We start from the raw sequence: 120752 nt of genomic DNA on the forward strand, positions 1-120752 counted from the left end.
GAGAAGCAAAAACAGCTCCCCCCACCCAAAGACCTTCTGGAGGCTGGAAACGGCTTGTTTCCCAACTTCTGGTGGACCCAGTAGAAAGGGAAAAATGCCCTTTCCCATCCCCCCAAGTCTCTTTGGAAGCCAGAAACATCTTCCCAGAGCCAAAAATCAGCTGGATGGTACACACATGCATGTTGGAGCTGAGCTAGGACAATGGCTTGTGTGCCAGCAGATATGGCTCCATGTGCCACCTGTGCCATAGGTTCACCATCCCTGGTCTAATGGGTCCAGCCACCCTGAAGTGGACAAGAATCCCATGATAATCATGGCATGATATAACAAGTTAGACACGGATTGTTCCCACAATTTCAGATCATAGAGCAAACTGGTTCAACAGGAACATCAAATCAGGCATGAAGCCTCTGTCCCTTCTTGGATGCTGGATGATCTGAGATAGGTCCATGGTCATCATAGTGACCATGAACTCCTGAGCCACCTCAGACCTCAGTCCTAGAGAAGGCAAATTGAAGTGTCTCAAGAGTACAAGTCTCAGGGATTCTATCACCAAATCCGACATGGAATCAAGGAACTCAGACATGGAGATTGCTGTGTAGCAGGTAAGTTGGACTATTTGTTTGTTTGTTTGTTTGTTTGTTTGTTTGTTTGATTGATTGATTGATTGATTGATTGATTGATTGATTTTTATGCCGCCCTTCTCCTTAGACTCAGGGCGGCTTACAACATGTTAGCAATAGCACTTTTTAACAGAGCCAGCATATTGCCCCCACAATCCGGGTCCTCATTTTACCCACCTCGGAAGGATGGAAGGCTGAGTCAACCTTGAGCCGGTGATGAGATTTGAACCGCTGACCTACAGATCTAGTCAGCTTCAGTGGCCTGCAGTACAGTACTCTACCTGCTGCGCCACCCCGGCTGATTAGATACAATCCAATAACTTCAACTCAACTTAGAACTCAACTTAATGAACTGATTTCCTATCTGGCAGCCTATGGAGAAGCATTCTGGAAAGTTGTAAAGGATTATTAGATGATAATTGTTATGCCACTCCTCTTCCTTTCGGATCTTGACTTATGTCATATGCAAAAGCAGATAGGAATACAGTGATCCCCCGATCATTGCGGGGGTTCCGTTCCAGGACCCCCCGCAACGAGCGGGTTTTCGCGAAGTAGCGCTGCGGAAGTAAAAACACCATCTGCGCATGCACAGATGGTGTTTTTACTCCCGCAGCGCTAGCGAGGAGCCGAAGATTGGGGTTCCTGTTTTAAAACATCGCCGCCGGCATGGACGGCTTGCCAGCACCCCCCCGGACCCCCAACCTGGGTTTGGGGGGCTGCTAGGAAGCCGCCCATGCCGGCGGCGACGTTTTAAAACAGCCGCGCGGCTTTCCAATGAGTCCCGAAGACAAACGTCAAACTTCCGCGTTTGTCTTCGGGACTCATTGGAAAGCCGCGCGGCTGTTTTAAAACGTCGCCGGCGGCATGGGCGGCTTGCCAGCACCCCCCCGAACCCGGGTGGCCGGGCGAGCAGCGAGCGAACGGCGGGTGGCAGGGCGAAGGGCGGTCGAGCGGCGAAGGGCGGGCGAGCGGGTGCTGGGGAGGGCTTCTCGCCCTCCCACCAGCAAGAGGGGGAGCGAACGGCGTGGGCAGGCTGCGGACAAGCCGTTCGCTCGGGCCGCTTCCCAGCTGAGTACTCAGCTGGGAAGCGGCCCGAGCGAACGGCGTGGGCGGGAGAAGGGCAGGCGAGCCGCGGGCGCGCGGGCAGGCAGGCTGCGGACAAGCCGTTCGCTCGGGCCGCTTCCCAGCTGAAGTACTCAGCTGGGAAGCGGCCCGAGCGAAGCGGCAGCAGCAAGGAGTTTGCGTGGGCGGTGGGGAAACTCCTCGCTGATGCCCGCCAAGAGGGGGAAGACCTAGGGAAGCCGCCCAGCAGCTGATCTGCCCGGCGCCATCTACGCATGCGTGCCCATAGAAAAAAGGGCACGCATGCGCAGATGGTGTTTTGACTTCCGGGTTGAAAAATCGCAAATTAGCCTGTTCGCAATGGTCGGGGACGCAATAACCGGCGGATCACTGTATCTCCAAAACAACTATCTCCCTTTTTAAGAGGTGAGCGTAAAAAAGAAAGATTACTTCCAGGTATTTTTTGCCCCTTCATATGATATTCAATTATTAAGAATTCTGGGAGTTAAAGTCCATATGCCTGAAAGTTGCCAAGACAGGAAAACACTGGGTTATTGTGTCCCCACCCAACATAATGAGCTACTGTTCCACTTTTTAAAATCTATTAGTCATCACTGAGAATTATAAATGAAATTTATATGAATTTAGCAATTTTATACTACTGAGTGCAGAGATGACCTGAAGCACACAGGCACATCAAATCTGGGTTCGAAAAATGTAGGTATTAGGAAAAGTACTAAACAATGTCGTTTGGCAGGACCCAGGGGAAGAGCCTTCTCTGTGGCGGCCCCGACCCTTTGGAACCAACTCCCCCCAGATATCAGAGTTGCCCCCACCATCCTAGCCTTTCGTAAGCTCCTTAAAACCCACCTCTGTCATCAGGCATGGGGGAATTGACATTTTTTCCCTCCCCCTAGCCTTATAAAATTTATGCATGGTATGCTAGTATGTATGATTGGTTTCTAAATTGGGGTTTTTTAAATTAACTTAAATATTAGATTTATTTTACATTGTATTGTTATTGCTGTGAGCCGCCCCGAGTCTGCGGAGAGGGGCGGCATACAAATCTGATAAATAAATAAATAAATAAATAAACAAACAAACAAACAAACAAATAAATAAATAAATAAATAAATAAATAAATAAATAAATAATAATAAATAAATAAATAAATAAATATATGTAGTGTACAAAGTAGGAAAAGTAGCTACAACATACATATAACAAGCTGAATGCACATGAAAAATATATATTTTGGAGTGATTGTGCATAAATATGCATAAAGTAAACGGAGCAGTGATCCTGCAAGTAAATACATTATACACTATGTGATGGAATTACTTGTATATTCTTGCATATGGTTGCAGTATCCAGAAGACTATTGTTAGCTTGTTCAGGAAACATAAGGAATCTTGTTGCAATAAAAGACTAACTCATTATAATATATCTTTTTAGAACTAGAATTCACACACTCATATTTTAGAAGTTTTACTATGTATATATGAGTACAAGTGCACTAGTGCCTTCCGTCCCCGGTCCTATTGCTCTCCTATATCTCCTATACCTTTCTTCTATTCCTATATTTCTTCTTCTATTCTTTCATTTATATGTTCTATTACTATACCTTCTTTTCTATTATTTCTTAGATATATTTTACTATGAATATCTCCTCTATAACCTTCATCATGTATTTTACTATGTGTATATAGATATATACCCACTAAAACCCTCATTGTGTATTGGACAAAATAAAAAAAATAAAAAATAAAAAAAATATAAAAGTATAGAAGACAAGAAATTATGAACCTAAAATGCAACAAGTACAATGTATGACAATTAAATTAAATTTTAAATGCTTGCAAAACAAGCATATTGATAGTAATTGATTAAAATTCAGTCATTTTCAATGTTTTCTACAACTTCAGAATTAACTCCAGACTTTCTTTCTACAGTTACAGAAAAGTAGAAGTGAAGATGATTGTCTGTGCAGTTTGGATTGATTTGTGACGAACTACATAGTACAAACGTTGATCATATGGAAATACCCATATCTAAGTATTATTTTCTTCTCAGGCAAGAAATTAGTAAATCACGTTTTTGTCCAAAAATGCACTATTTGAGAATAGCAAATTACAGAAGGGCAGCAGAGTGTAGGAATGTAGCTTTTGAATGCTGACAATAATACTGATTCTAGCTCTTAAATTAAGCCAGCTCGTCAAAACTAAAAGGCTACCAAGCTATAGAAATATTGTGGAGAGACACTTCAGCAAGTCCAGATGCAAACCTTCTCCGTAATTTATCTTGGCAACTGTTACCATATTTATGCCCTGCGCATTTTTCAATAAAATATGCACTATTGTGACCACCAATGTTCTTCTATTTTTGGCAAAAATGTCAGTCTATTTTGAAAATAATACATGAATTACATACCTTTGGTCATTTATCTGCTAAATAGAATGCTGCAATTTTTCAACAGAAGATCTTGAAGATGAAATTCCAGTCTTAACATATTTTGAACAGAAAATACTAACAAATGTTGATGGTCCCACTATTACAGGTATAATTTATTCAACACACTTATGTCATCCGGCTTGGGGTCACTAGACCCCAGCCTCGGCCCAGTAAATGGGTTGGATGTGATAGTATGCATGTGATTGTTCGATTTTAATTATTCGTTTTAAGATCATTTTTAAATTAACTATTCTATTAATTGGCTTAGAAATGTTTTATATATTGTACCTGTTTTATCGAAATGTTGTAAGCCGCCCCGAGTCCAAGGAGCGGGGCGGCATATAAGTCCAATAAATAAATAAATAATAAACTACGTTTAGATGACTAAATATCAGCAATTAATATCCAGTGTGCTTTTGAATATATGCGGTGATAGTGGCAAATATATCCTCAGTTACTCACTGAACAAGTCACTCTCTCTCACCTATTCCGGGGAAAATAGGAGCGCAATTACTGTATTTCTTTATTGATTTTATTTATTATTTTGGATTTTATCTTGTCTTTATTACTTTATAAGTAACTCAGGGTAGTGAACATAATACAGTGTTCCCTCGATTTTCGCGGTTTCGAACTTCGCGAAAAGTTTATACCATGGTTTTTCAAAAATATTAATTAAAAAATAATTTTCAGGTTTTTCCCTATACGTACCGCAGTTTTTCCCGCCCGATGACGTCATATGTCATCGCCAAACTTTCATCTGACTTTAATAAATATATTTTTTTATAAACTTTAATAAATAAACATGGTGAGTAATGATCTAAATGGTTGCTAAGGGAATGGGAAACTGCACTTTGGGGGTTTAAAGTGTTAAGGGAAGGCTTGTGATACTGTTTATAGCCAAAAATAGTGTATTTACTTCTCTACTTCACGGAAATTCGACTTTCGCAGGCAGTTTCGGAATGCATCCCCTGCGAAAATCGAGGGAACACTGTACTCCTTTTCCTTATATTTTCACACAACCCTGTGAGGTGGGTTAGACTGAAAGAGAGTGACCGACCCAGCTTTCATACATTAGATGAAACTAGAACTCACAGTCTACTGATGTTTTAGCTAGATACTATAACCATTAGATTGGACTGGTTTCCCAGGACAGCTATATGTCAGCTGTGCCCTGCCCCTGAATAGCAGAGATCCGAAGACCAGCTGGACGGTAGGAACAGGGGTGGGCTACTGCCCGGACAGGAGGGAATGCAGTGGGGTAGCGAAAATGTAGCTCCACCCGAGAGCACCCAATTTGCACTGTAAGATGTTGAAAGAAAATGCAGGGTGTCCTGCATGCCACTTGTGACACATGTGCCATAGGTTTGCCACCACAGGTTTAGAACAATTTCTCCATATTTATTAAAATAATTACTGAACTACATTTACATTTCATTGCTGTACTATGTGATCTTCCATCTCATGTGCTCCAGACATTTGTGGATTCTAGTCAATAAAATGTTGTGCTGATATTTGTCACTTTGTCTGTATTTAAATGCAAATCTTTTCCGTCTTTGAAAAGATAAAGTTCTTGAAATTCAGGGACACACACACACACACACAAACGGCTGGTATGAAATGTAGTACACGTGAAAACCAGCATTTCTAATCTGAGGTTTCAGCAAAAGTTTGCAAGCAAATGCACTATAGTCATTAAGTTATGGGGTGAATCTAATATTTATTTTATTTGTCAAACATGTATATGATATTACCCTGTTTCCTTGAAAATAAGACAGCGTCTTATATTAATTTTTGCTCCCAAAGATGTGCTATGTCTTATTTTCAGGGGATGTCTTTTTTTTTTTCAATGAAGAAGAATTCACATTTTTTGCTGAACAAAAAACCCGGAACATATATTATATACTGCAGGGGTCCTCAAACTTGGCAACTTTAAGACTTGTGGACTTCAACTCCCAGAATTCTCCAGCCAGCCTTGCTGGCTGGAGAATTCTGGGAGTTGAAGTCCACAAGTCTTAAAGTTGCCAAGTTTGAGGACCCCTGATATACTGTATAGTAGATGTCATCACAAACCAGCATAACCAGACAAGCTGTGAATCCTATCAAGAATTTCTTACTACTGCCGTACCATTATTTCTATGTAAAACATTACTATACTTTTTTCAAATATATATTATATATGTTCTGTTCCGGAATGCTTCAAAACGAAACTTCTCCTATGTCTTACTTTCGGGGGATGCCTTATAATAGGCAATTCTACGAAATCTCTCCTATGTCTTACTTTCGGGGGTGACTTATTGTCTGGGAAACAGGGTAGTAGTTTGTATAAACATAAGTAAAAAGTAATGATAAAAGAGGACAATAAAACAGTACGACAGAGACGGTAGGCACAGTAATGCGCTTATGCACGCCCCTTACAGACCTCTTAGAAACAGGGAGAGTTCGACTGCAGACAGTCTAAGGTTAACTTTTTTGGGATTTGGGGAAGAAACCACAGAGTCAGGTAGTGCATTCTGGGCATTGATCACTCTATTGCTGAAGTCGTATTTTCTGCAGTCGTATTTAGAGCAGTTTACATTTAGTTTGAATCTATTACCTGCTCGTGTATTGCTGTGGGTGAAGGTGAAGTAGTCATTAACAGGAAGGACATTTTGAACTACATTTGGATCAGATCAGAGGCGACGTAGTGGTAAATTGTCTAATCCCAGTATTTCAAGTCTGGGGATAGTGAGATGTAAAGCATCTCTCTATCTTCCACTCCTTTACATTGTTAAAATATAGTGATACCTTGTCTTACAAACTTAATTGGTTCCGGGATGAGGTTTGTAAGGTGAAAAGTTTGTAAGACTAAACAATGTTTCCCATAGGAATCAATGGAAAAGCAATTAATGCGTGCAAGCCCAAAACTCACCCATTTTGCCAGCTGAAGCGCCCTTTTTGCACTGCTGGGATTCCCCTGAAGCTCCCCTCCATGGGAAACCCCACCTCCGGACTTCCGTGTTTTTGTGATGCTGCAGGGGAATCCCAGCAGCGCAAAAATGGGTGCTCCGCTGGCAAGGGAAGTCCGGAGGTGGGGTTTCCAGCAAGGGGAGCCTCAGTGAAATTGCAACATCGCAAAAACATGGAAGTCCTCGAAACCCTACCTCCGGACTTCTGTGTTTTTGTGATGCTGCAATTTCGCTGAGGCTCCCCTCACTGGGAAACCCCAACTCCAAACTTCTGTTGCCAGCGAAGTGCCCGTTTTTGCACTGCTGGGATTCCCCTGCAGCATTGCAAACACACGGAAGTCCCACGGTGGGGTTTCCCATGGAGGGGAGCCTCAGGGAAATCCCAGCAGCGCAAAAACGGGCACTTCTCTGGCAACAAAAGTCCGGAGGTGGGGCATCCCAGTGGCAGCGGCTTGAGTTTGTAAGGTGAAAATAGTTTGGAAGAAGAGGCAAAAAAAATCTTAAATCCCGAGTTTGTATCTCGAAAAGTTTGTATGACGAGGGGTTTATAAGACGAGGTATCACTGTATTTGAAAAGTTATCTTTTATTAAGTCTAGATAGAGGCAGACTTAAATACAGTATGTTTAGGTGGTCAATTATCACTCACTAATAATCAGACTGCTTTTGAATATATGTTAGAGCAGTGTTTCCCAACCTTGGCAACTTGAAGAGATCTGGACTTCAACTCCCAGAATTCCCCAGCCAGCAAATGCTTGCTGGGGAATTCTGGGAGTTGAAGTCCAGATATCTTCAAGTTGTCAAGGTTGGGAAACACTGTGTTAGAGGAAGGTGGAAAATAAAATACTGAATCAGGCATTGTTTCCACAGAGGTTTGTTTTTAACACTTTTTATCAACTTTGGCTTGAGGAGCCATCCAGTTCAGCTCTTTTCTTAGTTTAGGGACATGGGAACTCAAAAAAATAATTGGGAGGAGGTGGTGTTACGTAAATACCTAGGTACCTCTAGTACCTCTAGAAGAGAATAGTTGTAACTCAGACTTGAACTGTGTGGCCCTTGGTGCTCTCTAAACTTAGGTTTTTTCTTGCTGATATTTCTTTGCCCAACTGGGTAACATCAGCAATGCTAGGACATCAGTGCTAATCTAGCACTGAAGACGTTACTTAGTTGAGTGATGAAATGTTTGCAGAAAATAACCATGATAGCAGTCTTGAAATATTTGAGGGGCTGCCACAGAGAGGAGGGGGTCACACTATTTTCCAAAGCACCAGAAGGCCAGACAAGGAACAACAGATGGAAGCTGACCATCCTTCCAAAGGATGGAAGCTGAAGGAGAGATTCAACCTGGAAATAAGGAAGAACTTCCTGATGGTGAGAGCGATCAACCAGGGGAACAGCTTGCCAGCGGAAGTTGTGAATGCCTAACACTCTACACTTTCAAAAAGAGATTGGACTGTCATCTGACTGGGGTGCTATAGGGTCTCCTGCTCAAGCAGGGGGTTGGACTAGATGACCTACAAGGTCCCTTCCAACTCAAACAAACAAATACACCTGGTTTGTCTCATTCTGTCAAACAGATTGGCTGAAGATGCGTGCAGAGTCCAGCAAATAGATGGGTATATAATTTACCTTGCAGTTTTCTGTCTTCCCCCTCCCAAAAGAGAAATTATTGCTTTATGTTGAAAATAGGTTTTTATTTTAAAATATGTATTTTAATATTGTCTACCCACCTCCCACTTTCAGCAGCACATAAAGCACCTATCTTGAGGCTGACAGCTCCAACAGACCTGGGTGCAGCTGGCACTCCTGCAAATTGCCTGGGGCAGCAGGGCAATGTAAATGTTTTGTTTACTTTTTTTTTTTTAAAAAGGAAAATAAAACCGGTAGTTTATTTGTTTTTTTATTTAAAAGTTTTGATCCTGTCTTTTTTTTTCTCCTCCGCGTTAAAAACAATGCTCTTTCCTGGCCGCCTTAGGCTTGCTCGCTGTGAGGCAAGCACGTTTAAAGAATTTAAAAACAGAGGTAGGACTCTGAGGCAGGGAGAGGTGACTTCCGTTTGGAAAATGTAGGAAGGCGAGGTGCTGGGCAGTTTTGCCAAGGTGTTTCACAGCTGGAAAGAAAGGAGGAATTTACACTACACCCCCCCCCCCCGGAAGGGAATTCGAACTTCGAAGCCAACCAGCCGTAAACTACCCACGGGAAAGCAATCTTCATTTGGCGGCAAGACTCAGCGCTACGCGCTGCATAGCCTATCTGTGGAGGGCAATTTGGACCCCTTATTAGACTTAAGAGACGAGCGAAGCTTTCCCTGATCGGTGGCTTCCCCCTCCCCTCCCCGCTTCAGGTTGCAATCGGCCTGGGCCGGTTCAAACTGCGTGCCAAAAAGCGTATGCGAGCAGGCAAGACTTCCGTGTCACATGCCTGGCAGGATCGGGCAGAAAAGTTTTTCAAATTCCTGAGCTTCTCCAAAGGAGCATCCGGTCCCCTAGCCAACCTGGACCGGACCTTGCGCTCCTCCGTCGCTTGAGAAGGAAATGTCGGTCACGGGGAAGGGGCGGGAATCTTGATTTATTTCCCTGTCCTTGGACAACTTGTATATATGGGTGTCCTCCTTCTCCTCCTCCCCCCGCTTTTCTCAATGCTTTCAGACACGGGTGTATGCGTGCGCGCCCGAAGGAGGCAGCGGCAAGCGCCTCTACTCCTCTCCGCCCTCTCCTCGGGCTTTGCAAAAGGAGGAGGAAGAGGAAGATGACGAGCCAATGCAATTAGCCTAACAAGGGACGGGCGGCAGCGGGAGCAGGCGGCGACGGCAGCGGCGGATTTTGCCCGGGCCACTGACACATCCCCCCTTCCTTTTATTTTCCTCTTCGCCGGAGCGGCCGGTTGAGAAAGTCCAGCAGGATCTCTCTTTTTTCCCTGCGCTCCCCCTTTTTTCTTTTTGTTTCTCGCAGGGTATTTTTGGACAAGAATCCCTCCTGGACCCCATTGTGAAGGCGAGGCTTTGCTTAGAATTTGCGTGCTGGACAGCGCTCTTTTTTAAAAAAAAATATATTTATTTTTGCTCTTTTCCCCCCAAAAGGCAGAGACTGGACTTTCCCCCCAACCCCTCAGTTTGAGCGCAATCTTCTTTTTCTTTTCTCCCCAGGTGGGAGTGGCTGCACCCCTTTTCCATGGTGCATGTGGACAGCCGTGTTTTGCCTTTGCCTACCGCCCCACTTCCTCCCTCGGGAGCTTATTTTTGCCGCGCGACAAACATTTACACACACACACACCCCATGTTGACTCCAGCAGATTTATTATTTTCCCCCCACCCTTCTTCCACTGCAACCGGAGTCTGAAATAATGGCGAGCCGTTGGACAGTGGGGCCACTCTGGGGGAAAAAGGACTCCTCGGCACCCGAAGTCCCCGAGAAATGCAGCCAGGTAAGACATCCCGCCCCTCCCGGGGACCGGCTGGGCGGACGGGCGAGGGGTGTGCTGACCCCGACCCCAGCTGCGGGGCGACGGGCGAAGGCTGAGTCGAGCGCCACCGCGGTGTTTACGAGGGGAAGCCGCCACGGCCAGGGGCGGGTTCGGCCACAGCCGCCGCGCGCGGGGGGGGGGGGGTGGAAAAGGGCTCGGGATTGGAGCGGCGTTAATGGCCGCCCCATCCCTGCGGGGACTGCCTTTGCTTCCTGCTGCCTTCCCGTCCCGGGAATGTGCTTGGAGCGGCGTGTGTTGTTGCTTCTCGAATGAGGCCGGGAGGGAGAAAGACCGGGTTTGGGGAGGGGGGGAGGTGGGAGGAAAGGGGCGGGAAAAAAGAAAGAGGGGGGGAAAAAAGTTTCAAGCGGACGCGGCTTTGAAAAGGTCCCCTTTCCCTTCCTGCTTTTGGATGGGTTCGTGTGGTCTTCTTGACAGGACGCGGAGGCCCCGGGGCGAGAGATCGGCTCTACTTTCCCCCCCTCTCCCCGTTTACTCCGTTGGAAGAAGCGGCGGCGGGAGGGGGGGTTTGGCTTGGGATGCCACAGCGGGACCTCCCCCTTGTTGTTAAAGGGAGGGAGCGCTGGCTGCTTCCAGCCCCTTCGCCCGCCCTCTCTGGGAAACCCTTTTAGAAAAGGCAGCCCCCAGACTTTTCCTTTCTCTGCCTCTCTCCCCCCCCCCCTTTTCTCTTTGTCCCATTGATCTGATAGGAGGGAGAGAGGGGGCGGTGCAGTCTTCCTCGGGGTCCTCCCCCCCTTCTCTCTCTCTCTCGCGAAGCCCTTGAATGACACTGTTCTATTTTTCCCTCCGGTGCCTCTGCGTGTGTACAGTACACATATATTCCCTTCCCTTTCTTCTTCTTTTTTTTTCCACGAGAGCCTATTCCCGAAAAAAGCTTCTCGGGGCTCTCCCACCCACCCACCCATCCCGGCTCTGCTGCCGGGGGATGCTTTAAGTCCATGGCTCGCACATTGGAAAAGGTGTGTATTTCTTCTTCTTCTTGGGTTAGAAAGCCATTCAACCCCCGAATGCCAGGATCCCCTATTAAGGGCACATTAGAAACATTAAGTATCTTTAAGCCGTTTATCATTAAAAAAGTGACTCTTTTTAAATGAGAATTGCAACCAGAGTGTCTTTTGGATTTGGCATGCAAGGATATTGTGAGGTGTCTCTGTGGATGCGGCGTGTGAAAGCATATGGTGTATGAACATTTTCTCTTCCACGTGTAAAGCTTTGAGCTTTGATTATGAATTGTGTGTGTTTGTTTTAGTGTACTGTATTGGGGAATCCCGTGGAGATGATTTGTTGTGAATATCTTCTTGAGAAATGTAATGTACACTTTTTAAGAGTTAAGTTTAGGAAGGGGGTTTTAAAACACTTTCTAGTGTTTTGTCCTTGGTTTCCCTTGTGAAAAGTGCCAAAAGGTGTTATGATTTTGTAAGCTGGTTCTTAACAGAGTTGCTTTCAGTGTAATATCTGGGCTGGGCAAGTCCTAGATAGAAAATTATTACAGGCAACTGTCATTGTTTATATTTAAGGCTTAGCATTTCAAATCTTTCCCTCCCATCCCCCCTTCAAAAGTGTAATGGATTAGATTATTAGTTCTCCAGCCCCAAGCTATTTATGTCTGAAAATATTATTATTAGGAAATGAAAGGGCTGCTTGACTGAGATTTTATTTCTCAATAACTCTTCCGCTAAATAGAAGTTGTAGACCAGGCACTACTTATATAATCCATCTATCATTAGTATGGTAAACCATAATTAATCCCTTGCAGTTGAGGCATAGAAAATAAGAAAAGTGATACCAATTACCAGTAACTGAACTAGCTTCTGTTTTTTAAAAGGCAACTTCAAGTTTAATGTAAATTAATGGAAAGCTTTTTTTTTTGGTTGTTTGGGGAATTGTCTACTTATGTGTTTTATTAACAATACAGTAATAACCTCTACTGACTTGTGCTATTCTCCAGCACTGACAAAATTCTACACCTTTCCACTGAACTCTGTTAGATCTGTATCTTGCAGTGTTGTTTTTAATATTTGTTCAGGATAAGGAAAATGTTTTCTAAAACCCATAATCATATTTCTGATTCCACATTTGGTTCAGGAAATCACTTTTACCTGTTCTACACCTATATTTAAAAATTGAATCTCGGAGAGGAAATATAACTTTTTTTTTTACTAGAATGCTATGACTTTTAATTGTGACATAACTGAAGAAAAAGTATAAGTGACATCCACAATAACTAAAATGATCTGTGGAGATAGTTTTATGATTTTTACATAATCTTTTAATAGATAGTTTTGTGATATATATGCGCATATATGACAAATAGAGCTTTTGGAATGCATTTTGAATGAATGAGCTTTAGCAACTTTATACTGATGATTATGGAGTAGAGACCCAATGCATAATTTGAAATAACTTGTTTTAATTTTGCTTTCTTTCATTGATTCATTCATGCTAACTGGTTCTGGTTTTGTTTTCTCCTTTAGAAGTGAATACTGAATCATAAGTAGTTCCAGCTAGAGAAAGGAAAACGAGGGTCCTCTCAGTCCATGCAGTTGTTCTGTTGATGAATAATGAGTTGATAATTAGGCAGTATAATATCTGAACTGGTTTTATTTTGATGATAATGATACATTTCAACAAATAGGGGACTACGGTTTTGCTGCTTTTATACCTTGGAGTCACTTGTTGAATATGAACAGGTAGCAAATATGTTTGCTTTTCCCTGTACAAAGACATTTTTTCATTTAGAGATTTGTTTGTGCAGAAAAGAAACCAGATTTGAAAAATCCAAAAGAAAATATTATCACTTTCCCACGTATATTAAAAATGATAACACTATATACATATTTAAAAGCTGATTATAAACTGTTTTCTAATAGAAATAACTGTACTGGCTGTGATCAACTGAAAATGAAATGAGAATTTGTTCATGCCTTTACCTAGTCTTATAAACCTTTAGTTTAATATAAATTATTTATTTATAATGCAAGATATTAATAAGACACTGTCTAACATTTCCTAGTATTGATTTGTCCCTTATGTGGTATGTAGTTTTTATTTTTTTTAAAAATCTGGCATTTGTTTACAATTTCAAAAGAAGCAGTCTACATACACATACATCTATATGCATCAGATATATAGAAGAAACATACTTCTGAGTATTATGCAAATATTATGGTCATATAATGTAGTTTTCTCATTAATCCCATAGTAATTATTGCGGGCAATAAGATGCATATAATAGGAGTAAACTTTAAGGAAGGAATTGTAGTCCACCTGAACCAAACAATAGTGCTATTGAAATAATATCTATTATCAGTGTTGAATTTGTTAAGAAATTAATGATACAATAAAATCAAATTGTATTCATGGAGTTTTGCCTTTGCTGTAGGAACTGTTGCTTCAAATGTAGGATTTATGAATGTCTTTAGGGATTGCTATCTTCTTCTTGGGCCATATCCATCATCAGATGTTGGCAATCATGTTGGTGATTCTATTTTTATCAACAGCCATATAAAAAAGTGCTGTTGTGTTTTGTCCAAATCAGTCCCTTAGATTTTGAAACCATGTTCCTCTTCTGCCAGGATTTGTTTGCCTTCAATCTTTCCTTGCTATGGGGCTTTTTATTCAAATGTTGAATGCATGTTACAATATGGCAAGTTATGTGTTAATTCTTTTTCATTTCAATATTACACCCTAATATAGAGGTGTGAGTGGGGGGGTGTATCTGTGTGGGTGTGTGAGATTTATATCTGTATATACACACACATACCCAAACATATACTGTATATGCCTAAATACATACATATCTAAAGATTTTCAATTGATGATATGTGTATTTACTTAGATTTTGGTTGCTCTCTGGATTTCATAAGGTACATATTCATAAATAGATTGCAATCTTATTAACAGACAAACAGAGGGAATACAGAGGAAGTGAGCTTGAACATGTTTGTTTCTAATTTGGGAGTATTAAATATCATTCAAGCGAGTTTTTGATTTCTAAAACCTCACCAAGGCTGGTCTCCATTATTTATTTAATCTGCAACTTGAAAAAAAGTCAAAATGATATTAGGGTTAGGCCTCCAACTTAAAAACACTATTCTTTGTTCCCAGGTCAACTACTGGAAAAGCAACTTGTATCCTGGATTTGTTTCCGAATGAAGCATGAATGTGGCATGTACCATGAAGACCTGTCTGAGTGAGATAATGGGGAAGGGATAAAGTTTATCTTTTGTAGCTGTTGTCTCCAGGTTACTCCATGGTATAGGTAAATTAGGAATGAAAATATGGAAGGTGGATTTACTCTAATCTGTACAGAATTCATGTTTCTGAACAGATGTGACATCTGACAGTCTGCCAATTTTGGATGGATGATGCTATTTTTGGGTGTCCAGAAAAGATACCATCTGGGTGCAGAGATGCTTTGTAATGTCTCTCTCTCTCTCTCTTTGAGAAAGCTAACATAGTCTTTATGGTGATCTTGCCCTGTCAGGAGCAGTCAGGATTTCTTGTCCTCAGTTGATCCTGACTGGGCAAGTTCACCATAAAGATGAGAGCCCACTCTGAGAGCCATGGTATTAGTTCAAGGATATATATATATAATATGTATACATACATACACATACACACACACACACACACATATATATATATACTGCTCAAAAAAAGGGAACACTCAAATAACACATCCTAGATCTGAATGAATGAAATATTCTCATTGAATACTTTGTTCTGTACAAAGCTGAATGTGCACAACAGCATGTGAAATTGATTGCCAATCGGTGTTGCTTCCTAAGTGGACACTTTGATTTCACAGAAGTTTGATTTACTTGGAGTTATATTGTTTAAGTGTTCCCTTTATTTTTTTGAGCAGTGTATGTGTATGTATATATATAATGCAAGAAATGCGAGTTCCAGCTATATTTATAAATGAAGAGGCAACAGTCATTACGATCATCAGAACATTCCAGTGATCGTGATGGCTGTTGTCTCTTTGTTAATAAATGTACCTGGAACTCGCATTTTTAGGACAATTCTTTACACACACACACAAACACATGTATATGTATATAGGTATATGTACATACATACATACATACATACATACATACATACATACATACAGTAGTCCCTTGACTTTTGCAGGTCCGACTTTTGCAGAAAAGCTATACCACGGGTTTTCAAAAAATATTAATTTAAAAAATACGCTGCGTTTTTTTGTACATCACGGGTTTTTCTGTGGGTTGCTAGGGGGAAGCAACCCACAGAAGGAGAGGCGACAGCGGCGGGGGGAGGAAGGAGAGAGAGAGAGGAACCCCAAGCCACCCTCCTCCCGCACCCAAGCCGTAGCTTTTCAAACGCGGTACTTCCTCGGGCGGGCGGCTTTGCCGGGCTTGACAGCAAGCCTCTCGCCTCCACCGCCTCCTCCTCTTCCATCACCCCGCTGCCTGAGCCCGGCAATATCGTTTACACGGTGGTGGTGGAAGATCCGTCATCACTCCAGAGGAGGAGAGCCCGGCGCAGGAACTGCGAGGACGGAGCTGGATGGAGCACTGCCACTAGCCACCCAAAGCCTTTCCCACACACACACACATCTCCTTCCCTTCTCTCCTGGTTTAAGGCACAGGTTAAAAAGAAGCGCTGGGTAAGGGTCAGGCAGCAGAGGGGTGAACAACATCAGGGGGAGGGATGCTTTTTACGTTTTTTATGTTATATTTATGTTGTAAATATAGCATCTCTATTTCGCGGTTTTTCATTTTTCGTGCGTGGTCTTGTAATGCATCCCCCACATAAAATGAGGGATCACTGTATGTATGTGTGTGTGTGTGTGTGTGTGTGTGTGTGTGTATGTATATATATATATAAATTGTTCTGAGTTCGGGTTTTGCCCCGTGTAATGTTTTGAGTGTCTATGCGACGTTTCGGTGAAATCACATTCACCATCAGCAGGCTGAAGTTGTAAGCTTCGTGCTGCTGTAAATATTTATTTATTTATTTATTTATTTATTTATTTATTTATTTATTTATTTATTTATTTATTTATTGGATTTGTATGCCGCCCATCTCCAGAGACTCGGGGCGGCTAACAGCGACAATAAAACAGTGTACAATAGTAATTTGGTATTGATGATTAAAAATCAATTAATATAAAAACCAAACATACATACATACATACCATGCATAGAATTGTAAAGGCCTAGGGGGAAAGAGGATCTCAATTCCCCCATGCCTGGCAGCAGAGGTGGGTTTTAAGTTGTTTACGAAAGGCAAGGAGGGTGGGGGCAGTTCTAATCTCTGGGGGGAGTTGGTTCCAGAGGGCTGGGGCCGCCACAGAGAAGGCTCTTCCCCTGGGTCCCGCCAGGCGACATTGCTTAGTTGACGGGACCCGGAAAAGATCCACTCTGTGGGACCTAACTGGTCGCTGGGATTCATGCAGCAGAAGGCGGTCCCTGAGGTAATCTGGTCCGGTGCCATGAAGGGCTTTATAGGTCATAACCAACACTTTGAATTGTGACCGGAAACTGATCGGCAACCAATGCAGACTGCGGAGTGTTGGTGTAACATGGGCATATTTGGGAAAGCCCATGATTGCTCTTGCAGCTGCATTCTGCACGATCTGAAGTTTCCGAACATTTTTCAAAGATAGCCCCATGTAGAGAGCGTTACAGTAGTCAAGCCTCGAGGTGATGAGGGCATGAGTGACTGTGAGCAGTGACTCCCGGTCCAAGTAGGGTCGCAACTGGTGCACAAGGCGAACCTGGGCAAACGTCCCCCTCGCCACAGCTGAAAGATGTTTCTCTAATGTCAGCTGTGGATCGAGGAGGATGCCCAAGTTGCGAACCTTCTCTGAGGGGGCCAGTGATTCTCCCCCCAGGGTAATGGATGGACAGATGGAGTTGTCCTTGGGAGGTAAGATCCACAGCCACTCCGTCTTGTCTGGGTTGAGTTTGAGCTTGTTGACACTCATCCAGGCCCTAACATCCTCCAGGCACCGGCCCATCACTTCCACTGCTTCGTTTAAACTATATTTACAGCAGCACGAAGCTTACAACTTCAGCCTGATGATGGTGAATGTGATTTCACTGAAACGTCGCATAGACATTCAAAATATTACACGGGGCAAAACCGGAACTCAGAACAATCTACATACATATACCCGTGAAAATCTACGAAAATATATATATATATAAACACACACACACACATATATATAAATATATATATATATATATATATGTCACATGTTTAAGCTGAATTTGAAAATTAAGGGAGACTAGGATAGATCTATTTCGGCCTTATTTTGGCCTCATCAGCTAGCCATACCCACTGGGACTTGAACCTGCAACCTTTGCCTTGTAAGGCAGAGAATTATCCTCTAGGCTACAGTATCCAATCCCTTCAGCTCTGTACCAGGGAAGGGTTACATTTTATATATATACACACACACACATATGACGGTCTTGGTATACAGTATTCGGGTTTCTTCCCGAATATACCAAGACCGTCATACCTGTACCTGTGAAAATCTATGAAAACACACATATATATATATATATATATATATATACATCTATATATAATATATATATATATGTATGTATGTATACACACACACACACACTAGATCCATGGGTGACTGTTGTCATGGTAGATCCCTGTGGTGACTGTTGTCATGGTTACCCAAATTCCTAGATCAATTTTAGATTGTTGGTATAAGAATACTAATGGTAGGTACTGGTTAAAATGGTTTTTAATAGAACCAGATAATTTTGTTAATGTGCTTAAGGAATTTCCCATAATATTTGTGTGTCATGCTGTCTTTCTCTGGCTGCTCTGTGGAATATAAAGGAGCTTAGAAGGAGAGGAGAAGACTGATTTACAAGGTTTTATTCGTTTATCAAAATATAGGGTACAAATAAAAATAATGGGAAAGGAAGGAAAGGAAAAGAGAAGAGAAAAAAGTGTAAGATACAAAAGTGTAGAGTGTCTTTTTAGTGCAGTACAATGTAAGAATATAGAGCCTCAACTTTTTCCTTTTGTAAAATAATATATACTATTTCTATAACAACAAACCTTCTAATCAGCAAACACCAAATCAAAGTTTCATTTTCTTTTTCTACCTCAAGCACAAAATCCAGAAGCAATTTCCAAATACTGTAGAAAGAAAATTGGTTGCATCCTTTCCTTTAATTAATTAAAGCAGTCAATTTAGTAATTTCTGCTAACCTCTTGCAGCCAACCATCCATTGTGGGAATTAAAGTATCATTCCACTTTTGTGCATAGAACATTCTTGCTGTTGTCAGCATATATAAAATCAAAGTTCAAATCTTTTTTCAAGATCTTTGTCCATTAAGCCTAAAACAAGTCTCTGGTTTTACTTTTATATTCACTTTAATGATCTAGATATGAACCATATTCCAATATTACTTTGCTTTAGTACAAGTATATAAAAAATGCTAAAAAGTTTCCTCTTTACATTTACAACATACATATGAAGTACCTTTGACAATTTATTTAGTGTTACATACCAACACTAAATTTTTCTTTAAAATTATAACTTAATATAAATTTTAAATCCTTTCTTTATATGTTTCCCGTCATTCTTTCCCATTGAATCATACATATTCATTCTCCAAATTCATGTATTTTAATTTAGTTTAAATTTTAATGTTAGATTTGAATTGTATTGTATTACTGTCTTGTTGTGAGCCGCCCCGAGTCTTCGGAGAGGGGTGGCATACAAATCTAATAAATTCAAATTCAAATTTCAATAATTATGTTCATCAATAACATATTATTGAGCAATAATCTGTTCATCAATACCATATAACACAAAAAGTCTCAACTTGCAACTGCAACTGCAGTTGAACCCAACATTTATGTTGTCAAGTAAAACATTTGTTAATTGAGCTTTGCCACATTTTACGACCGTTCTTGCTGCAGTTGTTAAGTGCATCACTGCAGATGTTAAGTTAGTAACACAATTTGTTAAATCAGTCTGGCTTCCCCATTGACTTTGCTTGTCAGAAAGTCACATGAACCCAGAATATTGCAATCTTCATAAATGTGAGTTAGTTTCCAAACATCTGAATTTTGATCATGTGGCCATGGGGATTCTGCAACCATCATAAGTGTGAAAATGGTCATAAACCATAAACCACTTTAATTCTGTTTTAACTTTGAACAGTCATTAAATGAACTGTTGTTGGTCAAGGACTATCTATAGAGTTTCCAATTTGTTTTATACACAATCAAATCCGTACCATTTTAAAAAATCTAATTTAAATCTTGCTTTCAATTGTAAATATGTAAGCCAGTGGCAGACAAATCCTTTTAATTTCAGCTCCTCTTTGGATTTGAGGGTAGGTTCACCATAATTAAAAAGTATTATTTGATCATAAGTTTGCCAGTTTAGCCTCATCAAAATTTCTTTTCTTAAAAAAATGTCCTGCAATGACATCCAAACAGGCATCTTCGCAGGGAATATTAATTTATATTTATTTCAGACCCTCAGGATGGTACATCTAACAAAGTGAATGTTGAGATCAATGTTTACTTTCACCTTATCATTTCATAAACAGGCATGCTGGCCAAATCTTAATTCATGACCCTCTAGCTCAAATAACTTCTTGTTTTGGAGAGTCTCAAACTCTTATTGTGCCGCAGTAGGGACAATGAAAGTGATGATAAGTAGACTTTGTTTAATGACTATAATTGGGACTGGCAACTCATTCATTAAGTGAAGCTGTCACTAAGTTAAATTGTGATTGTGCTTAATATCTTAATTCAGGTTGCCTTTACAGGCTTGTGGAGTTTATTAATACTAAAGTTTGCAAGTTACCTTTTCAACACTTTCACAGTTATTCTATAATGCAGTTGCTAAATAGTTTTAAACTGTTTAGCAACTTTAATACTTCAGTTCCATCAACATAGAATAATGCGGTATAGTTTTAATGTGTTATATTTGAAACATCCATCCATCAAAATATTTGATAATAATAGATAGAACAATCTATGTAGGCAAAATTAATTATATTTCCCTTAATGTGGACCTAAATGTTAGGGCAGAATATAGAAATGTAACTTCAAATGCTTTGATTCTTCTCAGCCTATTGACCTCAAGGATATGGCAAGTTATGTGGAAAAATTGGGGGTTAACTTTTTCTTTGACCTCTCTAGGAGGCAAGAAAATTTTGCTTAAAAATTGCTTGCTTGATACGGTACAGCTAACAATTATAGGCCAGTTTTAGCTATTTTTAGAAAAGATAATCAAAAAAGTGATAGTTTCATAGTTTCCGATATAACTGAAAAATATTTAAAATTATTTAAATCGGGGATTTGGTGGCTATCATATTTTTTGGGGGGAGGACTTTGGGGTTTCGTGAAAGAGTAGTTTGTTAATTTTCCTGGACCTCTTTAATAAAATTCAGAACTATCAATAATAGTATTTGGGGGGGCTTCAGGTGCAATTTTATAATGGAATTAATTGGGCTATATTCAGAAGATGCTATTATGGGGGCTACTGTATGTAGATAGTGTTGTATAATCCAGGTTGAATTATATAGCATCCTTGGCCCCCAGGGATTCATTTTATCTCCAGGGATTGTCAACATCTACATGAGGTGATCTAGTGTTTTGGGGTAGCATACAGGTAATTTAATTTATTTAATTTATTTAATTTATCTGATTTTTTAATGCCACCCTTCTCCTTAGACTCAGGGTGGCTTACAACATGTTAGCAATAGCACTTTTGAACAGAGCCAGCCTATTGCCTCCACAATCTGGGTCCTCATTTTACCCACCTCGGAAGGATGGAAGGCTGAGTCAACCTTGAGCCGGTGATGAGATTTGAACTGCTGACCTGCAGATCTAGCAGTCAGATTTAGTGGCCTGCAGTACTGCACTCTACCCACTGTGCCACTTTGGGTCATTATTTTAATTCTCAAGATATGATTGTAATAGAGCCTGCCCATTACGTCATTAAGTGAAATGTCTCACTTAATGATACCCCCACCCGTGTGCTCTCCAGTGACTCATTTGTTGTTGTGAGCCGCTTCGAGTCCTCGGAGAGGAGCGGCATACAAATCTATTATTATTATTATTATTATTATTATTATTATTATTATTTAGATATTATAGATATCTAATTATCTAATTCTTATAGATATTATAATTATAATAATAATAATTATTATTATTGTTATTATTATGATTATGATTATGATTTATTAGATTTGTATGCCGTCCCTCTCCATAGACTAGGGGCGGCTCACAACAATAACAAGAACAATGTAAGAACAAATCTAATAATTTAAAAAACGCTAAAAACCCCATTATTAAAAGCAAACATACACACAAACATACCATGTATAAACTGTATAGGTCCGGGGGAGATGTCTCAGTTCCCCCATGCCTGATGGCAGAGATGGGTCTTAAGAACTTTACGAAAGGCAAGGAGGGTGGGGCCAGTTCTAATCTCCGGGGGGGAGCTGGTTCCAGAGGGTCGGGGCCACCACAGAGAAGGCTCTTCTCCTGGGTCCCGCCAAAATATCTCGGGGCAGGTTAGGCCTTTGGAGACCTGGTCCAGGCCCGACCCGCTTGCACCAGTCATTCCTAGGCTTCCCCCTCAAAACATCCCGTCCTATGCTTTCCTCCCACCAGTGTCCCCATAGGTCTTTTCCCACTCCCAGTGGATGCCTTGGGCCTCATTTCCACCAGGCCAAATACTCCCCTTCTGGCTTTCCTTTTGAAAAGCTCCAAGGCCTTCCAGAGTGCTAGAGTGGCTCGCTTCAACATGGGTACGTGTCGCACAATTCCAGAAGCGGCAGCCATATTTACCGCTACCAGAATGCAGTTTGATCGTTGGAAAAATGTTAGTTGCTTCCAGAATAATGTTGTAAAGCTGAGGGAGAAATCAATCCTATTCTACTTTGCTAATGCAGCCTCCATAATTTTTCAGAAATCTCTGGACTTTAAAAGGCTGCGCTGATTGAGTTAGCAAAGTAACAGCCAGCTTTGTCCCTCAGCGGCTCGGGGCAAATTCAGAACCAGCAGTAATGCTTCCACTTTGCCAAATTGCACCCCTACTTCCAGAATTACCCCATGCAGCTCTGGGACAAACTAATCTATCTTGCTACCTTAATGAGATTGTACTGTTGCGCAGAAAGGTTCTGAGCACTACAGAAAACGTCTGCAGGCTTGCATAACAGAGTTAAAGCAGCAAAATGGAAAAGTTTGCCCATGGTTGTCCAACCTGGGAGCAACTGCCATTTTGCCCCACCTGCTTGTAGGCAGGACCAAAATAGTGGCTGCACACAAACTGCTCCTTTGCCTTAACAAGGTTGCACAATGCTGCGGCAAACTTCCAAAGTTTAACATTTTTATTAAGTTATAAGATAAAATACAAAAGTACAGAGTGGAAAGGGCCGGAATAGGAAGAAAAAAGTGAAGAGAAACTAAGGAAAAGAAAAGAAGAAACATTGACTTCCGCCTCCTTCTGTTGCAGTAAAAAAAAAAAAAAAAAGCATTAGCATCAACTTTTTTTGTCCATTTTGCAATAAGCTTCTGAAAGCTGTGAAAACCCTCTGTAGCACTATGCAAGCCACCTTAACACAGCAAAAAAGGGCTATTTGTCCCTTGCCCATGCAGCATGATTCTGGAATTGTGCCAAAGCAACCCATTCCAGTGCTATGGAAAACTTAGTATCTTTTCAACAGGTAAGTGAGGAGAAGGGTGTGAGGCCTAGTGGGGAATGAATGAGGCCTAATGCCAGGGGAGAACTAATGAGGGAGGGAAATGTTTTTAAGGAATCCATGAGGGTAGAAAGAGAGGTGGGAAGTGCTGCAGTGATCCTACATTTGGTTATAAAACTGAATGAATTTGAGGGAACTGCAGTGGCCATAACTTTGGGACGAGATTGTAAATAACTCCTGAGGGGGCGGGAGTCCTAAACAGCTGTTAAATGATCGATCACAAATTGAAGATTGTTTGCATAAATAATATACTGATGGCATTCAATCTATTGCTCCTTATGGTTTAACTCAAAGAAGTCATAGATACTCTTGAATACAGTGATCCCTCGAGTTTCGCGATCTCGATTATTGCGAAACGCTATATCGCGAGTTTTCAACCCGGAAGTAAACAACACCATCTGCGCATGTGCGCCATTTTTTTTTCTATGGCCACGCATGCGTAGATGGTGGAGTTTGCTTCCCCCTGGCCAGATCAGCTGCTGGGTGGCTTCCCTGGGTCTTCCCCCTCTTGCCGGGGTTTCCCCTTTGCGTGGGCGGCGGGGAAACCCCAGCGTTGCTTCCCAGCTGAGTGGCGCGAGCAACGGCGTGGGCGGGCGAAAGGCGGGCGCGCGGACATTGGCACACGAGCGGTGTGGCGGCCGGACAAACGGCGGCCGCTCCTGGCGGCAGCACGAGCAACACAAACGGCATGGCGGCCGAACAAACGCACGAGCAACGCAAGCGGCGTGGCGGCCGGACGAATGGCGGCCGCGCCTGCCGGCAGCACGAGCAACACGAACGGCGTGGCGGCCGAACAAACGCACGAGCAACGCAAGCGGCGTGGCGGCCGGACGAATGGCGGCCGCGCCTGCCGGCAGCACGAGCAACACGAACGGCGTGGCGGCCGAACAAACGCACGAGCAACGCAAGCGGCGTGGCGGCCGGACGAATGGCGGCCGCGCCTGCCGGCAGCACGAGCAACACGAACGGCGTGGCGGCCGAACAAACGCACGAGCAACGCAAGCGGCGTGGCGGCCGGACGAATGGCGGCCGCGCCTGCCGGCAGCACGAGCAACACGAACGGCGTGGCGGCCGAACAAACGCACGAGCAACGCAAGCGGCGTGGCGGCCGGACGAATGGCGGCCGCGCCTGCCGGCAGCACGAGCAACACGAACGGCGTGGCGGCCGAACAAACGCACGAGCAACGCAAGCGGCGTGGCGGCCGGACAAACGGATTCTCCTCCGACCTGCCCTCACCTTAGCTTCCAGCTGATGCTTCGATCCTTGGAAGAGGCCAGAGCGCCTTTCTGCACCACACTCTGCGCTCGGGTTCCTTTCCAGAAGATGGAAGTTTCTCTCTTTCCATCCTTTCTAGCAATACAATACTCGATGGTTAAAATGGTTTTAACCATCGAGTATTGTATTGCTAGAAAGGATGGAAGGATGGAAGTTTCTCTCTTTCCATCCTTTCTAGCAATAAAATACTCGATGGTTAAAATGGTTTTAACCATCGAGTATTGTATTGCTAGAAAGGATGGAAAGAGAGAAACTTCCATCTTCCGGAAAGGAACCCGAGCGCAGAGTGTGGTGCAGAAAGGCGCTCTGGCCTCTTCCAAGGATCGAAGCATCAGCTGGAAGCTAAGGTGAGGGCAGGTCGGAGGAGAATCCGTTTGTCCGGCCGCCACGCCGCTTGCGTTGCTCGTGAGTTTGTTCGGCCGCCACGCCGTTCGTGTTGCTCGTGCTGCCGGCAGGCGCGGCCGCCATTCGTCCGGCCGCCACGCCGCTTGCGTTGCTCGTGCGTTTGTTCGGCCGCCATGCTGTTCGTGTTGTTCGTGCTGCCGCCAGGCGCGGCCGCCATTTGTCCGGCCGCCACGCCGCTTGCGTTGCTCGTGCGTTTGTTCGGCCGCCACGCTGTTTGTGTTGTTCGTGCTGCCGCCAGGCGCGGCCGCCATTTGTCCGGCCGCCACGCCGCTCGTGCGCCCCTTGTCCGCGCGCCCGCCCTTCGCCCACCCATGCCGTTGCTCGCGCCACTCAGTTGGGAAGCGGCGTTGCTCGCGCCAGCAGCGGCGGCACGAGCGGCGCGGCGGCCGGACAAGCGGCGGGCAGGCGGGTCCTCAGCTGTTGGGCGGGGGTCTTCCCAAGTGCGGAAGTAAAAAACACCATCTGCACATGCGCGAGGGCACGCATGCGCAGATGGTGTTTTTACTTCCGCACCACTATATCGCGAAAAATCGAGTATCGCGAGGGGTCTTGGAACGTAACCCTCGCGATACTCGAGGGATCACTGTATTCACTAAATATTGTTATGGACTAAATATGGGTGGACAAATTACATCCAGAAATTATAAAAGTACTCCAGTAGGGTTCACCTATATTGGGCGAAGTGATGTTCCATTGAGAAAATATTCCCAATCTTGGAATGGCCCACTACCCCTTGTGTAAATAAAATATAGGAAAAGTTTTCAGTTGGTATAAGGTTTCCTGCTTGAGCAGGGGGTGAGATCTCCAAGATCCCTTCCAATTCTGTAATTCTGTTATCTATAATGATAACCTGTTTACTGCAACTTGAGCGTGTGTTAAGTGGCATTTCAAGCATTGTGATCTGGTTTCAATGGCAGCCTCTTGGAAATTGAAGGATCTTTTGTTTGGGATTCCAGGGAGAACATACCAGGCATTGACTTGTAAATGAAAGAGAACTAGGTTTAGATATAACAAAAAATTCTGCATAGTTTGTGAGTTGAAATAAAGGTTTTATATTCTTCTTTGAGACTGCACAAGACAGAATGGTGGAACTTATGTTAATTCAAAATTTAATATTTTGTCCTTAAAAGGCCAGTTTGGGGTTAATTAACTTTTTTTTTTAGTTTCTCAGCATAGGGTTTTTTTTTCATTTTGCACTCACTGAAAAAAATTGCCAAACCATCTGTCATTTTGAACTGCTCCTGATGCCTTTCTATTCTGAGTATGCATGCATATCCACACAGTGAGAGCACTAGGAAGCAGATTTAAAAAATGAAATAATCACACAAACATTGTAATTCATGTTCTTGCATCACATATAGCGATATAAATATGTGATAGTGCCATCTGTATGATAATGTACCCACCCACCCATCTCCAAGTTTGATATTACTTATGGCTTCTTATATAGGCCACTGTGAGTACATGTTTTAGTAATTCTGTACAAATTGAAATGCTACTCAATTTCAACAAAAGGCAAATACTCTGATTTATATTGAAACTTTAAGCTTTATTCTCAGTTGCCTAAATTTTCTCATCACTTTGATAAATTTTAGAAGCACTGCATTTACCTTTGTAGAGCATTTCACTCAAGGTGCTGATACAATTTTTCATGTGAAGAAAGTCAAGTTTGTTCTGAATGATGCTTAATTTGCTAAAACAGCAAATTTGCAAAGAGGCAAGGATTGTAGAGCTTTCACCAATCTTAACTATTGGCTTTCTGCTTGAATAATAATAATAAGATAAAAGTTTCTACTAGTTGTATGTGATTCTATAGGGCAATGCTCATCTCTATTTCCGAAGGCACTTCTGTGGCCATATGGCCCACATGACTATATGCCAAAGTGCGCATAACCCTGTTACCTTCCCCCCAAAAATGGTACCTACTTAATCTACTTGCTTTTACATGCTTTAGAACTGCTAGGTTGATAGGAATTGGGACAAGAACAGGAGCTCATCCCATCACCTGGTGCTTGGGTCTCAAATTGCTGACCTTCCAGTCTACAAGCCCAGCATCTTAACCACCTAGGCCATCATGCCATCTCAGTTTGAATACTAAACAGTAAATGGGATTGGTATCTCATTTTAGATCAACTTTTAGCAAGTATTCTATGAATACTGACACCTTTCTGGATAATGATAAATCAAGATTGCTATACATAGGATATACTTGCATTTAAAGTCTCAATGAAAAATATTTTTGTCCCATATTTTTATTTATTGGAATTCAAATTTTTTATGCTGCCCTTCTCCTTAAACTCAGGGCGGCTTACAACATGTTAGCACTAGCACTTTTTAACAGAGCCAGCATATTGCCCCCACAATCCGGGTCCACATTTTACCCACCTTGGAAGGATGGAAGGCTGAGTCAACCTTGAGCCGGTGATGAGATTTGAACCGCTAACCTACAGATCTACAGTCAGCTTCAGTGGCCTGCAGTACAGCACTCTACCTGCTGTGCCACCCCAGCTCTGTGTGTATGTATGTGTATGTATATGTATGTATATGTATATGCTTATGTATAACTGAAGGCAGTAAGTTAACAAAGTTGGGAGGGACCTTGGAGGTCTTCTAGTCCAACCCCCCGCTTAGGAAGAAAACCCTACACCACTTCAGACAAATGGTTATCTAATCTCTTCTTAAAAACCTTCAGTGTTGGAACATTTACAACTTCTGGAGGCAAGTTGTTCCACTGACTAACTGTTCTAACTATCAGGAAATTTGCTTCTATCCTTGATTAGTTTCCACCCATTGCTTCTTGTTCTACACTCAGATGCTTTGGAGGATAGTTTGACTCAGAGGTCAAACTTACCTTCCCCACTGATTCACATCATGATGTTGCACGCAGATACATTCACTATGCTGGTGTACATGCATACATCCCCTCATGCAATTGTGCTTCCATGCATGCTCAGTAGCTATAATCTACCCGAAACATAGCTGGGGAGCTGATCAGCTGTGCTTCGGGCAAAGAAATGATGGTAAGTATAAACCTGGGAGCGGGCAGGAGGACCCTTTTTCAAGCAGCAACAAAAGAAAAAGAAAACTTCCAAATAGTAAAAAATTCAGAAAAAAAAGATGCCAGCACCCACAGACCAGCACTGACCAAACCGGATCATTGATGCCATCGAGACATCACCAATGGATCACTACCAGCTCAGGCAATCCGGTCTAAATCGGGAGGAACCATGCCTGGTTTAGCTCCCTCTTCTTTGTGGCAATCCCTGAGATATCAGAATGGTGCTATCACGTCACCCCATGTCCTTATTTTCACAAGATTATACATACGCAGTTCCTGCAACCGTTCTTCATATGTTTTAACCTCCAGTTCCCTAATCATTTTTGTTGCTCTTCTCTACACTCTTTCTAGAGTCTCAACATCTTTGTTACATCGTGGTGACCAAAACTGGATGCAGTATTCTAAATGTGGCCTTACCAAGGCATTATAAAGTGGTATTAACACTTCAGATGATCTTGATTCTATCCTTCTGTTTATACAACCTAGAACTGTGTTGATTTTTAGGCAGCTGCTGCACACTGTTGGCTTATATTTAAATGGTTGTCCACTAGTATTCCAAGATTCCTGTCACAGTTACTACTATTGAGTGAGGTGCCACATATACTGTGCCTGTGTATTTTGTTTTTCTTGTCTAAATATAGAACCTTGCTTTTTCAATTTCATTTTGTTAGACAGCGGACAGTGTTCAAATCTATCTACATCTTTCTGTATCTTAAGCCTATCTCTGGAGTGTTGGTTTTTCCTGCTAGCGTGGTAGCTGCAAATTTGATGAGTTCCCTATCTATCCACCGTCCAAAACATTGTTGAAGATGTTGAAGAATACTGGGCCTAAAACAAAGCCCTATGGTACTCCACTGGATATCTCTCTCCATATAACTAATACCTCTCTCCATATAACTACTGGATTTTCTCAAAAATAAGACCCTTTCTTATATATTTTTTAAATCCTGAAATACGCACTAGGCCTTATTGCCATGCACTCAAAAGCCCAATTGGGCTTATTATCAGGGAATGTCTTACTTGGGGGAAAACAGGATCATACTCCTCCCTCTTGTTTTCTTCACAATAGCAACCTCTTGTGGTAGATTGACTGGCTAGGTCAGGGATCTGCTACCTTAAACACTCAAAGAGGCATTTGAATCTATTTCCCACAGAAAAGAAAACACCAGGAGCCGCAAAATCTGGGTGAGCGTGGCCAACTTGACATCACTCCCACCCAGTCACATGACACCCCCCAGCCACGCCTACCCAGGTTTTGTGGCTCCTCTCTCTCTCTCTATCTCCCCCTCTCCCTTCCTCCCCCCTTCTCTCTCTGGTATGTGTGTGTGTTCCCACTTGAACCATTTCCAAAACAGGCAGTGATTGGTTTTTTGCTGATATTCTTCTACTTTGGGTGCTTTTTATCATATGATTTAAATCAAGAGTCATTTCAGGTTCCCAGATAAATAAAGCTCTTTCGTCCCCCTGCTATGGCGCCCTTTCAGCTGAACCCACCACTAGATGGCCCCACCCATCGCCCTCTCTTCCCAATCACTCCTGGCCCGAGAAGGTAATCACCTGGCCTAACAAGGTAAGAACAGCAGCAGGTGATGGAGACTTGCTTCATATTTCAGAGCGGAAGCGAAGCACCCCTGTACTTGCTTCATCTTGCGGGCTCTCAGGAAGATGCGTAACTTGCTCTCTGCCCTAAGACACTGGCCCAGCCTGGCTGCAACTGATGCTCCACATTGTAATGGGTTCTAGGGGGAGGAGGGGATGCTGTATGCCCCATTGTGAAGCACACTGAATTTAATTGCAGCGCTAGGTGCTGTGAGAGCAACAGATAGGTCATGGTGACAGCGAGAGCAGTAGCAGTGAGAACAGCAGTGGTAAGAGCGGCGGTAGGCGCAGATGGCTCAGCCCAGTGTCTCAGGGTGGGAACCAAGTCATGCGTCTTTCCAAGTGACCAAGGAGCTCACATTACCAAAAGGGCCAGAAGAAGCATCCGTGAGACCCAGCAACTACAGGGACGCTTCACTCCCGCTCTGGAATATGGAGCGAGTCTCCATGCACCACCCCTGCTCTTACCTTCTCAGGCCAGACAAGGAGTGACTGGGAGGAGAGGGTGAGGGGCGGGGACAGCCAGTGGTGGATTCAGCCAACAGGTAGCCACAGCAGGGGGACAAAAGAGCTGCATGCGGCTCCAGAACCGCACATTGCTAACAATGTTTGGTTGAAAGCCTTCAGGGCATCATTTTAAGCATGCCAAATTGTGGGTGCTCTTTGTATGTATACATTGATGTTTGCTAACTAATGTAACTTATTCACAAATATGTCTTTTTACTGTGTTCCTCTAAAGTCTGATTCTTTTTGTATTTATTCTTTTCATAATGATATCGTCAGTTGGAGGTAAATATGGAAATTTATTAAGGAGCACGATGATTTATGTCTTATTAGCATGTTAAAATGCTAGTGATTGAAGATATCACATTTCTGTATATTTAACCAAAGTGTTAATTTTTTAATTATAGAAACAGGAGAGATATTGCATTATAAATAGGTATATTTATCCAAAGATATAAATATAATTGTTCTGTTAAGTATATTATATGGGAAAGGTAAAGGTAAAGGTTTCCCCTGTCCATTTGTATCTGATTCTAGGGGGCGATGCTCATCTCTGATTCACAGCCGAAGAGCCAGCATTGTCCGAAGACATTTCCGTGGTCATGTGGCTTATGCCAAAGTTGCACGGAATGGTGTTACCTTCCCACCAAAATGGTACCTATTTATCTACTCACATTTGCATGCTTTCAAACTGCTAAATAAACAGCAGCTAAGGCAAAGCAGGAGCTGTTATGCAGCCCTCAGATCTTGTATCCAGGCTGTCAGCTTCAAAGGTACTACTGGGAAACCTGATATAATCAAATGATTAATTCATTGAATATTAGATTTATATTGCCCAACACTTCTCTGAAATATCTGTAAGATATAGCCTTTGATTTTTTTTCCAATTGGACTTTTAATTGATTTATAGTCAATTAGCAAATAACTATTGTTTACATCAAATTTCTTTGATAATTATGGAGGCATTGGAAATAAAATTGTACTTCAGCACTGAATGCTTCAATATCTGTTTGGCAATACATTTTCTGTCTCTGTTAGACACAATTTTCCCAAAGCTGTGCCTAAACAAATGGCCTGCTACAAATGGCATAGCTCTTAAGGGTGAAATGGATAGTTGCAAAAAGGTTCTCTGTTGTTGTTTTTTTAATTAGTGGAATCTCCTAGTTACAGAAACATTTTTGACAACACATTTACCCTCCATCCAGATTAAAACTTTAATATTTCTTACTGATTTTTTTTTCTGTGGAGATTTGAGTGGGTAGGAAAGATTTATTTCTCCTTGTTTTGTTATTGATTTGGAGTTCTTGGGCTTATGCTTGTTACGTTTATGTTTGTACCAATTAGATACTATACTCCAATGTCCTGTGTTAGAATTCCCTTCCTCTAGAACTTGAAATAAGAATAGCATTCTTATAATTACATTCAGAAAGCTGTAAAAAAAATCCTGGCTTTTGGATCTTTGAACTTAATACCAATTAAGTAATTTATATTAAAAGAGAAAGTGAAAAAGAACTGATAAATACTGGTAAGTATTTAATATCCAAGTTTCCCACTACTCTCTTTTTTCATTTTATAAATTAATTGGACATACCTCTCAGTTTCTCAATTTAAGCAATGCTCTGCCATTTACATATCAGAAATCATATTTTACATTGATGAAAGTTTTAAATATAGCTAGTCCATGCCTTATAACATTAATTCAGTGGCCATTTAAAGTTATAATGGCACTGAAAAATGACTTATAACCAGTCCTCACTTATGATCGTGGTGGCATCCCCAATTATCATTGTGGCATCCTTGTGATTGCATGATCAAAATTTGGTTGCTTGGCAACTAGCATGTATTTATGATAATTTCCCAAGATCACATGATCTTCTCAGCCAGCTTCCAACAAGCGAAGTCAATGGAGGAAGCCAGATCATTGCTTAATGATCATGTGATTCACTTAACTCCAGTTATTTGCTTAACGATCATGGCAAAAAAAAAAATCATAAAATCAGGTGTAGGTAATTTAACAAAACTTTGCTTAGCAATAAAAACTCTGCTTACTATATAAGGCTGTTATTTATATTCTATACTGTAATAAAAATATTAGAAAAATAGAATTTAAAGACCACTATTAAAAGATCACTGTAAGTTCCATATGATGCTCATTATGATTGTTGTATAATTTGTTGAAGTTTTAATTATACTACATTTCCCCCAAAATAAGACCCTTCCTTAAAATAAGCCCTGGCCTGATTTTGGGGGATGACTTAATATAAGCCCTACCCTGAAAATAACCTCCAGGGGGATGGTGGCCAGCACAAGAGACAGGTGTGTGTGTGTGTGTGTATGTGTGTGTGAGAGAGAGAGAGAGAAAGAGGGAGTGTGTTTTTCTGTCTATCTCCCTCCTTCCTTCTCTCTCTCTCTCTTTCTCTCTCTCACATACGCACACACACACACACCAACCTGCTTTGCAGCTCCATTCTCCACTGCATATGCAGAGCAAGAAAAATAGTCTATGAGACTACGGTTAAAAAAAAAATAGTTCAGATCTTTCAACTTCTCCAAAAAAAAAATCTCGCAAAATCTCTTTTTTTTTTAACCGTAGTCCCACAGGCTACTTTTCTTGCTATGCAGACACAGTGGATAATGGAGCTGGAAAGCAGGTTAGTGAAGGGATGTGGCTGCCTTAGGGGTATGAGGAGGTGACGGATGTGTGTGTGTATTAGAGAGAGAGAGACATCGCTGCCAGCCTTCTGAGATTGGGTTGTATTGGGTCATTTTCTTTCTTGTATGTGTGCAATGACTCTTCAGCAGCATCACTTCAGTGCCTGGCTGGTGAGGTGCTTCTCACCCAATCTGCCTGCTGGATCAGCTGCTGCTGGGACACTTTTGGCTGTGATGAGCCACATGTTAGCCTCACAGAGGCTCTTCACCCTCCTGGCACCGCTGCTCTCAGCTGGACGAGGAGACAGATGGGAAACTCATCAAATTTGCAAACTGACAGGAATAGCCAACACTCCAGAAGATAGACTTCAAATACAGAAGGATCTTAATAGACTTGAACATTGGACGCTATCTAACGAAATGAAATTCAATGGTGAAAAAAGTAAGGCAAAGAAAACAAAATTCACAGTATAGTATAAGTATCTTGGAGATCTTGGAGTTCTAGTGGATAACCATTTAAATATGAGCCAACAGTGCGCAGCAGCTGCCAAAAGTGGTGGCACTCTCTGTTTTGCCCAGCCTGGAAGTTCTTCCAAAGCACAGAAAGGCTTTGCTTTTTTTCCTCCCAAGTGGGCAAAAAACTGGTGGACCAGCAGGGTCCAACCCACACAAGTCCCCTCTGGCCTTGGAGCAGGAGCTGCCCAAGCCAAACAGAGCTGAGCTGATTGTAGCTGGGCTGCCCAGCCCGAGGAACAGGTGGATTGAATGGCGGACAAGACTGTAGGAAGCATAGCCAAATCCATGGGCAAGTGGGGCCAAGGGCAGTGGACCAGCTCGCTGCGGCATTGGATTTAGAGGGTGGAGGGTTTTGCTCTTCGGATCCTTAGAGCAACTCCAGGCCCTTACACAATAAAGAAAAATGTCTTATGATTGTAAGGTTGTAATTAACAACTTCTTGCCAAAAACAAGATGGTGGCACATGCCTAGGACCAGAAACTTGGCTTCTGCGCATATGCAAACAAAAAATTAAAAAAATACTCCCCAAAATATTCCAAAAAAATATATGGCAGTGTCCACTGACCAGCACTGATAGAACTGGCTATAAGATGTTACCACTGGTTTACTACCGGTTCTATAGAACCTGTGCGGACCTTGAGGAACCCACCTTTTGGTGGAAACAAATCAAGGAGAGAAGCAACTTAACACTAAGGAGAAATTTGCTGGCACTTAAAACAATTAGTCAGTGGAACACCTTGCCTCCAGAGGTTGTGAATGCTCCAAATCTGGAAGAGATTGGATAACTATGTAACTGAAATGGTATAGGGTTCCTGCCTAAACAGGGGATTGGACTAGAAGATATCCAACTGTTATTCTATATTCTAACATACAAAATTAACAGTTAAAAGTGCTGCTATGCTTTATGTGTGAATCTACCATATTTTATGCCTAATGCATGTGGTTTAATTAAATGGCAACAACATCCATTTTTACTTGGAGTAAGTAAAGAACTAGCTCTAAATGTGGTTGCTTTTAAAATATCAAACATTGTTCTTGGAAGCCATTTCAATACTAGTTAAATTAGATCAAACAAAAACAGAGTATAAAAATAAATGCTTACATTTTTACCCTCTATATTGCCCAGAGACCATCATTTGTCTTGAAGAATTCAGTGATTTTACATGTCCAAGGAAAACACAATTTACCTTTACCCTCAGTAATATAATATCTTCAGTATTGCAAAGTATGTCAGCATTTTTGGAAAAGCCAGTGATGTTATATCTGCAAAGTCTATGCCATAATCTATTCAGATTCTTACATATTTCTATGGATGAATGACTGTGCAGGTTCTATTGTTAATGTTGGCACACCTAGCTTATCAAGACCTCACCCAGACTGTGTCAAGCAATAAGGGGCCCTTTCACCTCAACATAAGAGTAACGAGATGAATCACTGTCATCAGCGCCAGGTTGATTAAATTAAATTATTTGAGAAGTGAACTTTAATTTGCTAGATCTTAGAACTATCAGCTCATTATTTTAAACTCTCTATCAGATCCATGCATATTTTCTTACCCCAAACATTAGCTCAGATAATTATTTGCTACATAATAACCTGTTGAATGTTGAGAACTACAGTGGTACCTCTACCTAAGAACACCACTATTCTAGATAAGAACCATGTGTTCAAGATTTTTTTGCCTCTTCTCAAGAACCATTTTCTACTTAAGAACCCAAGCCTGGGAAAATTTCCCAGGAAATTTGACAGCAGCATGAAGGCCTGGCTAGTTTCTTGCCATTCCCCCTTTAATCCTGGCCATCTTGGGTTTTTCTGGGCTGCCAGAGGAGCCTTTTGGTAGCGCTTAAGGAGGCTTTGGCAGCCCAGAGTGAACGAGGCATTTTCCTTTCTCTGGGCGCTTGGACAGGGAATCAACCTCTGCCAGCACCCAGAGAAAAGAAATGCTCCCTTAGCTCTCGGCAGCCGAGGAGTTTTTCTGGGCGCTTGGAAAGGGAATAAACCACTTCGCTATGGTCACTCCCTCGCGCTGCCTCCCATACACCTGGCATGAGGTTGCATCCTAGAGCATCTGGGTGCAGAAAGGCAAAAGGGGGCGCTTCACCCCGGCCAGATCAACTCGGCTTCAGCCAAACTGAGGAGTCATCACAGTGAAGGAAAGGCACTGTCTACAAAGCGAGCAAACAAGAGGAGAGGGGAGCCCTTCAGCATGGGAAGGAAGAGGGAGCAGGTAGCAGCAGCAGCCACCGCCTCTCAGTCAAAGGAGTGGGAGGTTCCCCCCTCTTGCTTGCCTGGGTTTCTCTCTCTGGCACAGTGTATGGGAGGCAGCCTCGCGCCGGGTGTATGGGAGGCGCGTGCTCCTCGCTGCGTCAGAGTCCCTCTTTTTTTAAAAAAATTTTTTTTAAAGCCTTAAAGTTTTGGATTTTTTGTATTCCCCTCCCCTCACCTTCTTCCTTCCTTCCTTCCTCCTCCTCTTGTTCCTCTTCCTCCTCCCACCCAAATTCTGAGCTTTTAGTTCTTTCCTAATGGGTTTGCAAGCATTATTTGCTTTTACATTGATTCCTATGGGAAAAATTGCTTCTACTTACAAACTTTTCTACTTAAGAACCTGGTCACCGAACGAATTAAGTTCTTAATTAGAGGTATCACTCTATTGGGGCAAAGAGTGAGTTGATTTCTTAGTTTAATGAGTCTTTTTTTTCCTCCTCATTTTAAAAGAAAACATCTTGCAAGTTTGAGAAGTTTGATTGAACTCGCAAGACGTTTTCTTTTAGAATGGGCTGCCTTGGAAACATTGCCAAGGAATGCAACGGAGGTACCAGTACAAGTGCCAGATAGGACGCGCACCCTACTCCCTGCAGCAAAAAAAAAAAAAGCATGCATACCCCCATCACTTTACACCCTGTCAGGGGGGTCCGCCCCACTATTTGAGAAGCCCTGGTTTAGAAGAAAGTTTTGTGTGAAGTACCATAAAACTTCTGCCTTTATTGTTTTTATAAATAATAACTCGATACAGTGATATCTCGTCTTACAAACCTCTCGTCATACAAACTTTTCGAGATACAAACCTGGGGTTTAAGATTTTTTTGCCTCTTCTTCCAAATATTTTCACCTTACAAACTCACCGCCGCCACTGGGATGCCCCACCTCCAGACTTCTGTTGCCAGCGAAGTGCCCGTTTTTGCGCAGCTGGGATTCTCCTGAGGCTCCCCTCCATGGAAAACACCACCTCTGGACTTCCGTGTTTTTGCGATGCTGCAGAGGAATCCCAGCAGCGCAAAAACGGGCGCTTCAGTGGCAACGGAAGTCCGGTGGTGGGGTTTCCCAGCGTGGAGACCCTCAGTGAAATCGCAGCATCACAAAAACACGGAAGTCCGGAGGTGGGGTTTCCCATGGAGGGGAGCCTCAGGGGAACCCCAGCAGTGCAAAAATGGGCGCTTCAGCCGGCAAAAGGGGTGAGTTTTGGGCTTGCACGCATTAATCGCTTTTCCATTTATTCCTATGGGAAACATTGTCCTCCTGAACCCAGACGCTAAACCCAAACTTCCAGGTTTGGCATTCGGGAGGCCGCCGAGAAGCCCCCCAGCTGTTTTAAAAGATGACAGCTGGTCGGCGGGGCTTCTCAGCAGCCTCCCGAACCTGAACTTTTGCCGAACTTCCGGGTTTGGAGTTCGGGAGGCCGCCGAGAAGCCCCGCCACCCAGCTGTCACCTTTTAAAACATGTGATGTGTGTATATATATATATGTGTGTGTGTGTGTGTGTGTGTGTTAATTTTATTGATAGCCGACAATTCTATCTGTATGTGTCACATATATATATACACACACACACACATCACATGTTTTTTTGCTGAATTTGAAAATTAAGGGAGACTAGGATAGATCTATTTCAGCCTTATTTTGGCCTCATCAGCTAGCCATACCCACTGGGACTTGAACCTGCAACCTTTGCCTTGTAAGGCAGAGAATTATCCTCTAGGCTACAGTATCCAATCCCTTCAGCTCTGCACCAGGGAAGGGTTACATATTTTTGTGTCGAATCACCCTGGTGTATTGAAGGAACATCACAGCTCCTTATTTGCCTCTCGGACCAACCCAGGGCCATTTCCAAGGCAGTTAATTTTATTGATAGCCGACAATTCTATCTGTATGTGTCACATGTTTTTTTGCTGAATTTGAAAATTAAGGGATATATATATGAAGCCCCAGGATCAAATTCCAGTAAGAGTATGGCTAGCTTTTGAGGCCAGAATAAGGCCGAAATAGCGCTATCCTAGTCTCCCTTAATTTTAAAAATTCAGCAAAAACATGTGAGGTGCCTCATTAAAGACCTCCAGTTCCTTTAACAATAACAATAACAATTTATTAGGTCTGTATGCCGCCCCTCTCCAAAGACTTTAGTTATGTAAAGTTACTATATTACAAGCCAGCAGGTAACTGCAAATCCCAGACCAGTAGGTTGCTATTACATGGTGTGGGGGGGAAGAGTGTAAGAGGATCGGGGAGGTTGTGAGGATGCTTGCAAAGGCATTTGTCGCAGAGAGTATACAAAGGTGTGAGGGAGGTGTGCTGAGAGTCAAGGAAGGTGCAGGGTGTGTGTAAGTGGCCAGTCTTCGGAGAGGGGCGGCATACAAATCCAATCAATCAATCAATCAATCAATATATAAATAAACAAACAAATAAATAAATAAATAAATGCAAAGAAGGTACGGGAATACATGAGGGTCAGGGAGCATCCCAGTGACCTATGATCTTCTGCAAGCTTCCCCATTAACTTTCTGGAAAGCTGTAAATGGCAATAGCAGGATCACAGGGTGCTGAAATGAGCAGTAAATGTTAATTGATTGTCAAGCACCCTGATCATGTTTGTGAGGGTAATGGGACAAGTGGAACTCCCAAGGATTGGTTAAAACTATCATTCCTTGAGTACCATTGTAGCTTTGAACAATCACTGAACAAATGGCTACATGCCAAAGACTACTTATTCAAAACGTTGCTCCTCTCTTAACAAACCAATCCTCTTGACCCCTTTATTTTATACTTTTCTTTCAAATGAGATTTTCTTGGATTCAGATTTCCAGTATCTATTGACGTATGTATCATGGGTTTTGCCATGATCACCTAAAATGATAAATAAATTATAATGACAGTACTCATTGTGATTTTGTTGGATTAAGAGTTGATTAAGAAGGTAATATGCCACTTTTAATAATGATATTTTAATCTACATGTCAGAATAAAGATGCAGTAAACTTTCATAATTTAATAAAATAAAAATTTATATTTATTTTATTTTCAGAGCAAAGAAACAATACAACCATTAAGCCAATTTTAAGGAGAAAAAAAAGCATGCTTACTTTTGTATAACTTACAAAACGTAGAATTATGTATTTTTGATACAGCCTCTCTTATATTTTCAATCAATTCTTGCTTATTGCTCTAAACAGCTATAGAGGGAAGGCTAAGTGATACTTTGATTGTAGTAAAATCTTGCATATTTTATTACTGAATTCGGGCAGTTCTGTGTAAGACTTGAAACTTGCACACTTTCACTATTTTAACTTCTTAAAAATAGAAGTCTTGTTTTTAATTTCTTTTGCCTAGTTGCTGAGCAATAAATTAGATGTCACTTTGGAATCCAGTCCAATTACAAATCGCCTGTGCTAGCTGGGTGATTCTTGAAATAGTTATTGCATTTATGTCTACTTAATATGCAAGTTATATGGTAGGTTCTCTACGTGCTGTATTGAGCACAGCAAATAGGATATAGAGTAGAATCATTACCATACTGGAAAGATGCTTTTGGTAAACAAATATTTCCATTACTAGTTAGAATATACTTCTGTCATTTTAAAGCTAGTTTAAAGGTAAAAGTTGTGCAATAATTCAAATAATTTCTTTCTGTACTGAGTCCTTCAGCAATCAAACGAGTCCTGGCTCTACTTCTAAACTAACTTTGCACTGTACATTCCTCACTTGGATTTGCTGAAAGAGTGATGTGCCCCTGTGGAGCTGATTATATTTCCTGGACTGCATATTTTAAGTGGATTTTGGCAAATTTAAAACTTTCAGCCCAAGTCTTTACAATGTTTACTCAGAATCAAGTCCTCCTGAGTTCAATGGGACTTCTTCCCAAGTAAATGTACATCAGAGTGCAACATTTTTAGCGCATACATGTTTATTTTGGGAAGACATATTTTTAATAACAAGACATTTGGAAATGTGGTTAATAGACAAAAGCATTCTAGGTTTTTTTAATTTGAGTTTATAGTTCCAGTCTGATAATGTTTATTCCTTTTGCAGCAGTTTGATAAAGATCTTCTACAGATAATATAGTTCTATGCACATTTTTGAAGCCAGATATTAAAATGATAATTATTTTCTAATAAGTAATGGAAATTGATTCTGAGGGGTGTTGCCTGCTGTTTTAACGAGTTCCTGTTTTAAACGTTAGTCGTAATGAAATAATATTTTCAATAGGTATGCTTTAGTCTTTGACTTTTTAATTTCTTAGGAGAGCCAGCTATGATAAAGAAGGACCTATGGGCATATTATTTGTTTGCTTTAATAAACAATATTATTAAATCATATGAGAAAAGTTAATGTGATTATAAAATGGATGTGCAACCTAAGATCGAGAGCTGCATCACAATCACTAAGTTTTACATTTAACTATAGAAACCTTACAAAACTTTTTGCCAGACTGTAATTTTACTGAGACGTGAGGGCAAATTATTAAATACACTGAAATGATCATATTCAGTGTATTTAAATTAAGTCAAAAATATTTATCTTGATTCCATTAAATTTTGCGTCTCTAGTATCAATAGTTAAGTGTGACTCTTGAGTTAGAAAAGGCTGCTTACATTGTTATAAAATGGGGAAACTTACCATGGGCATCTTGAAGCTCTTCTCTGTGGTTAACTGCTAGAAGCTGAATGTCTGTGGAGATTTTCAATCAACCAATTCATAGTTGTGTCAAAGATGCTTTTTCAAAAGGCAGCTGGACTGTTTTTTTCCTTGAGGAAGAAGAAGAAGACATTTCGCTTCTCATCCAAGAAGGAAGAATACAAGAAAGCTTCTTGGATGAGAAGCAAAATATCTCCCCATTCTTGAAGTTATGACTGATTGCATTTTGGGGGTTTGGCAACCAGCTCACACATACAACCACTTGTAATGGCCCACGGTCAAATAAATTTATTTACTGGTTTATTTGCTGGGGGGGGGGAGGCATATGCTTAAAAACCACATGATTTGCCAATGGAGAACAGTTTTAGAAAGTACAAATAACAGATGTGAAAATAATAATCTTTATATAGGCAGTATTTCTTGTTGGAAGCCCTTTCCTTTGGAGTAACACACATCTTGCTTTCCTTTATGAAGATTGAGAGATGGAACTGCTTAAGAGAGCTTTTGGGATATGGTTTTGCCTTTATGTACCGGCTATAATTTTTGAAAAATGTGTCATTCATTGCTACTGTTAAATTTTTAGAGTGTTTCTTTGGAAACTATAGGAGTCATACTGGCATATGGTGTTAAACTGGATTGGGTTAAAATGAATGCCCCCCTTTATTTATTTAAGATACTCCTCGACCTATAACAGCCCATTTAGTGACCTTTCTAAGTTACAACAGCACTGTAAAAAATGACTTGTGACCATTTTCCATACTTACACCCTTTTTATCAGCCCCATTATCATTTGATCAGAATTCAGATGCTTGGCAACTGGTTCATACTTAGGACCGTTGCTGTATCCTAAGGTCACATTTCGCAACCTTTTTCCAAGCAAAGTCAAAGAGGAAGAGATTCATTTAACAACTGTGGCAAAAAGGTCATAAAATGGGGTGAAACTCTCTTAACAAATGTCTCATTAACAGCAAAAAAATTGGCCTCAATTGTGACTGAAGTCAAGGACTACCTATATTTATTTATTAAAACTAACATGCTGCCTATCGTGCTAGTGGTGATCTATGGATTAAGGTTATGATGAATGTAATATGGCATATTGTAACTTACACTATGCAGGGAAGTAGCCTAAGTTGCACTGCTTGAAAATATGTCATATGTCATGATATACCAATATTTATCATAAATTAATATTTAATAAAAATTAAACATTATGTTAATTTCTCCCTTCTCACCATCTTGCTTTACTAAACTATGAAATTCTGTATATTCCGTAAGCCAACATGAGTCGCCATGTGCAAACAGGTGACAATATAAATTCCCTAAATAAATAAAATAAAATAACCATAGAACAGTGATGGCAAATCTATGGCACGGGTGCCACTGGTGGTACGCGGAGCCATATCTGCTGGCACGCGAGCCATTGCCCTAGCTCAGCTCCAATGTCCATGTGTGTGCTGGTCATGTGATTTTTGGCTTGCACAAAGGCTTTGAGAGGACGTTTTTGGGAGAAGTTGTGATCCAGGAAAGCCTTTGGAGCCTGGGGAGGGCAAAACATGAGCCTACTGGGCCCACCAAAAGTTGGAAAACAGGCCATTTCCAGTCTCCAGAGGGCCTCCAGGAAGCTGGGGAACCTTTTTTCGCCCTCCCCAGGCATTGAATTATGAGTGTGGGCACTTGCGCATGCATGATAATGTGTGTGCATGCTCTTTTGGCACCCAAGGGAAAAAAGGTTCGCCATCATTGCCATAGAAAGATGATTGAGGCCTTAACATCACTAGTTGGAAGTTTGAGGCTAATTTATATTATTAGAGATATAAACGGAAACCACTGCCTTGAGCTACATAAAATCTACAGTCCTTGTCTTATTAGTGTTGTTAGTGTTAATGATCAATTTCTGCACCCATCTCTGTGTCTGTAATAATGCATGTTGACAGGTTGGCAATTCTTATAATTCCTAAATTTGGACCTTACTGTGTTAGGTATGATGGGGATTAAAATCCAACATTGCTGTATTGTTCAACAGGTTCCCAGGTTTTCATTTTTTAAAAAAAACCTGCTGTTTTATTTCATTTCATTTCATTTATTGGATTTATATGCCGCCCCTCTCCGAAAACTCGGGGCGGCTAACAACAGTCATGAACAATATACAGTAAAAATCCAATACTAAAAACTAACTTAAAACCCCTTAATATATAAAACCAGCATACGTACAAACATACCATACATACAGTTGTATCAGCCTAGGGGGAGAAGAAGTCTTAATTCCCCCATGCCTGGCGGCAGAGGTGGGTTTTGAGTAGCTTACAAAAGGCAAGGAGGGTAGGGGCAGTTCTAATCTCTGGAGGGAGTTGGTTCCAGAGGGCCGGGGCCGCCACAGAGAAGGCTCTTCTCCTGGGTCCCGCCAAGTGGCATTGTTTCGTTGACGGGACCCGGAGAAGACCCACTCTGTGGGACCTAACTGGCCGCTGGGATTCGTGCGGCAGAAGGCGGTTCCTGAGATAATCTGGTCCGGTGCCATGAAGGGCTTTATAGGTCATAACCAACACTTTGAATTGTGACCGGAAACTGATCGGCAACCAATGCAGACTGCGGAGTGTTGGTGTGACATGGGCATATTTGGGAAAGCCCATGATTGCTCTCGCAGCTGCATTCTGCACGATCTGAAGTTTCCGAACACTTTTCAAAGGTAGCCCCATGTAGAGAGCATTACAGTAGTCGAACCTCGAGGTGATGAGGGCATGAGTGACTGTGAGCAGTGACTCCCGGTCCAAATAGGGTCGCAACTGATGCACCAGGCGAACCTGGGCGAACGCCCCCCTCGCCACAGCTGAAAGATGTTTCTCTAATGTGAGCTGTGGATCGAGGAGGACGCCCAAGTTGTGAACCCTCTCTGTAAGTTACTTTACAGAAATAGATATTATTGTATTTGTTTTATTACCTGAAATGCCATCATTTTACTCTGATAAAAGTTCATGGTGGTTTTAAAGTATTTCATGTGTGTGTGTACCGGTAATTTTTTTTGTCGAGTATTTATTATATATACACACATATACAGTATATATATATATACATAGGTAATGATGTGATATTCAGATTTGTAGGAATTTATGCTTTCCTCTTGTACTGCAGATAGATCACATGAGGAAGACTTTCACCTTTCTAATATCACTGTTCTAAGTCAACTGATAACATAATTCCCATCATTTTAAAGTATTTTACATATAGAAGAACAAAATGGAAGAAAGAAGAGCAGAGGTCTTGATCATTCAGTGTTTCTATAAATGAGATTGGGTTTCAATTGAAAAAAGGACTTTTAAGTTCTGTAATAGTGTCAATTAAACACATTTTAGGATTGATCCAGTTTATAGGATTATTATTTTTCTATAGGAACAATTTACCTACTGATTCTGGGTTTTCCATATCTAGATATTTTTAAGTTGAGGTTGGATAGTAACTGTTGTGATTCAGTCTGAGGCTCCTCAGGGAACGGCTGGAACTCTGCTGGCTCCATGCTCAGAGGGGGAGGACGAGGAACAGGAGGAGGAGGAGGACCAGGCAGACGGGGAAGAGGAATGTCAGGACGAGGAGGAGGGAGAACAGCCTGAGACCCCGTGGGGGGAGCTCTCCCCAGCGAGTAGCCTGGAGTCATTAGATGAGAACGCACAAGCCATCATAGATATGAGGCAGAGAAGGGCAGCACAATGAAGGGGACAATTAGCCAGGTATTTCCATCCCTAATAGGCAACAGCTGGGTTTGGGAGTGGTTCTCCTCAGAAAGGTTGAAAAGGCAGGCCCGCCCTTCCTGTATTGTGGAGAGTTATCTTTTGGGAGTCCTGTGACCTTGCTTCGATCCTTGGCGTCTCTGATTCTGGCTTGTGGCCTCGAAGGCTGAAAACTTGGGAGAAGCGTGGGTTTTATTATCTACAGTGGTGTGTGTGCCAGCAAGAAGCCTGTTGTATTGTCTGGCCGTCGTGGCTTTTCTGTGAAGCTTCATAGCATTCCAGTTTGTAAGAACAGTTTTTGTTATCTGTGTTTGTTTTCAAAGATATAAAATGACTTTGCTTTTTACCAGCGTGTCTGGCTACTCTTTTTAGTTGGTGTTGACGTCTGGGGGAACCCAGACAGAACAGTAACCTTTCAAAGAAGGTTTGTTTTTTCATGCACAATGCAAAGAGTTGGACTAGACCATTGATGGCAAACCTATGGCATGTGTGCCAGAAGAGGCACTCAGAGCCATCTCTCCAGGCATACCAACCGTTCCTGATGCTCTTCGAGGTTCTAATGTGCACATGCATACTGGCCAACTAATCTTCACATGCGTGGGAGTGCTGGAAATTGGAAGAACAGCTCCCTGGCATGAATGTATGTGCCAAGAAGCTGAGCTTCCAGTTTCCAGTGTGTATATGCATACTGGCTAGTTGGTCTTCATGCTCACATGCATGCCAGAAACTGGAAGACCAAGTGACCAGCACGCATGTGGATGCCAGAAACTGGAAGTTCAGCTTCCCGACATGTGCATGCTCTTCCGGGAACTGCTCTTCCGATTTCCAGTGACGCCAGGGAGCTGCTCTCCAGTTTCAGGCACTCTCCCACACGCATGCACACACTACCATTTTGGCACTCAGTGCTGAAAAGGTTCGCCAACACTGGACTAGATGATCTCTGTAGTCATTTGACATTCACAGTTCTATGGTTTTATAATAGATGCTTTCTAATGCTTTTTAAGGAGAAATCTGCTAGTATACAAAAATACTCTCCAAAATACAATTAAAACGTAAGTTTGAATTTCTCTAACTGTCAAGACACAGGCGATCATCCCTTTCCTACCTGTCTGATTAATTCATGGGTCCTCTCTTAGTATTTTTAAACCTACAGTGTATCCAAATCCTATTTGGAATACTGTGTTCAGTTCTGGAGACCTCACCTACAAAAAGATATTGACAAAATTGAACGGGTCCAAAGACGGGCTACAAGAATGGTGGAAGGTCTTAAGCATAAAGCCTATCAGGAAAGACTTAATGAACTCAATCTGTATAGTCTGGAGGACAGAAGGAAAAGGGGGGACATGATCGAAACATTTAAATATATTAAAGGGTTAAATAAGGTCCAGGAGGGAAGTGTTTTTAATAGGAAAGTGAACACAAGAACAAGGGGACACAATCTGAAGTTAGTTGGGGGAAAGATCAAAAGCAACATGAGAAAATATTATTTTACTGAAAGAGTAGTAGATCCTTGGAACAAACTTCCAGCAGACGTGGTAGATAAATCCACAGTAACTGAATTTAAACATGCCTGGGATAAACATATATCCATTGTAAGATAAAATACAGAAAATAGTATAAGGGCAGACTAGATGGACCAGGAGGTCTTTTTCTGCCGTCAGACTTCTATGTTTCTATGTTTCTATTTCACCAGTACCTGTACCTCTTTTTTTATACTGAAGTTGGAAACAACTAGTAATTTTTTTTTTCCTGTAGCAGATGAGATCTGCAATGTTCAGATATGTTCAAGATTGTTTTCTCTGGTTTGAAAAGATAAATACCAAAATACTTGTCAACTTTTGTTTATAACAATTCAGGTAGAGAATGGAAACATAGCCTAGGCATTTTAATGGAAGCAGTGACTTTTTGATCTTGCTCAAGGAGGATGTCTGTCATTTCTGGGAGTCTTAAGGAACTTCAAAACTACACTTATTAATGGGAGAACCTCAAACTGTTCCTCTTGAGAGCTACAGGTATCAGTGTTGTTTTACAGGTAATATGCAGCAGTATTATTGTCATATGTACATTCTTGACTTGATTGCGCTGCTTATAGCAGTTAAAAAATAAAAGGGAAAAAATAGCAAAAAAAATCCACCTCAAAACCTTCCAGTAATTTTAGTATTCCATTGTCCTATTTAGGGGTGTATTTTTTGTGCGTGAAAAAATGGAAGAATAATTCCATCTTTACTAATCTTCGCTTTTGCTAAAATGCGAGATTGTATTGTGTCTTCGTCTATTTCTCTCTCATTTTGTTTCAAAATTAAAAGGATTTAATCGGTATTAAACCATAAGCAACTTTTTAAATGATACCATCCTGCTTCATCATTTTCAAAAATTAAACCCAGCTTTATCATTTATTTCTAGCTATCTGTAGTATTACTCCTGCATAAAGAACTTTAAATAGTAATTTAGTTTATGGCCTTTATTTCTAAAAAAGTACTTTAGGAAAGCATCTCTTTGAAAGCACTTGTCATGTTGGAAGTGACTATGAAGTTAGATTTAAAGAGGCAAAAACAGACTGTTAAAGGTATCATTATCTCTCAACATTGCTTGATGCTGACCATTGGGGTTTCTGTAAGTGTCAAAATAAGTGCTCTTCATGAAAATAGAAGTACCTAAGACTCACTTATGCAAACAGAATTGCCAAGGCAAAGAAGTACTATTGCAACAATTTGTGAAAACTAAAACCGAAAGCAAAAAGCTACTGTTTTTCTTCCAGTGCAGTCTATTTCAGTGTTCAAATTCCATTGGCTTTTTATGTGGCATATAAAAGGCCATATTCCACAAGTAAATGCAGTGAGGAACTGGGAGATTTATGATTGAAATTAATTCGTTTAGTAGCAGCCAAGTTTAGGCACCTGATTTACATCTTGTACTCTACAAATGCATCTAAAAGATGTTTCGTCCTGTCCACTCTGGGGTATTCTGGGACAGAGGTAAGCAAATTTGCCTCTTCTATGACTTGTGGACTTCAACTCCCAGAATTCCTGAACCAATCATGCTAGCTCAGGAATTCTGGGAGTTGAAGTCCACATGTCATAGAAGAGCCAAAAAACTAGTATCTACTAACCAGAGCATATAAAACATTTGTCAGACCAATTCTTGAATACAGCTCACCTGTATGGAATCCACACTGCATAACAGACATTAATACAATTGAAGGAGTCTAGAAATACTTCACAAGAAGAGTTCTCCATTCCTCCTCACGCAATAAATTACCTTACTCCTCCAGACTTCAATTACTATGTTTAGAAAATTTACAGCTAGGACGCCTCCAAACCGATTTAACTGTTGTTCATAAAATCATACATCACAATGTACTCCCTGTTGGCGACTACTTCACCTTTAACAACAACAACACAAGAGCATGCAATAGAATGTAAATCGCTCCAGACTAGACTGCAGAAAATATGATTTCAGCAATAGAGTGGTCAACGCCTGGAATTCACTACCGGAGTCTGTTGTTTCTTCCCCCAATCCCAAAATCTTCAACCTTACATTATCTACAATAGACTTCTCCCCTTTTCTAAGAGGTCTGTAAGGGGCGTGCATAAGTGCACCTTTGTGCCTACCGGTCCTGTCCTAATGTATTTTTATCTTTCTATCTCTACTTTATACTTATATTATGTTAAACATACTACAATACAATACAATATTTGTATGACAAATAAAAATAAATAAATAAATAATAAAATACCATAAAAAGGAAACATTGCTTCTACAACATCTTCTCACAAATGGATAACCCCACAACTTTATCAAAAAGTGCCTAGCTAGTCAATCCATTTCAGCACAACCAGGACAAGCTATGAAAGATAACACTGCCATACATCAAAAGCATCTCAGAAATAGCCAGGCAGAAGATTGGCACATGCAAGAAACAATGTCGGCTGGCAGGAGCCAGGGGAAGAGCCTTCTCTGTGGCGGCCCCAACCCTCTGGAACCAGCTCCCCCCAGAGATTAGGATTGCCCCCACCCTCCTTGCCTTTCATAAACTCCTTAAAACCCACCTCTGCCATCAGGCTTGGGGGAACTGAGATATCTCCCCTTGCCTATGTAGTTTTATGTATGGTATGTTGTATGTATGATTTTTAAACAATGGGGTTTTTAGACTTTTAATGTTAGCTTTATTATTATAGACTTTTAATATTAGATTTGTCATTGTATACTGTTTTTATCACTGTTGTGAGCCGCCCCGAGTCTGCGGAGAGGGGCGGCATACAAATCTAATAAATAAACAAACCTACCTACCTACCTACCTACCTACCTACCTACCAGTCAGAAGATGTAATGAAAACTCTTTAATTTCACAACATAGGGATAGATTCCAACCATGGTTTCAACTGGGAAATTGTGAGCATCCTAAGCCAAGCTAAGTCCAAAAAACACTAGAAACACTGGAAGCTTGGCACTCAGATAAATCCATTTACATAGTAATAGAACATATTTATATACCTTTCAGATCAGACAATAAATAAGCTAAGAATGAAATTAAAAAAATAACACATCCTCAAGATATCCAACACTAAGAAGGGATTAATGTGATACTATTAAGTAGAAAATAATACTTGAAGCAAGGAACTGCCAAAGAGAAAACCACATCCCTATCAACATGGGTAGGCCAACAAAGCAAGCCCCACATTCACTATCACTAAATATGTTACCTACTTAGATAATGAAACATCGGAAGCAAACTGGGCTCAGAGAGGACTCTACTGTTCAGTCCTGAGCTGCACTACAGATATTCTTTTCTGCTAGTAGCAGTACATTTTGTATTGAACTGCAGCCTTAATTTACACGTAGTTCTAATATATTCGGTTGCAAGGAGCATAGAGAGATCTAAATTACGCTGGAGTTTTTGACCTTAAAATATTCAGGGATTTCCCCTTCTCCCTTTTCTATCAATGTAGAATATGGCACTACCTTCTTGCATTGTAAATGCCCTCTGCAGTTTGCTATATTGCTGATTTGGCAGCAGGGAGGGGGGGGGAGGGATAGACCTCTTTCCTGAATCTCTTCACTGCATAGCTTGCAGATCTGAGTACTACACAGGCAAAAGCTGAGTCAGAGGAGAGATGCAGCTTGCGCTATAGGCAGTCATGGCCCAGTTGAGGATTTTAGACTGCATGATCAACCACAACTGGAATTTGATATGTAACCTCTATTGCGCTTGGAGTGGTCAGGTTTGTTCATTATATTTAGTAGCTTGTAAAGCAGGAAAAATAGCATTGTGCAAAAGGAGGAAACTGAACTCTTTCCCCTTTCTTTTTCTGCACTCCATCTCCAATTCTTTACAGTATGCCATAATCTTTAGTAATTGAGTGTGAGCTGAATACTTAGTGTGCTTTCTGCCTTAACTCATTTATTTTTACTATTAAATTGGTTATTGAGAACTCTTTTCTTAAAGAGAGTTTGCAGTTTTTGGAAAAGGTAGCTCAGTTCAAGAATGACATAGAGAGAAGCAAATTTGTAATGCATGCAAGGTTTCAAGTTCTAATTGTTATATAATTATATTTTAAGGAAAATTACTAATTGATTATAAATTCATTTACTTAGTGTCCAGATTACCACAAGTATGTATTATAAGAATCTGTCGTTGCATTGGAAAGAAATAAGTAGTATATGATTTATTTATAATTTACACAATTAAGATGCATGAGATAAGTTAAAATAAACAAGATAAGCTGCTTATACAAGGAAGGTCAGTAGCTGAGATGGTACAGTTTGGATTACATGTAACAGCAGTTGTCCTTATTCTGAAACTCTGAAGTTTGATGCTACGAAAGTTAACTTCATTTTTGCTTCAGGAAAAATGATACATTTAAAAAAATATTTTTGAATTTTAAAGTGCTTAATAAAGGAACAGATTGTATGTTGGTGTATGCATAAGCACTGAAAGGATGGTGTTAAAGGTTAAGGCTTGTAGTCTCTGTATTAAGGGTGAAAATTATTGTTGCCTGTCGCTCATGAAAAGAATGAGAGTAGGTGTAATCAAGCAATCTAAGTTGAATTTGACAAAGCTGATGAGTTGCCCTAAAGTATGGCTTAACTTACATAGAAACATAGAAGTCTGACAGCAGAAAAAGACCTCCTGGTCCATCTAGTCTGCCCTTATACTATTTTCTGTATTTTATCTTAGGATGGATATATGTTTATCCCAGGCATGTTTAAATTCAGTTACTGTGGATTTATCTACCACGTCTGCTGGAAGTTTGTTCCAAGGATCTACTACTCTTTCAGTAAAATAATATTTTCTCATGTTGCTTTTGATCTTTCCCCCAACTAACTTCAGATTGTGTCCCCTTGTTCTTGTGTTCACTTTCCTATTAAAAACACTTCCCTCCTGGACCTTATTTAACCCTTTAATATATTTAAATGTTTCGATCATGTCCCCCCTTTTCCTTCTGTCCTCCAGACTATACAGATTGAGTTCATTAAGTCTTTCCTGATACGTTTCCACCATTCTTGTAGCCCGTCTTTGGACCCGTTCAATTTTGTCAATATCTTTTTGTAGGTGAGGTCTCCAAAACTGAACACAGTATTCCAAATAGGATTTGGATACACTGTAGGTTTAAAAATACTAAGAGAGGACCCATGAATTAATCAGACAGGTAGGAAAGGGATGATCGCCTGTGTCTTGACAGAGAAATTCAAACTTATGTTTTAATTGTATTTTGGAGAGTATTTTTGTATACTAGCAGATTTCTCCTTAAAAAGCATTAGAAAGCATCTATTATAAAACCATAGAACTGTGAATGTCAAATGACTACAGAGATCATCTAGTCCAGTGTTGGCGAACCTTTTCAGCACTGAGTGCCAAAATGGTAGTGTGTGCATGTAGTGTGTAGATATTGGGCATGATGATCTTTTGTAATGTAATGTAAATTCTCTTGAAGTGGGGAACAAAAGTTAATCAAGATAACCCTACAGTTTATTCACCCCGACTGTATCCTATGAGGAGAAGCAGGTACCAAGTAATGGGTAAGCTTTGTCCATTTGTGCAAAAAGGGGGTAGTAGTGTATATTCTGCCTGTGACAATTGATCAAAATACTGATAGACAGAAGTCCTCTGCTGGACTCAACAAAATGCCTGCCACTGTAGTTATTACCCCTTTTCTCTTTCATAAATTATTGTTTATATATGGATTTCCCTTATGTTACATTTTCAAAACTCAGTTGTATGATTCTTATGGTTTGATGAAGATCTTGAATTGACTGTGGAGTAAAACTGAAGAGTATAAAGATCAACTTCATTAGAGAACCCTTGCTGGCCATTTTAAATTCCATAATCATAAAATCTTCCGGAGTAGTGATTTGAATGAAAAATGAATGTGAAGGGCACTTGAAGTAATAGATATTGGCATTGAGTTGATAATGTTCCCCTTCAATACTTTTATGCCTGTGTTGAAGACGCAATTTTAGTTATCTTGCAATTTCAAAGAGTTGCATTTACTATAGAACAATTTTCTTGATCTCAATCTAAAACAAATGTTGAATTAAATCTTTAGGATTTGGGATCATCTGCTACCCATACAGAGAAAAAGAAAAATGGCAATATACTTCTTGTAACAGAATACAAATATGGTATCTGGAATATGAAAATACTTAATTAGAAGACTAAATTATTAATTTACATATTTTGACAGTCAGTTTCAATATTTCTATTTCAGAGATATTAAGCTTCCCTCCTTTAAATCAACCTGTACCAATGTATCTTTAAGATAACCCGTGACAATCCTCACACATAATAGAACTCATTTTAAAAGACCTACACATGCCTGTCCTAACATATATTTTAAAAAGCATTTTATCTCTTTATTTTTAAAATTTTGTTTCATTTTAATATAATTTGTCACATGTAACTACTAGAAACAACATTTCCTCTGGATTTTAAAAACTGTAAATACAGTGGTACCTTAAGATACGAACTTAATTGGTGCCGGGGGGAGGTTCGTAAGATGAAAGGTTCGTAATACGAAACATTGTTTCCCATAGGAAACAATGTAAAGTCAATTAATCCGTGCAACCAAAAAAAACCCCGCAAAAAAAAACGGCTTTCGGCGACTGCTGGGAAGCCACGCGGCTGTTTTAAAAGGTGACAGCCGGCCTGGGAGGCTTCCCAGCACCCCCCTGAGCTTCCCGTTCTCTCTCCGCCCCTTCGCCCCCCTGTGTTCCTAGGAGAAGTGCTGGTGAGGAGCAGAAGGTCTGTCTTGCCTCAATCCCCAGCACTTCTCCTAGGAACACAGGGAGGCGAAGGGGCGAGGGGGGGGAGAGAGAACGGGAGGCTCAGGAAGGGAGCTCGGGAAGGAGCCCACGGTCAGTCGGCTGTGGGTGGGAGGAAGGCGATTGTTCCGCTGCCGCCAGCATGGCCTGGCTGGCAGCGGAAGATATAACGGAGCCCACGGGGGATTCGCCTTCCTCCCACCCGCAGCCGACTGATCGTGGGCTCCTTCCTGACCTTGGAGAGCTTCCTGGTTTTCGTCCGTGTTGGATTCGCGAGCTTTCATGCCCAGGAAGCTCTCCGAGGTTGTGAAGGAGCCCACGATCAGTCGGCTGCGGGCGGGAGGAAAGCGAATGCCACGGGGCTGGGCTCGGCTCCCCCCCTTACCAGCCCCGCCGCGGAAGGCTCCGTTCTGTTCCCTGCCGGCCCGATTGAGCGGCCGGCGGTCTCCGCCACGGAGCCTGGCCCCGTGGGCTTGGTTACATCTTCCGCTGCCAACCAGGCCATGGTGGCGGCAGCGCAACGAAGAGAGACATTTGCTTTCCTCCCACCGGCCCCTCAATCGGGCCGGCAGGGAACAGAATGGAGCCTTCTGCGGCGGCTGCCTGCTGGGCTGGTAAGGGGGGGAGCCGAGCCCAGCCCCGTGGCATTCGCTTTTCTCCCGCCCGCAGCCGACTGATCGTGGGCTCCTTCCCGACCTCGGAGAGCTTTCTGGTTTTCGTCCGTTTTGGATTCGCGAGCTTTCATGCCCAGGAAGCTCTCCGAGGTTGCAAAGGAGCCCACGATCAGTCGGCTGCGGGCGGGAGGAAAGCGAATGTCACGGGGCTGGGCTCGGCTCCCCCCTCGGCTCCCCCCCTTACCAGCCCCGCCGCGGAAGGCTCCATTCTGTTCCCTGCCGGCCCGATTGAGCGGCCGGCAGTCTCCGCAACGGAGCCCGGCCCCGTGGGCTCGGTTACATCTTCCGCTGCCAACCAGGCCATGCTGGCGGCAGCGCAACGAAGAGAGACATTTGCTTTCCTCCCACCAGCCCCTCAAGTTGGATGCACCCTCGCTGGCCTGCTCGGCCGCGCCTCCTCGCCCGCCGCCTGCCCAGGATGCAGACCTGCTGCCTCGCCCCACGCCTGCCGATCCTGCGCCTCCTGCTTCCCCCCCCCAGCCAAAAATACAAAGGCGGTCAGCCGCCGCCCGCGGAGCAATGGGAAGCTGAAGCCGCCGGCGGTTTCAGACTCCCTTTGCTCCAGGCTGCTCTGCCCGGCCTGTCTGACCGTCTTTGTGTTTTTCGCTGGGGGGGGAGAGCAGGAGGACCTTCCTGACTCCCTCCCCCAGCGCCGGACCTCCTGCCCTCTCTCCCAGACAAAACCCCAAAGTGGCCTCCCGAACCCGGAAAGAAGCCCCGCCGCCGGCTGTCACCTTTTAAAACAGCCGGGCGGCTTTCCAGCAGCCTCCGAACGCTGAACCCGGAAGTTCGGGTTTGGCGTTTGTAAGACGAAAAAAGTTCGTACGAAGAGGCAAATTTTTTCTGAACCCCGGGTTCGTATCACGAGTTGTTCGTAAGACGAGGGGTTCGTATCTTGAGGTACCATTGTATATGTTTCATACTTCCATTATATCCCTTTTCTATGTAACCCAAATATTTTTCATGAGAAATAGCTTAGACCAGTAATAGCGAACTATGGCATGGGTGCCACAGGTGGTACGCGGTGCCATATTTGCTGGCACGCGAGTTCTTAACCCTAGTTCAGTTCTAATGTGCATGTGTGTGATGGCCAACTGATTTTCGGCTCACCCGGAAGTTCTGTGAGGGCATTTTTGGCTTCTGGAGAGCCTCCAGGGGGGTGGGGGAGGGTGAAAAACAGGCCTACTGGGCCCATCAGATGTTAGGCAGTGGCCTGTTTCAGGCCTCCAGAGGGCTTCTAGTGGGTAGGGAGCAATTTTTGCCGTCCACAGGCATTGAATTATGGGTGTGAGCTCTTGCACATGCACGATAGCACACATACAGATGCTTTTGGCACTCAAGGGAGAAAAGGTTTGCCATCACTGGCTTAGACATTCATGGTTTCTCAATGTCTAAAGTTAGTTTCTTTTTATCCCTTCACTATACAAATGTTAATGATGTAAATGCATTAACCTCAGATCAAAAATGTTTTTTGGATTTTTTCTGTGGGAGAGGGCTATAGTTACTAAATAGTGTAATTTTGCCACCACAATGCAAAAGCATTACAAAATCATCTATTGCATTGCTCTAACTTTTTAAACATCTTTTTAAAAGGATTGCATTCCAAGGATGTTACTCCACAGGTTGATAAAATTCATATCCTCTTCATTTATTGGGTTCTAAGAATCAATTGGGATTGTTGCTATGTTACAGTTTCCCTGGTTGCATAGCACCCTCCCTGCCTAAATTGCTTGAGCCCATTTTCAGAACTTAAGGGTCTTCAAGTGATGCCCTCTTTAAGACTGGGTTCCATGGCATCTCAGGAACTCAGAGTCACTAAGACAACCATGTCATCCCATGTCATCCAGGACTCGAAACAAGACAGCAGTTGTACAATTGATCTAGATTTCTTAATGGAGTAGTAATGTGATCTGGAAATCAGAGAGTTTTTGCTCTCTCTCTCTCTCTCTCTCTCTCTCTCTCTCTCTCTCTCTCTCTCTCTCTCTCTCTCTCTCTCTCTCTCTCTCTCTCACACACACACACACACACACACACACCTTGATCAGATCATACACTGATTACTATGAGGTTCTCTGGCACCACTATTCATTACAGGTACCAAAGCTATTAGATCAGACTGTACTCACAACTGATGGATCTGGAGAGAAACTTTCAGAGAGAGTTTGGAAAGGTGTCCTATTGGTCTGCTGTATTGCCCAGCTGAAGCCTTGGTTGATTGGCTCACATCTGCCTTCTTATGGATCTCATCATTCTCCATAGTTCACAGAAGAGATGAAGGAAATGAAACAGTAGAAGAGATGTATAGAATGCTCCTGACATTTAATAAGGCACAAACTCAGATGAGCATGGGTTAGACCTACTGTTAAGATTATCTAGTAGTGATTAGGCCAGTAAAAGGATACTTTTCATCCTTATTTCCTCTGCAGATAGCCTACTCCACAGTCTGTTTTGAAATATTATGAAATATGATGTCTTGAGTGGAAAAGATTCATAGATACATTAAAAAGACTATTAAATATTTAGATGGCTACTCAGTGAGCCTTCAAATAATACTGATTCTTGAATATTTGATTTTTGAATCAGTAGATTCAAATAATAGCCAGTTGATTATTAAACTTGTCCTTAAACTTGCAATTAAATTTTCCCTATCCTTCTACAAGGCAAACTCTAAACTCTTGCTTCTATGTGTGAGAGAGTGAGATATAGTAGTTTTGTACTAAAGTACAGTACACCTTGCCATAGTTTCCACTGCAATTCAAGGTGTTTCCTTCCAAATGCATGGGAATCTTGGAAGTATGCCACGAGGGAAATCCTTTGACCCTGACTATTACTAACTAGAAAAATGAATCAAGACTGCATATTCCTCTCTACAAAGCCTTTGATAAAATTATCAGAATTCCAGGGTATAATTTTTAAATCAAATTTATTGGTTCAATATATAATCAAGTTGCATTAAACTAAAATGCTGCCATGTTACTCTTGAGTAACTTCATTGGAACTACTTTCTGTACTTCAGAAAAATTGAAAAAAGATATAATGAGTTGGAATCCAAATTAGATGACATGCTTACTATTCAAGACATCAGAGTAGCAGAAATACTTAGAATAATAGAAAAATATCTATTAAAATAGTGGATACTCTGAACATTAATAGTAGTAGTAGTAGTAGTAGTAATAGTAATAGTAGTAATAGACTTATATACCACTTCACAGTACTTTATAGTCCTCTCTGAGCAGTTTTACAGAGTCAGCATATTGTCCCCAACAATCTGGGTCCTCATTTTACCAACTTTGGAAGGAATGGAAAGTGAGATTTGAACTGCCAAATTGCAGTCAGCTGGCAGTCAGCAGAAGTAGCCTGCCATACTGTGTTCTAATCACTGCGCCACCGCTGCTCTAATGTTACAAGCGTCTCCACCTAATACAGATACAATTGTGGAATACAGTGGGGAATTCTATACAAATTACAAGACCACATCTAAAAATATATAGTAGTACTAAAGGCTAAATGCAAAATCTAAAATAATGAAAGTTTAATAAGGAGAACAAAAAGAAAAAAGTAACATGAAAGCAAATATTTAAGAATAGAGAACTCACAGGATTTTTTAAAGATAAGATTCAAGTGTAATTATGAAGGAGGTTTAAAAAAGCATGTGAGATTTTTAAAAAGATAAAAATATTATATAATATTTCCAACATTATTATAGAATGAGAGAAATATTTAGCAAAAATCTATTTCAGGAGCCAACATCATTGGAAAATGTTTTATAAGAATCAGTAAGGCCAATTATAAACTATGAAAGCACTAGTTACATATTAACTATTCTTTGGATTGTTTAAGCTATAGGAAAAGAAGCTGATGGAGTGTGTTTTTATGATTTATTGTGAGCTGCTCAGTGTAAAGAGGTGATTTATAAGGTGATAAAATGGAGTAGAATAAAATAAAATACATATGATTGTTCAAGTTATGAGCCATTGCAGCAATTTTGGTCATGATTTTACAAATAAGAATAAAGGTGTACAAGAGAGGAGCATGCAAATTGAACGAGTGGGTTTTGAAAAACACAAAAGAATATGAGATTGGATAGATAGTGTAAGGTGCATAGAGAGTGAACAAAAGAACTTTAGGAGTTTTTTCTTTGCTTGGTTGACTACAGTGAGTTCTTGACAATATACCGTATGTTATTGTAGAATGTGAATCATCTTAAAATTAAGACTTGAGCCAGGACAGTTGAGAAATCTTTACTATGAACAAAAAGCTAATGTAAGAATTTAGTTTTATGGTATAATGTAGTTTAGGATAAAGTAGAGACGATATATATTTTTAAATATTTGCTTCATTTGTATTATATAAAATGATCTGATTCACAGAATCAAAATGTGGTGATCAAAGCACAGTTTGTTACGTAACACAACAGAAAAACAAAAAATAAAAACAGAATAAAGAAGAAAAACAATTAGAAACTTTTGCACAGGTCCCTGATTAAAACCGCTTCCAAAAAAATTATGTACTCCATTGAAATTAAAGACATTCAATTGTTTTTCCCCCTTTCTCTTACCTAGGTATCTAAACATGAAGATGAAAAAGGACCATATGAAACAAGGTCGTTGTCAGAGGATGAAGAAACTTGGCCTGGACTCAAACTGATAGCTTTACGAAGATCACCACTAGGTTTTGGTTTTACCTTAAGACATTTTATTGTTTACCCTCCAGAATCTGCTATTCATATAGCTTTAAAAGTGAGTGAAATGAATTATGAATAAAACCTTTTGTTGTTATAAGAGGGTTGTAAGAAAAAATAGTGACTCTGATTTTTTTCTGCATCTTTTACAGGATGAACAGAATGAAAATAAAAGTGGTACGTTTTCTCTTTGATACTTGTATTTAACTTTCTATTTTTTTGTGAATACTTAGAATATATGTATGAAATAGTGGTAGTGGGTTATTTAATTTCGATATGAAATTTGTAAATATACATTTACTTGTAAAATTGTAAAATTTAGTATTAAAAGACGAAAAAACCCCCAATTTGGCCATCCACATTATGATTTGAAGAATGAGCAAAATTTTATTTTTTTTACTTTATCTTTTATTCACAAGTAATCTTGAATTTTATAAAGCTCATGAAAGAGATATACCTTAAAAATTACATTTGCTGAATTCAGTCTGGGAAATACCCACATTTCCATAAGTCTTTAACTTTTGTTCTTAACTCTAACAAGCTTTAGTCGTGTTCAGTTGTAGATACTACAAATATTTTACAATAGTTATGAAATCAGAAATTATTATAAAAGTGCTAAGACTGCGTATTAAATGTAGGTAGAGTTAAACATTAGGCAGTCCCTCAGTTAAGAATAAGATTTGTTCCCAAGTCTGTCTTTAACCCAGATTTGTATAAAAGTTCTCCTTCCTTAAACCAATGAATTGCTGAAGCCACACAATGTTTTCAGGACTTGCTGAAAACAGGCTATCAAAGATGGGTTCCTACCGATTTGAACCGGTTCTGTAGAACTGGTAGCAGGAATCCCCCCTCCCCCCATTTGCCAAACCGGCAGCTGCCCATGCCCCTGATCCGATCCTCTTGGCTGGCATCACCAGCTTGTTTTGGTTTGTCTTTGTGAAGCTGTTCTTCACTTATCAAACTAATAGAACTGATATGGGGAAAACATCTCTAAGGGTGATTTTCCACATCTATCTGTCTTTCTTGGGGAATAGCTAGGCCTTATGCACGGATCTTAGATATCTGGGAAAAATACGTTTTTTCAAATTATCCAACATTAAAACATTGAAACAGGTTGCTACAAATAAGAAAAGTTTCTCTCAACCCTTGCTGAGAAGAACTCTAAATGAAATTTAGATGCAAGTTTTACATTTGTTAATTATGAGGTAAATATGGGCAGTTTAAAAAAATGGAAGCATATGTGTTCAAGAGATTGAAAGGGTCAAAACCATATTTTTAGAGTATAAGACGCACCTTTTTCGGGAGAAAAATAGGGAGGGTGGGTTCTGCCTACCTGGTATTAATCTAGTAGCCTGGTCAGCTTCAGCACATTAATTTGCTGGTTTTGAGCCTGGGTTGAAAAAACAGCTTCTAAAGCACAGCTGATCATCAGAAGGAGTAGCAATGAGAAAAGTAGAAAAAAAGCAGGAGATCCCTTCACTCACAAGTGCCTCATTGGGGCTGAAAAACAGCTTCAAAAGTGCGGTTGACCATCGCAGGGAGCAGCAATGAGAAAAGCAGGCGAAGCGTAGAAGGGGTAAGGAGGCAGGAGCTCTTCTGGGTAGCCATTTTGGGCACTGCACATCATGTTTTCATCCTCCAAATACATCATGTTTTCGAGCGGAAATCAGTAGTGATGTGCTTTGGCAATCCCTGCAGCCTTGAAGGGATCTCAAACGGAGCATTGACGGCTGAAAACACGATGCGGGGAGCCCAAATGTATGTACTGGCATGCACGGAACCCAAATATATTCATTGGATACATTAAAAAAATCTAGTCATTTAGCAGTGAGTATAGGGAGCTTCATAAAAATTAAGATAACTATATTTGCTCACCATGACTTTCTACAAAGAAATAATAGGGTTACAACTAGTCAGCTTAGACCCCCTCTAATACTTATGACCCTGTTTTGAAGTTTTTATGGCTCTCCCCCCCCCCCCAACCCCTCATAGTCATGTGAACACATTTTGGCTGAAACCTGGCTACTTCTAGTTTTGGGCAAAAATGCTTACAGCAAACAATAGGTTTACTTAACATGGTTGCTTAACAAAAACATTCTTAAAAAATCAGGTTGATCTCATGATTATTTTCTTTAGAAATGTCACAACTTATGGCCATAATTGACAATCTCCATTTTGCTCATAAGTTGAGGACTACTTTAATTATTTAGGTTCCTTTATTATTATTATTATTATTATTATTATTATTATTATTATTATTATTATTTTATTCCTCCTTTATTTTAGTAGCTTAGAAAGAGAGCAAGTTCCTTATTTGTTTTGTTACTGTATGAACAACCTCTCCTAACGCATGGATTTCACTTTATTAGATCATGTATTTATTTTATTTGTAGGGTCATCCAGTTGACTATCAACTCATAAAAGTTACTCCCGCCCCCAGACCTGCTGTAATAATACAATGAATAAATAAATAAAAGAGTGAGGTTTGATGTTCTGGTTGTGGATGCCATCAGAATTTTTCAATCCTCCTCTTTGTATAAAATACATAACTATTTGTTAAAACAATATTTTCAGATGAATGAAGAAGTAAAATTGTAAAATAAAATTTACTGATTTCTCAATTATGGATGTATGAACAGTATGCCTCAATAAGTGTTTTATTAAAAACATTTTAGGAACAAGTTAACTTTTAAAACTTAGAAAAGACATCATAAAATTCTGTATTATGAAGGAATAAGTAATTCAGAATTCATGCTCAGTATGGCCATATAAGACTAGCATCAAAAAGTTTATGTTTTTATAACCTTATATAGCAGCTAAAATGTAAGGTAGCTAATGTTCATGTAAGCATACTTGTCATAGTGGATAGACTTATATTGTTTTTTAATATGTGAAATTGCTTTATGATGGGTGCTTTAAAATAAATTATATGCCCAGGAGCCACCTAGTGGCATAGTTGAGTAAACGTATGAAATTCTTTAAAACTTGAGTAGCAAGTGCTTTGAAAGTAATAGGTAGAGCTAACTTAGCAAATTATGCTTAACAGCCATAAATCATTGTTGACTGATTGCTTGAGTACCAATCAGTGAGACATAATTGGCATAAAAGTTATTTAATAAATAAATAATTGGTTGTGATTCATTTCTGACATTGACTTATCCAAGAATAATTAACAATGTTGGGATCCAGAAAATAGTTTCGTGCATAAAAATAAGTACTTTTTGTGAAATTTTCTTATGGGGCATTTAGACTGAACATAAGCTAGCAATAAATGAGGAAAATATTAGATAATTCTATTCAGTTCATTCTGAAAAGTTAGCATTTTGTTCAATTGTTAAGCCACAGTGTAATATGTAAGTCTGGCTCAGTATAGCTATATTATTTTAATAATTGTAGCCAGATCTTAGTGGAAGCCAAACTGCCTCACCCTTTTGCTGATAAAATCTGACACTTTAACTCCAAAGTGCAGTTTCCTGAAATGGAATCAGGTGTTGTAAGATTTTATTTCTGAAAAATTACCTGTCTACATTTAAGATTGTTAAAATTAGGAAGTTGTTGATATGCATCCTTCACCTTAAATGAGTGCTTTTCTCCTGGATTGTGTGTATAATAAGTTCCCTAACTGAATTAGAAGTTATGTGAAATGTGGGTTTTTTCCCTATAATTTAAAACTCACTTAATTAGATAATGTGAAATGTTAGTCTAATGAGAGATGGGTCAAAGCTTTTCTCTATCTACTGTTTGCATATAAAACGTTGAGATATATAGAATACTTCTGTGTGTTTTGTGATAAATGCTTATTGGTCTTTTTAGAATTCAGTTTTAGAATATGGGTATCTTTAATTTCTTTTTATATCAGTTATAATTATAAAAATCAAAATAGTGTACTTTTAATCCTTATTAGGAACTAGCCCGGAGTTTGTAAGCTATACTTTCAATTTAGGCATGAAAGCCAACTGGGTGACCGATCATTCTTTTAGCCCAATTCATCTCACACGGTTGTCCATGTGGAGAAATATGGAGGAGAGAGTACAGTGATACCTCATCTTACAAACTTAATTGGTTCCGGGACAAGGTTTGTAAGGTGAAAAGTTTGTAAGACAAAACAATGTTTCCCATAGGAAAGAGAGCCGGGGTGGCGCAGCAGGTAGAGTGCTGCATTGCAGGCCACTGAAACTGACTGTAGATCTGTAGGTCAGCGGTTCAAACCTCATCACCGGCTCAAGGTTGACTCAGCCTTCCATCCTTCCGAGGTGGGTAAAATGAGGACCCGGATTGTGGGGGCAATATGCTGGCTGTTAAAAAGTGCTATTGCCAGCATATTGCCCCCTCAATCCGGGTCCTCATTTTACCCACCTCAGAAGGATGGAAGGCTGAGTCAACCTTCAGCCGGTGGTGAGATCTGAACCGCTGACCTACAGATCTACAGTCAGCCTTACTTATTTAAGTGGAGAATGTATGTATGCAGGTAGTCCTTGACTTACAACCATTCATTTAGACAGTTGCAGCAACCCCACAGTCATAACATCAAAATTCAGACACTTGGAAACTGGTTCATATTTTATAACAGTTGCAGTGTCCAGGGACATGGGATCACCTTTTGCAATCTTCCAACAAGCGAACTCAATGGGAAGCCTGATTCACTTAACAACCATGTTACTAACTGCAGTGATTCATTTAATACTTTTGGCATAAAATGTCATAAAATGGGGCAAAATTTACTTAACAGCTGTCTCGCTTAGCAACAGAAATTTTGGGCTCAATTATGGTCATATGTTGAGGACTATCAATATACATACATTCATTCAATTCCATTTCAATTAAATAAGACCTCCCTCCCCCTTTTTTAGAAAGAAATTAAATAGAGAATAAAATTCCTCTAAGATATTTTCGTGAACTTATCATGTTTTCTGTTACATCTTCTACCCATTTGCCTTTTGATTTTGTGTAATGGTATCCATGGCAACTGCAATTTCAATTTCCTTATTTTCATCTATCAATGAACGCTTTTCAGATGTAAGCTACTAAATCTCATACTTATTTAGAAAATGCAGTGTAGCTATTCCATTAAATCATTATTAAACATTTTTCAGGTCACTGTGGAGCACCCCAACATTCAACATTCTGAGGACCCTATTTTTTTTCAGAAGTCTTTTGAGATTTGCCTGTTTGCCTATACTAGAATCAGTAGATGTACAGCGAATGCACATTACCATTGCTAATATTTTTATAAACTGAATTTTACTTAAAATAGCCAAGCATTTGCATTTGTCTTTTCACATTTTCATGAGCATCATTTTTGCCACCTCATAGCATGGAGATAGCATAAATAAAGTTTCCTGAAATGAAAAAGAGTTATTCTTCCATTAATCTGTTATATTGAAAATAGGTTTCATATGTTGAAAATTGAGTTTTTTCAAGTAGCTTGAATTAAAATTTTTGCAAATAATTTTAATAAAATGCACAGCCAGTTTTTTTCTTGTCTAGATATGAAATCCTTTTTCCGATTTATAGCAGTATAGTAATATAACTGGTACATGATGGATTTTCTTCTGGATAAAAAAGAATAAATGTGTCAAAAAATCAGTTGTAGAACATGGAAGGAAAAAGCACCAATCATCCTTTGAGCTTATGTGCTTGTTTATAATAAATAATCTACATGCTGCTTCAGTTTCAAAAACTCTGGGCCATACAAGTGTTAATATATTAAAGAAAAAAACGAGTTAATAGAATAATTCACATGATACAATACCATTTAGCATGGTGTGACCTTAAATTTCATCTTTAGCTGTGTCAGCCAGAGCCTATTTCTTTGAACCTTCAAAAGGAAGCTGCTATTATTTGTTGGGAGCTGCAAAAGTGTTTGCAACAGGGTGGAATGGTGATAGAGTAAAGGTATCTAAAGATGGGTTCAGAATTTTCTAGTCCTAATGCATGCATCACTTTCTACGGCTCAAGAACTGTAGTAGACTTCACTGAAGCAGCTCAAGGTTTCCATTTTAAAAAGATTTCTTTTGAGAGATTAAATGTTAGGGCAACCACTATAAATCCCCCAATATTTGCAAAATTCCAGAAAAGTTCTCGCAACTTTATAAATGTTGGTTGGTATATATTTATGGCATTTAATATAGTCCGTATGGTAAACTTATTATGTGTAGTGTCTTCTTGACTTTTCAATTCATATTTCAAAATAAAGTTAAGTTTTAAATAAACCTGCCCATTTATGTTCCTAATTTGGTAGTCATAAAACAGTAGAGAGTAAAATTACCAAAGACATTTACTTGCCACTGTTTTTCAAAACTGAATGCACCTTATCTTGAGATACAGATTAGATTTATGGGACTAGGGGAGAAATTGGAGTATGATAGCTATGAGAAATAAATCTCCAAATATGAACATGTTCATTTTTATCATTACAATTTTGGACAGGGTAACAAAAGTACAGAATTTTAAAATAGGATAATGTCTATTTTATAGTAGTCTTTTTCTTACTGATACTTTTCAGTGTTTTCATCATTAGAATTTGGTATACGGTGTTCCCTCGATTTTCGCGGGGGATGCGTTCCGAGACCACCCGCGAAAGTCGAATTTCCGCAGAGATGCGGAAGTAAATACACTATTTTGGGCTATGAATGGTATCACAAGCCTTCCCTTAACACTTTAAACCCCTAAATTGCAATTTCACATTCCCTTAGCAACCATTTCGATTATTACTCACCATGTTTATTTATTAAAGTTTATTAAAAATATATATTTATTAAAGGCAGATGAAAGTTTGGCGATGACATATGACGTCATTGGGCGGGAAAAACCGTGGTATAGGGGAAAAAACCTGTGAAGTATTTTTTAATTAATATTTTTGAAAAACCATGGCATAGACTTTTCGCAAAGTTCGAACCCGCGAAAATCGAGGGAACACTGTATATTTTACTATCTTATCCTCTTTGATTTCCTAAATTAATGAAGGAGAATCTGAAAGTCCTCCAAGATTTAGTTTTGTATGTTTTTTCACTAATATGTTCTGTAAATAATGGAAAACTTGACCTAGTGAAAGACTGGACTTTTCCTTTTTTTTTCCATTGGAAGATGGAAAATATATATGGAAATATGAATGAGTTTGCAAGTTTATTACTTCGTTAAACATTTATCAGAAAAGTTATTCTCTATATGTTTTGCTTCGCTAGGTATTAGCAGCAAAGATTACCTATCCCTTCATTGCAATTTACTTTTTTTATTTATGCCTTAGTGACAGCCATAAGCAATAATTGTTTTTTCTTAATTAGTAAATAATTTATTTTTAGAAACATAGAAACATAGAAGACTGACGGCAGAAAAAGACCTCATGGTCCATCTAGTCTGCCCTTATACTATTTTCTGTATTTTATCTTAGGATGGATATATGTTTATCCCAGGCATGTTTAAATTCAGTTACTGTGGATTTACCAACCACGTCTGCTGGAAGTTTGTTCCAAGGATCTACTACTCTTTCAGTAAAATAATATTTTCTCATGTTGCTTTTGATCTTCCCCCCAACTAACTTCAGATTGTGTCCCCTTGTTCTTGTGTTCACTTTCCTATTAAAAACACTTCCCTCCTGGACCTTATTTAACCCTTTAATATATTTAAATGTTTCGATCATGTCCCCCCTTTTCCTTCTGTCCTCCAGACTATACAGACTGAGTTCATTAAGTCTTTCCTGATATGTTTTATGCTTAAGACCTTCCACCATTCTTGTAGCCCGTCTTTGGACCCGTTCAATTTTGTCAATATCTTTTTGTAGTTTTTGATAATAAAATTTTGATACAATTTTTCAAAAAAAAGATAGAGTATTTTCTAGAAAGATTTAAATTCATCTATTACACATCACTATAAAATACAGTGCATTTTTCAATTATAATGGTGTGTGTGTATGTGGGTGCGTGGGTGTGTTAATTTGTCTTTCAGCTTTATTATTTAGCTAGGTGTGCTTCCATTGTTATGTGCCTTGTTGAAAAGACTGCTGCTATTACTATTACTATTACTATTAGTCATTGGGATGCAAATATTCAGCTGTTCAAGATTGGCATTTATTTCTAGCTAAACATATATTAATGAAAAGTAAACATCAAGAAACCAATCCACAAATTTATTTAAGCTGTTTCAGAAAATCTTCCTCATTACCACCCGGCAGAGCTATTTAGATGTCTACTACATACATTACAGTTTGTAAAAAAAAAACTGGATAAAAAGTTTATAAAACTAGAAGCTATAATGAAATAAATAATTCAAAACATGAATAATTATTCTCCGCAAAATGCAAATAAAACTATTAATTTTTAAGTAATGAAATGTTGACTTTTACAAGGATTTTCTATATATCTACAAAATATTTCATGGTCTCAATATTTATATTCCACTTATCTTTTAGGGAAAACAAGAAAAAAGCCTGAGCCAGTGGATACCATATTTGTTAAACAAGTTAGAGAAGGAGGGCCTGCTTTTGAAGCTGGACTGTCCACAGGTATTTTTCACTTCTCTTTATATAGTAATCATATCTCTGAATTTGGCTGGTATAGGATTTTATAGGAAACAATTCAATAGGCATATTTAAACTTCGTGCCAAATTTAATAGTTTGACAAATCAGTCTTGATGATTCTCAGACATTTTATATACATGAAGTGCATTTTATATGTTTTACATGTGCATATAATACCATCAACAATGTAATGGTCATTTGGCTATGGTGGAAATTCCTTCACCTCATTAAATTGGTATTTAATGGAATGACATGAATAGAATTATTTTTTTCAGTGTTTGTCTCTGAACAATAGAAGAACACATTAGATAAAGTGATATCTAGCTAATTCTTCTTAGGCAGTTTTAATAATTTTTGGCTAGTTTTTGTTGGAAGGTTTTTTTAAAAGAGTTAATGAGTTGAACTCTTAACCACTTCATATATTGCTGGAAAAGGACAAGAGGTTATTATATATTTCCATATTGTGAGAGCCATGTTCTGCAAATGCCATGAGCTCTGGAATAATAAATGAGTTCGACACTTGTAGATTTCATCCAGGATAACATACCTGGTATTATTAGAATAATTCTAGTTATGGTATCAAAGAGTTTGAGTCATCCAGATACAGTGGCTGGAAACTGTGTCATGGCATGGCTCATCTTCCTAGTTCTGGTGTTATAGTAGATGTAAAGAAAAAAAATTAGAATTATTTATAATTCCCCCTTTTTTGTTAAAACATGTGTATCAGCTTTAAATCAAGAAAAGAATGACTTTGTTTCCTTTTTTTTAATCTGCAGGTGACAGAATTATAAAAGTTAACAGGGAAAGTGTCATAGGAAAGACATTTTCTCAAGTAATTGCTTTAATTCAGAACAGGTAAACTATTTATTTTTAAACATAATTTAAATTTTCATATAAAATATTTCATATAAATATATCTTCAAAAAGTATTGATTGATTTATGAAATATGTCTTGTTTTTCGATAAGATAAACTATAATTAAACCTCAAAATCAAATGGTTGACAAAAGAAAGTGAATGGTTAAAACATCTAATTTTTCTCCTCTTCCAGTTTAAGCTTTTTCAGTCTAGCTTTTCTTGTTGATAATATTCATAAGAATAAAAATAATTCTGAAGGGAATTTCATCACACCTTAGGTGTTTTCTTTCCATAATATACCACGCTTAATCCAGTCAGTCACTAGCCAAGTCAAGTTTTCTTATGTTTGGTTTGCTGATGGACAATAGACTAGATGGGTCAAAATCATTCTTCAGGAATATATATCCTTGCTTATCAACCATAACTAGGACTAGGAATTCCATCATTAAGCAATACAGATGTAAAGTACAATACCACCTGATCATGCCAATTTAAAATAGCAATTGTGGCAATTCTAATTGCCATCACGAGATGAATCCTATGCTCACATGGTATCCTGCAGTCACTTGGTTGCCATTTGTGACCTCCCTCCATGCTGTCTTCACCATTGACTGTTTGATGGAGACCAGCAATGAAGGTGATGATCATGTGACTCTGAGATGTTGCAGCTGTCATAATTATGAGCCAGTTATCAAGTGCTCACGTTGTATTCTTGTGGTTACAAGGACACTGAGACAGCTGCCATTATAAGAACGTGCGCCATCATAACTTTGAATGTCTGCTGAACAACTGCTCAGTCACAAGGATTATTTAAATGCTCATTCAGAAAATGCTTGATAACCCACCAATGGACTCTTATCCCTGGAAATACCGGCAGGATTCATTATTAATCTCTTTCTGAATGGCCAGGCAAGCAGCTTGGGGGATTGAATTCAGTCTGTTCTTTTCACCTCTATTTCTTGCAGGTCTGTATAAATAAAAAAGAGCAGTTGACTGGCATTTGGTGCTCCCAAAACGTGGGTAGATAGCTGGAATTAATTTAATTATTTTATAAGTGTGGATCTATTTTGTGTTAAAGATTAGCACCTGGGATTTATTTATTAGGTCAGTTGGGGGGGGGTTGGAGCCCCATCACATAATGACCCTCCTTATTGGCCTAATTAACCATGATGTGGGAACAAGGGCAGAACAATTCACTTCCAGATGTTGCTGATGCCTCATTTTCCAATCAACTCTAGTAGAATTGCCAAAACTCAAGGTAAAACAGTCGGACAGTAATCAGAAGACAACAAGCTCCTATCTCTTATTTAGCACTCCCCATATTCTAAAAAAGAAATTCCAAATTTTATGGTAATAGAAAAACCAATGTTCACTGACAGCCATTTTTTTTAATGTTAAAAATCCATGTACAAATATCTGAAACATTTGTATTAAAAGCTATTCTGTTATAAGCTCCCAAATACATTTTGTAGTTTTATAGTGCAAAGATACATATATTATTTACATTTGGATTAATATGCAGATTTTTAAAAATCGTGTTTCAGCGAGGGTTGTTGGGGTTTTTTTGCTTCTGCGCATGCCAAAACATGTAGATAATTTTGAAAATGAATGCATAGATTGTACTTTAAACAAATATTACGATAGTGATAGCAGATAGGGTGAAAATAAATAAATATATTCTCTGGATTTTTGAAAAAAGAGTAACCAATAAAGTTATTAACATTCCTATTTTTATAGCTAGAAATGAAATTCCTTATCAAATTGTTAGTATATTAATTTATTTCCTTGATAATAAAGTTGTGTATTTATTTTTCCCACAGTGATGATGACTTGGAACTCAGTGTTATGCCAAAAGATGAGGACATTCTTCAACTTGTAAGTTATACTTCTGATCTGAAATCTAAAATCAAAGTCTCCATAACATTCCTGCAAAAGGGATTCAAGTCTTTAATTAGCGTATTGAATGTAATGAAATTTTGAATAACACTATTCATATATATATATATATATATATATATATATATATATGTGTGTGTGTGTGTGTGTAGATTGTTCTGAGTTCGGGTTTTGCCCTGTGTAATATTTTGCATGTCTATGCGACGTTTCGGTGAAATCACATTCACCATCATCAGGCTGAAGTTTCAAGCTTTGTGCTGTTGTTACAACAGCACAAAGCTTGAAACTTCAGCCTGATGATGGTGAATGTGATTTCACCGAAACGTCGCATAGACATGCAAAATATTACACAGGGCAAAACCCGAACTCAGAACAATCTACATACATATACCCGTGAAAATCTACGAAAACAAATATATATATATATATATATATATATATATATATATATATATATATATATACATACATACATACACACACACACACATACTGTATATATAAACGAACACCCACCCCTCTTGTTGTATTCTCTTGTTTTATTTTGTTTGCCATTTTAGTGCTGTAAAATAGGTAAAAATGAACTAGAGAAAAAAATACTTCTTGCATTTCTTATAGTTCATTTTAGTGAAATGAATATAAATTATGTTGCCTTCTTATGGAACAGATACAGTCTACTCTTCTAAAATGCATCTTGGGGGTGGTTGAGTCTAGACCCGAGATGACGAACCTATTCATGTGTGCCCTAGGTGACACGCAGAGCCATATCTGCTGGCATACAAGCTGTTGACCTAGCACACTGGCTAGCTGATTTTTGGCTCATGTGGAGCCTCCAGGAGGGTGTTTTAAGCCTCTGGGGGGCCTCTGGGGGGGGCGTGGGAGGGCATTATCACCCTCCCCAGGCTCCAGGGAAGGCTCTGGAGATTGGGGAGAACAAAAAACGGGTCTACCAGGCCCAGTGGAAGTCAGGAAATGGGGTGTGGGAGAGGGGTGGTGGTGCACGCATGCATGGGGGATAGCGTACACATGCACAGGGCATACGGGGGAGGGCATGAGTTATGTATGTGGGCATGAAAATGTACACTTTCGGCATCCGAGGAAAAACTCCAGCAATAAACATAGGTTTGGATATACCTCCTATACAAACCCAACCAGTAATAATTCAACTACTGGCTGAAAATATATGGATCCAGATAGATTCAAGCCAAGATTCGAGGAACAGTTGCATGACATGCTAACTTGGGATTGTTCATTCTGCTTTTAAATGTGTCATCTCACAATATGGATTCTACATCCAGTTTCTAGACTAATTAGATCTAAAAGCCAGCAAAATGTTCAGAGTCACTAATATTATATTGCATCGCTTAAATGCATCACTTAAATATTTAAGTCTTTGTAATGGCTAGCTTAACACAAATCAGCCTCCCAATTAGAAAAAAACATTTAAAACTGATATTCCTCAATATCTCAGAAAAGATTTTTCAAGAGCGTGGTAAGATTTGGGAGGTTTCATGGAGTTCCATTTGAAGAAAGACTCTGTATTTGTGGAACACTAGCCATTGAAGACATTTTTCATTGTAATTTCATTTTAAAATTAAAAAATACTGGATTACCCAGGAGAAACTACCTTACCTTTTGTAGCCCATGAACCTGCACATCACTAGCAAAACTGCCTTAGTTGTATCAAGGCTATTTCAAAGAGAACAGAAAGTTCAGATAATTTTGGAATTAACGGTTGGGGTTCTGACTTATTCTGAACAAGTCCTATGTTTTACTTTTATCTACTTGTTTATTAATATTAGTTTTATATTTTTGTATGGTCAAATGACTAAATCAATAAAGTTTATATAATATTCTATAATGTTATTAGCTTGAAAAGGATATTAAAAATGTATAGGTAGTCCTCAACTTATATCTAATTGAGGCCAAAATTTCTGTTACTAAGGAAGACAGTTGTTAAGTGAGTTTTGCCTCATTTTACCTTTTTTGCTTTTGCACTTAACAACTGTGGCAAAAAAACCTTTTTTGCCACAGTTGTTAAGTGAATCACTGCATTTGTTCAGTTACTAACATATTGACTTTGCTTGTCATAAGCTTGCAGAACTTGATCACATGACTCCAAGACACTGCAACTGTCATAAATACATGCCAGTTGTCAAGCATCCAAATGTTGATCATGGGAATGCTGTAACATTCATAAGTAAAAAAATAGTCACATGTCACCTTTTTTCAGTGCTGTTCCGATTTCAAATGGTCACTAATCAAATGGCTGTAAATTGAGGAATACCTATATAAGAAGGTGAAAATAATTTGATAATCTTCAGAAAAATAGAGAAAGAAACTTGTTGAAGAGATTATTTTGCTCTTGAACTAAGGAAATCATGTTTGCCTTCCTTTTTAATATGCAAAAAGTTTCAGGTAGATTCTTTCACTTTTTAAATTGATAAATGCTGACAGAATTTGAACATAAAATTTTACTGAAACTTAATATAAACTGAGGTTATGAATGCACTTCTAATAGGTAAACCATATCTATTTGCTTGGTTTTCATTCGTTAGAAGTGATATTATAAATTTCCTTTGGTTCTTATGTTCTTGGTTTTGTCCCATGACCCAGCAATGGAAATAGAAAGGTGGTGGAATTCAGTAATCGCTTTTTATAGGTTAGTCTATTAGGTATATGTTAGCTTTTGCCACTAAACAACCAACCTACCAATAACCAACAACCAACTTAGTTACTTAATACAGTAACATAGTGATAATATAATACCATAGTTAACTATCATAGTTAACACCAAGGATGGGTTCCAAATTTTTTTACTGCTGGTTTTGTGGGGGTGACTTATTTTGTGGGTGTGGTTTGATGGTCATGTGACAGTAGGCATGGCCAAATTGATGTCATTAATGCCCATGCCCCTAGTCACATGCCTCCCCAGCCACGCCCACAGAACCCATGAAAATGTATGTTTTGCCACTGGGAGGCTAGCAAAGAAGTCTTGTTTTCCCCCTCCTGTGGCTGCTTCTACCTCAGGGCCAGCAGGAGTGGATTGATTAGATTCATTAGTAGCAGCCGAGCAAAGGAAGGAGAGTGACCAGAGAACAAAGCCCGGTGGCAGCCAAATCTACTGTTTATTCCAACAGCAGAGGATGGAAGAGGCACCTGTTCAGTCCTCAGCTGTTGCAAAGAAGAAGCAGCTCTGGCGGTGCCAGTTCTGTTTGGGAGCCACTTTGCATTTTGTTTGCAGCTCACTCCAAAGGGAGCTCAAATTGTGGTGGCGTTCCGTCTTCTGCTGCCTTGTGGGGTCTGAGGTCGACCCGGTGCCACAGGCAGGTTTCAGAATGCCTAATCCTCTGGCCACATGATGACCGAGAGTGAGGGAGGACGGACAGGTCCTCCAGGCAGCTGCTTCCCACTGCCTTCTCCAGAGGGGCTTGCTTCGCCAACCGTAGCTTGGTTGCCTAACCCCAGGAACAGGCAAATTAAATGGCAGGCAAGCAAGGATTGGTGTTGGGCTGGGAGGTGACTGAATCCGGCTTCCCTACTGACAGAGGGAAAGAGGCTGGGAGGAGGTGGTCATGTGAACAACTCAGTCTCTCACCATGTTCAAGCAGAGCTCCGGCAGGGCTTGAATCTGCATTGCAGAAAGATTCTGCTCTTGGCGTGCGTGCATTCATCGTGACATCACCAACAGGTCACTACCAGTTCGGGCGAACCAGTCCGAATCAGGAAGAACCCACCCCTGATTAAAGCCTATAAGCATTCTGGCCTAACTTGGTTTTAACTAACTTTGGGGCAGAAGCAGGGGTTTTATTCAAGCAGCATGCAGGCTGATTTGTTTTGATGTAAAATCCATTCATGGGCATCCATAAGAAAGGCCTAGAACAGAGGTCTTGGCAACTTTAAGCTCTGCTGGCTGGAGAATTATTGGAATTGAAGTTCACTAGTCTTAAAGTTGCCAAGTTTGAAGACTCTAGCCAGAAGAAAACATTCTGCACTCATGAACCAAGCATCCTCTTTGAGAAAAGTACACGTCACACTGTTATACCATCTGTTATTCTAGGTTTTGCAATAGATAGAGATTGAGGTGTTATCATGACCCAGACACTAAAAGCCTGAATCATAAAAATCCTTCCTCATTATCAAACATTGGAGCCAAATTGAAAGTGCTTTTTCTTTGTCTTCCTCAATACAATATGAAGGCTGCCAATTTAGCGTGTTAGAATACTTAGGATGATCGAGAGAGATTCGGGTCTGGTAAATCTGGAGAAAGGTTTTTAATGAGTGGTTTCTATGTACCCCTTAATTTGTTCTTCTTGCTCATGTCAACAATTCATCAGTCAATGATGAAGTATTTTTATAATGTAGGCTTTCAGAGTTTGGGTCATGCTAACATCCTGAGTCATTGCTGTTTACAAAAATATTTCAAAGTAAAATAAAATTAGGGTGGTGGAATTAGCCTTAAGTAATTTTGTACACAGGAGTCCAAAACTTTTACCACTTTATATTTTCCCTCAGAAAGGCTCAAAATAGGATATGTTGTAATGTTCTCTCTCCTTTTTTTTGCTTTCTGATGGATTAAACTTTGCAAAAGTATGTGTCTAACTTTTTAAAAATATTTTTTTATTTTGTTTGTAACATTAAAATACAAGTTCCAAAAAGGGGGTTGGGTGGAGAAATAGAGCTAAACAAGATATGTATATGTCAAGAATAATAATTTCTCCCTCTGCAAAAGAGGCCTATGGTTTATTAATTTCTACAACTTTATTTACCCAACCAAAGTGTTCGGAAACTTCAGATCGTGCAAAATGCAGCTGCGAGAGCAATCATGGGCTTTCCAAGATATGCCCATGTCACACCAACACTCCGCAGTCTGCATTGGTTGCCGATCAATTTCCGGGCACAATTCAAAGTGTTGGTTATGACCTATAAAGCCCTTCATGGCATCGGACCAGAATACCTCCGGGAACACCTTCTGCCGCACGAATCCCAGCAACCGGTTAGGTCCCACAGAGTTGGCCTTCTCTGGGTCCCGTTGACTAAACAATGTCGTTTAGTGGGACCCAGGAGAAGAGCCTTTTCTGTGGCGGCCCCGATCCTCTGGAACCAGCTCCCCCGGAAATTAGAACTGCCCCCACCCTCCTTGCCTTTCGTAAAGTTCTTAAGACCCATCTCTGCCGTCAGGCATGGGGGAACTGACACATCTCCCCCGGGCCTATACAGTTTATACATGGAATGTTTGTGTGTGTGTTTGCTTTTAATAATGGGGTTTTTAGTGTTTTTTAAATTATTAGATTTGTTTTTTACATTGTTCTTGTTATTGTTGTGAGCCGCCCCGAGTCTACGGAGAGGGGTGGCATACAAATCTAATTAATAATAATAATAATAATAATAATAATAATAATAATAATAATAATAATAATTTGCCATGACATCTATTTAAACTATGCAAGAGCATGTGTGTTCAACATTTAGAAAAGGCAAAATCGTTCCCTTTTTATGCATTAAGGTAATCTATAGCAGCGTTTCCCAACCAGTGTGCCGTGGCACACTAGTGTGCCGCGAGACATGGTCAGGTGTGCCGCGAAGCTCCTAGGAAGCTCCAGCTAGGCGGGGCGCTGCCGGTGCCGGTACCTCCGACCTGGAGCTCCCACTCACAACTGTCCCCCGGCTACTGCCCGATGCCGCTGTTTCCGGTGCTCTCCTGCTGGGCCCCAAAGAAGGAAGGCGGGAAAAAGGAGAGCTTCATTCTTTGCGCCTCCTTTTTCCCGCCTTCCTTCTTTGGGGCCCAGCAGGAGAGCGCCGGCAACAGCGGCATCGGGCAGTAGCCGGGGGACAGTTGCAAGTGGGAGCTCCAGGTCGGAGGCACCGGCAGCGCCCTGCCCAGCTGGAGCTTCCCTGGCGTTGGCGGCAAGTGTCCTTTGGAGCCCAGCGGGAGGGCACCAGAAGCGAGAGCAGGAGGGCGCCATCAGCAGCGGCACCAGGTAGTAGCCGGGGGATGGCAGTGGCAATAGCTCCAGGGTGGAGGCACCAGCAGCGCCCCGCCCAGCTGGAGCTTCCCTGGTGGGGGCGGCAACCAATGTCCTTTGGGGCCCGGCGGGAGGGCATTGGCAGTGGGAGCGGGAGGGTGCCGGCTGCAGCGGCCCCAGGCAGTCGTGGGGAGATGGCGGCGGCAAGAGGGAGCTCCAGGGTGGAGGCACCGACGGTGGCGGTTGGACGTGCTGCAAGAGAGACAGAGAGAGAAATAGAGACAGAGAGAGAGAGAGAAAGAGAGACATAGCAAGAGAGAGAGAGAAAGAGAGACATAGCAAGAGGCAGAGAGAGAGACATAGCAAGAGAGGCAGAGAGAGAGAGAAAGAGAGACATAGCAAGAGACACAGAGAGAGACAGAGACAGAGAAAGAGACAGAGAAAGAGAGAGAGAGAAAGAGACATAGCAAGAGAGGCAGAGAGAGAAAGAAAGAGAGACATAGCAAGAGAGGCAGAGAGAGAGAAAGAAAGAGAGATAGCAAGAGAGAGACAGAGAAAGAGAGAAAGAAACAGATAGCAAGAGAGAGAGAGAGAAAGAGAGAGTGAAAGAAAGAGATAGCAAGAGAGACAGAGAAAGAGAGAAAGAAAGATAGCAAAAGAGGCAGAGAGAGCAAGAGAGAGAGAAAGACATATAGGGAGGGAAGGAGGGAGAGAGAAAGAGAGCAAAAAAGAGAGGAAGAAAGAAAGAAAGAGGGATGGAGAGAGAGAAAGAAGGGAAGGAAGGAAGAGAGAGAAAGAGGGAGGGAGAAATAGAGCGAAAGGGAGGAAGAGATATTTTTTTTTGTCCAAACTTTTCTTTAGCTGCCCCCCCCCTTCAGTGTTCCCCAGGATTTTGAAAATATGAATAATGTGCCGCGGCTCAAAAAAGGTTGGGAAACACTGATCTATAGTATGTACATAGGTCCAGGCATGAATGTTTCCAGTTATTTTTTTTTTTTTAAAAGATGTGTTTACATTCATAAATACAGGATGTGGTTTAAATGATTACTTCTAGCATTTAATATTTTGTTTCAAAGTATAGGTTTCAGATGTAGTGATAGATGATTGATTGATTGATTGATTGATTTAGCAGATTTATGTATCCACCCAACTCACACAGTGACTCCAAGTAGCATACAACATTAACAATACACAACTTATTTGTTTGTTTGTTTGTTTGTTTATTAATGTATTGATTGATTGATTGATTGATTGATTGATTGATTGGTTGGTTGATTGGTTGATTGGTTGATTGGTTGGTTGATTGGATTTGTATGCCGCCCCTCTCCAGAGACTCGGGGCGGCTAACAGCAATAATAAGACAGTGTACAATAATAATCCAATACTAAAAATGATTAAAAACCCATTAATATAAAAACCAAACATACATACAGACATACCATGCATAAAATTGTAAAGGCCTAGGGGGAAAGAGTATCTCAATTCCCCCATGCCTGGCAGCAGAGGTGGGTTTTAGGTAGTTTACGAAAGGCAAGGAGGGTGGGGGCAATTCTAATTTCTGGTGGGGAGTTGGTTCCAGAGGGCCGTGGCCGCCACCAAGAAGTCTCTTCCCCTGGGTCCCGCCAAGTGGCATTGTTTAGTTGACGGGACCCGGAGAAGATCCACTCTGTGGGACCTAACTGGTCGTTGGGATTCGTGCAGCAGAAGGCAGTACCTGAGATAATCTGGTCCGGTGCCATGGAGGGCTTTATAGGTCATAACCAACACTTTGAATTGTGACCGGAAACTGATCGGCAACCAATGCAGACTGCAGAGTGCATATTTGGGAAAGCCCATGATTGCTCTCGCAGCTGCATTCTGCACGTTCTGAAGTTTCCGAACACTTTTCAAAGGTAGCCCCTAACTTAATCCTATACCCACTGTATTTTCAATATATTAAAATCTTAGAGTTACCAGACATCAACAGTCATTAAAGGTGTTCCTCAATGTACAACTGCCAATTGAGCCCAAAATTTATATTGCTAAGTGAGACAGTGATTAAGCAGCTGTGGGCAGAAGTACGTGACTAGATTCTGCAAGTGGGGGCTGGACAGGGTGGGCAAACATTGGGCAGGTGGGATAAACTAGCATCAGGTGGGCAGGGCATGCGCAGTAGAGAAAAAAAATTCAAAAAAATTCAAAGAAAAGAAAAGAAGCTGAAAATAAGATGGCGAAGTGACAGAAACTTAGCTTCTGCGCATGGGCAAAAAGAAGAAAAATCCAGATTTTTTTTTTAAAAAGTAAAAACAATGCATTTAAAAAAAAGAATGGCAGCACCCACAAATCGGCACCAACTAATCCAATTTGGTGACATGATTGTGATGACACCAGCAGGTTGCTACCGGTTCAGATTAACCAGTCCAAACCGGGAGGAATTCACCCCTGGCTTGATGAGATTTGGTAACATCGTATCCAATAGAGTTTGTGATTTCATGTCATTTTTCTTTTATGATTGGTCGCATGGTCAGTTGTTTAGACTGGATTGTGCATTTTTGCCTTCCTATTGAGTCTTTCCCTTGTACCTGGGACAAGCAAATGTTTTTGTTGAATAAATTTAAATATATTTTATAAATATAAAGATATAAATATTTATATAAATATACAGTGGTACCTCGTGATACGAACCCCTTGTGATACGAACCCCTTGTGATACGAACCCGGGGTTCGGAAAATTTTTGCCTCTTCTTACGAACATTTTTCAGCATACGAACCCACTGCAGATCGCAAAATGGCACTCCGCTGGGCACCGCCGCCCAGCTGTCACCTTTTAAAACAGCCGGGGGGCTTCTCGGCGTTCTCCCGAACCTGAACTTTTCGGGTTTGGGTTCAGGAGGCCGCCGAGAAGCGCCGCTTCCCGGCTGTCACCTTCTGAAACAGCCGGGGGGCTTCTCGGCATTCTTCCGAACGGCGAACCCGGAAGTTCAGGTTCCGGTTCCAGAGGCCGCCGAGAAGCGCCTGGCTGTTTCAGAAGCTTACAGCCAGGCGGTGCCCCCCGGCAGAGCGCTATTTTTATGATCGGAGGCGGCGTTTTCGGCCAATCTGGAGGCTGGAAAGGAGGTGGGGAATCCCAATAGGGAATTCCATGGGCGGAGCTTTGACGTCACGAAGACGTCCTTCCTAGAGGCCATGTTTCGGCCCCCAGGAAGGACGTCTTCGTGATGTCAAAGCTCCGCCCATGGAATTCCCTATTGGGATTCCCCACATCCTTTCCAGCCTCCAGATCGGCCAAAACTGCCGCCGCCGATTGAAAAAACAGTGCTCCGCCGGGTGGCGCCGCCCGGCTGTAACCTTCTGAAACAGCCGGGTGCTTCTCGTCGGCCTCCAGAACCCGAACCCGAACTTCCGGGTTCAGCATTCAGGAGAACGCCGAGAAGCCCCCCCGGCTGTTTCAGAAGGTGACAGCCGGGCAGTGGCGCTTCTCGGCGGCCTCCCAAACCTGAAAAGTTTGGGCTCCGGTTCGGGTTCCGGAGAACACCGAGAAGCCCCCTGGCCTTTTCAGAAGGTGACAGCTGGGTGGCGGCGCTTCTCGGCAGCTTCCCTAACCCGAACCCAAAAACAAGCCCCCCCGGCTGTTTTAAAAGGTGACAGCCGGGCAGCAGCACCCAGCGGAGTGCCATTTTGCTTTTTTTTTTTCCTTTGCATGCATTAATCGCTTTTACATTGTTTCCTATGGGAAACAATGTTTTGTCTTACGAACTTTTCGCCTTACGAACTTACTTCCAGAACCAATTAAGTTCGTATTACTGTATATATGTTGGATTTATTGCAAGATATAAGCTGTTCCAAGTAAACTCAACTTTTGTAATCGACTGAAAATTATTTGGTCAATGCAGATTGTGTTCAAGGGGTGCTCCAGATGTTTTGGAATTGAACCCACGATGTCTTTTACCACTGGTTCTATCATTGGGTTTTTGTTTGTTTGTTTTTTGGCCAAGCCATTCTGCTTCTATTTGCAAGTCTTTGTATTTTTGTGATTTTCTCCAGGTCTTTCTCTTCTGTTTTGCTGTCTACAGGTATTGCCACAACCACTGTCCAGACGTTTTTGTCTTTCTAATCAACAAATGTTTCTGTGTGTGCGTAAAGTACAGTGAGATTCACACTCTAAAACTGGTGACAATAATTCAACCTTCTTTGTTTGTCTGCTTTATGTTCTCACCAGATCTTGCTTGCAACAAACAACTATTCCAATGCACCATTGTTGCTACTTTGTTATGTTGCTGCTTTGTAATCAGCCTGTGTAATCATGCAGCAGCTAATGATGTGGTCCACTGTTTCTTCAGTTTCTTTGCAGAGAGGGCATTTTCTTTCAGCTGCTGTCGTCTTAATTCTGGCTTTATATGCATTTTTTTCTTAAGGCTTGGTCTTGTTCTGTCAGAATTAGCTGTCTCTTTCTTTAACTTTCCTGTTGTTAACCATTGGCAGATGCGGTTGTTATTTACTTTAGCTGTTGGCTTTTTATGAACAGGCTATGTGATATTTTGCACTGCCTTGTCTCTTTTCTGGCTTCATTTGGTTTTTCTAACAGGCCAATTTGGTTTCTGTTTTTCAATAAGCCTTCGTGGTGTCCTAGCTTCAGCAAATATTTTTCACTGTTCTTTAGATAATCTTCCAATGGCCTTTTTCCTTCCACTGTCAGGTATCTCAACATTGCTATGTGGATGAAGGGGGTGATTTATTATTTCTGGTCTTCCTATTCAAGGCTTCCAATTGATAGTCCGAGTCTAGTCTGTTTTTTCAGTTGTACATCTAATGACTAGAATACCCAGGTATTAATCACCTTGATAGTATTTCTGTCACCTAGTGTGGACTTTAGTGTCTTCTTTACTTTCTGATGTATTCCTTACAGGTAGTCCTTAACTTACAACAGTTAGTTTAATGACTGTTCAAAGTTACACTGGCACTAAAAAGAGTGACTTATGACCATTTTCACACTTACAACCATTGCAGCATCCCCATGGTCTTGTCATCAAAATTCAGATGTTGCTTCATATTTATGACGGTTGTGGTGTCCTAGGGTCATTGCCTTTCTGATGAGCAAAGTCAATGGGGAAGCCAGATTCATGTATTAAAATAAAATGTTACTAATTTAACAACTGTAGTGATTGCCACAACTGTGGCAAGAAAATTTGTAGGATGGGGTCAAATTCACTTAGCAAATGTTTTGCTTAGCAACATAAATTTGGGCTCTATTGTGGTTGTAACTCAAGGATTACCTGTGCTAAACTTCTTCTTGACTTCAGTGTACCTGGTGTAGTCAGCTTGAAGGATGCCCGGGTATATGTAGTGATCATCTTCATCTATACTTTTGATGTTATTTCTGCAGGGCATCTTGATTATGTTATTTTTAATCATTTTCCCGCATAGATGGTAAGAATAGCATATTTGTCCAATCCAAACTCCATTGCAATATCTTTGTTGTATGTGTATGGAGATTCTCAGTCACCCAGGTCATAGTTATCCAAAAAGTGTTTTATTTTTTTCAAGAGGCAACTGGACTTTCCTTTTTTTTTCTTTGAAGATGTTTCACTTCTCATCCAAGAAGCTTCTCCAGCTCTTCCCTGCCATCCAGTCAGAGCTGAAGAAGCTTCTTGGATGAGAAACAAAACATCTTCAGATTAAAAAAGGAGAAAAGTCTAGTTGCCTCTTGGAAAAAAAACACCTTTGGGACATCTTGGCTGTATATTCAGCATTGTTAGTCTCAATAATGGGTGGAACTATCATCCAGGATGGGTTGACCTCATCTAATCAGCTGAGGACTTTTAGTTTTTAATTTGGAGCCTTGCCTGGTATCTCCAGTTACAACTCAGTCCTCAGACTGGATGGACGTGGCTTGGTCAGCTCCATTCCTGTCCGTAATTGAGTCAGCGTTCTCTGCAAATTCTTCAAATCTCGTCTGTGAGTTTCATTGCTACCTCCTGGCTCCGCTATTGAACCATCTTAGAGCTGAATTGATTGTGAGACCAAATCCCTCACTGACACAGTGTTTGCCAGTGCTGGCAGAGACATAGAGAATTATACCACTTTGGCCTTACTCTGCCTCAAGATAGGGGATTAGTTCCCACTCACCCAAGCACACTCAGGGGCCTTGGCCCCATCCATTGGTGGGCACAGCAGCATTGGCCTGGGGAATTTCTGTGCTTCCTCCCCTTTCTCCCACAGCTGGAATGTCAGCATCCCATTCTTCAAAGGGCTTTATTGTAAACGTGAGGGAGGGCACTGGCACTGAAATATTCGATCTATAACAAATTACCTTTATTCAGCATGGTCCCATTCATCAACCAGTGACCGGTTGTCTGAACAGACTGTGATATACTCACCTCGCCCTTATTTTAATGGCCTGCAGCCTTGCCGCATGTCAGAGGCCAATTCTTCCAGGTCCTCTAAGTTAGGCAAGCAATATAACAAATCAGTGTCCTACTCAGCGGGAGATCCTCAGCCATCTACCTCCCAGGCTACTGATCCAACAGGTCATGAGTGGCCCAGCAGGACCTTTAAATCCAAGGCTATAGAAGGAGAGAAACACAGGAACGACAAAGCTCTGCAAAAACTGTGTGCCTAATCTTGGCACAAGGAGTCTCCCTCCTCGCTTCAAGTACAAGGGCCTATGGGTCTGCCCAGGAGCAACTGTAATTAGACAATACCCTGATTTCTGTCTCCGACCAACAATTGTGGGATCTGATCACATCTCAGCCGCTGTCCTGAATACTCCAGCAATTCCAACAATTTAATTTAATTGACCTCTAGGCTGCCCAATCCCATAGGACTCAATTCCAGAGGACAGATCATTGGCCCCTACAATTTAAATGAATCCTGCAAACTTCTAGGCCTTGGTCTCAGCAGCCATAGAGCAGGGTGTCGGCATGGCCCTCGGCCAAGCCCATAGCCATCTCCATCTCAGAGTCAACCCCTCCTGGGCCTTGGCCCCTATGGGGGGGGATATGGCTGACCCAGCTGTCCATGGAGAGCATATCTCCCTCTCCTCATATGGCTTGTCAGGTGATGATCACTCTGTCTGATCAGATGAGGGGAGCCAGCTGGACATTGAACTCTCAGAGGATTAGGGCTTTGCCCCGGACAATCTCATCTTCTTGACATTATTTGATCTGGCCCTTTTCAGCTCCTTGCTGTTCAAAGCTAAAATGGCCACAGGTCTGGAGGTTCCCCAAGCCAGTCCTTTGGATTACGTGGACCCGTTATTCACCAAGCAAAACCCCCAAACCGAATTGGTGCCACCTCCTCAACTTTGTGGATATGTTGCAGCATCAATTGGCTGGTCCAGCATTGTGGGCCTCCTCCACCAGCATTGACTGTTGCTATTTTAATGTCGCACCACTCTATCTAATATCCAGCACTGTACTCTCCCTACACCATGCCAGGGGACTTTAAGAAGCTTCTTCATCTAGAAGACAGGCACTCTATCAGGTGGCAGCCTGGGCAGTTCGGGCATCGTCCACGATGTCCTTCTTCAATCGCTTATCACTGATCTGGATCCATCAGCTTCAGGAGCTCATTCCTTCTTCCAACCTGAGGGTGCATCAGGACATCCCTAAGCTAATTGTAGCAACCCAATTTTCAGCTGATACCATCCTGCAGATGTCTAAATTCAAATTCCAAGGCCATAGCGGCATCTTACCCTGGATGTGCCTGCATTCAATGAATCCTCAATGGCTTCTCTTACCATTTCAGAAAGCCAGCCACAGCACATCCAAGGCCAAGATCCCGGTACCTGCGACAGTTCCCAAGTCTCTCACATGGTGGCAATGGTTAGCTCACTCACAGGGCTGCTTCTTCCGAGAACCCACCTGCCTTATCATCACCTTGCCTTTCATAAGCTACTCAAAAGCCAACTATGTCACCAGGCATGGGCAAATGGTCAGAGATGGTATTTTTAGCCCTTCACTGGCCCAGGTCACTATTGTTTACCGATTTGAAGGCTTTGCCAATTGCTCCGCACCAGTTGACCCACTCAGGGACAGTTAGTCCACCCAGACCCAGGGTGGCCCTGCTTGATTGCCTGATGCTTGAGGGGGCACTGTAAGGCACCAGCAGTTCTTGGCCAAAATCATTGATACCCTGCAGGCCTCGAGAAAGGACATTTTGTGCTTGGCGCACCAGAGGGAACCTCTCTCCTGTTCAGGTCCCAGTCCCAAAGATTCTGGACTTCCTCCAGGAGGGCCTGGACAGAGGGCTGTCCCCAAATACCATCTGGAGACTGGGACGGCTCGATCCTCTGTCCTGTCCTGTGCAGAAACAGCTTCTCCAGCTCAGCTTCCCGCCATATGCCGCTTTCTCAAGAAGGCCACCAACCTGCGCCCTCTGGCAGTACATCACTTCCCCACCTGGGACCTTAGCAAAGTCCTCAGCGTCGATACCCAGTCACCCTATGAAGCTTTATGCTCGGTGTCTCTGAGATACCTTTCTTACAAGACAGTCTTCCTTGTGGTTATCACCTCAGCCAGGAGGATTTCTGAATTGTCTGCTCTCTCGGTCAGACAGGACTTGTGTGTCTTTCATAAAGACCAGGTCATCCTCCAACTGGATCTGACATTCGCACCAAAGATCAACATTTGGTTTCACCATGCCCAGGAACTCAGGCTTCTGGCTTTGACCGGTCCACCATCTGGAGTGCAAGTAGCATAAGCTGGACATCTGGAAGACACTGTATTTATATCAAATGCAAGGCAGCCATTCACAGAATGGAGTCTCTCTTCATGGCATTCCTATCGTCAACCCTACGACAGAAGGCATCAGCCTCCACTGTGGGCAGGTGGATTCGGGTGGCAATCACTGCAGCTTACGATTCTGGTTTTGTTGCATTACCTCTATCAAAAGGTCTATTTTGCCATTTCTGCAAACTCTATCATCTAAGCATAAAGATTGTACCTTATACATGGAATTCTTACATATTTGATATTACTGTAAAACATTTACTTTGATTTATATATTTTTCTATATATGGTGTTTTCTTTTGAAATAATGAATGGTCATAAGAAAAATAATCAAAATTTGTTATCATTGCCATATTCATAATAACTTATTGATTAATTACCTAAAATAATAAATTACCCACATTTCTTATGGCCTCCTACTCCAAAAGATTCTGATTTCCAAAATATTTAGCTCCAGATGTATGTGACATTTTGTTATATATTTTAAAGGTTTTTTTATTTTTTAATATTTTCCTCTGTGCTAATAGGAAATGAATCAGGAAATGGCTTGCAGTGATGATTATATCAGGCTTACAGCTTCATACTTTTTTCAACCTTTTTTTAATGTCTGTTTTTCAGAATATTGCAATTGTGCAGGTTTAAGAATAAATATGTAAGCCTACATTAGACTAGGGAGGCAGTATAGGCATCTTTTGGAGTGTCACTCAATATGTTGTTTCTTTAAAATGCATCATTGCTTAATTTTCCAATGCATTTTTCCAGTGTGTCTGCTTTCCTGTTTTCTTCTCCTAATCTGAGAAACACACAAATGCAGAATGAATATTTTCTGGTATAACTAATGCATGCAAATATACCATACAATTGAAACACAGCTAATTCCTAATTTGTCAGGGAGGGAACAGTCAAGACGTACTAAATGAAAATAATCACATGGTGGGCGTGTTTCTTTTTCTTTTTTAATGAAAATTATTCTGAAATCATCTTTCTAATGTCAGATGTAGAGTCAGCTGACAGCTTGTGGCTCTGTTCAGATTTATGAGAGGAAGGGGTGCACAGATTTAAAATGCATAATAAAGCTCTTGTTTCGTCATCTGGAAGCAGGGATGGTAGCAGCTCAGACAAGATGAAAGACTGTTATGTTGCTGTAGCAGAAGGGATGCCTTGTGGCACAAGCAGAGGGCTCCGTTTGCAGCACGAAAGATGCACTGAAGCACACAGCACAAACGTGTTTTCTTTTTTTCTGGAAAGCTAGGGAATAAATGCAAGGAGCAGGTATTTTTAAAAAACCTGAGTGACATGCTCACAAGGAGGCTGAAGTTATTGTGTGTGCTCCAGTGTGCCTCGGTCGTCTTGGTACCTTCCAGTGAAATCGGTGTAGCTGTATATTTAGCTTGCTGTGTATCCGGCTTCAATATGACAACATAATTCTATCTTTACATATATAGGCAGCTTTTACTATGTTTTCCTGTTTTGTGCCAGCTGCAGTTTTCAAAGGATATCAGAGCACTGGTAAGAGTGTACTGTAGCCATTTCCCTGATTTTTTTTGTAAGGCATGTGTTTCTTCGTAAATCTGCAAGGAGCTGGATTGTTTAAAGCCTGCAAGTTGCTGAGAGCAAGCTAGATCTGCTGGTTAGCTGAATCTCAATTGTAATAGCTATTCTGTTAATTACTTTAATATATGCCTGTGTTAAAATTTTGGATTATTTGTTTTTCAGAAAAAGCTTATAATACTTTGTTTGCATTTAATTATTGCTCGCTGTGAAATTTATCAAGCTATGTGTTTCAAGTGGCTCACCTTTTCATCGTTAGCACTTGGTCTTGATCTAATGTTTATGATTGCATTTAGTCTTGTACAACCTGTCTAATGCTAAGGCAGGGCATGTTGATTTCTCTGAATGGAGCATGTTATGGTTTGAGAAGGAAATGCTGTATTACAGTATCACACACAAGCTATGTTTGTTTATTTTAAAAGCACCAGGAAAAGGATTCCTGCATTGTTAATTCTTATTTTTAAAAAATTATTACTTCAGAAAGTCGTTGAAAAGTATAAAATAATAGTGTTTGCAATTTCTGGTCAGACCTCGAAAATATGGCATTATTGATAGTTATACAAATAATGTAATATAAAAGAAAAAATGCAAATTTTAAAATAAATATTTCTTTTAAGAATGATGTTTTAAAAGTATAAGATGAAAATGATGAAGTATATAAGGAAAAATTAGCATAAGACAGACTGTGTTTCATGCTTAAGGGGTGCTTGAAAATACTTACCAGTATGTACATTCAAGATATCTTTTGAGTTTAAAAAATGGCACTAGTGTAAGGAATATGGAATTTATATAAGTAATATGTAAGTTTATTCAGGGGGAGGGTGGGCGTTGGCTGGCAACAAAGACATTGCCACTGTCTAGTCATGTTAGATATAGGAATTGTGCCTTTTAGAGAAGCCAATGGATCAAATGCAGAGGCTTCTTGCTGTTTCTATGTGACAACAAACTGCAAATTTAACCTGTCGATATTTATAGAACCTAGCCTCTAGATATAAAAAATATCAAGGGGAGGGGAGAAGAAATTTTAAAATGTCATGATGGAAAAATAGTTCATGTTTATAATCTCTCTTTTTCTTCAGCATTTGCTACAGTTTGCTACATACACATCACACACACACATACACACACACACACACACACAGGAAGAGAGGCAGGGGAGAGAAGACAGGCGAGAGAGAGAACGAGAACGTGCTTCTTTTTGGAGACTTTTCATGAATATTTTTATCCATGGAAAACAATAATAGAAAAATATTGAAATAAGTCTTAGTAGAGAGCACCTCTTTCACTATTTTTTAAAAATAGGAAGTCCATTTCTGTCAAGGAATTTAACTTTACCGTGTTCATGCCTGTGAAATAGCCTGATGGTTTTCCACTAAATGCTTACAGTGATTTAATTTCTTTTTAAATTTTCTGTGCACAGGCATATTCCCAGGATGCGTACCAGAAAGGCAATGAAGCCTACACTGGTAATGCTCTTTACATACCTGAGCCTCCACCAATAAGTTATCCTCAAGTAACATATCCAGCTCCTGTCCTGCCATTACCTATGGAGAAAGCACCTCCTGATTTATCACTGGAAAAGCAATCAAACATTAGAGGTGTACCGACCTCAGCACAACCTGAAAAGGCCAGCAGAAAGAAAACACAAGTGCCTCCATCTCCAAAAGATATTGCAAAATCCAACACAGCTGTCTGTGTTTGTAATGAGACCATAAGAACGGTTGTTGTGCCTTCTGAGAAGGATGTAGACTTTTCATCAGTTAGAACAAACCACACTAGTCCATCACACCAGACGGAAAATATAAAATACAATTTCAAGGAACAAACCTCTGTAAAATCCAAACCACGAACCACTTCACCGTCCTCTCCAATGTCCACTGCCATTGTACTTCCTCAGACTCCGCTTACAAAACCAACAGATTCCCCAGAAGCAACTTATGATTCTGCAAACTATCAAGGGGAGCCGGAAGGAGCTTCAGGTTGCAGTTCTCCTGCTCAGAGTGGAGATTCTCCCTCTGTTAATATTAATCACAACACTTCTCCAAGTGCCCATCGTAACATAGACTGGAAAACCTACAAAACCTACAAAGAATATATTGATAACAAACGCTTTCCCAAGTACGGTTTCAGAACCATACAGGAAAGGTTAGATAGTTTAAGAGGCACATCTCCACATTCAATAGATTTCTGTATTGGCTCACAGGTACGCTGCAGAAGCACCTCTCATGATAGGAGCACGCAGTCTCTTTCTGTTCGGCAAAGGAGCATTTCCCAGGAAAGAGTTAAGGATACTCTATTAATCAAAAGATGGCCAAGAAGTGCTTCGCAAGATACTTTAACTTCACCAGTTATCAGCCCTCGAAGTCGCAGGGCACGCTCCTGGAACTATGTAGGCAGACAAGGTGAGGCAGTGGAAAATGCTCACAGTGAGGACCTTATTGCAGATTCAAGCACAGCCAAAAAATTTACATATGAATGTACTGGACTTTCTGATCAAAATGATCCTCAAGGCATTTATGAAACTTCGTTTCAACATATGTTTCAGGGGTCCCTTAGTGATTCAAAATTTTCGGTGGCTCCTGGTGCTTACACTTCAGGTGGCAGGCAAATGAGCCACCGAGTCTTAGCACCCTTTGCTCAATTCCAGAAAACTTCAACTGATGTAAAATTGCTGCAGCCTTCCAAGGATTTGCCAGTCATTGGAGGTTCAAACTCTGCAACTGTTTTTCAAGAAAGATCGCCTCGCTCAACAACTAGAAGCACAAGAAATGGTTCTTTGAAGACCTGTCTACGTTATGCCACAAAGCCATCATTTCCTTCTAATCAGAGTCTGGATAGTGCTACAACCACAGACCAAAGAGAAATTAATTATGTGCACTATAGTGGTTTGCCAACTCAACAGTCCAGGAAAAATGCAGAAAGTCCACCAATTCCCAAACTAGACATGAGCAAGTCCAATATTTCCCCCGTTTCCTATACAGCTTCTGTCAATTTTGTCCCACAAGTTAACGAGCACTTAACTACCTTGGTTAACTTAGATGTTTCTGTCAGACAAAAGATTCAGAATTTTGAAACCGAAGCTATAAAACAGTCTGAAGTTCAAGCAACAGAGACAAATGAGGATGAAGTGGTTCTGCGGGAAAAGTCATCTGGCAATCAAACCCCACAACTTTTGCGACATCAGTCCTATCTTTTAGCTGTAAATGGTCAAGAGTCTGCCTCTGAGACCACTTGTTGGTTACCCAATGATGCACGGCGGGAAGTTCATATAAGAAAAATAGAAGAAAGGAAAGCCTCTTGTTCCTGCACACCTTATGATTCCTTGGCATCAATTCCATTCATAGGTGAGCAAAACAATTTTTATTTCTCTGAATTTGTGATATATTTGGATCTCCCATTTAATCCTTTGGCATTATTGTATTGTGTAGGTTAATTTTAAAAATGCATTCAAACTCCATGGTGCCTGCTGGGGTCCTTAAACATTCTACCAGTTTATTATTCCCAGATCAGATTCTCAATCATTTTATTCCAAGGCTTATACACATACAAAAATAAGACTAAAACTGCACTAGAGGAAGACCAGTGAAGAATGATCCCACGTTTTTGAGGCCTAATATGGGGGAGGGGAGATCAGTATTCTTAATTGTATAAGATTGTTAAATTGCACCAAATTTATTATAAATCATAAAGATTTGAAACAATAATAATGTCTTACTTCTTTTCCCCAGCATGTAGACATCACAGCATCTACATTTTCTTAATTGGATATCCTATAATTTGTGCAGATTATTTTGACTACTTGTTTGAAGCCTTTCAAAATACTGTAGCCATTTCAGAAAAAAATCCTGGGCTGCCTTTACAAACACTTTGGAGTTTGCCTTATTTCTGTTTTGCAACCTGCATTCATGAATATTACACAAAATGCAAATAATTCCTAATGTCACCTCTGATTGATAATTGCAAGCAGTATATAGTTGTATTCATACCTAATAGATAGGAGCATATCCCTGGGGTTTACGCAGGGGTCAAGTGCTACCGTTTTGGCTCTGTTGGGTCCTATTGGTAGGGGCAGGCGCCAGTGGTTTGGAGAATCGGTAACATCAGCAGTGTGAGGCTCTGCCCCAATGCCGCCATTTTCTTTTTTAAATCCTCTGTGCATGCAAAGAGAGTGAGAAAGCGCACATCGAATGGAGCGAGGGTGAATAAGCATGCACTTCCCAACTGGTAGGAAAGGTAAGTAGATTTCACCGCTGGGTTTAAGTATTGAGAGAAGAAATTGCCATGTTGTAAACTACTTTGGAAGTCCTTTTAAGCTTCTCAAAGGTTTCTTTTTCAGCAAGAGAGACTAAAGTCCCTTGGATATTAGGAGGTAAGTCAGGTGCATGGCAAAGTGGTCCTAATTGTAATATTGAATTATACATATTTTAAAAATCTGATACAAAGTTCATTTGGAAATTGGATACTCTGTGACTGCCTCACAATAAAATTGTGGTTTAATCTTAAAAGCATCAAGAGGCTTTTTAAAGCTGAGCTTTAACTCTCATGATTTTTAGAAGGTTTTGTCTAACTACTTGTGATATAGCTTTATCGGAATATCACACAACATACTGAAATAAAAATAGAGTTTCTTCAACATAATTTGATTAGTTTTTGTAAGTAAACAAATGAAGACTTCTGAAAGATTGGCATCTGAAATTTATTGGCTAGTGAAAAAGAGTCCATGAAATAACATAATTAGAATGTTATGGCTTCCTCGGCTATATCCTTCACATTCTACTGCATTTCAGATTGTCTAATGTGAAGCTCATTGAAGGAAGACTGCTTTGCATATTTTGAACAAATGGACAGTGTTTTGGGTCAAGAACTTGTGTATCAGCTGATGGGACTATAGACATGTTTTTTTGCCTAATGGTACAATAGAATTATTTTTTATCAACCTTTTTACTTTCAGTTACATATAACTAACTTTGGCTTTAAGGATTCTAAATACAGTGATCCCTCGATTTGCGCGTTCTCGATTAGCGCGAAACGCTGCAACGCGGTTTTTCAAAAAATATTAATTAAAAAATAAGTCCGCTTTTTTTTCCCTACACCACGGTTTTTCCCGCCCGATGACGTCATACTGATTGCTGATTGGCCAAAATCAGGAAGGAAGGAGGGAGGGAGAGAAGGGAAGGAGGGAGGGTTGCCATTGCCATTGCCGCCAGCGCTGCCCCAAGAAAGCCGGTGAGAGGAAGGAAGGAGGGAAGGAGGGAGAGAGAGAAGGGAAGGATGGAAGGAGGGAGGGTTGCCATTGCCATTGCCGTCAGCGCTGCCCTGTGGGTAGCGGCGAGGAGCCCGGAAAAATCACCATTGCATTGCCAGCCTCCGAACTTGCGTCGCTCCACCTTCTGCGCATGTGCGGCCATGGAACAAAGGGCGCGCATGCGCAGATGGTGTTTTTACTTCCGCATCCAGTATAACGCGGAAATCGGTTAGCGCGGGAGGTCTTGGAACGTAACCCCCGCGCTAACCGAGGGATCACTGTATACCTTTTTAAATAGAAATGCAGTTTACAGTATGGTTTGATTTGCTCCAAGTAAAGGATTTCTTGGTCAAGGTATTGAATGTGAATGAAGCTTGAAGCATAAAAATAACATGCCGCATTACAATATCATTGTTTCTAGAATCTTATGTTGAGAAGATATAACAAAAACCTATTTATAGATTATAAGAAATCTATCTTTTTTTTACAGATGTACATTTTGGACACCCGTTATTTAAAAACTCTGAGAAATAAAGCCAGCATTGTTAAATTACAGTTGTTTAAATTTAATAAAAACTAATTCATGTTTTTTAGGTTCAATGCGCCAATTTTGAAAGATTTTACCTCTATAGGTATATTTAGGTTGTAAAACAAGGAATCATGGAATTACTAAATCTTCCTAGGATAGAAAATATTAAACAACTTTATCTGCCAAGTTAGTGTATGCATGTGGGAACTAGAATACTTGAGTAATAAACCCATTTCCTTAAATCAGAGCCATCAATTACTTTGAAAGCACAGGGCAATATGTGCTTTTTTGTTCATACAAAAAATAATCACTGTTTGCAAACTGCTTGATTATCTCAATTGGCCTTTCAGCAACACACCATATCAGAATGCACAACACCTAGAACTCTATATTTGAATTAATCATAAGAAAAAAATGCTCACATTCACTACCTTGGGTTCTTTATAATTCTGTCTTATACATGGAAACCACAGTGAAAATCCCTATCACTGTTTCAAAGGTAGGCTTTGTATTATTTTGTGGAACTATTTCAGATTTTTGCAATTTCTACAACTCTGACAAGCTTTCAAAACATTTAGGTTTTAGAATATGAAGGATAGCTTTGGTGGCAATAGAAATTACATGATGCTGGATATGTACAGCCTGTGACAAATTATATCAGTAGTTACTAGAATTGACACGTAGCACAGCAGATGTTGATATTTCAGAGATTATGTTGTGGATTTGATTATTTTAAAAGGTTCATTGGATAATTTTAGCTTCTTACTTAGATTTTCTATAAGAATAATAGCTTTTTCCTTCTTTTGCTGATAGTTCATTATATTAAATGGGATTATTATTCTTGGCAAACTTTAAAACAGTTTCATTTTACTGTTGCATTTATTTTAAAATCTTATTTATGCCAGCCTATCTGTTAAAAAGATTTGTCTATCTAAAAGGTTCATTATTTTGATAAATTTATTTTATTTAAAATATAGATGACCCTGCTATTAAAAGTTTTTTCTAATGAAAGTGTATTGATTCAGGTCAGCCTTTGTTCAATTCAATATTTGTCCAAATTTTGCATAAATGCAACTGTTTATATTTTGTTTATAATAATATAATTGTTAGTGAATAAATTCTTTAACTTTAAGGGAATAAGAAATAGTGCTTTTACTATTATAATTACAAGCAGTTCTCATATACAGAATATGCAAAAGTACCTTCAGAACATTATCCTAGGAGATTCTCCTAGTTTTCCCGTATTCAGCCAACTCTTGTCCTTTTTACTAAAATATGTTAATTTGTTGTATACTTTTTATAGATGAGCTGACCAGTCCGAGCATTGACCTGGACATCACCCACATTCCAGCTTCTGCTGTTATTTCACCACCTCCTTCACGAGCAATGGCCACCACCAGTGCTGTTCCTTTGAGTTGTACTGCTCTTGTACCTTTTATTCGACGTCAACTGTCTTCTGGCCATGGTTAGTATAATGTTTCAAGTTGTTTTAGCTAAATTCAACAAAACCTGCTTATTTTAAAAATATGTTGGGGGGGGGGTGCTTTTGCTTTACTTACAGAATCAATTAGAACTAGTGTCCTAGATGATCAATTCCCTGCAAAAAATGAAAGGTCCAAATCTTATGATGAAGGACTTGATGACTATAAAGAAGGGAAAAGGTAAGAATACCTATAGTATAAATATGCATCACTGGATGTCTTATTTAGGAATTTCTATAAAGATGTCCACTAAAATATCTACCTTACATCTATAGGGCCATAAAGCATGCACCGAGCTTAAAGGAAATTAAGGTCAGTTACTTTATTTTCAATGTTCATCTGCTGTGTAAATAACATTAATATTGTATGACTAAGCATTAAGTTGCACCTAGGTATGTGTGAACATAGACTGCTAAAGTTTTGTGATGTTTTTTTGGGGGGGAGGATTAATGTCCAAGCTTAGTGGACAGAGTTACTGACTTTTTCCAATTAAAAAGATTAGATAGCATTTGATGAAAAAGTCCTCTTTTTTGGCTACAGACAGGATATCACACTCTGTAGTTAACTTTAGAATTGTTACTACTTCCTTGTGTATTAAAAGAAAACCAACAGCACTTTTTAAAGTAATTCATTGGGATTCATTGAACTACTGACTGACTGGAATCTATTATTCCATCCAGCTAGTTGTCTGTATTCCCACCTGACAGATGGAAGGGAAAAAGAAGAGGGAGATCTTGAATTATTGGCGTATGCTGAAGCAGGTTTTATTATGTTTTCTTTAGATTTCAAATAGGCAAGCATTTTCGGAAAATGCAGGATTCAGAAAAGTATCGTCTTCAGAAGTCTTTAGTGACACCTCCAAAGAAGGATATCTTCATTTTCGGCATTTAGTTACAGACAAGGGGAAGGTACAGTTTTTCCAAACCACAGCTAAGTGTAAAACCTGTCTTCTTATACATATTCAAATGTTTTCCTATAGGCTTTTCATTTCATTCCATATGAAAAATACTCGAATACTTGCTTGTTTTTCTTTTGGCAGAAACTCAACTTTTCAAACTTTCCCGTTAATCTGCATAATCTGCATAATCTGGTACAGTTGTTGCAATCTTCCTGTTCTTGAAGTGTTAAAAAAAACTTATAAAATTAAACACAATGAAATTCTCTCAATGCTCTGCAATTCCATTGCTTATCTTACTGATATTTTCATCATAAGAGATTTTTTGGGGCTGCTAATACATAAATTATTAAGATTTTTTTTTTCTGTTTCAATGTAAAAAATCTCAGTGATATAAAAACAAGTCCTGTCTTATTGGTACTCCTTGATAACTTGTCACTTTTGATTTGGGAAATATTAAATTGGCATTATGACAATTAACCTATTAAAAGATTATATCTAGTCAGGGCGCTTTAAAGCAGTGTTTTTCAACCAGTGTGCCGTGGCACACTAGTGTGCCGTGAGACATGATCAGGTGTGCCGCGAAGCTCAGAGAGAAAGAAAGCAAAAGAGAGAAAGAAAGCAAGAGAGAGAAAGAGAACAAGAGAAAGAAAGAGAGAGAGAGAAAGCAAGCAAGAGAAAGCAAGCAAGAGAGAGAGAGAGAGAGAGAAAGAGAGGGAGGGAAGGAGAGAGAGAGAGACAGAGGGACGTAGGGAGGGAGAGAAAGAGAGCAAAAAAGAGAGAAAGGAAGAGAAAGAAAGAGGGATGGAGAGAGAGAGAGAGAGAGAAAGAGGAAGGAAGGGAGAGAAAGAGGGAGGGAGGGAGAAAGAAATAGAGCGAAGGGGAGGAAGAGAGAGAGAGAATTTTTTTGTCCAAACTTTTTTTAGCCCCCCCCCCCCCCCCCCCCCGCTCAATGTGCCCCAGGGTTTCGTAAATGTAAAAAATGTGCCGCGGCTCAAAAAAGGTTGAAAATCACTGCTTTAAAGCATCAGCTCTAACCTTTTAGGCACCAGGGACAATTCCATGGAGAAAGGTTTTTCTGCAGACTCTCAGGGCTGGGGTTTTGTTTGCTGCCTGCATCCTGTGGATGGGGTTTTGCTTGTTTGCACAGTCCAGTTGCTGGCCTGCTTCAGTCCGGCGCTGTTCCACAGATAAGGGTTGGGGATCACTGCTTTAAATCACTCTCCGAGGAGTTTGCAAATATCAGCAAATTTCTCCCAACAATCTATGTCTTCATTTTACCTACCTCAGAAGGATGGAAGGCTGAGTCAATCTTGAGCTAGTAACAGCAGGCAGAGTTTGCCTGCAATGCTGCTTTTTAAGCACTGTACCATCCTTGCTGCTTGTTTGATGGCAGTATTCTTAATTATTATCTATTTATCAAATTTTTACACCACCCATCTCACCAACGTAGGTAGTTTACAAATGTTAATGTATAATATACTGTGCACACTCCTCTTGTTTTCTTAAATAAATACTATTCTTGATCCTGTTTTCTAGAGAGTTGGTGGGAGCATCCGGCCATGGAAACAGATGTATGTCGTTCTCAGAGGGTGTTCATTATACTTATACAAGGATAAAAAAGAGCCAGCTCTGCTTTCTGAGGAGGAACAGCCCATCAACATCAATGCTTGTTTAACAGACATTTCATATAGTGATACCAAGAAGAAGCATGTATTTCGGCTTACTACATCAGACTGTGAATACCTGTTTCAAGCTGAAAATAGAGATGACATGCTGGCATGGATTAAGGCTATACGGGAAAACAGCAATGAGGAGGTTGGGTTCTTGTTAAGAATTTATTCTACTTGTTCTATTTTTCAGAGATCATGTTTTTCCAGACCCATTATGCATTTCCACATGGTCACCCTGACATGCAATAAATACAAGCTAATGCTATTAAAAATCCATAATCTCACAGGCTTTTTTTTATAAAAGTTGCATGAGGTTTCAGTGTTCCTACCAGGGAAATAATACATACACTAAAATGTGAGAGAATTATATTGGTAAGAGTCTGTACGAAGCAAAAAGAATCATTCACACCTTTGACATTTGGCCATATTATTCCAAATAGATTATGGTTCGGCTAACATGAAATGCAGCTCATTTAGATTGACAGGACTTCAGACAAGGAAAAGCCTTAAAGTACAACTTGCCCCAAAGTTACGCAATCCTCTCTCCTCTTCTGTGCCTGAGTCTTTGATATTCCTTATTTATACTGCATTTGGATTCAGTTGTACCTACGGGCAGTGTTCCTTCTAATTTTTTTTTGGGGTGGGCAGAAAAGTATAGTGTCTGAGTGGCAGTCCCTTCGGGGACAGAAATAATAAACAAACAAACAAACAAACAAATAAAAAACCCACCCTGTTTTGCCTCAGAGAATTTCAAAATAAAATAGTGTACTGTGTGTCTATAACAGTGAGCTCATAATAGGGCAACTCTATCAATATCAAAATGCCACTTAAATAGTTGAGGTAGTTTCAAACTAGATTTTGATTTTCTTTTTCTCTTCCTTACTCCCATTCTTTTTCTTTCTCTTTTCCTTCCTCTCTTTTTTCTATCTGTTTCTCTCTCTTCCTCTCTCTCCTTCTCTCTCACTCTTTCCCTCTCGGCTTCTGGGCAGGTTTGGAAAACTCTGAGTTGATGATGATTTTTAAGTGAGCGATTGCTCACTGCTCAGCTTAGAGGGAACTATTCCTACGGGTTTCGCATCTCCCCATCTTTTTTGCATAGCCATTTCCTTATGCCTTGCACACATCTGAGGGATGTCCTGCTCCTGTCCTATATATGGCTAGTTAAGTTTTAATTTGTGGAGTTGTGCAAAACAGGAATTCCAAAATAGTTATCTGTTCATTTTGCAGGATACAGGTGTCTCGAGCAGGGATCTAATTAGCCGGAGGATTAAAGAATACAGCACAATTATGGGGTAAGCCACCACAGTACCATTTGAGAGCTCAGTTAGTCCGTACATGGATTTCCTGCTTTTAAATATTTTTTTTTCAGTGCTTCTAGTGGCAAAACTGAGCCACTTTCAAAACCATCCCGACCGAGCCTAATTAAAAGACAGACATTCCTTGGCACTAAAACTGAGCAAAGAACTCAGAGTCCACATTCTCCTAAGGAGGAATCAGAAAAGAAATTCCTTACTAAAGGTATTGTATATTGAATATAAGAATACTATTACTTGCTCTAGGTTTTCCTATTATACTGAAGGAAGCCTAATGGTGAGGACACTAAGTATCATGGGGTTTGGAGTTTCATGGACTATTAAGAGAAGTTCATTGAATAAATATCCTATGCTTTGATAAGTAATGATGAAACTCCTTTTGCACTGGGAACTTCTGATTATTCCTTGTTTATAAGGAAACTCCAGATCAGAAACAATCTGGAAAATTATGATTTGAAATGTGCATGCCTGTGGGGTAGAATTGAAAAGGGAGTGGGATAAAATAGGCCGAAAAGGGCAAATGGAGGGAAGTATACCTATATAAAAAGGATAGAACCATTTCATTCTGTAGTTGTGATAATTCCATATCATTTTGGGAAAGAAAGTTGATAAATACAGAGTATCTTCTGTTTTGTTATGAAGTCACGAAGCTTTGGAGATATTTGCAACCTTCTGTCAAGGAAAATGGAAATGGCAGTGGGATCGGTAGGAATAAAACCATCATTCTCTGATTACTATACTCAGAACTACAATTTTGTTTTTCATTGTAGCAATTTTCAATGCAACCTGTTTTATAAAACAAGGTTGCTTGTTTACATCTAATTGTTTTCTTATTTATATAAATGTAATAAACATAGCATGCTCTTTTGCTAAGTATTTGAATTAGGTCTCATAAGAATATTGCATTATTGCTTTTAAAATTTCTAGCTTAGGTAGTTACTTGAAAGTCAGAAGAGATATTTAAGTATGGATACTAGGTTAATAAAGAATGTATTCCCACTCCCCCCCAAAAATCTCAAAAGTAAACCTTAACACATAAGAATCTTAATACAGATAAGAGCCCCTTCTTGAATTACAAATTCAATACATGGATTTGTACCACATTCAAAATGTGGGTTTCTGTCTGTATTTTAGTTTTACAAGACTTCTAAATTAAAATAGATTTAGTAGCACGGACAGAATTTTGTACAGTTTATAATTTCATTTTATGGTTTATAATGTGCTAACCATGCTTCTTGATATTTACGCTTTGCTTATAGTGATTTTTTTTCAAGCTTTTAAAATGACATTTATTTATTTATTCAATTTCTACAGCCACCCATCGCAACCAAGTGACTGAATAATGTATTCAGGCATTCAAAATCAAGTAATGATACACTGGAAAATTACATGAGATTTGTAAAATCCTTGTTTACTCATTTGTACTCTAGTCTTTTACTCTTATTCTTCCTTGTTTATATATTTTCTCGGTATGTAGTATACACACACACACATATGTACATAGGCATGAGCGCATGCATATAAACATGCACACACACACAAATACACATACAAGTACCATTTTGTTGATTGTGTCAATATATAAATTATAAATTGTTTGATTTATGTACTGTTCATAAAGACTGCAGATGCCACCATTATTTATAATTGCTAGACGTTGGTTGCTAAGGTTGTGGTTAACCTGTGGCCTGATTGTGGAGAAGCTATAGTCTCTAGTCTGTTTCAAGATTTAAATGTACTAGGTATCTTATACATCTATTATTTTGATGGTGTATTTTGATCATTATGTCCAGTTATATTCCGTTAGCCTTCTGAAGGTTTCATATGACTTGTTTTCATTTTTGTTCTTCCTTGAAGAAAAAGATGAGACAAGCCCACCCAAAGATAAAGGTACATGGCGAAAAAACATTCCAAGCATCATGAAAAGAACATTTGAAAAGAAGTCATCTGCAGCCTGCACATTTGGTGTCAAACTAGTTGATTGTCCCCCAGCAGAGAGCAATAAGGTCTTCTCTTTTTTTAAAAAAGTCATGCATATTGATAATTTCTTTAAAAAAATATTCTTCAAGAAACATCGATAGTGAACACAAACCTTCATTCCCCTTTGCATTTTTCAGTATATTCCAAGAATTGTTGAAATATGCTGCAACCTAGTTGAAGAGAGAGGCCTTCAATATACTGGTATTTATAGGGTTCCAGGAAATAATGTTGCCATCTCAAATATGCAAGAAGAACTCAACAAAGGAATGACTGACATTGATCTTCAAGATGATGTGAGTTCTGCCCTCTCTGTTTTAAATTCCTGTAGTATTTCTTTTTAATGACAATGTTTTGTCTGCTCAATTTCTAGAAATGGCGAGATCTGAATGTTATAAGTAGTTTATTGAAGTCCTTTCTCCGAAAGCTTCCGGAACCACTCTTTACTAATGGTAAGTACTGGTTCAAAGGAGGGTGGGTGGGGAGAAAACTGTTGAATAGAACACATCACATAACTTATCTGTGATAAGTTAAATTAGAAGAGAGTTTTGTTACCGTGTTTCCCCGAAAGTAAGACAGTGTCTTTCTTTTTATCCCCAAAAGCCCCACTATGTCTTACTTTCGGGGTATGTCTTATATTGGAAAAAAATTGTCGAATTTTTTGTTTTTACCATAAAATTAACATTTATTAACAACCTGAACAGACGGAGGCGGCAGACGCGGTGACGTATGGAGGGGGGGCGGCGCGGAAGTGGGCAGGAGGCGGCGCTCATTAAGATCAGAGGGAGGTGGCAGGCGCAGCGACGTATGGAGAGGGGGACGGCGCAGGCGTGGGCAGGAGGCGGCGCGCAGCTAGATGAGAGGGAGGCGGCAATACCCCCGTGTTTCCCCGAAAGTAAGACATATGTCTTACTTTCGGGGTATGGCTTATATTAGCCGACCCCCCTGAAACCCCCGATACGTCTTACAATCGGGGGTGTCTTACTATCGGGGAAACAGGGTAGAATTCGATTAAGCATTGTTCTCCTAAACTTTAGTATTGTTTAGATATACCAGGATTCTTTTGCATTTCTCTTTAAAAGACAGGTTGTTTGCTCATAGATATTTATTATTTTCTTATATGCAGAAAACACAGGTTTTATTCTACTTAGCCTGGATAATATATCTTTGCAAGCTGCCTTGAGTTGCCATGTGTGAGTGGGCGGCAATATAAATTTTCTAAATGAAATAAAAAACAAAAAATTATTGTTACATAATGACTTATCTCTGCCTCAGACTATGAACAATTATTGCTAAACAGAATAAACCAAGTGGCTGCAATTGCCAGTTGTTGGACTTTTCTTTTTTTTCAAGTGTTCCCATATGTAAGTTGTAGCCAAAACTTCAACTACTATACAGTACAATCCTCCCAGTCACATATTAACCTGTAGGGTACATCAATTTTCCATCTTTATGAACAAGTCAAACAAACAAACTAAAATGTCTTGAAGTCCCGGTGGATTGCGATATGTGGCTGGGGAACTGGATTTGAACAAATGAGTCATAAATTACGTCAGAAGTTAATGGTTGGAAAATAAATATTACAAATATGTTAGAATTGTACTTTCTTGCTTTCTTTTAATGGCCCCATTTCTATACATTTGCTGCTAATAGGCAATCTTTGGGCTGTTGGGTTTTTCTGGTTACTTATTTCAGCACAAGAAAAAAACGTACAAGAAATAATTTCTCTGATCAGAGGCGATTATGTGGATTATTAAAACAAATTGGCAACTAGATGAGATACATGATAGGATATATAAAGATCAAATAAAATCCATTTACATTTCTTTATGAATGCAAATCATATCATGTTTTTCTAATCCTACAGTATCAATTTAGATCTTTAGTTTTTGCAAAAGTGTATTTTCAAACTCTTATATGGAGGATCCAGGCTATTCACATTGGTTGAAATAAATTAGAGTAAGCAAAATATTGTATATTACTCTAGTGATGCAGGTCCATTGTTTATGCTTAGTAGGTCCTTTTTTCCCTGGAGAGGTGTTGTAATGCAGCTCTTGCGATAAAATTATTTTCCTTCTTATTAGAGAGATATGGAGCTTTCATAGATGCCAACAGAAAAGAAGATCTTGTTGAACGACTAAAAACACTGAAAAATCTGGTATGTTGCTTTTGACAGAAATTGAATCAGATACCATTGTTATGTTTTGGGATGATTATAAAATTTTATGTTGATATCATCCATTTCAGATCCGTGATTTACCTGAACATCATTATGAAACACTTAAATTTCTCTGTGCCCATCTGAGAAATGTAGCAGAGCATTCAGAACAAAACAAGGTAACTGCCTTATCTGTATCAAGAGTTTATATTTCTGATAAATAAATTCAGTGTTTTCTTTTAAGAGCTGATAGAATTCTTTTTCTGGCTATAAGGCATTCTCCAGATTATTTGAAATATCAATATTGTAGTCTGTATTTGCTTTCTCAGCTCATTGGCTCTGTGGCTGCTTTAGCATGGTGAACATAGAAGAAAACCAGTAGTATAAGCATGTATGGGGAAAGACAGCAGGCAAAGACTGCCATTATCCTTGGGATAAAAATAAATCTTTCTTAGTGAATTGCTTCCCAAGTGGAGATAAAACAAGCATAGAAGACATCTAGTCTTTTAGGCAATGAAGGGCTACCAACATATTTACTACCACGCTGTGGGCGTGGCTTATGAATGTTTTTCAACAACTTTCAGTACAAATTGGGTGCTTTGGGGTGGAGCTCCATTTTTGCTACCCCACTGGTCCGTCCCCCCAGTCCAGGAAGTAGCCCACCCCTGCTTATAGGTCAAAACTATTTTTGCTTTCTCTTTTTAAAGTTGTGTATCTTGATCTGCAACACTTGTGAAAAACTTTATTAGGTCTTGTGGGTTCCTTTTCTTTTCACACATATTGGATACACAGATGATGTGCTTGGGTACACGGAAACCATAGCCACTGCACTATATGGCTAGGAATAGTTACAAGTTGAAGATTTTAATATTTATTGCAGAGGGAAAATGTGTACTGTAGTCCATAGAAAGTTACCTTCTCAGTGTTTAATTAAAGCTCTCTACATGGGGCTCCCTCTGAAAAGTGTTCGGAAACTTCAGATCGTGCAGAATGCGGCCACGAGAGCTATTGTGGGCTTACCTAGGTTTGCCCACGTTTCTCCAACACCCCACGGCCTGCACTGGCTGCCAATCAGTTTCCGGTCACAATTCAAAGTGTTGGTAATGACCTATAAAGCCCTGCATGGCATCGGACCAGAATACCTCTGAGACCGCCTTCTGCTGCACGAATCCCAGCGGCCGATAAGGTCCCACAGAGTTGGCCTTCTCCGGGTCCCATCAACTAAACAATGTTGTCTGGTGGGCCCCAGGGGAAGAGCCTTCTCTGTGGTGGCCCCGGCCCTCTGGAATCAACTCCTCCCAGAGATCAGAACTGCCCCCACTCTCCTTGTCTTTCGTAAATTGCTTAAGACCCACCTATGCCGCCAGGCATGGGGGAATTGAGACATTTCCCCCCCAGGCTTATATAGTTTATGTATGGTATGTTTGTGTTGTATGGTTTTATATAATGGGCTTTTAGATATTTTTCTTCTTTTAAATATTAGATTTGTCTATTGTATGCTGTTATTATTGTTGTGAGCCGCCCCGAGTCTGCGGAGAGGGGCGGCATACAAGTCTAATAAATTATTATTATTATTATTATTATTATTATTATTATTATAACATCTTGAGAGATGGATGCTTTAGATTGAGGAGAGGAATGGATACAACCATATTTCTTTTCCTAGACCCTAAACTAATGAACACTGAATAATTATTAGATTCAGAAACAGATTAAAAATAACAAGGTGTCCTGATCTGCTATATAAATCAGTTTCATACTCCGATCAACTTTTGGTTTTTTGCATTAGAATTTTCATTCTAATGGGGAAGTTCAGGTTAAGTTAGCAAAATTGGCTGCTACTGTTAGATGCTTCTGCTTTTTAAAATACAATGATGTGCTGTAAGTGCACACATTTTCTTTATTCTTTAGATGGAACCAAGAAACCTGGCAATAGTATTTGGTCCAACGCTTGTGAGGACATCTGAAGATAACATGACTAATATGGTTACTCACATGCCAGATCAATACAGAATAGTAGAAACACTTATCCAACAAGTAAGTGAACTCATATCATGTTACTAGACAGATTATTCAGACAGAACTTTATCCTTAGTTAGAGCAGCCTGGATTTTGATTTTTTCATAAACTACTCCTTATCTTTTCAATGTCCACATTTTAATTCTTTCATTTCTGGGGAGTTTTTCACTTCTTTTATTTTGAATTGTAGCATGACTGGTTTTTCGCAGAAGATGATCCTGAACAACCTTTTGTAAGTACTAATCTTAACTAAATGGATTCTCCTCCTGTTTTAATTCAGAGCATACAAATGAATATATGATTTCCGCCCCTCTCCAATGTGTTCTAACAGTATTCTTTGTTCACAAACCAAAACATACCAATGGTTTTTATCCATGAAGTAATGGAAATAGCATGTAAAATGAAGTTGTAAATTTCTCTTCCAGGATAGGTTTTTTCTCCATTTAATATGCCAGCTTGAGTATTTTTCTTTCTCCTTAAATGTCATATAGGAAGATTGACATTCTTTTCAATACTTGGATGACTAATTTTTCTAAATACTGTTGAATTGTGATGAACTCACTGACTGTGACTCGATGATGAAGAAATCTTTGTTTATTAACTATAGACAGGAATTCAGGAAGCAAACACAGTAGAGTCTCAGCCAGTGCCAAGCATAGATCATTTACTCAGCAACATTGGAAGGATTGGAGTATATCCTGGAGATGTATCAGGTAACTCTTGCCTGGACAGTTTGTAGGTTAGAAAATTATCTCTTCTGGTGATCTATTATAATGGTCTCCTTTTTCTTTCTTTGCTAATAAACTCTATTCCTCCTTTTCTCTACATGATTTTGGGTGTATTATTTAAAGGTCAGCAGTGAGTTGAGCATGTTGCATGATGTAGGTTGGAATGCTTTCTCAGCAACAAATATATTTCTTAGACCATGAGGACAGCATGTTCACTAGTGTTTCATTCATGGTTACTCATATACTTTTTAACATGACACGGATAAGGTACCTGCTACTTTGTAAATCGTTGAAAAGGCGGCAGAAAGTTTTAACTTCTATGCACTGTTCTAATGGTAGTAATCTTTTAAACTTAGGGAAGGCAGAAATCAAGATTTTGACATTCATTTTGCTCGACTAATATGTATATTTTTCCAAACAATATTGCAACTAATTATGTTTGCTCATTACTAAATGTTTTTTCTTCTTTATGACTGCCACCTTAATATTCAGCTAAGTACTACTACTGCAAACTGCCACCATATTGTCTCACTAAATATGTTTTTATCCCAAATGTTATTCCTTTGTGTTTTAGTTTATAGAAAACTTTTTTCAGCATTTTATTGAAACAGCTCCTCTATCCTGCTGTTGAAATAGGAGAAGTGGGAGGAGTCTATCACACGGTGATGTCACTAGTGGACTCTGTGGTGTCACTGATGGACAACTGGAACTGTAGGAAGAAGGAGGATTGTTGCCCACATTGTAGCTGCCTTGTCTGCAGAAACCCCCGTTTCTTGTAAATGCACAAAGAACTAGTTGATCTGTACTGTAAATTTATCCTTTCAAGAGTATTTGAACAGATCAATGCTACTTTTTAAAAGTATTTCTGCTGTTTCTTGTTACTTCTGAAGCAGACCCTGAGGAGAAATAGCATGGTATGGTCCACTGGTTTTTCTAGTCATTAGCCATGTGTCAAAAGGGGCATGGCATGGGGTTCAGCTCATTAATTCTCCAGTGGGGTCACTCTCCTGGCAAGTTGGAGAATGTCTTTTGGTTACTCTGCTAGCCCCTCCGTACCCCCTTTCTAATTGTATAACCTCCGTTGTTTTATTTTGCTGAACAGTACAATTATGGTATCCATTTTTCATTTCATAATGGCGCTTCTGTTTGGAGATGAATACAAAACTGATGGCTGTGGAAAAAAAAAAAATCTAGATAATAAATTCTTAAACGAATAGCTCGGAGGAGCACTGAAATGTTAACCGGGGCTTTTAAATCCATAAAGCCCAATATAATTTGACAGCATACAAACAACAACTGCAAAAAAGAATTGTAATAATTGTTTCAGAAAGTAGTTTAAGACACGAAAGATAACGCTTTAAATGTACATTTCATTTGTCGGAATGTACAGAGGACAGTCCTGGAAAGGTCCCCCAGCTGCGGTTTTGCAGGGCCGTGCGCTTAGAGCATTAAATAAATATTAGTATTTCTGTTTTATTTTTAGAAGAAAGGGCTTTTTTTGCCATTTCTGTCATTGAGCTGATTTCTGCCTCCAACTCACAGCATCCTTTCATGGCGGTGGCTTTTCTGTGGTGCAGCTTGCATCTTTGTGAGCAATTACTATCCACTGTTCTGATTATTTGTTTTTTCTGTTACCTGTTTGCTCTCACCTTTTGTTGTGCTTGTCTTCTTTCATACTTCAGCATTGTCTAGAGTAAAAGCAAAACTTTGTGCCATGTTGACTAAAGTGCTGTTTTGATTTTTTTTCTCTCTCTCTCCAATAGATTCAGCTACTAGTGACTCTTCCAAATTTAAGGTAAATCATTCATCTGTCTTTCTGCAGGGTTGAGCCTATACATTACAATGTTGAGAGAGGGCTCACAGGCTTATTTATACTAGATCTTTCATGTACTGTTGGTTTAAAAAATGGATTCTGACAATAAAGGGCTTCCTTTGCTTGTATTAAGCTCTTTGAATTGGGCTCTGGTTTTTATACATGAATTTAAATGACTCACCCACTGTACTTCTTGGGCCTGATTATTAAGAGTACGGAATATGTCATTCACCTTAATGTTGCTATAAACGTAATATGTGTAATCTTGTTTCATTAGTATGACTATAGGCAACTATTACTTTTAAAGACAGATTGTGGGAAAGATGTTAAGAAGTTAAATTCCCTGTTGTTCTGAAATGCTATACAGTGATCCCTCGATTTTCGCGATCTCGATCTTCGCGAAACGCTATATCGCGATTTTTCAAAAAATAATAAATTAAAAATACTCCCCGTTTTTTTTGCTATACTGTACCAGGGTTTTTCTCACCCGATGACGTCTTTTTTTCTATCATTTCTCTCTCTCTTCCTTCCACTCTTCTCTCTCTCTTTCTTCCTCTCTCACACTCTCTTCCTCCCTCTCTCATCTCTTTCGGGGGGGAGCAGCGGGCGGGCGGGTGCCTACGGGGGACGGTGGCCGCCAGCGCTGCTGCAGGAGGACTCGGCGGTGAGAGGGGCGGTAGCGGCGAGTGGGCGGGCGGACGAGTGGCGGGCAGGTGGGTGCTTACGGGGAACGGTGGCCGCCAGCGCTGCTGCAGGAGGACTCGGCGGTGAGAGGGGCGGTAGCGGCGAGCGGGCGGGCGGACGAGTGGCGGGCGGGTGGGTGCTTACGGGGAACGGTGGCCGCCAGCGCTGCTGCAGGAGGACTCGGCGGTGAGAGAGGCGGTAGCGGCGGGCGGGCGGCGGACAAGCGGCGGGCGGGCAGACGGCGGACAAGCGGCCGGCGGGCGGCGAGCTGTATGTAGCGGAAGTAAAAACACCATGGAAAAGTGGCGCGAATGCGCAGATGGTGTTTTTACTTCCTCACCACTATATCGCGAAAAATCGAGTATCGCGAGGGGTCTTGGAACGTAACCCTCGCGATACTCGAGGGATCACTGTATAGATTTACATTGAAAAGTATATATAGGTGGCATATAATGTAAGGGAAATTATACAGATATTTATGTTCATAGTATCTTAATTTATGAATCTTTTATAAATTGAGTCTGCAGAAATCCTGTATTGAAAATATAGAATATACTGTAAAATATTTCTGAAGCAGTATAGAATACGTTTTGTAAAAAAAAAAAATCAAAATTAATGTTAATTGGTTTGAGATATTCACAACTGCAAATTTTGATTAAAGTAAAAGTCATTCAGTCAAAATTGCAATCCTGATTAATGTTAATTGGTATTTGATGAATAATCAACTGTATTTTAAGAATATACTCGCAAGGTTATTTTTAATTTTGGCACTGCTTCAAAAAAAGAGGTGCTACATTCATTTCATTTAGGCCACAGTGCCTAAATGATTGCATTTAAAGGGGGGGGGAACCCTATACACACAACTGCCCAAATGCACTGGTATAAGCAAAATAAAGAGAGTAGGTTTTGATAGCAATCTAGTTATGGCTATGCAAGGCTGATTAGGCCTGTAATAACAGTGCATTTATAATGGGTGAGACTTCTTGGAGAGTCCCAAGCCAAACAATGGCTTGTGTCTGTGATGGCAAACCTATGGCACCTGTGTGGCACGTGGAGCCATATCTGAGGGCACGCAAGGTGTTGCCCTATGTCAGCTCCAGCACTCATGCACATGCTGGCCAGATGATTTTAGGCCGTGTTATAATAATAATGATAATAAATCATGATGCTTATAATGGGTTTCTTTCCATATAGGGTTCTTGGGGATCTGGAAATAATCTATACAGCAGAGAGCTACTTAAGTCCTCTATATTTGCCACAACCAGTCGCAAGCGGAAAAAAGGCAAAGACAAACTACAACCCAGCAGCTCTGAAGATGAGTGGGATAGTGTTTTTTTCATGAAGGATCCTGCAGAGCTCCATTTCGATGACTCGGCAAAAGAGGACACATCTAAAACCGAGTTGGAGAAGGAAACTGCAGGGGAAATAGAGAGAGCAGGATTTCCGAAAGAAAAGGAAGACTGTGTTATCAGTCCTCCTGCAACAAGCAAGGATGAAATGTTGTTGAAGAAAGAGAATTTGTTCTCTGAAGAATCCTCGACATCTTATATTCAGAAATACAGGAGATCCCCAAATCTTGTCTCTTGGCAAAATACACAAAAAGATGACCATAAACTCCCTAATTTCCAGATTGCTTCTGTGTTGGAAGAAACCATTCTGGACTCAGGCACTACCCTCAGCTGCAGTTCACAATCTTCTCTGCAAAGGGCTGCCTGTAGAAGATTAGGAGGCCCTGAAAACAAACGCAGTGAATTTTTAACTGATGTTGGCTCCATTACTTCAGGTTACTCCACAACATCCTCCACTGCATATTTAGCTGGTGTAGATTCCACTGTGCTGGGTACTAAAGTGACATGCTCAGTGACAGAGAGTAAAGGAGAAGAGGCCGATGATGAAAGTAGTGAACTGATCAGCGAAGGTCGCCCCGTAGAAACAGACAGTGAAAATGATTTTCTTGATTTTGCAGCAAGTTCTTCTGTGAATAAGCTATTTAGGGAGAAGTCTCAAGGCATGGCAAAGAATCTTAGGAGGAACTCTGAAGAAAGTGAAGTAAGTTGTTCAGGAGAAACTTCAACACCAAAGTTAGACAGTCGCAGACTTTTCAATTCATACAAACTTATTGAATGTGATACTCTGTCTCGGAAAAAGTGGGCCAGATATAAAATGGAGAGTGAAGGCTTAAGGGATGCAACACACAAGGAGGATATAAAGAAAGGCAAGATGGACAGCAGCTTAACCCTGTTAACAAGAAGTGAACCTGTCAAACAGGAGCCTACGTGGAAACTTAAGATTCCAGATAAATTAAAGCTGCGTCTCAAATCATCTTCCGATGATATGCTTGGAACTGGCAATCAGAAGTCGAACCCTGCAGACATCTCCAAAAGAAAGAACATCAGGCGAAGGCATACGTTAGGTGGACAGAGAGATTTTATTGAATCAAGTATTCTGCATGCATGGCAAACTCAAGAGAAATACACAAGCATGGAGAAAGACACTTCAGCAGTAAACCGGTTGAAGGCAAAATCCCTATCCCAGTACACACCCATTTCAGAGTATGTTGCACAAGAGCGTCTGCGGAGTAACCCGGTAGACCTTAAAATAAATAAAACTGAAAAGGTGAATGTAAGCCAATTAGATGATTCCTCAAAGGCAGAATCCTCATTTTCTGCTGAGTTATCATCAGGAGGTGATAGTACCACTTCTTCTGGTAGCTCTTCCTCTGAAGCCTGGTACATAAAACCCATGGAGTACTCAGTACTCTAGACCATTTCAGTGGAGAAAGCTACCAAACTAAGAATGAAGTTCATCAGCCTGGCTGTTGATGCTCACCCTCATAAGTTATGTGACACTTTGGAGATTATGTCTCTATTCTACTAGTCCTTTTGACACAGTTAAATAGCCACCGCCACAGTTCCGTAGCCTATTTTGTTCTCTTTTTTCTTTTCCTCAGTTGTTCTATATGCTTTTCCCCACCCTACACACAGTGTTAGTGTGCACTTTGCATAATGCAGCTACAATATTATTAGTCAGAAGAAGAAATAATTATTTTTATTTTAGTCGTTAACAAGTGCCTCATCAATTTTTTTAAAAAGTTCATTTGGTTTGTTAAGGTGCCATAATAGTTGTTATATTTAGATATTTATGTTAACTGTAAAGAACAAATTGCTGCATTTTTATTGTAGAGACTGAAAGGCAGAATGTAAACCAATTAGAAGATTCCTCAAAAACAGAGTCGTCATTTCCTGCAGAGTTATAGTCAGGAGGTAATAATACCAGTTCTGATAGTTCTTCTGGACTGTGGTTTTGTAATACTGAGTACTTGGATTTCTACATCACTTCAGTGGGAAAAGCTACGAACAATTATGTTCACCCTCATAAGTTGTCTGGACCCAAGAGGATAGAACTTGATTCTACCAGTACTATTGAGACCATTAAATGGCCACCAACACAATTCAGTAGCTCTCTTCTCCTCTCCCCTCCCCTCTCTTATTCTGTGTTGCCCCTCCCCCCAGTGTTAGTATGCACTATGCATTAATGCAACTATGACATTGTTAGTTGGAAGAAAAAAATATTTGAGTTTAGTCGTTAACAAGTGCCTCATCAAAAATTAAAATTTAAAAAAAGTTCATTTGGTTTTATTAAGGTGCCATAATAGTTGTTACATTTAGACATTTATGTTAAACATAAAACAAATTGCTGCATTTTATTGTTAAGACATTTCATTACATTTTTCAAAATTTAACACACATGGACACAGAGCTTCCATTTAGGCATTCCATTTGGATTTTTGAGTTTTATATTCTGATTTTAATACAGTTTTTGAGTATTATGTGACTTGAATTTTTACTCTTTCTGTAAAATAAATAACTTAAGTGTAAATACACTATGTGTGTATCTTTTCCTCAGACACCAGCTTTGATATAAATGTTGTAACATAGAAGTGTAGATAGTAGATCCTGGATATGTGGATAGAACTGGTTTCTTTTACCAAGAATATAATTCTGCATGAAGAGTTAAAAAATCCAGATCTGTACATGCTTCTGTGTATATCCACTTAAAACACTGGAAATAAATTGGTTTTGATTGTTCTTGTATGGACTGACTTTCATTTAACAGAGACAAAAAAACATTACAAATGTGTATCTTCATGAATATATATAAAGCATAAAATAGAAAGGGATAATTGAAAAAGGTAATCACATAGGAATCTGCTATTTGAATGATGGGTGAATTCTGTGACTAGAACTTGCTTCCAAAATTTATTAATCAATAGTAGGGATTACTTATCAAATAACAGCCTTTAATTTTTACAAGATTTCTATAAGAAGACAATGTTCTTGGATATACTAAAACCTTGTGTAAGCTTGATGGGAGTTTAGTTTGCTTCATTGCTAAGATAAGCTCCTTCATTTTACATTAGAAAAATTAAAAAGTAAAATATTTCAGGATTTTTGGACAAAATTACCATTTCTGGGAATCATTTCAAAGAAGATAGAATGAAATAAAATAATAATAGATTTGCAAGGTACTTCAAAGGTCATCTAGCATAGTTCAGCAAACTGCTCAAGCAGGAGACCCCCATATCATTTCAGACAAATGGTTGTCCAGTCTCTTTGAAAGTTTTATAGTGATGGAACACTCACAACTTCTGAAGGGAAGTTATTCTATTGGTTAATTGCTCTCATAGTTAGAATTGTTCCTCCTTAGTTCTCGGTTGCCTTTCTCCTTAGTTAGTTTCCAACTATTGTTTTTAGTCTTGTCCTTTGAGGCTTCAAAATATAGTTTGAATAGATGTACCATGTCTCTCTTGGCCTTGTGCATTTTGAGCAAATATATACCATATTTTTTGGAGTATAAGACGTACCTTATTCCCCCCTAAAAGAGGGTGGAAATGTTGATGCATCTTATACACCAAATACAGCCATTTTTGCTGTCCTGAAGCCCCACCCTGGCAGCCATTTTTGGACAATGGGTCTGGGAAGCCTGCAGAGAGCTGGGGAATGGCAAAAATGCCCCCATTTTTGTGAAAAACAGGCTGGGTTTTTCCTGTTTTTTCACAAAAAGTGGGGCATTTTTGCCTTTCCCCAGTCCCCAGGAGCTCTCTGCAAGCTCTCCAGCTGCTTTGCCCACCCCATTTTTGAGAAGAAATGGCCGAAAAACAGCCCGATTTTCATAAAAATTGGACTGTTTTTGCCTTCTAATTACCACATCAAGCCTGACTAGAAGAGGAATCCTAGGAGTTGAAGTCCACTAATCTTAAAGCTGTGAAGTTTGAAGACCTAGGGATTAGGGGTGGAAGGGTATTCAGACTTGGCAAGTTTAAGACCTGTGGACTTCAACTCCCATTCCTGAGCTACCATGACTGGAGGAGGAATTCTGGGAGTTGAAGAGCACAAGTCTTAAAGCTGTCAAGTTTGAAGTATTCTGATACACTGGTATTTTATTAAATAATATATTACTTACACCATTTGGTTTGGAATATTTTTTTTGTTTTCCATCTCTAAAATGTATGTCTTATACTCCGGTGCATCTCCTATTGTGAAAAAGATGGTAGTTTTCCAAATGCATGATGCAAGCTGTGAGATTATAATTTTCTGAGTCATAAATTGAACACTTAACAGAGGTGAATGTTTATTTGAGATAAAAGTTTGAACTTCAAAATAAAACATATTTCCATTAAGAAAAGTTTTATACTGCAAATGAATAGTTTACAGATAATAATACAGCAAAGATCAAAATAATTTAAATTTGGCTTGGATAATAGAAAATAACTGATATTTTAAATTCAATGTTCAGCATGCAATATTATTTCTAACTATCAAATGAACACCAGTAATGAATCACATGAATTCTAGAGACACATCTTTTTCATTCAGATTCCTTCATTTTGAAACCTTTATGAAATATTTGATCCATCACTGGTTCCTTGTCCTGGTCTTCAAAAGCTTCTTCAAGCTTCTTCAAGCCTTTTCACTTCAATGCCCTACTAGAGCAGTGGTTTCATACTCAATTTCATCAGGGCTGTGGGTGTGTCCAACTGGGTGTGTGTGGCCAGCTTGACACACACACACGCCCAAACTGCTGGCATTGGGTAAACCAGACCAAAACCATCCTGGCCTGATTTTTCCTCTTCACATTGGGTAGAACAGGACAGCCCTGTCGGCCAGATCTGACACATTGCAGCTCACATCTGGCCTGCTTGACTTCTGCAACATTTTTCCTTTAAAAATAAAGGTCAAATAATGAATAAGGTAACAACTGGGAATGGCATCATCATGGATCGTTAGAGACACATTTTTAATGCCTGAGACAAAAAAATATGTCCGTAGCACTTAGAAGTGTTGCTCAGGCACAACATAATTTTAATATGTATATACAGTTTAATGGCCTACTTACATAGAACACTATCACTTCGCTTCCCTTATGTTATCACGTAACAGGTGTGATAAGAAAGACTCTTGTGTATGAATATGACTTGGGGTATTGAAATACCTGAAAAATCAAAAATTGCTACAATCATGTTAACACCACTCTAGTTCTTCCAGAGGCCAAAAAATACAGGTCGTTCTTGTTTAATGACCTAATCTGGTGTGGGATTTCTTTCACTAAGCAATGCAGTGATTGGGCAAAATATCCTATCACTCCACCACTTAGCAAATGGCAGTTTTTGTAGTCATGCTTTCAGTCATTAGGAAAGAAGTGCCAAGACCCTTTCTGCCCATTGCTTCTGCTCTTTTAGCTGCCCTGTACTCTGCCATGGAAGACCTTAGAAAGCAGGATAGCCAAACCACCTGGGGTGGCAGAGCACAGGGTCTCCTAAAGGGTAGAGGTGAGGTGGAGATTTGTAGGTAGGAGAAACTGAAGTGCACTTAATTGTCATTGTGGACGGACTGCCAAGCACCTGACGTCATGTGATCATGAAGGCACTGCAATGGCTGTAACTTTGAATTCTGGCATGAGTACAATTTCTTAGGTGTTGTTATATCTTTGGTCACAGAATATTGAGAACTGTATATATAAAACCAATGCCATTTTCACACCGTGTCCTGGCTTGAAACACGACTGAAAGTTTCAAATAATCTATTTCCTCCAATACTCTATGTCAGCGGTCCCCAAACTACGGCCCGCGGGCCACATGCGGCCCGCTGAGGCCATTTATCTGCCCCCCGGGTCTTTTCCAAGGCTGCACTGGAAAAGCAGTGAGAACATCCCCCTCAATCTCATCTCACCCGAGGTAAAGTAAGGCTTGCCGAAAGCCAAGCTGGGCACAACACCCACACATACACGCACACACCTGCCTCCTCCTCTTTGAGTTGCTAGCTCCTGTTTTCTGAATGGGGATTGAATGGGAGTCCGGGGTCAGAGGGTGGAGGCTTGTCGGGTGAGTCCTCCACGGGGAGAGAAGAGGGAGGGTGAAAGAGGGAAAAGAGAGAGAGAGAAGTGGAGAGAAAAAAAGAAAAGGGAAAGAGAAGGAAAAAAGCAAGGGAAAGAGAAGTGGAGAGGAAGGACGGAGGGGAGGGAGGGAGGGAAGGAAGGGGGAGAAAGAGGGAGAGAGAAAGGGAGGGAGGAAGAGAGATAGCAAGAGAGAGTGAGAAAGAGACAGAGAGAGCAAGAGACAGGAAGAAAGCAAGAGAGAGAAAGAGAAAGAAAGAGAGAGAGAGAGAGAGAGAAAGAGAGTGAGTGAGAAAGAAATAAGGTATGTGCAGTGTGCACAGGAATCTGTTCATAGGTTTTTTATAGTCCGGCCCTCCAACAGTCCGAGGGACAGTGAACTGGCCCCATGTGTAAAAAGTTTGGGGACCCCTGCTCTATGTAGTTGCCAGCTGGTTACCCTCTGGGCACTCTTCCCTAAGAAGAGACGATTCCCTAAGAATCGAATAATGATAGTGTAGAAAACAATAAAAAAGCAAAGTTGCAGTATAAACAACAGCCACTAGATGGCAGAAAGCAACCAACATTTCTCCATACTGTATACAGTATAACAGCGTTTCCCAACCGGTGTTCCGCGGCACACTGGTGTGCCGCGAGACATGGCCAGGTGTGCCGCCAAGCTTCAGCTGGGCGGGGCGCTGCCGGTACTTCCGTCCTGGGGCTCCCGCTCGCAGCTGTCTCCTGCTCGATGCCGCGGTTTTCGGCGCTCTCCTGCTGGGCCCCAAAGAAGGAAGGCAGGAAGAAGGAGAGCTCCATTCTTCGCACCTTTTTCCCGCCTTCTTTCTTTGGGGCCCAGCAGGAGAGCGCCGAAAACCGCGGCATCGAGCAGGAGGCGGGGGACAGCTGCGAGCGGGAGCCCCAGGACAGAAGTACCGGCAGCGCCCCGCCCAGCTGGAGCTCCTCTTTCGTCGACGGCAAGTGTCCGATGGGAGCGGGGGGCGGGTGGCCGCAGCAGCCGCAGGCAGTCGGGGGAGATGGCGGCGGCGAGAGGGATCGCTCGCTCGCTCGCTCTCTCTCAGCTGACTGCAAGTGGGAGCCCTGACGGTGGCGGTTGGACGTTCTGCTGGACGTCGTACATGCTGGTGCTGCGTGCCTGGCATATACGGTGTCCAGCACCACGTCCAGCTGCCGCCGTCAGGGCTCCCGCTTGCAGTCAGCTGAGAGAGAGAGAGAAAGAGAGACATATAAGAGGCAGAGAGAGAGAGAAAGAGAGACATAGCAAGAGAGGCAGAGAAAGAGACAGAGCAAGAAAGAGAGACAGCAAGAGAGGCAGAGAAAGAGAGATAGAGAAAGAGAGAGAGAAAGAGAGACATAGCAAGAGAGGCAGAGAGAGAGAAAAAGAAAGAGAGACATAGCAAGAGAAAAAGAGAGACTTAGCAAGAGAGGCACAGAGAGAGAGAGAAAGAGAAAGAAAGAGAGACATAGCAAGAGAGACAGAGAGAGAAAGAGATAGCAAGAGAGGCAAAGAGAAAGAAAGAGACATATAGCAAGACAGTGAAAGAGAGAGAGCAAGAGAGAGAGAAAAAAGCAAGAAAGAGATAGCAAGAGAGACAGAGAGAGAGAGCAAGGGAGAGAGAAAGACATAGAGGAAGGGAAGGAGGGAGAGAGAAAGAGAGCAAAAAAGAGAGGAAGAAAGAGGGATGGAGAGAGATAATGAAGGGAAGGAAGGAAAAGAGAGAAAGAGGGAGAAATAGAGCGAAAGGGAGGAAGAGAGAGGATTTTTTTGTCCAAACTTTTCTTTAGCCCACCCCCCCCCCCTTTTCAGTGTTCCCCAGGATTTTGAAAATACGAATAATGTGCCGCGGCTCAAAAAAGGTTGGGAAACACTGCAGTATAAGACAGAATAGAATAAATAATAGAATTCTTTATTGGCCAAGCGTGATTGGACACACAAGGAATTTGTCATTAGTGTATATGTTCTCAGTGTAGGTAAAAGAAAAGATACATTTGTCAACAATCATGAGGTATATAAGGTATAAATAAACAGCAGGAAACAATATTAATTATAAACCACAAGTTACAGTCATACTGTCATGTTCTGCCGGGGTGTTTCAACCGCCTGTAATTACAGGGTAATTAGTCCAGGAAGACACACACCACACGATAAAAGGAAAACCCAAAAGTTTTTATAAACAGAGAAACAGAAACAGCTCCCTTTTTAAATGTCAAAGGGATTTTCTGGTACACACCTGGCACAGGTTAAATGCAATCCAATTGCTCACCCAATAACTGGAAAATTGAGTCCAATTCTAAAGTCCAGAGAGTCCACACACAATCTTGAACAGCACAAAAACCACGATCTTGATGAAACAATGAATCAGATAAATTGCCATGAGGCTAAAACACCAGGTTGCACTTTTATCTGTAGCACTAATTACAGTAGCCTCACCCAACCACAGGTGGCCTCATTTTCTCTTGTAATAATCCTTCAGTTGTTGTCTCCTATGCATCACTCTACGCATGCGTGGATGTGTCATTAATTCTTGTTCAGAATCCAAGGATGATACAGATGATTGATCTCCTCCTGGGCTGTCTGCCAAACTCCCCTCTTCACTGTCACTCACGCTTCCTTGGTCAGAGGAGGCTTTGTCGGTAGATTCCATCAAGAGCAAAACAGACCTGGGGCATGTGGATGTTTCCCCCACATCCACCTGCACATTCCTTGGGGCAGGAGCTGGGCCAGAGCTAACCACAACACTGTCATAAGTGAGAGGAGATGGGTGAAAATTTGAAATTAATTGGTGGAGATCCCAGAAGAGAAAATTTGATTTCCCCCTCCCTTTTTTTTAAGAAACAGTACTATTTTAGTAAAATATACCTGGAATAAAGTGTTATACATAAACAATTTATGAAGGATTGATTAAAATGTATAGCTATGTACTGCATTGTAATATTGCAATACTTTAAGGTATATTATTTTATGTATGGAGTGATGGAGAAAAATAAAAAAAAATTGCAAAAAAAAAAATCCTATACAGTACATGACTTTGAGCCAAATATTTTACTTAAACAATTCTAATTCACAGGATCAATATTATGAGAACAAAATTGGAAAATCCATCTTGAATTCTCAAAAACAAGGCAGGAAATAAGTGATTAATTGATAGATCCCAATCATCATATTTAGAGGGTAGGGAGGCTGATGATCACAGAATTTAGATGAGTTTTGCAATACAGTGGTACCTCAAGATACGAACCCCTCGTCTTACGAACAACTCGTGATACGAACCCGGGGTTCAGAAAAATTTTGCCTCTTCTTACGAACTTTTTTCGAGTTACGAACCGGCGTTCGGAGACTGTTGGGAAGCCGCATGGCTGTTTTAAAAGGTGACAGCCAGGCGGCGGGGCTTCCCAGAAGCCTCCCGAACGCCGGTTCGTAACTCGAACAAAGTTCGTAAGAAGAGGCAAAATTTTTCTGAACCCCGGGTTCGGTTCAGGAGGTTGCTGGGAAGCCCCCCAACCCGGCTGTCACCTTTTAAAACAGCCGCGCAGCTTCCCAGCTGTCTCCCAAAGCCGAACACGGAAGTTCGGCTTTGGCGTTCGGCTTCAGGAGACAGCTGGGAAGCCGCGCGGCTGTTTTAAAAGGTCGCAGCCGGCCTGGGGGGCTTCCCAGCACCCCCCCGAACCCGGGTTCGCCAAAAGCCGTTTTTTTGCGGGGGGGGGGGGGTTTGGTTGCACGGATTAATTGACTTTACATTGTTTCCTATGGGAAACAATGTTTCGTCTTACGAACCTTTTGTCTTACGAACCCCCTCCTTGCACCAATTAAGTTCGTATCATGAGGTATTACTGTATATCAAAGTGATATACTATAATCATTTACAATCATCCCAAGCCTATGTCTAGACCATTATGATAATAATGGCAGCAAGAGACTTGACTTAAAATAAAGTTGGAAATAAAGAAACTGTTCCATATAGAAACCTACTTGTAAATAAGGATGACTAATATAACCAATTAATTATTTAAAGATTAACTAATAAAACATACAGATGGAAAAATATTTACTGAGCAAAGTCATTAATTTCATTGCAATTTAATCAGTAAAGGTCATGACTCATGACCTTATCTAAAAAGTACTTTAAGCTACTAAGCCATCTAATACTAACAGATACGCTAATTTTATTAAAAGACCTTTTCTTAGAAGGCCTTGAGCTGTTGCCAAACTTAGAAAGCTGGCAGACCTTACTTCTAGCATTCACTCTCCAAATCATTTGCTAAAGGTTTATTTATTTTAATTACGAATTGTCTTATGCCTTCAAATGTTCACTGAAAGAGTAGTAGATCCTTGGAACAAACTTCCAGCAGACGTGGTAAATAAATCCACAGTAACTGAATTTAAACATGCCTGGGATAAACATATATCCATCCTAAGATAAAGTACAGGAAATAGTATAAGGGCAGACTAGATGGACCATGAGGTCTTTTTCTGCCGTCAGTCTTCTATGTTTCTATGTTTCTAATTTCTAGATTCCTAGCCGTCATAGGCAACTGATTAAGAATGCTTATCCAAGGCCACCTAAATAAATTCATTTATAACTTTTTACATTATATCCTAAAGAAAATTGGAACTATGATAACTCAATTTTATCCCTGCAAAAACTGTAAGTAATACAGACTGATGCATTTCATGTGTAATAAAAATGAATTAAATGCACAATGGCAAAAATCCATAAGCAAGCTGAAGTAAAGCTTGCTTATTGTGCAGCTGCCTGTTCACACATAAGAGTTTTAGCACTAAGCAATAGCACTTATATCTGCTTTACCATGCTTTACAACTCTTCCCCCCCCCCAAAATCTTTTTATTGTTTTATAGATACATATATCACAATTTGTTTATACAGTTTACAGGTCTTATCCAACTTTTTTACCGGTTACAGTTGTTATATAGATAATATTAACTTAATACTATGCAATGCAAAACATGGTAAAAACATTCAAATGATATTTTCATTTTTTTTTAAGGTTTGTACTGCTATTTTGTATAGAAATATACAAATCTTTTCCTTTGAATCCACTCGTGCCAATTTTTCCACATGCTTTTAGTTTCATTGATTCTGTTTCCCTTAAGTAGGTTTGTCATCTCGTCCATTTCTGCACATGTATATATCTTGTCTATTATTAAATTTACATTGGGAGTCTGTTCGTTCTTCCATGTTTGCGCTATTGCAATTCTTCGCCATGCTTTACAACTCTTGCTAACTGGTTTACAGAGTCAGCATATTGCCCTCAACAATCTAGGTCAGTGATGGCGAACCTTTTTTTCCTTGGGCGCTGAAAAAGCGTGATGTATGCGCTATCACATGTGTGAGTGCCCACACCCATAATTCAATGCCTGGGGAGGCCAAAAACAGCTTCCCCTGCCCCACTAGAGGCCCTCTGGAGGCTGGAAATGGACTGTTTCTCAACTTCTGGTGGGCCCAGTAGGCTTGTGTTTTGCTCTTCCAAGGCTCCAAAGGCTTTCCTCGAGCTGGGGAGGGTAAAACACCCTCCCCCATCCCCTTAAAGGATTTCTGGAGGTCAAAAACACCCTCCCAAAACCTCTGTGCAAGCCAAAAATCAGCTGACCGGCACACACATGCATGTTGGAGCTGAGCTAGGGCAACAGATATCGCTCTGTGTGCCACCTGTGGCACCCATGCCATAGGTTCCCCATCACTGATCTAGGTCCTCATTTTACCAACCTCGGAAGGATGGAAGACAGAGTCAAATTTGGCCCTGGCCTGGTGAGATTCAAACTGCCAAAATGTAGGCAGCTGGCAATCCGCACAAGTAGCCTGCAGTACTGCACTCTAACCACTGCGCCACCACGGCTCATTTACAGAATATCATCTCATAAACTTTAATTATTCCATTAGGCTCGCAGCAAGGAGTCTCCCAAGCACAACCTCTGTTTGCTGAGACAGCAGAAAAGTGACCAATTTCAAAAAGGTTTAATCTCAAAAAGATTTTCAGTCTAGCACAGCTTCTAAAGACACATATTTGATTAGAAGTTAGTGCTAGACTTGCTTAGTGACCGAAGTTACAACAGTACTATAAAAAGTGAGTTACAACTGTGATCAAATTCGGCCATTTGGCAACTAGCATATATGTTCTGTCGGTCTCTCTGATAGGAACCTCCCGAAAATTCAAGGGTACAAATTTCATACACACACACAGGTTTGAAAATTCAATACAATGTTCTTTATCACAAAAGTCAAAATAAACTAAGCACTATTTTTGTATTGCAAAGAGCACTCGTCCCAAAACAATCGGATAGTCTGTACAATTTCCCTTAAGCAGTTACTTAGCTAGCAGCTGTGAAGAAAGTTCACACCCTTTCTTCTTCCAACGAAGGGAGATACACACACACGTTGCTCTGCTTTGTTTTCCAAGGCGTGGAAAAGCAACAAAGTCCAGACACCACAGGATTCCTGACGAACTCCGATCAGATACTCTTCCACAACGGCCAAACCCACATGCTGCTGTTTATAGCAGTAGCCCTAATTACTGGAGCCCCACCCAAACACAGGTGGCCTCACTTATTTCCTGTAATATGTTCTTACTTGGTCTCTTCTACACATAATTCTGCACTTGTGTGGGTCCAAAACATCATCAGCTGAATCAAGGGAAGATAAGGGAGATTGACTGCCTGGGCTGTGTGCCAAGCCCTCCTCTGCCGAGTCACTCCTACCTTCTTCTTTGTCCGAGGAAACTAAACTCTGAACTGATTCTGTCGGCAATAACACAGGCCTGTGACATGGTGAATTTTCCCCTGCATCCACCTCCCCATTCCCTAGGGCAGGAGCTGGGCCAGAGCCACCCACAACACATATATATAAGATGGTTGCAGCTTCCCCAGTGAAGTGCTGCACTTACTTTTGTATGGTGGGGCCTACAGGTGATCGGCAAGCGTGGGCAGTCAGTCAGCGGGTGCAGGCATATGGACAGGGATCAGGTGTGTATGCCAGGAGGATGCACATAACTGCGAGATTTTGGCGGTTTTTGCTGGTTTTTTGCTTCTATGCATGTGCAGAAGCAGAAAAACTATAAAAACATTGAAATATCATGGTCACACGCATGCGCAGGAAGCATATTTCACAGCAGGCACGCACGCCCAGCCGCTGGTTAGTTGTAGCTGCGCACACAGCTCCATTTCCACTACCCAGATGGCATCCCCCCCGGGGGGGCTACTGCCCAGATGGGGGGGGGGACGCAATGGGGTAGTGAAAATGGAGCTCCATCCGAGAGCACCCAATTTGCACTGAAAAAAGTTGAAAGAAAATGCAGGATGTCCTGTATAAGCCACGCGCACAGTGTTTTTAATAGAGCCAGCATATTGCCCCCACAATCCAGGTCCTTATTTTACCCACCTTGGAAGGATGGAAGGCTGAGTCAACCTTGAGATGGTGATGAGATTTGAACCGCTGACCTGCAGATCTAGCGTTGGTGCAGTACTGCACTCTACCCACTGCACCACCTCGGCTCATAGCAAATTTGATACCCATGCTCTATCCAGCTACATATGTACCTTTCTCTATGTTTTTAATTCAACTCCTAATAAACCCAGGCTGTCCAGCTGAAAGATGCCTAGCCCATTCATGTCTCCAAAGGGGCAGTGGTGGGTTCCTGCTGGTTTGGACTGGTTTTTTTTTAGAATTGGTAGCTCTGACTCCAAGCCAAGAGCGAACAGGTTCTCCTTAACTTTGAAAGTGAGCCTACCCACCCGCCCCTGGGTTATATTGACCTTTATCTCTGCTTTTGAAGCCCAG

At 40.4% G+C, this 120752-nt stretch overlaps 1 protein-coding gene across 1 annotated transcript; it reads left to right on the forward strand.

Annotated features, from left to right (window-relative positions):
* Positions 1 to 9573: 9573 nt before the first annotated feature.
* Positions 9574 to 109658, forward strand: ARHGAP21 (Rho GTPase activating protein 21). The gene is given in 27 exon segments (XM_070729248.1): positions 9574 to 10502; positions 30686 to 30802; positions 57443 to 57619; positions 57714 to 57738; positions 65969 to 66061; positions 66854 to 66932; positions 68755 to 68809; positions 86476 to 88399; positions 92133 to 92294; positions 92391 to 92490; positions 92586 to 92622; positions 93093 to 93218; positions 94745 to 95023; positions 96106 to 96170; positions 96248 to 96396; positions 98049 to 98197; positions 98309 to 98464; positions 98542 to 98620; positions 100253 to 100326; positions 100416 to 100505; positions 102238 to 102363; positions 102536 to 102577; positions 102953 to 103058; positions 104837 to 104868; positions 106765 to 108297; positions 108300 to 108376; positions 108378 to 109658. Coding segments are annotated over 27 exon segments (6003 nt in total). The 5' UTR covers positions 9574 to 10421; the 3' UTR covers positions 108448 to 109658.
* Positions 109659 to 120752: the final 11094 nt, after the last annotated feature.

Source organism: Erythrolamprus reginae, chromosome Z, assembly GCF_031021105.1.
Source record: "Erythrolamprus reginae isolate rEryReg1 chromosome Z, rEryReg1.hap1, whole genome shotgun sequence".
In the NCBI taxonomy this organism is placed as follows: Eukaryota; Metazoa; Chordata; class Lepidosauria; order Squamata; family Dipsadidae; genus Erythrolamprus; species Erythrolamprus reginae.